At 33.8% G+C, this 144179-nt stretch overlaps 5 protein-coding genes and 1 long non-coding RNA gene across 15 annotated transcripts in view; 3 read left to right on the forward strand and 3 right to left on the reverse strand.

Annotated features, from left to right (window-relative positions):
• The first annotated feature begins 11842 nt into the window (after positions 1–11842).
• Positions 11843–36858, forward strand: LOC128188107 (GATOR complex protein WDR59-like). Of its 10 annotated transcripts, none has more exons than XM_052858942.1 (27): positions 11843–11959; positions 12567–12616; positions 12804–12939; positions 13344–13429; positions 13616–13696; positions 13920–13957; positions 14175–14263; positions 14388–14504; positions 15526–15603; positions 15869–16025; positions 16169–16248; positions 16385–16627; positions 22276–22437; positions 22657–22755; positions 23113–23296; positions 23577–23646; positions 23950–24106; positions 24392–24528; positions 24651–24732; positions 25418–25530; positions 25712–25865; positions 29468–29522; positions 33882–34007; positions 34523–34661; positions 35225–35367; positions 35686–35793; positions 36178–36858. In XM_052858942.1, exons 1-27 carry the CDS (start codon positions 11906–11908, stop codon positions 36312–36314), a joined length of 3075 nt encoding a protein of 1024 aa, XP_052714902.1. In that variant the 5' UTR covers positions 11843–11905; the 3' UTR covers positions 36315–36858. The 10 variants fall into 10 exon arrangements, with proteins under 10 accessions (XP_052714902.1, XP_052714904.1, XP_052714903.1 ...); XM_052858944.1 differs by lacking the exon at positions 29468–29522 and adding an exon at positions 27263–27308 and having other exon boundaries at positions 11849–11959; XM_052858943.1 differs by having other exon boundaries at positions 11849–11959; positions 34526–34661.
• Positions 36859–55378: 18520 nt separating this feature from the next.
• LOC128186727 (uncharacterized) lies at positions 55379–83269 on the forward strand. The gene is made up of 4 exons (XM_052856589.1): positions 55379–55691; positions 65635–65670; positions 82511–82650; positions 82996–83269. The coding sequence occupies exons 1-4, from the start codon at positions 55530–55532 to the stop codon at positions 83198–83200; spliced, it is 543 nt and encodes a 180-aa protein (XP_052712549.1). The 5' UTR covers positions 55379–55529; the 3' UTR covers positions 83201–83269.
• A 14574-nt stretch (positions 83270–97843) lies between these two features.
• Positions 97844–100077, forward strand: LOC128190238 (uncharacterized). The gene is made up of 5 exons (XR_008244339.1): positions 97844–97904; positions 98250–98327; positions 98493–98610; positions 99754–99807; positions 99999–100077. It is a non-coding gene; the product is annotated as an uncharacterized LOC128190238 (long non-coding RNA).
• A 3880-nt stretch (positions 100078–103957) lies between these two features.
• Positions 103958–111303, reverse strand: LOC128188430 (F-box only protein 31-like). Its single transcript, XM_052859478.1, has 9 exons — positions 109872–111303; positions 109590–109649; positions 109389–109465; positions 109034–109249; positions 107208–107264; positions 106109–106227; positions 105069–105231; positions 104497–104714; positions 103958–104173 (listed from the first exon to the last, which is right to left on the reverse strand). Exons 1-9 carry the CDS (start codon positions 110020–110022, stop codon positions 104011–104013), a joined length of 1224 nt encoding a protein of 407 aa, XP_052715438.1. The 5' UTR covers positions 110023–111303; the 3' UTR covers positions 103958–104010.
• An 89-nt stretch (positions 111304–111392) lies between these two features.
• LOC128188431 (F-box only protein 31-like) lies at positions 111393–126498 on the reverse strand. The gene is made up of 10 exons (XM_052859480.1): positions 126440–126498; positions 125823–126030; positions 125550–125609; positions 125369–125445; positions 120703–120915; positions 120350–120406; positions 119826–119905; positions 119478–119640; positions 111998–112221; positions 111393–111879 (listed from the first exon to the last, which is right to left on the reverse strand). The coding sequence occupies exons 2-10, from the start codon at positions 125971–125973 to the stop codon at positions 111705–111707; spliced, it is 1200 nt and encodes a 399-aa protein (XP_052715440.1). The 5' UTR covers positions 125974–126030; positions 126440–126498; the 3' UTR covers positions 111393–111704.
• Positions 126499–131177: 4679 nt separating this feature from the next.
• The window catches only part of LOC128188432 (F-box only protein 31-like), a 16825-nt gene continuing 3823 nt past the window's right edge, over positions 131178–144179 (reverse strand). The window contains exons 2-17 of the mRNA XM_052859481.1: positions 143866–143925; positions 143682–143758; positions 143172–143420; positions 142936–142992; positions 142380–142498; positions 142051–142213; positions 141396–141616; positions 140959–141080; positions 135390–135449; positions 135217–135293; positions 134402–134617; positions 134141–134197; positions 133620–133738; positions 133270–133432; positions 131751–131971; positions 131178–131638 (exon numbers count right to left, since the gene is read on the reverse strand). Coding sequence (XP_052715441.1) covers positions 131476–131638; positions 131751–131971; positions 133270–133432; positions 133620–133738; positions 134141–134197; positions 134402–134617; positions 135217–135293; positions 135390–135449; positions 140959–141080; positions 141396–141616; positions 142051–142213; positions 142380–142498; positions 142936–142992; positions 143172–143420; positions 143682–143758; positions 143866–143925 — 2144 coding nt within the window. The 3' untranslated portion in view covers positions 131178–131475. The remainder of the gene's footprint in view (positions 131639–131750; positions 131972–133269; positions 133433–133619; positions 133739–134140; positions 134198–134401; positions 134618–135216; positions 135294–135389; positions 135450–140958; positions 141081–141395; positions 141617–142050; positions 142214–142379; positions 142499–142935; positions 142993–143171; positions 143421–143681; positions 143759–143865; positions 143926–144179) is intronic.

Consider the following 144179-nt stretch of genomic DNA (forward strand, 5'->3'; position numbering starts at 1 on the left):
TGTATACACAAAATGGTGCACACAAAGTATACGCCCTGTACAGGCCGTTTGCACGACGTATACCCAATGTACAAAGCGTATAGACCGTTTACACTAAGTATACACAATGTATCATCGGTTATATATGGTCCAATGTATACACGAAATTATGCACACAAAGTATACGCCCTATACAATTTTGTACACGAAGTATATGACCTGTACAGTCTTACATCATGCAATACCAAATCATTTATAAAAATTATGGGATACGATACCTATCAGTTTGACGCACAGCTTCTCGTATTAGGTTTAGGTTGAAGAATAAAAGAAAATATTCCAACGGAGATGCATTTCTCGCCGGCATGTTCTTTGGCCCTGGGTTCCCAGTGAATGGCTTATTTTGCACCGGTTCAGGCGGCAATACACGGAACCACACTCCAGCCATCTTGTACGGCGCAAGGCAGAACGCACGTGTTATTATGACGTCATTTACGTAAAATGACGTTATAACAAAATACCGCGTTATGGAAGTCATTTATGTCATTCTTTTCAATGTTGATATTATTTTTAAGAATTATATGTTTCGAAAATAATATACATGCATGCATTGCGTAAACATTTTAAAAATAATTTAGGGCAATAATATTATCTGTTGCTTGAATTTTTGAAGTTATTGAGAAACAAACAATCGGAACAAAATTATGCAACAATATGTTAATTACGATGAATTAATAAAATTAATGCACGTGAACATATGCTGTTTTAGTGTAATGTTTAGCAATAAAAAAAAACACATTAACTTTTATTTCAACAATTGATATAATAATTATGCAAATTTTGATGGCAGATAAAAAGATCTTAGTTTGTGTAACTATGTATCAAGAAATCCGTTAATTCTAGCGCAATAAATCTCTTTTAAAAATCAAAATAATAAATTAATATGTCAATGAATTACAATTGGATACTTTATTGTTCATAATAACATACGATGCTTTTATATTTATTGACGTATATTTAATAAATCATATGGAAAAAGTGTAAAGTTAAAATCGGCCTAAAATCGGCCCCGTGGCACTCTGGACAACTGTGTGATCGGCCCAAAATCGGCCCTGTGGCACAGAAGTGGTTAAAGAGTGATTGAAAACGTGTTTTCATCGACTTTCATTTAAATTATATTTACCTATACCAAGGACTGCACATTTTGGATATATATATATGTATATGTAATGAAAGCGCTTACGTTTTATATATCGTGTTGTTAATTTCTTTTATTTTAACCACTTATGTGCCACAGGGCCTATTTGGGCCTATTTGAATATCTACGTTCAGTGCCACGGGGCCTATTTGGGCCTATTTGGAAAAGAAAAAAATATTTTTTTTAAAGATACAAATTAAGTGTTACAGGTTTTCCGTGTATTTCATAAGCTATAGTTCGTTAATATTTTTATCAAAAGGAAACAATATCGAAAATTTGCAACGTCAGTTATCTCTCTCAATGGCCGAGTGGGTCATGTTTTGACTTTTGAACAGACCGAGTGCATCCCTGGTTTGAATCCCGCTAAGTGCCATTGATGAGTTTTGCCTGCAGATTTATACTCGGATGTTATTGCCGGATTTACGTATAAACTTATGTACGTGCATACATGTTCTTTATATTTCCCATGAACTCTTTTTCACGTGTTTTTTATAAATGTATTTCATACGCAAATTATTTGGGGGAAAAAAAGGAACTTTTCCTAGGTGTATGGAGTTGCAACTGTATGTATAAACGAATGGATTCTGATTCAATCGTAATAATTTATATAAACTTTGAAAGGGATATTTCTATTTTAAGCAACTGATTGCCGTATGATTTAACTTGTTGAAAGCTTACATGTAGAAGAGCAATGCATTACAACAAGCCAATTTGTTTTCTTTTGTGAATTTGTAGCTCTTACAACAAGTTAAATATACCAGAAATTGATTAACATTTAACGTCTCTTTATTAGTAAAAAAAAAGGAAGCATTTTTAACACAGCTCCACAAAAAAGTTATGCAATTCAAAGATGTCTGTTTTGTGAGTATACTAATAACACCCCCCCCCCCCCCCCCTCAGTTCTACATGTTCTTTAATGTGTCTTCCTTTATTTTCTAATATACAACCTTACCTTAACCATTTATTTTTAATGCATGAGAGGGTGTACGTGTGCGTGTAAGTGAATGAGAGGAATGAGATGAGCAAAGGTCATCATGTTTATGCATTGACAAAATCTGTATGTCCTTTATTTTATTTGGACATATATATATATATATATATATATATATATATATATATATATATATATATATATATATATATATATATATATATATACATGTATTGCTCTGATAAGTTGTAATGCTTAAAGACATAAAGAATTGAATGGAATTGATCCTTCTGACTACTCGAATGACCCTACAACCAGTGTTTGATAACGAGCCATTTCACACCACACAAAAGGAAAATATATATGCGCTTACAATCTTTCCAAAAATAAAATGACCATCTAATTAACAAACGATTCTGTCATAAAGATGAAAAATAACTTAAGTTATGATCTCATATACAGACATCATAAGTGTTAAGGATAAAACAGTTTGATTGGAGGTAGCACTACAATATTAAATATTGTAGTGCATGAAATATAAAATTTTACCAAATATTTAAAACTTTATTTGCATGTAAAATCAAAACAAAGTTTTTGAAATATTCCCGTAAACAGTTTATCAAATAAAATTACATTGTATAAATAAAACATTGGTAGCAAGAAACACACACACCTTCAAATTTGAAATCAAGTCAGGGCCTTTTCACTACCACCCCCTCCCCCACACCGTCCTCTAGTGATCTTGATTTTTTTTTCTAAAAACTAAGAATGTATCAGACTCTCAGACTTCTAACGTGTTGAGTTTTATCTCATAAAAAATTCAGTCCCTGCCATCGGCAAATAACCCGATGTAAATGGAATAACTCTGGGATTATTTTTCGTCAGCCATGTTTTGACGTGAACCCTGGTATTTATAAATGATATAGTAATTATAACGATTATTCAGGGGGCCGTGGCGCCAAGAACGGCATAATTATTGAAGGTTCTGAGACCGGTCACCCCCGGGCAGGACCCCCACCCTCAGGAATCCGGGGTCACCTAATTGTCACAAGTCCTAGTTTAGGCGCCCTGCGCCTTGTTTATGTCCCTATATAATATGATAATATAGTAATTATAACGATTATTCAGGGGGCCGTGGCGCCAAGAACGGCATAATTATTGAAGGTTCTGAGACCGGTCACCCCCGGGCAGGACCCCCACCCTCAGGAATCCGGGGTCACCTAATTGTCACAAGTCCTAGTTTAGGCGCCCTGCGCCTTGTTTATGTCCCTATATAATATGATAATATAGTAATTATAACGATTATTCAGGGGGCCGTGGCGCCAAGAACGGCATAATTATTGAAGGTTCTGAGACCGGTCACCCCCGGGCAGGACCCCCACCCTCAGGAATCCGGGGTCACCTAATTGTCACAAGTCCTAGTTTAGGCGCCCTGCGCCTTGTTTATGTCCCTATATAATATGATAATATAGTAATTATAACGATTATTCAGGGGGCCGTGGCGCCAAGAACGGCATAATTATTGAAGGTTCTGAGACCGGTCACCCCCGGGCAGGATCCCCACCCTCAGGAATCCGGGGTCACCTAATTGTCACAAGTCCTAGTTTAGGCGCCCTGCGCCTTGTTTATGTCCCTATATAATATGATAATATAGTTATTATAACGATTATTCAGGGGGCCGTGGCGCCAAGAACGGCATAATTATTGAAGGTTCTGAGACCGGTCACCCCCGGGCAGGACCCCCACCCTCAGGAATCCGGGGTCACCTAATTGTCACAAGTCCTAGTTTAGGCGCCCTGCGCCTTGTTTATGTCCCTATATAATATGATAATATAGTTATTATAACGATTATTCAGGGGGCCGTGGCGCCAAGAACGGCATAATTATTGAAGGTTCTAAGACCGGTCACCCCCGGGCAGGACCCCCACCCTCAGGAATCCGGGGTCACCTAATTGTCACAAGTCCTAGTTTAGGCGCCCTGCGCCTTGTTTATGTCCCTATATAATATGATAATATAGTAATTATAACGATTATTCAGGGGGCCGTGGCGCCAAGAACGGCATAATTATTGAAGGTTCTGAGACCGGTCACCCCCGGGCAGGACCCCCACCCTCAGGAATCCGGGGTCACCTAATTGTCACAAGTCCTAGTTTAGGCGCCCTGCGCCTTGTTTATGTCCCTATATAATATGATAATATAGTAATTATAACGATTATTCAGGGGGCCGTGGCGCCAAGAACGGCATAATTATTGAAGGTTCTGAGACCGGTCACCCCCGGGCAGGACCCCCACCCTCAGGAATCCGGGGTCACCTAATTGTCACAAGTCCTAGTTTAGGCGCCCTGCGCCTTGTTTATGTCCCTATATAATATGATAATATAGTAATTATAACGATTATTCAGGGGGCCGTGGCGCCAAGAACGGCATAATTATTGAAGGTTCTGAGACCGGTCACCCCCGGGCAGGACCCCCACCCTCAGGAATCCGGGGTCACCTAATTGTCACAAGTCCTAGTTTAGGCGCCCTGCGCCTTGTTTATGTCCCTATATAATATGATAATATAGTAATTATAACGATTATTCAGGGGGCCGTGGCGCCAAGAACGGCATAATTATTGAAGGTTCTGAGACCGGTCACCCCCGGGCAGGACCCCCACCCTCAGGAATCCGGGGTCACCTAATTGTCACAAGTCCTAGTTTAGGCGCCATGCGCCTTGTTTATGTCCCTATATAATATGATAATATAGTAATTATAACGATTATTCAGGGGGCCGTGGCGCCAAGAACGGCATAATTATTGAAGGTTCTGAGACCGGTCACCCCCGGGCAGGACCCCCACCCTCAGGAATCCGGGGTCACCTAATTGTCACAAGTCCTAGTTTAGGCGCCCTGCGCCTTGTTTATGTCCCTATATAATATGATAATATAGTAATTATAACGATTATTCAGGGGGCCGTGGCGCCAAGAACGGCATAATTATTGAAGGTTCTGAGACCGGTCACCCCCGGGCAGGACCCCCACCCTCAGGAATCCGGGGTCACCTAATTGTCACAAGTCCTAGTTTAGGCGCCCTGCGCCTTGTTTATGTCCCTATATAATATGATAATATAGTAATTATAACGATTATTCAGGGGGCCGTGGCGCCAAGAACGGCATAATTATTGAAGGTTCTGAGACCGGTCACCCCCGGGCAGGATCCCCACCCTCAGGAATCCGGGGTCACCTAATTGTCACAAGTCCTAGTTTAGGCGCCCTGCGCCTTGTTTATGTCCCTATATAATATGATAATATAGTTATTATAACGATTATTCAGGGGGCCGTGGCGCCAAGAACGGCATAATTATTGAAGGTTCTGAGACCGGTCACCCCCGGGCAGGACCCCCACCCTCAGGAATCCGGGGTCACCTAATTGTCACAAGTCCTAGTTTAGGCGCCCTGCGCCTTGTTTATGTCCCTATATAATATGATAATATAGTTATTATAACGATTATTCAGGGGGCCGTGGCGCCAAGAACGGCATAATTATTGAAGGTTCTAAGACCGGTCACCCCCGGGCAGGACCCCCACCCTCAGGAATCCGGGGTCACCTAATTGTCACAAGTCCTAGTTTAGGCGCCCTGCGCCTTGTTTATGTCCCTATATAATATGATAATATAGTAATTATAACGATTATTCAGGGGGCCGTGGCGCCAAGAACGGCATAATTATTGAAGGTTCTGAGACCGGTCACCCCCGGGCAGGACCCCCACCCTCAGGAATCCGGGGTCACCTAATTGTCACAAGTCCTAGTTTAGGCGCCCTGCGCCTTGTTTATGTCCCTATATAATATGATAATATAGTAATTATAACGATTATTCAGGGGGCCGTGGCGCCAAGAACGGCATAATTATTGAAGGTTCTGAGACCGGTCACCCCCGGGCAGGACCCCCACCCTCAGGAATCCGGGGTCACCTAATTGTCACAAGTCCTAGTTTAGGCGCCCTGCGCCTTGTTTATGTCCCTATATAATATGATAATATAGTAATTATAACGATTATTCAGGGGGCCGTGGCGCCAAGAACGGCATAATTATTGAAGGTTCTGAGACCGGTCACCCCCGGGCAGGACCCCCACCCTCAGGAATCCGGGGTCACCTAATTGTCACAAGTCCTAGTTTAGGCGCCCTGCGCCTTGTTTATGTCCCTATATAATATGATAATATAGTAATTATAACGATTATTCAGGGGGCCGTGGCGCCAAGAACGGCATAATTATTGAAGGTTCTGAGACCGGTCACCCCCGGGCAGGACCCCCACCCTCAGGAATCCGGGGTCACCTAATTGTCACAAGTCCTAGTTTAGGCGCCCTGCGCCTTGTTTATGTCCCTATATAATATGATAATATAGTAATTATAACGATTATTCAGGGGGCCGTGGCGCCAAGAACGGCATAATTATTGAAGGTTCTGAGACCAGTCACCCCCGGGCAGGATCCCCACCCTCAGGAATCCGGGGTCACCTAATTGTCACAAGTCCTAGTTTAGGCGCCCTGCGCCTTGTTTATGTCCCTATATAATATGATAATATAGTTATTATAACGATTATTCAGGGGGCCGTGGCGCCAAGAACGGCATAATTATTGAAGGTTCTGAGACCGGTCACCCCCGGGCAGGACCCCCACCCTCAGGAATCCGGGGTCACCTAATTGTCACAAGTCCTAGTTTAGGCGCCCTGCGCCTTGTTTATGTCCCTATATAATATGATAATATAGTTATTATAACGATTATTCAGGGGGCCGTGGCGCCAAGAACGGCATAATTATTGAAGGTTCTAAGACCGGTCACCCCCGGGCAGGACCCCCACCCTCAGGAATCCGGGGTCACCTAATTGTCACAAGTCCTAGTTTAGGCGCCCTGCGCCTTGTTTATGTCCCTATATAATATGATAATATAGTAATTATAACGATTATTCAGGGGGCCGTGGCGCCAAGAACGGCATAATTATTGAAGGTTCTGAGACCGGTCACCCCCGGGCAGGACCCCCACCCTCAGGAATCCGGGGTCACCTAATTGTCACAAGTCCTAGTTTAGGCGCCCTGCGCCTTGTTTATGTCCCTATATAATATGATAATATAGTAATTATAACGATTATTCAGGGGGCCGTGGCGCCAAGAACGGCATAATTATTGAAGGTTCTGAGACCGGTCACCCCCGGGCAGGACCCCCACCCTCAGGAATCCGGGGTCACCTAATTGTCACAAGTCCTAGTTTAGGCGCCCTGCGCCTTGTTTATGTCCCTATATAATATGATAATATAGTAATTATAACGATTATTCAGGGGGCCGTGGCGCCAAGAACGGCATAATTATTGAAGGTTCTGAGACCGGTCACCCCCGGGCAGGACCCCCACCCTCAGGAATCCGGGGTCACCTAATTGTCACAAGTCCTAGTTTAGGCGCCCTGCGCCTTGTTTATGTCCCTATATAATATGATAATATAGTAATTATAACGATTATTCAGGGGGCCGTGGCGCCAAGAACGGCATAATTATTGAAGGTTCTGAGACCGGTCACCCCCGGGCAGGACCCCCACCCTCAGGAATCCGGGGTCACCTAATTGTCACAAGTCCTAGTTTAGGCGCCCTGCGCCTTGTTTATGTCCCTATATAATATGATAATATAGTAATTATAACGATTATTCAGGGGGCCGTGGCGCCAAGAACGGCATAATTATTGAAGGTTCTGAGACCAGTCACCCCCGGGCAGGATCCCCACCCTCAGGAATCCGGGGTCACCTAATTGTCACAAGTCCTAGTTTAGGCGCCCTGCGCCTTGTTTATGTCCCTATATAATATGATAATATAGTTATTATAACGATTATTCAGGGGGCCGTGGCGCCAAGAACGGCATAATTATTGAAGGTTCTGAGACCGGTCACCCCCGGGCAGGACCCCCACCCTCAGGAATCCGGGGTCACCTAATTGTCACAAGTCCTAGTTTAGGCGCCCTGCGCCTTGTTTATGTCCCTATATAATATGATAATATAGTTATTATAACGATTATTCAGGGGGCCGTGGCGCCAAGAACGGCATAATTATTGAAGGTTCTAAGACCGGTCACCCCCGGGCAGGACCCCCACCCTCAGGAATCCGGGGTCACCTAATTGTCACAAGTCCTAGTTTAGGCGCCCTGCGCCTTGTTTATGTCCCTATATAATATGATAATATAGTAATTATAACGATTATTCAGGGGGCCGTGGCGCCAAGAACGGCATAATTATTGAAGGTTCTGAGACCGGTCACCCCCGGGCAGGACCCCCACCCTCAGGAATCCGGGGTCACCTAATTGTCACAAGTCCTAGTTTAGGCGCCCTGCGCCTTGTTTATGTCCCTATATAATATGATAATATAGTAATTATAACGATTATTCAGGGGGCCGTGGCGCCAAGAACGGCATAATTATTGAAGGTTCTGAGACCGGTCACCCCCGGGCAGGACCCCCACCCTCAGGAATCCGGGGTCACCTAATTGTCACAAGTCCTAGTTTAGGCGCCCTGCGCCTTGTTTATGTCCCTATATAATATGATAATATAGTAATTATAACGATTATTCAGGGGGCCGTGGCGCCAAGAACGGCATAATTATTGAAGGTTCTGAGACCGGTCACCCCCGGGCAGGACCCCCACCCTCAGGAATCCGGGGTCACCTAATTGTCACAAGTCCTAGTTTAGGCGCCCTGCGCCTTGTTTATGTCCCTATATAATATGATAATATAGTAATTATAACGATTATTCAGGGGGCCGTGGCGCCAAGAACGGCATAATTATTGAAGGTTCTGAGACCGGTCACCCCCGGGCAGGACCCCCACCCTCAGGAATCCGGGGTCACCTAATTGTCACAAGTCCTAGTTTAGGCGCCCTGCGCCTTGTTTATGTCCCTATATAATATGATAATATAGTAATTATAACGATTATTCAGGGGGCCGTGGCGCCAAGAACGGCATAATTATTGAAGGTTCTGAGACCGGTCACCCCCGGGCAGGATCCCCACCCTCAGGAATCCGGGGTCACCTAATTGTCACAAGTCCTAGTTTAGGCGCCCTGCGCCTTGTTTATGTCCCTATATAATATGATAATATAGTTATTATAACGATTATTCAGGGGGCCGTGGCGCCAAGAACGGCATAATTATTGAAGGTTCTGAGACCGGTCACCCCCGGGCAGGACCCCCACCCTCAGGAATCCGGGGTCACCTAATTGTCACAAGTTCTAGTTTAGGCGCCCTGCGCCTTGTTTATGTCCCTATATAATATGATAATATAGTTATTATAACGATTATTCAGGGGGCCGTGGCGCCAAGAACGGCATAATTATTGAAGGTTCTAAGACCGGTCACCCCCGGGCAGGACCCCCACCCTCAGGAATCCGGGGTCACCTAATTGTCACAAGTCCTAGTTTAGGCGCCCTGCGCCTTGTTTATGTCCCTATATAATATGATAATATAGTAATTATAACGATTATTCAGGGGGCCGTGGCGCCAAGAACGGCATAATTATTGAAGGTTCTGAGACCGGTCACCCCCGGGCAGGACCCCCACCCTCAGGAATCCGGGGTCACCTAATTGTCACAAGTCCTAGTTTAGGCGCCCTGCGCCTTGTTTATGTCCCTATATAATATGATAATATAGTAATTATAACGATTATTCAGGGGGCCGTGGCGCCAAGAACGGCATAATTATTGAAGGTTCTGAGACCGGTCACCCCCGGGCAGGACCCCCACCCTCAGGAATCCGGGGTCACCTAATTGTCACAAGTCCTAGTTTAGGCGCCCTGCGCCTTGTTTATGTCCCTATATAATATGATAATATAGTAATTATAACGATTATTCAGGGGGCCGTGGCGCCAAGAACGGCATAATTATTGAAGGTTCTGAGACCGGTCACCCCCGGGCAGGATCCCCACCCTCAGGAATCCGGGGTCACCTAATTGTCACAAGTCCTAGTTTAGGCGCCCTGCGCCTTGTTTATGTCCCTATATAATATGATAATATAGTTATTATAACGATTATTCAGGGGGCCGTGGCGCCAAGAACGGCATAATTATTGAAGGTTCTGAGACCGGTCACCCCCGGGCAGGACCCCCACCCTCAGGAATCCGGGGTCACCTAATTGTCACAAGTCCTAGTTTAGGCGCCCTGCGCCTTGTTTATGTCCCTATATAATATGATAATATAGTTATTATAACGATTATTCAGGGGGCCGTGGCGCCAAGAACGGCATAATTATTGAAGGTTCTAAGACCGGTCACCCCCGGGCAGGACCCCCACCCTCAGGAATCCGGGGTCACCTAATTGTCACAAGTCCTAGTTTAGGCGCCCTGCGCCTTGTTTATGTCCCTATATAATATGATAATATAGTTATTATAACGATTATTCAGGGGGCCGTGGCGCCAAGAACGGCATAATTATTGAAGGTTCTGAGACCGGTCACCCCCGGGCAGGACCCCCACCCTCAGGAATCCGGGGTCACCTAATTGTCACAAGTCCTAGTTTAGGCGCCCTGCGCCTTGTTTATGTCCCTATATAATATGATAATATAGTTATTATAACGATTATTCAGGGGGCCGTGGCGCCAAGAACGGCATAATTATTGAAGGTTCTGAGACCGGTCACCCCCGGGCAGGACCCCCACCCTCAGGAATCCGGGGTCACCTAATTGTCACAAGTCCTAGTTTAGGCGCCCTGCGCCTTGTTTATGTCCCTATATAATATGATAATATAGTTATTATAACGATTATTCAGGGGGCCGTGGCGCCAAGAACGGCATAATTATTGAAGGTTCTGAGACCGGTCACCCCCGGGCAGGACCCCCACCCTCAGGAATCCGGGGTCACCTAATTGTCACAAGTCCTAGTTTAGGCGCCCTGCGCCTTGTTTATGTCCCTATATAATATGATAATATAGTAATTATAACGATTATTCAGGGGGCCGTGGCGCCAAGAACGGCATAATTATTGAAGGTTCTGAGACCGGTCACCCCCGGGCAGGACCCCCACCCTCAGGAATCCGGGGTCACCTAATTGTCACAAGTCCTAGTTTAGGCGCCCTGCGCCTTGTTTATGTCCCTATATAATATGATAATATAGTAATTATAACGATTATTCAGGGGGCCGTGGCGCCAAGAACGGCATAATTATTGAAGGTTCTGAGACCGGTCACCCCCGGGCAGGACCCCCACCCTCAGGAATCCGGGGTCACCTAATTGTCACAAGTCCTAGTTTAGGCGCCCTGCGCCTTGTTTATGTCCCTATATAATATGATAATATAGTAATTATAACGATTATTCAGGGGGCCGTGGCGCCAAGAACGGCATAATTATTGAAGGTTCTGAGACCGGTTACCCCCGGGCAGGATCCCCACCCTCAGGAATCCGGGGTCACCTAATTGTCACAAGTCCTAGTTTAGGCGCCCTGCGCCTTGTTTATGTCCCTATATAATATGATAATATAGTTATTATAACGATTATTCAGGGGGCCGTGGCGCCAAGAACGGCATAATTATTGAAGGTTCTGAGACCGGTCACCCCCGGGCAGGACCCCCACCCTCAGGAATCCGGGGTCACCTAATTGTCACAAGTCCTAGTTTAGGCGCCTTGCGCCTATTTACCGAGGGATATTTTCCCGTCGGGATCGAAAAACTAGTCGATAAGCATATTTAGAACGGAGTTAGTGCGTTGAAGTTAGTGCGTGCTAGCTTGACTTTGGTTTTATTACCAGATAGGAAAGACAGAAAGAGAATTTATGACTTATTGTTACAAGTCATAGAATATGAGCTTGCAATGGAGTGGGGAGCAAGTTGTTGCCAAATTCCCAGATGTACAGGTAAGAGCACTAGCAAGCACACTATTCAAGACGATCAAGCTGTTCTTGATACATGGCTGATAGAAAAAAAAATCTTGATGACAACAGAGAGTTACTTAAATAGAATTAAAAGAGGAATTATTAAATGTCCATTATAGCGTCATTTTAATAAAATCAATGTACCTAGTTAAAGTGAACGTGAACTGTCAGTCATATGTTTGTTTATTCACCATTCAACAGTTCAAGGGCCCTCAGGGGGCACATATTAAAAAAAAACTATGATATAATCCTGATTATAACAAATAGTGGTCGTAATATGTTGAAAGAATGTCCAGATCCACATCACAAGCTTATAGTCTGTTGCAAGTATATAAAATGATTTTAGATACAATGAAACATGTGTCACAATTAACAATGATTAAGAAACTACAGCTTTACAATAACAAGGATGTAACAAAGAGCAGCGTATATATAATACTGTACTGGTTAAAAAGCACAGTCAGTTTTATCTGATATAAATCAAACCATTATTTGCAGGAATGCATCCATGTATGACCAGTTAATATGAATAGAAATAAATAGAAAATATATTGTTTGGCTGCATGATCTTGTTTTCTTTTTTTTCCAGGCCAATACTATGGCTGTCGACTGCATGGGAGTTTGGGTAGCTTTAGCAGGGTATGCCTTTCCTCATTTATTGTGTCATTTTAGTATCATTAATGCTAGAATATGCCATTTATTTTCATAAACTTAATAATTATTTATTTCAAGGGATAAAAAGGCATGTGGGCCTTAATACTTATACATGCATGTATAAAGATTCTGTCATTCTTAAAGCAATAATTGATTTTAACTTTAATTGTAGGAGAAGGGCTATATCCATGGTGAATTTAAAGAAACCAAAGGAGAAGCCACTGAAAAGTGCAAGGCAGAGTAAATGGGATGTCAGCTGTGTGCAGTGGAATCAAGTCCCCTCTCATTTAAATCTCTTTGTTACAGCTGTAAGTTATTTAGTCAGCATTAAGAAAATTGTGTAATAGGCTTTCTCATAGAGATTTTTTGCATAGATAGACTCCGGACCTGTATTCAATTAACATGTGGTAGGGTAAATTGATTAATATATGCTGGTAATTGTTGAAATTTTCAGCAATCTTCTGTAAATTGCAGATATAGGAAATATTAATGGGTATAGGCACATTCATATTGGTAATATTTTAGCATCTAGAATCTAGATTCTGTATAATGATTTGCATATTTTACACAAGCTATGATGAACATAATAAATGTAGATGATTTTCTTTATCTGAAATAAATTATATACTGGGTTTTATTAAAATAATTCTGCATGAGCATATTTCTAATTGAAACCATTATTATGGTGTATCTTTTATGTTTTTATATGCAGTACAACCAAAAATTGGACTTACATTCTTGGAAAGATAATAATATTACTTCCCTTTGTTCCATGAAAGGACACTCTAGGACAGTCAGGTGTGTTTTAGCTGGGTTAATTACATCGGTCATATTAATGTATTGCATTTGTTCTAATCACACTTATTTTTATATCTGAACATCTTCTCACATTCAGACATTCACAGAACATTTAATATTGAATGGCATTTACAAGAATTTTGCATCATTTGTTAGTAACTTTAAAGTATTTCTTTTTTTTTTCAGTGATGTAAGCTGGTCTCCATCTGACCCAAATAAAATACTCTCCTGTTCCGTGGATACATTTATTAATCTCTGGGATGTAAAGTATGTAGCACTGTTCACCCTTTTCATTTGATCATTAAATGACTTTGGACTTGTTAAAACTTGTTAAAACAAATTATAATTTGAACATTTTGTTTTGTACATTGTATTTTCTGCCATGCAAAAGAATACAAGTTATAACAAACTTCCATGCCTAACTCCTTTACAGATGTTGGTAGGTGACTGTTTTATAATGATAAATTATTTATACTTTATACTCATACAGTGATCCGAGGAAGCCAGTCCGCTCTTTCCAGACAGTTTGTAAGTATACAATAATATACAATGTACCTGTCTCTAATAAATATGTTCATAAAACTGCATTTGACACCCCCCCCCCCAACACGTGCAAGCTTCTAGTGCTGACTCTAGAATGCTTGAATACTTTAAACTTCTAGTGCTGCAATATTGGTTATTTCAAAAATATTTCCAAATTGATATACCTTACTAAAACTATGCACTTGTATATGATATGTTTTAGCTGGGGCTTATCAAGTAAAATGGAACAGACTGTCAGAAAATATGTTTGCCACCACTCATGAAGGAGAGCTCAGGATTTGGGACATCAGGGTAAGTGTATGGCTACCGGTACATGCCTGTATAAAGTTCTGTAAATGAAATGCCTGTTTTAAAATGTCTGTTGAATCTATATGTACTGGTATTCAATGCTTTTTTTCTACATTTCTCTGGGCAGGAAGGAACATCGCCTGTACAGTATATTGCCGCCCACTTGTCTAAGATCCACGGATTGGACTGGAATCCAAACTCAAAGTCCGAGTTGGCAACGTGCAGTCAGGACTGTTCTGTAAAGGTGAATAAAACTTTTGCACCTGAAAATGTAGACTTGCACACTATGATACTTTCTGGTATATATATACAGGAAGGGACAAAGGTCATATGGATAATTTAAAGCTGCTTGGTCCGATTTCATATCAAATTTTATGCACGCTTTTAAACGATGGTTATGCTAAGTATATGTATAATAATAGATATTGCAGTAGTTTTCCCAGTCAATTAAGCCATATTTCAATGAAGGAAAGTACGTACAAAAGTTGCTAATAAAACAAACGACATAAAAGGGTACTGCGTTATTTCGCCTCATGTTAAATTTCACCCCTGACGAAGAGACGGGTATGGTTGTATTACGACTTTGACATCGCTTTAAATAAAGGTCGAAATGATCAGACAAATTACAAATAAACATTTGTACGTTTTGTTCGCTAATATTTCTGAAGTTTGTTTTCTTTACAATCGATGCAAAGCATGCGGGTTGAATAACCCCAAATCATTCAGGTGACGAAACCAAACGGTTTCTTTTTCTAAACATTCCCGTGATGCATTTTGATTTGTTTTTTCGTTTGCCCAAAGAGAAATTATTTTTATTTACTTTGAATATTTCTAACTTTGAAAGGAGACTGATTCTGTTGGTGTAAATAGGAGAAAGTCTATAACTTTCTAAGATAAATGATTTGTATGGGAAAAATTTTGTAACTGTAATTACAAAAAAATCGGACCAAGCAGCTTTAATAGGAATAGCAGTCAGTTATATTTTCTCCAATAGGTGTTTTTAATTTAAATAACGGTAGCTAGACTACTCAGTAAGAGACAATTTTCAATTTTTTATATTTTAAGAAAAGAATGCATCATGTGCAGAAGGGAAAAATCTGATATTTAGAAAATTTTAATTCTAGCGGCTTGTTGAGGTTCTAGAGTGTATGTATTATGATTTTAAAAAATTGTAGCAAGAAAAATTAAACCAAAATTACATTGTTTGCAAAGACAGAGAGAATGTTAGGACATATAGGTAAAAAGTTTTAAATTTTTTTTCTTAGTTTTGGGACATAAACAATCCGAGGCAGTGTAAAGGGTCATTAAACCCTGGATCCCCTGTGTGGCGAGCAAGATATACGGTAATTGACATTTTTGTTTTTTTTTATAATTTTAGTTGATTTCAGTGACATCGTTTCAATTCTGATTTTGTAATGTAATTACATTCAATCCTTGCTCATTGTATGTTATCAGATTATATGCAAAACTGATGTATAAATGGTAAAAGTTTATTTTCTGTTTCATTTAACAGCCCAATTGTACATGAATAGAATTGCTATGATGAGAAACTAACTTTAAAGCTTGCACGTAAAGATTTAAATATTTTCTGTTTCTTTTATTTTACAGCCATTTGGGCAGGGTATTGTGACAGTCGTAGTTCCACAGTTACGTAGGGGGGATAACTCTCTCCACCTGTGGAATACAGCCAGGAGCAATCCAGTCCACCAGTTTGTGGGGCATCAGGACGTCATTCTGGAGTTCCAGTGGAGGAAGCAGCCTGAGGGTAAGGAAGGGTAAAACAAGTTCAAAGTACCAAAGACAAGTACGTAAAGAATGCTAGACCCAGAGCAATTTTAAACAGTGTGCACAATCAAAACAAGGGCTTTAAAATGTTTTCATCATAAAATATGTATCTCAATTTTACAGGGTCTGTAGATCACCAGCTTATTACTTGGTCAAAAGATCAAAGTTTAAGAATTTGGAAAATTGATTCTCAACTCCAAAAAGTAGGTTATGTGCTTCCAGTATAAAGGAAGTCTCATTTTCCTTTTATAATTATTTCAAATTTACACTTGTTATTTATATTGATATTAATTAAGACTTTTAAAAAATATTTCAGCACAGTTTTCTTCTTGATTGCAGAGATGTGGCCATGATATGGGAGAAATGAATGACTCCTCAGAAAATGAGTCCAGTCAAGGAGGTAGGGAGAGTGTATCCCAGAATTCCATGCATGAGAATGACCCGGAGACGGACCATGGAAACAAAGACTTCCAGAGGCAGATGTCCATGAGTCCAGACAGTGTGGTGTTCCAACAGCCTCAGACCCTGGAACAGGAGTTTGAATTGATGAACACCAACATACCTCATATACAAGTTGAGGAGGTGAGTTACGAACACTGAGGTTAGAAGTTACATGGAAACATTAATGTACATGTACACGGCACGTCTTTTAACCCCAAGGAACCCCAAGGAACCCCAAGGAAACCCCAAGGAACCCCAAGGAAACCCCAAGGAACCCCAAGGATACCCCAATGACAGAAATGAATAACTATTGATACCCAAGGGGGTCTCATTAGAGTGCAAGAGTCACCCCTTACCCTTGGTACCCCAATTCTACCCCAAGGAACCCCAAAGATAACCTAATAATACAGATTTATAACTCCTGATACACCATAGAACCCCAAAGAATCAAGGATACCCTAATAATACAAATTTTAAACTCTTGGTACCCCTGGGGACTCACTGGTATTCCAGACACACCTCTAGGAATCCCAGGGAACCCCAGGGATATCCCAAGGAACTCCAAGAATACCCTAATAATACAGAATCATAACTCTTGATACTCCATAGAACCCCAAGGATACCCTAATAATACAAATTTAAAACTCTTGATAACCCTGGGGACTCATTGGTATTCCAGATACACCTCTAAGAATCCCAGGGAACCCCAGGGATATCCCAAGGAACTCCAAGAACACCCTAATAATACAGAATCATAACTCTTAATACTCCAAAGAACCCCAAGGACACCCTAATACATTGTAATACAAATGTAAAACTCTTGATAACCCTGGGGACTCATTGGTATTCCAGATACACCTCTAAGAATCCCAGGGAACCCCAGGGATATCCCAGGGAACTCCAAGAATACCCTAATAATACAGAATCATAAATCTTGAGACTCCATAAAACCCCAAGGATACTGTAATACGTTGTAATACAAATTTAAAACTCTTGATAACCCTGGGAACTCATTGGTATTCCAGATACACTTCTAAGAATCCCAGGGAACCCCAGGGATATCCCAAGGAACTCCAAGAATACCCTACAAATACAGATTCATAACTCTTGATACACCACAGAACCCCAAGAATACCTCAAGGAACTTAAAGGATAACATAATAATACAAATTTAAATTCTTGATACCCGTAGCGACTCACTGGTATCTCAGACAAAACCCACGGATACCCCAAGGAACTTTAGGGATACTCTTATTCATGTATTGGTTATATAAATTTTATAACTCTTGATATCCTATGGAACTCCAAGGATACACTATATCTCTTGATACTTTTTTGGTCTCTTTGATATCCTTGACAAATCACAAGGTATCCCAGGGAACCCCATGGGTACCCCAAGAAACCTAAAGGATACCCCAATAGTACTCTAATAGTAATAATACAGATACCCCATTGTTATCCCTGACACACCCTATGGATACCTCAAGGAACTCCAAGGATACCCAGTAATATAACTTTTGATACCCAAATGAACCCCAAGGATACCCTAATAACACAATTTTATATCTCTGGATACACCCTCGGGGCTTTTTGATATCCCAGACACCATTAGGTATCCCATGGAACCCCATGGATACCCCAAGGAACTTAAAGGATACCCTTATAATACAGATTCATAAAACTTGATACCCCATAGAACCCAATGGAACCCCAAGGATATAGCCTAATAATTCAAATTAAAAATTCTTGATACCACTGGGGACTCATTTGTATCCCAAACATGCCTCTAAAATCCTCTATAAACCCTAGGGAACCCCACAGAAATCCCAAGGAACTCCAAAAGATACCCTAATCATACAGATTTATAACTCTTGATACACCATACAACCCCAAGGATACCCTAATATGTAATACTTTAAAACACATTTGGTCTAGCCGAAAAAATTTTGTCTATAAATTTGTTTCGGACTTGATATTGCATCACATTCTAAAATATAATGAAATTCATCGGCTATACGTTTTTTTTAAAAACAGAGAGGACAAAATCTTTCATTTAATGGGATAATATGTTATGTTATATTTTAGAAGATTTGATGTAAAATTTATTTTTCACATATTTTTTTTGATTTTTTTGCACTCACTGGCAGAAAATGACGTCAGAAGTGACGCTATTTCTATATTTCAATCAAAATCAGTCAAAAATTTACATTTTTCTTATCTTTTTATGAATGGGAAATATAGAGGGCATGCTTGAACAGGGAAAATTTTTTTGTCACTTATTAGCCTTGGCTAGATACATCTCTGATTAAAATATTTTGTTTGTTCAAGCATGCTCTCTATTTTTTCTGAAAGAAAAACTGCTTGAAAACAAGCTGTTTTATGCTAAAAATGCAAAAGTGGCAGGAAAAGGTTGTCTTTACGATATGTCATATTTCTAAATTCTGGGCAGTTGAATCAAAATGAACATTATGTAAAAACATCACATATATATCTGTACAAAGAAAAATGATGATGTTCATTTTAGGGGGCCATTTTAGGCCCATATCATATATATCATATATATAGTCCTTTTACAAGAATTTTTCTGAATTTCAGGGGTAAAATATTGAATTAGTTCCATCAGTCTGAAAATGTAGTCCTAAATGTACATGCATGTTGTTGAGCATTTGATTCTATTATCTCATAACCACTATAGCCAAATTGTATGATGTACGTGATAATTCCTCTGCATTTCTTATAAAATTAACATTAATAGTTTTTTTCATTATTAAAATCAACAGCCCAAAACTTGAACCATATAATGTTTAATTTTTCAAGGTTCTTGATAAGGGACATAGAAGGGGTAGTAATGTCATAGTTTTCCTTCTCCTCAAAAGAATGAATATTGAGTAATTTTACATGAAATAAAAATTAGCTTGTACGATCAATCATGATAGAACAAACCCTTTTTAATTATCAAAATTTACTTCTATTACAAGTATCTAATTAATTTTTTTAACTTTATTTTAAACATAATCTCAAAAAACTGCCTGTTATTTTTTTTTTTATTAAAAATCTGCTTATTATAAGGTCAATAATTGAACAGACTATAATTTACCCTTACCTGAGCACCATTCCCCCTTAGCTAAAATCAGTCACCCATAAAAATTTCAGAATTATAGCAAAGTGGGAAGACACCCAAAATTCACAAGGGTTGTCTACCAATAAACAAGGAGATGTAGGTGTAGGTAAATATATTGCAACAGTGATGGTGAAGCCTTTGTGTATACATGTAAAGGGTTATGTTGGCCCTTTAATCCCTGTCCAAGAGCTACCACCAATATACAATGGGTGTCTACCTGCAATTAACAGGTATTTTGGTGCCTCTCAGATGAACATTCTGCATGCATAATGGGTCAATCCATTGTGTTGTACCCACGAAGGGGAGATAGCCCCACTCCACACTTCCATGATCACTTCTTGTCTTTTCTCAAAAGTACTCCAATAAGGGTAACACCCCCTATGTCAATAGTAAAACAAGTTTGGGTCTTTGTAACTGAACAATATCTTTCTCCACTTCATTTGAAAATTTCACTGAAGAAACATTGTCATATTAAGTGTTCATATGAATGGTTCACCGGAAGAATTGCAGACTTCCTTGTGGTGACATAAAATTTAGTGCCCTATTTTCATGAATTTGGTATAATTTGTTACTGATATCAATTTTTATAATTGGGGTATCCTTGGGGTATCAGGAATGACCCTTTGATTTTTAATGAGACCGGCCTTGGTCATCAAATTTACATTCCACCATTGAGGTCTCTATGGGGTTCTCAAGGGTATCCTTTGGGTTCTCATTGGTATACTTGAGATTCATTTGGGTTCTTTGGGGTACTTATCACTTTAAATACATATGTATAACAGTAATATATTTACAAATTAATGTATCTGATGATATTTTTTTTTATTTAATTGTTTTAATGAAAAACCAACAAAATGACAATAATCCCACCCTTTGCAGTAAATGGAAAACCGGAAGCCAAGCAATGCTCCTCTGTTGATAAAACTTTGAATATCTTTCTAATAAGAGTCTTAACAGATGCAGTTAGTTGTTTCAAATTTTCCTCACTTTCTGCTATGGTACAATGGAACTCCATATCAGAAAATTGATCCCATAGGACTTTATATATGATTTTCTTTGACAGGCTTGTTAAATTTAATAAACTCCCAAAACATTACCATAATTACCATACTATGTTAAAATATGTAAGAAAGAAAATTTAATATTACAAACAATTTTAAAATTGCGGAAACACTACAATCATATCAGTAATTTTAAATCTATAATTTAAATAAAATTCCCTATAGGGTCACTTCATCAATTTACTTGCATGACTAATAAATTTAAACAACTTCTAAAAATAGTTCACTTCTTTATTTTAATAATGTTATTATTTATTTCCTTTTAATTTAGCCCCAAAGCCACTGCCCATTTTACAGATTATCAATTTTCCATACACACATGCTCCATCTAAACCATGGCTCAGATAATGGCCCCCTTGGGACAAATGAATTCAGCCAGCTCCTAAGAATTTATTTAATAATTCTGCATTGTCAGTTGATAGAATACTTATAAAAGATAAATTTAGTTAACGCATAAAGACAAAAAAACCTCCATTTGAATGTATTTATATAAATATATTTTAGGGTATTTTAATGCTATAAATTAGTTAATAAAATCTGTAAGGATTACCTCCCTTACTTTTCAACATCAGTGAACAATATATAGAATGAGGAAAATGAAAACTGCCATAAAATCATAAATCTTGTCTGATCCTAAAAAAATTACAGGTGCACATCTTCAGATGGTGATCAACATATGTACAAATTTTCAGACTGTTCCATGCAGTAGTAAAAATTCTATAGGGGGGACAAAGTTGCATCTACAGAGAGACGGACAGATGGACGGACACCAAGTCGGACAGGGTGAAACCAATATACCCCCATAAACTTCATTTGTGGGGGTATAGGGGTATAATGAGACTCCTGGGGTATCACTAGTTACTGATTTCTATTATTGATGGTTACTTGGGGTTCTAATGAGTATACTTGGGGTTCCTTGGGGTATCCTTGGGGTACTACGAGGTGACCCTTGGATTCAAATGAGACCCATTGGGTATAAATAGTTATTAATTTCTATCACTGGAGTACCTTGGGGTGAGCCTTTGATTCGAATGAGACCCCTGGGGTATCACTGGTTAATAACTTTATCATTTGGGTTCCATGGGGTTCTTACAGGTTTCCTTGGGGTTCCTTGGGGTACCCTTGGGGTACTAAGAGGTGACCCTTAAAGTCCAATAAGACCCCTTGGGTATTAAAATTTATTAATTTTTGTCATTGGGGTTCCTTGGGGTATCCTTGAGGTTCCTTGGGGTTTCCTTGGGGTTCCTTGGGGTTTCCTTGGGGTTCCTTGGGGTTCCTTGGGGTTAAAAGACGCACCCACATGTACATATACAATTTGTGGAGGTGATTTATGAATATTGAAGTTAAAAGTTATTTGTATGCATAGATGTTCAGGTACCTAAAAAGTTCAAGTGGAAAAATAGTCATAAATACCTTTGAACAAGCAAGAATATGAGATATTATAACCAAGGTGTAGGTAAAGGGAGTAATAAAAACTTCAAAAAACCTCGTGTACTAGAGGTAAAAGTAAGTTTAATATGTTCACCAACCAACTAAATACATGTATGTACTAATAAAGTGAATTACATGTATATTTGATTGAGATTCTTACATTTGGATTTCAACAGTTGGATGCTGTCAAGAGAACCTGTTCTGTGTCAGCTGTCTCCAGGAACTTCAACATTGGCCTCAGGATGCAGTTTCCGGAGAATTACCCCTGTAGTGAGCCTCCAACTTTTGAGTTCCTGGAATCAAATTTGAACTACGATATCAAGCGCCAACTGCACAAGGTAATTGCTACCACTAATATCTCATCAACACTGATAGATGGAAAATATCAAATGAAGAAATTAAGCTATTGTCTTATGCTTAGTATGCACTCATGTACCTTCTTTAGTAAACTAAAGATTTTGAAAAAGTTTGACAATAAGTAGTTAAATTAGACATTGATTTCATATAGAATTTGTTGTCAGGATGTCATCATGTTATTTATTCTCTTAACATTATAGGTTATGCTGGACACGGCCTTGATGCATGCCAAGAGAAACACAAGTTGTCTGGAGCCCTGCCTGAGACAGTTGTCTCTTGCTCTGAATCAGCCTTATAACGTAAGTTATACATACACATGAACAGTAAAACAAGGCTAAAATGAAGCACCAGGGACAAGCAATTTTGATTTGCCTTAAATCTGATCCGTATATGATACAGTTATAAGATTAGGGAAATTAAATGCAGCAGACTTTGTTGTTAGCATAATTCATTATAAGAATGTTTGTATTCAATATTGGGTTTTACTGCACCAGTACCAGTAGGTAAAAAGAGAATTACTGGTAAATTTTAATACTTACACATTACAATCATCACTAAGTGACCAAAAGTATTGATTGAACTAAAAAAAAAAATTTGAAGAAAGACTTAATATACACACAGAGTAATTGATGTACATTATAGAATTTCCACTGTAGTTTCGGCCGGAGGAGAGAAAGACACCGGACCCAGAGCCGGCACGCCCCTTCAACCTGAGCTGGCACCCCACCAAGCCGCCCTATAACAGCAAGCCATCCTACATGGCCTGGCACAGCCCTTCAGGACTACAGGACATCAACATCCCATTCCCCCGGACCAGCGGGGCCAGATTCTCTGCAGCAGGTCTGTGTTTCTTCATTGTGTGTGATTTTGTAGAGAGGGAGTATGTCTTGTTAACTTGTTGTTTAACAGATGTGGAATATTGCATTTTACAAATTACTGTGACATATGTACACAGTAATTTTGTAACATGCAATATTACACAGCTGTTAAACAACAAGTTCTACAATAGTAGTATTGTTGAATTGAATTTATTTTTACTTCAAAGTATGCAACTTTGATTCGAGAAGATCTGTCAATTTATTGTTGTAAAGTTGTGGATTATTTATATTTTTTCATGTAGGATATTTAGTTGTGTTTGGTCGATCTCATGAAGCAAGGAAGGGCCCTTCAGGAACGGAAATTACACCCAAGTAAGGATATTGTAGCTTACAGACTATCTAAAAAAAATTCTTTGTACATACAACATATAAGTGTTTTGTACCTGTATCTTTTGACCACTGAAAACCAAAAATTATAAGGTGACTACTTTATTTCATGAATAAATAGATATTGCATGCCTTTGAGATTTCATGAAATTTATGTAAATGTAATTTGCATTCATTCTTGCATTTTACTCTTGCATTATAAATTCATTTCACCTTTCCCTTTCTAATTATTTCTTAAGCTTTGTTACAGGTTGATTTACTTATAGATTTATGTTTTGATATTTTCAGAGCATTGTATGACCTGACAGATTTTGCCTCAAAATCCAGAAATCGCTATCCTCCAAAACTATATTCAATTCCCTTCCATCAGAACTACTCTATCAGTCCTCCAACCCCAGTGGCAGAAAATGTGTCAATCTCAGAGTGGTACATGTATCGACCGAAAGTAAGTATTTTTTGGGGGAGGGACTTCAGGTAGAGCAATAGAATTATTCGTACATTTATTCTTGACAACTTTATTTCATGACTTTTCGGAGATAAACTGGTTTGTGGCAACTAAATTTTCGTATTCATGATGTAGGTTATCTTGAAAATGAAATACAAGATACATTTGAGGAACTGGTTCACAATGAGAAATATTTGCATCAACCAGGCTCTCATGAAACTCACATACAAAAATGTTGGTTTACAGATGTTATGTTATATGCTTGCTTGCATTTGCGTTTTGAAGGTGACAAATCAACCAAAGGGGAAGAGAAAGCATCGTCCAAAAGAATCCACCGAAGTCAAACCTGTGTTGGCTCCAGTCAAAATCTACGATAGTTCTTGTTTGCTGCCAATTCAAAAAGAATTGGGGAAAAATTACATGTGAGATATATTAAAGTGATGATGTGTTTTTTTTAGTGTTGAAATTCAATATTTCAGTACATTACAGTGTATGTTTCTGGCTCATTATTTGGCTCAATATTTTTTGTGTAATTAATTTTTAGAATTGATCGTTCAAACATTCCGGCAATGTGCAGTCATAATGCGAAAGCAGCCAGTGCAGTAGGGCGTAAAGATCTGGTCCAGGTCAGTTAACGGACCAACTTGGTATCAATTTTATTTCATTTACCTGTGTATAACAAACTAGTTTGATAAGTACTTTATGTTTGATAAGTACTTTAGCACTCCAATTTTTCTGTGTAGAGATACATGTATGTATTAGTATGCGTTCTTGTGGCTGGCAAATCCCTGTAAATAAATCATATGACTATGCATCTACGGTACAAAATAATCAGGGCTTTCAATTAAAAGCAACAGGAGGCCAATTATCTCTGTATCAGATTTCATAATTAGCTAAATAAGCTACATGTATTTGAAGTTATTCTGAAACAGCCTCTTCTAATGAAACAAATTTGAAAGTTGGACTAAATGTATAATGAATTTGCTCTAAATGAATGATTGATGTACTGTGGTTTCATCAATATTCGTTTAATACCAATTTTTTAGATTTTGTTATTAAGTTTATCCATGAAATTAAATGTTCAATGAAGTGCAATTTCTACTTATAATTTGTATAGATAGGGTCAATGGCCAAGAATTTACATATCCTTGAAACTGTGATTTTCACTTTATCCACGGAAATTGATACCCTTGAATATTTATAAAACCACAGTATTCCACGTTGCTTATTTGGAGATGATTTGTTAGATGGGAATCAGTACACACTGTAATCAGTATTCCATGTAATGATGATGCATGCATTTTATTTCAGCTGTGGTCATTGGTGGCCTTAACAGCGAGTGAGAAACTCAAGCCCCAGAACAACCCTGATGATGAGTTACCATGGGCACAGCATCCATTTGGAAAGGAGATGATCAAATACCTGTATGTCAATATAGCAAAGACAAAATGTTTGTTACCTTTGGAAAATTGCTTTCAACTGCCTTCTTTTTATCATATTCCATACACTTTTCCTTAGGTTATCTGTTTCCATTTATAACTCCATCCTACATGAATAATGTCATCATTATATCATACAATTGAAAATGCCCCAACTTTTTTCTAGGTTTGATTTCTACATGAAGATTCATGATGTGCAAACACTGGCCATGCTTGTGTGTGTTCTCTGGGACAGGGAGAATGCGATTGTCCCACCCCCAAAGAAAGAGAAGGCTTCCCTTCTTCCACAGTCCACATCAATGGAGTACGTCCCTCCAAATGTATGTTAGAGTCTTATTTGTTCTGCATTCAAGCAAAAAATCATTTATTGATAGCTAAATATTAACTGTTGATTTCATATTCCTAAAATTGTAAAGATAAAGAAAATTATTGTTTTACAATTAAATAAGGCTTTTATAGGTATGCTATCATATGTAATGGAATTTGCATGCATGTGCTTGAATCTTGCAAATTTGTGCATTTCTAATGCTATTGTTGAGAGTCTTGTTCAACTAATAATGACAATTGATTTACAGACAACACACTGTACTACAAAAATACCCATCCATTCCAGTATGTACATGTATGTGTTTAGTTTGTTGTACATGCTCTGTGTTGATCCAGTGGTTCTGAAGAGAGTGCTGTTATATATACGCACAGGTGTTAAGGAAGCATGATTAGCCTATCTATATGGAATCTAAGTTACATGTACCGGTAATTTTGCAAAACAACAAATCTTAGTTATTACATATATGTACATATTTAAATATCAAAACAAGAAAACGTAGACTAAAAACAAATAAAAATTATACCAGAGGGATTTTTTTTTCTCATAAATTAGATTGTATTATGGTACTTAAATTTACACATTGGTGAAGTCATGACTGAAAGTAAAATGTCATGTTAATTTGATTGAAATCATTGGAAACAGATTCAAAATACAAGAAATCGAGGAACTCTTATAAAATATTTTAGTGTGATTTGTTGAGAATTAAACAAGAGAATACTGGAACCAATGTTAATTTTATCAAATGTTTGCTAAAAGGTATATAATTATGGTCTTATTTCTCGCTGATCCTTCTTTATCGTTGTTTACAATATAAAAATCCAACTAGAACAACACTTCCCCGTTTATTTTAAACTTCACATTTAACATTTATGAATAGTTTGATCTATACTTAATTGGTAAAGTGCTGCTAGAATCCTATGTTATCTGTTGGTTTGATGCAACATACTGTTTTCTCTGCAAACTATAAAAGTTGAAAAGGTTTATTGAGGATCGAACAAATAGAAATTTTAATCAGAATAATATAGGATTCTAGCAGTAGTTTTTATCAAACTGAGATTGTTGCCTTTACTTGATATTTTTATTGGTTTGTTGAAATCTCAGGGGTTATATTGTTCTATCTCATTTTATTATAAGGAATATACGCAGGCTATTTATAGTTATCACTTGATAATGGTCCGAGGTGGTAGTGATATAATACCCAATTTTATTTCATTGACATCTACTGGGTATTTATATGGAAAATACTAAGTTTTTGATCCGATTGAAAACGGAACTTAAATCTTCAATGTTGCATGTTGCAGTCAAAATAAGATGCTTAATTGCCGGTATGCTTCCTTAACCTGCCCGAGTACAGGGGACATTCTTATGATGTTTTCTTTCTTGTATTAGATGGACAATCCCGATTTCTTAAGCAGCTCTACAGATAGTGGTTGGCGTAAGTTTCTATTTCACTATACATGTGTATACATGTACCTGTGTCAGGTGACATCTCTGTCTGAATGTCTGCTTACAAAAAGCCTTAAATAAGACTTTTATAGTAGGGAAGAAATTGGCTTGATTTGAAAAGAAAAGTTAAAGCAAGATACATGTAATATGTAACTGTAAAAAAAAAAACAAGTTTATTCAATTTTTTTAAAATATTTTGTCCAAAATTCAGGAAATGTGAAGGTATCACCAAAATACAAATTTCATCATTATTTTAGCATACCGGTATATAATTTGGAAACTGAAGTTTTTGTAAGGGAGACATTATTCATGGTGTACCTGACATTTTCCATTTCAGCCATTGATGATTTATTAATTAGTACTCATACCTGGTACATGAAATATTAAAAGGTGGTTTTGCATGCATTTACTGTATTCTTTACACATAAGTTTTAAAATGGATGAAAAACTTATGTACAATGTACATACCCGGTAAATGAAAGTGAAGGCTATATTGTATTTGTGTGTGTACAATGCACGTACATGTATGTACACGTGAGAATTAAATGATGTTTTGGGAATCTGTTTTAATATCTTGTCCTTAATACATGTATATGAAAAAACATGTTCAAAAATGTAGGTTTGGCACAATTGGGGCATGCTCATACTTACTTGGGAAAGGACAATTTTAACTAACTGTTATATGATTCATACTAATGATTGTTCATGTATAAAAAAAACCTAATACTGTGCTTTTGTATTCATGATATACCTAGAAGCAAGTCCATGCAAGTACAATTTTAAATTATAAATAGCTTTATTGTAGTTGAAACTGGGAGTAGAGTGGGAATATGTTATACCCATTTATACATACTTTTTTTATTTTCTTTATTTATAAAAGCTTATACATGCTGTAGAAACTAACTGATTCTGTAAATATGTGAATTAGTATATTTTTGGGGAGGTTACTTTCTGGACCAGTGTTTTATCACTTGGGATTACGATAATGGTGCATTCCATTGCTGCTAAAGCCTGTAAACGATAGACTCGTTATCTTTTACACTTCAGCATTAATCGAAAAAAATATTCAATATTTAAAAGAGAGCTTTTAAAAGACTTGTAAGGAGAAGGGCATTGTTTGGAAGGAAAGTAAACTTGAGAATATTTTTAAAAGTTTTCAACAAAAAAAAGCATTAAATGGTGTAAGATTTGATCTTCTTGTCAGAAGTGATTCCATCGAATACGGTAAACATTTTGAGGTTGTCTTTATGGAGATGAATGTAAATAACAAAATATGGAACAAACTAGGTGCTATTGAATTACCTTTGTGGCTACTGAAATACCTTATTGACTGCTGAATTACCATAGTGACTGGCTAAATGCAAAATGCTATTGCACATACTCCTCTGCTTTCTCTTTCCCCAATTTGTGTGTATACATTACAACTTTATAGACAGTGCCATTTTCGTAAGCTTGATTGGCCAAGTATATTCTTCTGTGATCCTAAGATTATTGATACTCACTGAAATGCAGCATGTGTTTAGACAGTTATATGAATTTGCATTTCCTATTCATACACAAATAACAAAACCGTTCATTTTTTTTGTGTCTATTCATTGCTGATAAACTTGCTCTGATGCAAATGCGAACCAGTAGTTTTTTTTTTCTTTCAGATTAGGACTAAAGTACCCTAGAACTGTAATGATTACATCATAATATGTGATTTTTTCAGGAATTGTTATAAATTAATTAATGATATTGAGTGCCTCAGTGGTTATGGGCAGAAACGGAAAGGTCGCTGGTTCAAATCTGAATGTGAGCACTTGATGCTGTATATAGTCTCAGTTGACCTAGCTTAAAATGGGTACCAGCTCTCGATCGCTGGAAGTTCACTTGTGATGAATTGGTGTCCTATCCAGGAGGAGTCAGTGATTGACTTCTGCTTAGCACATACCACAGAATCAAGGCATAAAAGCAGTGGCCCTTTGAGGTCCATATTGCTTAGAAATAATTTTTTCGATTTAACTAATATCTTTCGTTCATTGTAGCTATTGTTGAGTTTCTGACAAACGCAAAATGAACACGACAGGAAGAAGGAGGAAAAGTTTAGAATAGTGCTCGATCACGTTTACTTAAAATAGATATTTTTGATTTATTTTTTATCAACAGTATAGCCCTTATCATACAGTAACGGCGGGTTCTAATCTGTTGAAGAGCTTCAAGAGTAAGTCAGGAAACTTTGTTGTCAGACCTTGAAATGCATTTGACTCTCCTTGTAAATAAAACAACTAAATGAGCAATCAATAATGCTTTTATTATGCTAAATCTGCTTTTATTAAAAAAAAACCCTTAATTTTTACTAGGCTGAAAAAAATTGCAGTATTTGGAATTCTTGAAACATTTAATGAACCTCTTATAATTTCCTTGAAAAAAGAAGAGAGAGAAAGATAAATAGGGAATTTTTTTTCAATAAACATATTCTGTATTTCTTAGAATCTCCATATTAAAAAATAAAAATGTTGAAAGATGTGTAGAAAAAAAATATGAAGTTGAACGATCACTGAGAGTCATGTGCCACTTTCACCTGTATGCGGCCTCTAACAGAGCTATAATTAGTGATTAATATCCACCAATCATGCTCTGCTGCTTTTATTTTTTCTTTGGTTTCCATGGCAACAGTGGAGGAAGTTTTAACCTAATTTTTTCCCCACCTTTTGTAACTTTTCTGTTCTGATTCGTGATATAGCAACAATTTTTTTTTAAAGCAATGTATGCTGTGTGTTTCTAAAACTTGGATTTCTTGTGTGACTTGATTTAATTGGTTGGATCTATTAGTGTATTCAGTTCAGTTGCACCCTAACTGTAAGTTTTATCCATAATCAATTTCATAGCTTTGATTTGCATATTGTGTTGTGGATTATGCACCAAATAGGTGATTTATATATTCATATACTTTAAATTTATTTTTTGATTTTATTAAACAAATTGAAAATTTGTTGAAAACAATAAAAAATTTTAACTACTAGCTGGTCTAAAAAGAAAAAGAAAAATTGAAGAAGAAAAATATCTTAAACTTGAAGCTTAGATTTCAATGAATCTGTTTGATCTTCACATATGACCCATAGAGTTGCCTGTGATTGCTAACACATTCATTATACATTAATTAACCATTAGCAAAATATCTTATAATAAACTTTCTAGGATAACTATTTACTAAGTAGAATCAAACACAAACTTTGTTGACATGTACCCTGGTATTAAAACCGAAAATTACATGAAATATTGAAAATTTGTTAAAATTTTGTATGCTTACTGTTTTTCATACCCACAGTAGATTCTTTATTTTATGCAAATACTTATTTCAGTGATTCAATCGTTTTGCATCAAATTGCAAGAATATAAAACCGTAAATGCCCATTATTTTTTTTTTTATCAGAATTTCAATTAGTTAGCATTTAATTAGGAATGTAAAGTATGTGCAAAAAGCTTTTTCATCCATGTCCAACCTATTTTCTCAGAGACATTACTTTTTGTCATATTGTAATTTTATGTACATGGATTTACAATGACCAAGGAAATTTTAAGAATCGTTACAATATTACATTATCAAGAATTGAGTTCAACAATAGTGTCTGTCCTTCAAAAGTCTAGTTTTATATTCTCTGGTTTATAATTAAGTAGGCTTTATTCTTTTGAAGTGATAATTTATCATCATAGTCATGTTAATTGTTCTGAAGTGTCAATTTCACTCAACTATCAACAAGTGGCAATTAATGAATTGAGCTTGACATATATTTCAGATTATAGTTGTATGCAGCATGGCAGAGACAAAATTTTGTATATGTACCATTGCCCAAGTCGACATAAGGCAAATAAAATACTGTAAAAGTGGTTATTTACGTATGGGGGAAATTTACATGAGTTAAATGTGGTAAGCTTAAAAACTGCATATTTTAAGTATATGGTAAAAAAAATCAAAGCTTGATTAAGTAAAGTAAATCACACATCTAGATAATGAAAACAAATACAGTAAAACACGTTTATAACAAACACACTTATAATGAATTGACGCTTAAAGCGAAGTGATTTTCATTCCCAGTGACTTTGTTACATGTTGTAAACTTGACGGATATAACGAATTACGCATATAATGAAGTAAAATAGTACGTCCCTTGGACTTTGTTATAAGCGTCTTCAACCACAAGCCTGAATAACCACTTTTACAGAGCCTATTTTAATCATTTTGGTCAAGGTTGACCCTGTTACTCCAACAGTTTTCTGCTTTGCATGATGATGCAATGGATTTTTGTGTTTGATCAAAATGGATCAAATTAAGTAACTTATTTTCATCAAAGTTATGACCTCTTTGTAGCTTTGATAAATTGATAAGTTATTGACCAAGCTAGTCTATGTCATCTAAATCAACCTATTTTAATCAAAGTTTTGGCACTTGGAAATCGAAGATTTTCTATTTTTTTCTTTATTTTTTCTGGGTTAATTTCCTTAATTTCCAATTAAGGCTGAAAATGTGCAATGATCTTTTTTTTTTTTTTTTGAAGATCGAATTATTTTTATGACTTAAAACTGCCATTAAACATATATACTCTATATGCCTTTAACTGCCTGTGCTGGGGCATCTGCATCATCAAATGATTTATAATATGCTATTCAGCCTATTGTATATATTCAAATTATTGTACTCAAGAGTTTACTATGAAATGTATTTAAGCTATGCAACAATATATGATGTATGTTTCTATGTATTTGTATGGTATTTTGTGAATTTTGCTATTTCGTTTACTAGTATGTTATTCAGATTTCTTTCAAATACATTATTCAGATCACATTTCAAATTATTCGTAACTGATATAGAATATTCTCTCATTAAAATAATTGAACAGTTTAGTTCACTGTATAATCAAATTAACAGAATAATATTATATCAGTAACACAATTTTATGTTCATTTGTTGAAATTTTGTTATATGATCTATATTTTGATGGTGGAGAGAATTATTTTTTCTTTGTCAATCTACCCAAAATTTATTACTTCCCTTGCTGGAACTCTTTTCTGAAAAAGTACCGTAATTATTTTGAAATTGAAATGATTTTTCCACTTTGAGTTTCCCAAAAGGTGTACCAAACATTTATCGCACATCTTAAATGGGACTTAATAATGAGATTTTTAAAAGAGAAGTCTTACACACATTACACCTAGCTCCTAATCAGATTTCTCTCGTACCATATATCCAGTTTTTTGGTGGGTCACAAAATTTGCGAGAATAGGAAAAATGTGTAGCATTTTTAAGGGTGACGTTGTTTACTCAGGGTTTGAGTTCTCGAATTCGGATTGTTTTAAAGTTCAATGTCATGAGTAAAATTTGTTCTAAACACAAAAAGTATCTGTGAAATGAATTATTATTGACATAACATTTGATATTTCTACTATATTATGGAATTATGCCAAAACAGAAATAGGCTTTTAGCCAAACAGAGGAAACTCGGACTAAATTTTGCAGATTTTGTTTTCTACTAAAACATTTTTGGAAGTACTCTTATATTAAAAGTTAAGATTTTATATTTTAGTCTATATAATTTTGCATATTTTCTGGTAGTTTTACCTCATTTATTCATTATAATAACCGTATGGCATGAATTAAAAAAATATTGAAATATGCTTAAAAACGAGAAAAGACACCATATCTCAAAATTTTGATCATTGACCTCATATAAGTTATATGCCAACAGAATAAGATCAATATAAGTAGTTTAATACTATAAATGTTTTTGTATTATCATCATTCAATATTTTGTAAAATTGGATCAAAAATGGGTAGGAATTTGCAAAGTGATAGAGGAAATTCGGACTGGAATATTTATAAAAATTGTGAAGGAAAACTTAATGCTTTGTATGTATTTAGTGTCACTGCCATTCATAAATTGTATTTCATTTTCAAAAGTGTTGAGCAATTTGTATTATTTTCACAATTAAGAAAATCTCATTCATAGTGTAAAATTTTAAGTGATTTTCCTTTAATTTTCCAAAAATATACAATGGCCATTAACTTAAAAAGTAGGTCATTGACCTACTTTTTTGAAAATGAAAAATAACACTACAATAAAAGGTTTATAACACACAATAGTTGGTTTTTCATTATCATCAGTGGAATTTTTTTTCATTCTGAGTAAACGTCATCCTTAATTTGTGTCAGTCATTTTTTGGGATTAAAAAAGTCTTATGTAGAAAATAATACCGGATATAATTTCTGTGAATTCAAAAATGTGTAATGTAAAAGAGATTGCAGAAAAAGTGAAAATTAGATCATCGCCAAAATTACCTGATAAATGGTAAATGATATGACCTTTCATGATGACTTTAATTAGATCAGATTGACTAAATTTTAACATAGTTATGACCCATTGATGTAATATATTGATAATTAAAATCAAAGACCAAATTTATGATTTATAAAAGAGTTCCAGGAATGGGGGCATTAATGATCATTTTATGATTAAGTTTTTGGGTTGTGATCTGAAATGATGCTTTTATATCACCTGAATACTAATGCTGCTATAATTTCTAGCACTTACCAGTCACTTACAAGTTCATTCCACGCGACCCCCTCCCCACACAAGCGTTCAGTCGCGGTTAGCCTCCCAACATCACTTGTCTGAAGTGTCATCACACCCTGATTTAGCCAACATGACAGGTATTTCTACACTGCAAGGTCCAATTGGTGCTGTTAACATCAGAGAAAAATATTTACAAGAAAAAAGATATTTAATTCGAGATTCAAATACAATAGTATACGCTTCAAAGTGGTTGGATAGTAGTATATTCAATGTAAAAGCCAAAAGAGTTAAAATATGCATGCATGCTCTAATTGTTTCCGATGGTTGCAGGCTAGTAAAAATGTTCAGTGCACTTTTTCATGAAAATATCTATAGAAATTAAAGAATTTGCACATCTGTTGTTTCATCTGTTTGTGGTGTTTGTGGTTTTTCTTGACTAATTCATAATTCTCCAAAATTTAATTTTTTTTTTTAACCAATTGAAACTCTTCAAAACTGTTAGACTTTTTTGTGTGCGAGTGTATACAAATGTAGATACTAGTGTAGAATTTCAATCATCAAAGAAAAAAAACAAATATTAATAAGCAAAGCTTTTCAAAAAGATTTGAGTATAAATTCAATGGTTGAACAATGACATGAGGAGTGTTTGTAGTAGGTGTCCTCAAGATCCGACGCTCTAACAGTCTGTCCTGTCTGGAGGACTCGTTTGAGGACTACAGGATCGAGGACGAGGAAGGAATCAAGGAAAAGGAGTCGGAACGGCAGGCCAAAATTCATGAAAACAATTGCAGGTGGGTGAATTGTTGTGATTAATTTTCATCAGTATACAAAGAACCATTAATGCTAGTGCATGATGATGTGTGTTGGATGATGCTCACTGTATTGTCTCCATTCAGCTGAAAGTGACATTGGCTTTTCCAGGGTGGGGGTGGGGATGGAAGTGTTCTAAAGCCCTGTGATCCAGTTTCTACATGCTACCAGATGTATGTTAGTTTTCTCTTCAGAGAAGTTGAAACGGTTAGCCTTTATTCACATATAAAGGCGTTGCATTTCAGCTTCTCTTACAAGAATACCATTTGAACCAGTGAGACATGGACTCCCCCTGGAGGGAAAATTGTTGCGACGGTCCAAGCAAATTAAAGACATGTCTCGAAAAAAAGACTTTGGCAGTGTCTTGATTACCATACATATTTCTTGATTTTTTAATTGAAAAGGGTAGAATTTCCAAGATAGTATACTAGCTGGTATATTACAAGGTTCTTACCTCACCTCATCTCGCCTAACCTCTTCGTGCCCGCTGGCACATAAGGCCAGACAAGGTTCTTACCCTGTATTTTAATGTCATCTCTTTCAGGCTGCTGGATCCTAGTGCCCAGAATCAATACGATGTGTTCCTTATGTCCTATGCAGATATCTTGTTTCACTGGGGGTACACAAACAATTCCAAACTGGTGTTGAAATTCATGACTCATTTACCAGAACCTCATACTGGAATAGGTGTGTATATCAAACAGATGATACAATGTAATGGAAAAAATCAGTTATATGTCATATCTCTGATCAGAGGTAATGATGACTGTAATAGAGAAAAGATGTAGTACTATTCATTACTTTTGAACAGTGTTTTGTATCTTTGACTACAGTTGATGAACATTTCATGATAGTACCGGGTAATAAAAGAAAAATAGTCATCTTTTTATACATGCATATGCAGTGTTTTCTATCTCCGATTTGAGTTCATAAACTCTGCATGACTGTAATAATAAAGAAAAGAGTGTTATTGATATATATGTGGTGTTTCCTATCTTTGATCAGAGTTTGGCATCCAGTGTTTCCACTGTTCCCAGGACGGGAGGGGAGCTAAATGTGGCTCGTGTAAAAACCTGGCCTTCAACTGCTCCATCTGCCACATTGGTGTTAAAGGTACTGTTGATTACTGTGGAATCATAATTCTTTGTGGGGGACCAGTGTTAGTTGCTTTGGTGGTTAACCCTTACCCACAAATTTACATCCCCACGAATGTATATACAAGCATTTGTTTAATATTTATCAAAATTATCCCGAACATGCTACGAACGAAATTACGTCCCCACGAACTATGAAAAATTTGGCTACCCACAAACATTGACCCCCATGAATAAAAATGATTCCACAGTACTCCTTATTTACCAGTGAAATTGTGAATTTGAATCTCTTATATAAAGCCCTATAGGCAAGTGACAAATATATGATTTTAAAATACAGGTTACTGGGTCTACAGCTTTCTTTCCTTAATATAATCTGTAATGTCTAGTCCTGTTTTTGTAGGAAACTCAATGTTCTGCTTGAAATGTGGACATGGAGGTCACACGACTCATATCCTGGACTGGTTCAAAGAGAACTCCCAGTGTCCCACTGGATGTAGCTGTAGATGTGTGGAGGCCAAGTCGGAAATCACAATGTGATAAAAAAAACTCAATATTTGAAAAGGCAGAAATATCCATGTGTTAAAGGTCCTTGGTTATTGGGTCCGATATCAATTTGACTGGGTCAGATATCATTTTTATTCCATCAGATATCATTGTGATTGGAAAAAAATGATAGGAGATAGCATTGTGTGATTGGGCTAGATATCAGCCTGATTGGGTCAGATATCACTATTTGTTTGGTTCAGATATCATTGAGATTGGATCAGATGTCAAACTGATTGGGTCCAATATTGTGATTGGGTCAGGCATGATAGAAGAACTGCCTAAAGAAGGATCAGAGATAAGCCAGTTTTCTCCATTACGGAGAAAAAAGGATCATAAAAGAGTCTATCTGTACAGAACATACAGAGTGCAATATCAAAATCATACCGATTTTCTGAAGTATCTGGAAAAGAAAACCCCTTACTTTTATAGTGTATACTGAAAGTCAAAACATCAATAGTAGATTTTACTTCTTTTTTTTGATGTGCCAAATGTTGTTTTGTTGATATGAAAATATTAAAATTTGTTGTTTTTAATACCTATTTGTTAATTATTAGTTTTCTGAGAAATTGTATGTACATTACTATGTTGTGATTGGTTATATAGCTTCAGACATCTGTAACTTTTGGTTATGTATCCAACACCTGGCAGGTGCCAAAACAGGATGCCAAAACAATGTATTTGGGATTTTTGGAACATGCTATAAGAAAACAATTATTGAAACAGATAAAGTGGATAAAATTGTCTTGTCTCATTAACTCTTTTTCTTGATAAATTTTGGCTCAAACTCTGGTAACTTGTAACAGTAAAAATTTCGTTATCCCTGCACATTGCCAGTGGAAAGTGTTCAATTCCAGTCCGAAAATTCTTTAAAGTTACACCTGTATATGGTGCATTTTTAACCGGGTTTTCCAACGGAAAAATCCGGTTATTAAAATGGCGGGTGGGCGGGCGGGCGGCTGCCAAAAGGGTACCCTCATTGTACGGATAACTCCTCCTACAGTTGTCAAGATAAGAAATTGTTCTTTTGAAAATCAATTGTACATATATTAGTGGTGTGCATATTGCTTGGATTTTGATTTCCGATAATTTATGAAAAAAATACCAGTTTTTGAACTTTGTCATTTTTTGGCAAAATATTGCATATAGGATACCCTCATTGTACGGATAACTCCTCCTACAGTTCTCAAGATTGGAGGTTGTTCTTTTGCAGATCAATTGTACATATATCAGAAGTGTGCGTATTGCTAGGAGTTTGATTTCTGATAGTTTATGAAAAAAATACCAGCTTTTGAACTTAGTCAATTTTTGGCAAAATATGGCATATAGGGTACCCTCATTGTACGGATAACTCCTCCTACAGTTGTCAAGATAAGAAATTGTTCTTTTGAAAATCAATTGTACATATATCAGAAGTGTGCATATTGCAAGGATTATGTTTTCCGATAATTTATGAAAAAAATATCAGCTTTTGAACTTAGTCATTTTTTGGCAAAATATTGCATATAGGGTACCCTCATTGTACGAATAACTCCTCCTACAGTTCTCAAGATAGGAAATTGTTCTTTTGCAGAGGTAAACATATATAAATATAACGGTTATACAGAATGAATCTCATGGAGGACAAACTACCTTGTATATCTTTGTTACAAATTTACCCAGTTTTCTCAACAATTTCATGTTACATGTCGTCATAAGGTACGAAAATTTTAGCACATTTGGTCTAGCTGAAAATTTTTTGTCTATAAACTTTTTCCGGACTTGTGATATTTACGGAAGCTTATTGAGGCCTACGGAAGTTTATTGAGGCCAGCTTAGCAAAAAAAAAATATTTCTTTTGCGTTTAAACACAATAACTATTGCGTTTAATCGCAATCTTTTGCGTTTAAACGCAATAAGTTTTGCGTTGAAACGCAAAAGATTGCGATTACACGCAATAGCTATTGCGTTTAAACGCAAAGAACATTGCGTTTTAACGCAAAGGTTTGTGTTTAAACGCAAAGTTTTGCGTTTAAACGCAAAAGTATTGCGTTTAAATGCAAAAGTATTGCGTTTAAACGCAAACAATTATTGCATTTAAACGCAAATGTAATATTGCGTATAAACGCGATAATTTTTGCGAATAAACGCAAACGTTTTTGCGATTAAACGCAACAATTTTGCGATTAAACGCAATAATCGTTGCGTTTAATCGCAAAAGGTATTGGGTTTAAACTCAATAGTTATTGCGTTTTATTGCAAAACTATCAGACCAAGGAAGAGGTTTATGACATACTTATGTATAAGTAGGACATACTAATGTTATGCCACAACCATCCGTCAATCTGCCCATCAAACGTTATGTTAGACATTTCTCGCTTTTCTCGTCGTGCTCTCTCCTCTATTTCTAATGGTTTTTCATATTGTTTCTCATAAATCGAATCTTAATTATTCAATAAAATCAAATAGTCCGCTCATACACTATAACTGCCATCCATAATGCTTTATTATATCATTGTCAAATGAAAGTGCTACTGTTTATTCAATATGACGAACTGATTTGCATTTATTGTAATTTTTAAATCACTGAATTGAAGTAGTGATATTACCTTGAAAAAGTGTTAGCATTAATTAGAATTAGTATTATTACCTATCAATCACTTATATATCTTGTGATGTGAACAAGGGATATCAAATATTTGAAAAAAATGATACATGTATCACTCTTTGAGTGTGAATAGATGCAATCACCTATTCAAATAGATGGTTTTACTTTTTGAAAAGGTTATATAACCTATTCAATTTGGTAATATCTTGGAGACAATAATTTTTCGTAGTATAGCCATAAATGCAACTGTTTGTTCAAGTTCCATTTGTTTTAATTTGTCACACGAAACGACATGCCTGTATTTATAAGGCCACTTGGCATAATGCTCTTTGCGATGGAGTCTTTTCCTTTTTTTCAATCCAACTTTTTCTCACAGTCTAGATACAAAGTATCCGGCAAGCAAACATCACTGGTGCATCCATCAATAGCCATTTTGCATGTCATCTCTAAGGAAGAATTTGGAAACAAATATAAGCAAAGACTTTTCAGGATACGATTGCTTAGAAGTGACTGATGCTTTCAAGTTATGACAACTTACTATTTTATTATAAGTGAAAACCAGAAATTGAGTCTTTGTGATGTCTCAAGTGGTGTCATCAAATCACGGACTTGGTACATATACTAAGTGTATATATAAGCAAATGAATTAATTGCGATTTAACACAAAAATCATTGCGTTTAATCGCAAAATCATTGCATTTAATCGCAAAAATTATTGCATTTAATCGCAAAACGTTTGCGTTTATTTGCAAAATAAATTGCGTTTAAACGCAATAATAGCTTTGCGTTTAAATGCAATATTTGTTTTGCGTATAAACGCAATACTTTTGCGATTAAACGCAATACATTGCATTTAAACGCAATCCACTTTGCGTTTAATCGCACAACTTTTTGCGTTTTAATGCAATCTTTTGCGTTTAAATGCAAAATAAATTGCGAATAAACACAAAAGATTGCATTAAAACGCAATAACTATTGCGATTTAACGCTTAATATAAATTAATTTATTTACTGAACTGGCCCCAATAAGCTTCCGTAGAGGCCAGTTCATTAAATAAATTAATTGATATTGCGTTAAAACGCAATAGTTATTGCGTTTTAATGCAATCTTTTGCGTTTATTCGCAATGTATTTTGCGTTTAAACGCAAAAGATTGTGATAAAACGCTTAAAGTTATGCGATTAAACGCAAAGTAGATTGCGATTAAATGCAAAGTTCTGTGTTTAAACGCCATGTATTGCGTTTAATTGCAAAATCATTGCGTTTAAACACAAAACAAATATTGCGTTTAAACACAAAGCTATTATTGCGTTTAAACGCAATATATTTTCCGAATAAACGCAAACGTTTTTGCGATTAAACGCAATAATTTTTGCGATTAAACGCAAAAATCTTGCGATTAAATGCAATGAGTTTGCGATTAAACGCAATGATTTTTGCTTTAATCGCAATTTATTCATTTGCTTACATACACTTAGTATAAGTACCAAGTCCGTGATTTGATGACATCACAAAGACTCAATTTCTGGTTTTCACTTGGAATAACTTATAATGAAATAGTAAGTTGTCATAACTTGAAAGCACCAGGCACTTCTAAGCAAACGTATGCTGAAAAGAAGGATCGCGCTATAAATACAAGAGAGAGAATAAGTCTTTGCTTATATTTGTTTCCAAATTCTTCCCTAGAGATGACATGCAAAATGGCTATTGATGGATTCACCAGTGATGTTTGCTTGTCGGATACTTTGTATCTAGACTGTGAGAGATAGTTGGATTCAAAAAACGGAAAAGACTCCATCGCAAAGAGCATTATGCCAAGGGGCCTTACAAATAGAGGCATGTCGATTCGTGTGACAAATTGAAACAAATGGAACTTGCACAAACAGTTGCATTGACGGCTATACTATGAACATTTATTGTCTCAAAGATATTACCAAATTGAATAGGTTATATAACCTTTTCAAAATTTGAATAGGTAATTCCATCTATTCACACTCAAAGAGTGATACATGTATCATTTTTTTCAAATATGTGATATCCCTTGTTCACATCACAAGATAAATAAGTGATTGATAGGTAATAATACCAATTCTAATAAATGCTATCACTTTTTCAGTAGGTGATATCACTAATTCAAATCAGTGATATGACAATTACAATAAATGCCAAATCAGTTCGTCATATTGAATAAACAGTATCACTTTCATTTGACAATGATATAATAAAGCATTATGGATGGCAGTAATACAGTGTATGTGCGGACTATCTGATTTTATTTAATAATTAAGATTCGATTTATGAGAAACAATATGAAAAACAAATTAGAAAAACGTTTGCGTTTAAAAAATTATTGAGTTTCAATGCAATATTACCTTTGCGTTTAAACGCAATAATGTTTTGCGTTTAAACGCAAAACTTTGCGTTAAAACGCAATGTTCGTTGCGTTTAAACGCAATGACTATTGCGTTTAATCGCAATCTATTGCGTTTAAACACTAAACATATTGCAATTTAACGCAATAGATTGCGATTAATCGCAATAATCATTGCGTTTAAACACAAAAGAAATTATACTTTCTGCTAAGCTGGCCTCAATGAGCTTCCGTTGTTTTCACTTTCTACACAAAATAATTATAGGTATGATATTTCAAGACAAAATAAAGTGAAGAAATAAACGATAATACAGAAGCTTATTGAGGCAAGCTTAGCAGAAAAAATAATTTCTTTTGCGTTTAAACGCAATAACTATTGCAATTAATCGCATTCTTTTGCGTTTAATCGCAATAAGTTTTGCGTTTAAACGCAAAAGATTGCGATTAAACGCAATAGCTATTGCGTTTAAACGCAAAGTTTTGCGTTTAAACGCCAAAGTATTGCGTTTAAACGCAAAAAATTATCGCGTTTAAACGCAAATGTAATATTGCGTTTAAACGCAATAATTTTTGCGAATAAACGCAAGCGTTTTTGCGATTAAACGCAACAATTTTGCGATTAAACGCAATAATCGTTGCGTTTAATCGCAAAAGGTAATGGGTTTAAACGCAATAGTTATTGCGTTTTATTGCAACTTATGTTATGTATAAGTAGGACATACTAATGATATGCCACAACCATCCGTCAATCTGCCCATCAAACGTTATGTTAGACATTTCTCGCTTTTCTCGTCGTGCTCTCTCCTCTATTTTTAATGGTTTTTCATATTGTTGCTCATAAATCGAATCTTAATTATTCAATAAAATCAAATAGTCCGCACATACACTATAACTGCCATCCATAATGCTTTATTATATCATTGTCAAATGAAAGTGCTACTGTTTATTCAATGTGACGAACTGATTTGGCATTTATTGTTATTGTTATATCACTGATTTGAATAAGTGATATCTCCTATTGAAAAAAAGATAGCATTTATTGGTATTATTACCTATCAATCACTTATTTATCTTGTGACGTGAACAAGGGATAGTACATATTTGAAGAAAATGATACGTGTATCACTCTTTGAGTGTGAATAGATGGAATCACATATTCAAATAGATGGTTTTACTTTTTGAAAAGGTTATATAAGCTATTCAATTTGGTTATATCTTGGAAACAATAAATTTTCATAGTATAGCCATCAATGCAACTGTTTGTGCAAGTTCCATATGTTTTAATTTGTCACACGAATCGACATGCCTCTATTTATAAGGCCCCTTGGCATTATGCTCTTTCCGATGAAGTCTTTTCCGTTTTTTTCAATCCAACTGTTTCTCACAGTCTAGATACAAAGTATCCGGCAAGCAAACATCACTGGTGCATCCATCAATAGCCATTTTGCATGTCATCTCTAAGGAAGAATTTGGAAACAAATATAAGCAAAGACTTATTCTCTCTCTTGTATTTATTTATAGCGCAATCCTTCTTTTCAGGATACGTTTGCTTAGAAGTGCCTGATGCTTTCAAGTTATGACAACTTACTATTTCATTATAAGTTATTCCAAGTGAAAACCAGAAATTGAGTCTTTGTGATGTGTCAAGTGGTGTCATCAAATCACGGACTTGGTACATATACTAAGTGTATATATAAGCAAATTAATTAATTGCGATTTAACGCAAAAATCATTGCGTTTAATCGCAAAATCTTTGCATTTAATCGCAAAATTATTGCGTTTAATCGCAAAAAGTATTGCGTTTAATCGCAAAAACGTTTGCGTTTATTCGCAAAATATATTGCGCTTAAACGCAATAATAGCTTTGCGTTTAAACGCAATATTTGTTTTGCGTTTAAGGTAATGGTCCATACCCCACTAGATAAATAAATTAAAATGCGTACAGAATTTTTTCATATTTTTCAAACGTGTATCTGAGGATATGTTCTTATCAAATTTTACCCTGTTGGCTGGTCCATCGGTATTATAAAAGCTAGGGCCGTTGCTAAAAATAGAACCGATTGCGGAAATGGCGCTTTTCTCATACACAAAGAATATAAGCCTAAGCCTGAAATTTGACTTTTACAAATTCTTTTTTTGACTTATATCCTATGTAAAATAAAGGAATTATTATTTCAAAACAAAAATATTTATGTTACACTTGCTTATTTATCAAAAAATAGATAAATCTGCATACAAATTAGATAAAATGAATAAATTTTCAAAGAGAATATAAGCTCTTATGATTTTATTTGCGTACAGAATTCTCTAAAATTTTGATATTATTTACATCTTAACGCCATTAATCAATTGGAAATAAAATTACCCAAGGGACCGGCCTTTACAGGATCACATTGGCATATTTTTGGTAAAATCATCAAAATATATATTTTTAAAAAAGATCCGTAAAAATAAAACTGTGCATAGGTTAATTATTTCATAACTCTAAACAAATATGTTTTCATTGTTGTTAAATAGAAAATATGATTTAAACAAACTGTAGATTAATCTGTATCATTTAAATCGCAAAAGATGGTTTCTTTGGATATCGGTTAGTATTATGGATCGAGATCGGTATTCAGAAATTGCGGATACATGCGTGGATAATGCTAACTACCTGATATATGCCTTCAAGACAAAACCTCTGTTCAAACTTTTTTTTTACTGGTTTTAAAGACTGTTCTTAAAATGAAATAACTTCTCTTCAGCGCATGGTTTTTAATTCTAAAAACATTTTTTTTGTGGAAAACAAATCTATGCTCGTTGCTAAGCGAATAGGATAAAGATGATATAGGTCAAATTATCTCCCCTTGTGTTTTTATCTCCCTTATGCACTGAAATATAGATCTCGATCAGGATTTCATTTTGGATGTTTATGGACTTTCAGGGATTAATGTTAAAAGAATTTGATTAAATTCAACCTTATAATGGATTGATGTTTATGCAGCACAAAAGTAAGCGGTCTATATTTTCAAAACGAGTACGCAATCGACACAACCTAGTCATGTTATTTCGCTGATTAATACCCCGGTGGGCCTAATTGATTGCAGTTGCCAGGATTTTTGATATATTTGTTTTGAATCAATTTCTATGTCAGCTTGATTTCTTTGTTTTGAAATACGCCTTTTAACGTTAGGTCTCAATTAGATCGCGCACGGATAAGACGTAATAACGCGTGAATTACGTCAGACGTTGTTTTGTGACGTATGGATAATGACCTTAAACGGAAAAATTTTGCGATTAAACGCAATACATTGCGTTTAAACGCAAAGCTTTGCATTTTAACGCAATCAACTTTGTGTTTAATCGCATAACTTTTTGCGTTTTATCGCAATCTTTTGCATTTAAACGCAAAATACATTGCGAATAAACGCAAAAGATTGCATTTTAACGCAATAACTATTGCGATTTAACGCAAAATAATTAATTTATTTAAGAAATGAAGATAATAATTTTTCTATTGATCGACGTATCAAAGAAAAAATTGACCGGAAAACTTCATCAATGCGCTACGCGCATTGATGACAAAGTTTTCCGGTCAATTTCTTCTTTGATACGTCGATCAATAGAAAAATTATTCTCTTCATTTCTTATCATTTAATAAAACATTTCAAATAAAAAAATGTTAAGTGTCATTGATCAAAAATGTAAATAATGTAAATGAAGCGGCGCGTATGAATACAAAACAACAACAGCAACAATATTCAAAATGGATGCACCTTCAGCTGATGCAGAGCTACTTAGTTGAATTAATGGATTAAACTCAAATAGTGAGTTAAAATCTGAACCGGCTGAATTGAAAACAAAAGGAAAATACATGCATTAGCTTGTGATATTATTCACTGTGCTGAAAAATTCGTAATAAAACTAGTTAGCATGTGAGATCGCTGGAATATGCAACTGGACATAACCATCCAAGGAGAGGCGATCGTGGACGAAAATAGTTGATATGTCGACAAAGAATAGTATGTATAAGCGACTTTTGTAAACGTTGTGGTATATCTGCCGCTTGGAATGCGCCGAAGGAGTTGATGCATTACTCATAGCTTTTCTTTACGACGCTTATTCTGATGACCGATCATGTACATGTGTAAATTAAAAAAAATTATAGTTACCAAATTTGAACAGCAGTGTTACCGTGAAAGTTTATAGGCCTATATGTTCGTTATAATAATATTCCTGGAAAAGGAACAGCCAGCCTCGCTGTAAATGTTGATTGATCTCAAGCAGACGAAATCGTGAGAAGACGCTTAATTTTCTATTTCGTGAATCTTTTAAACGCAATAATTTTTGTGATGAAACACAATAATTTTGCTATTAAATGCAAAGATTTTGCAATTAAACGCAATGATTTTTGTGTTGAATCGCAATTAATTCATTTGCTTATTTATACACTAGTATATGTACGAAGTACGGAAGCTTATTGAGGCCAGCTTAGCAGAAACAATAATTTCTTTTGCGTTAAAACGCAATAACTATTGCGTTTAATTGCAATCTTTTGCGTTAAATTGCAATACGTTTTGTGTTTAAACGCAAAAGATTGCAATTAAACGCAATAGCTATTGCGTTTAAACGCAAAGAGCATTGCATTTTTACGCAAAGATTTGCGTTTAAACGCAAAGTTTTGCGTTTAAACGCAAAAGTATTGCGATAAAACGCAATAATCGTTACGTTTAATCGCAAAAGGTATTGGGTTTAAACGCAATAGTTATTGCGTTTTATTGCAAAACTTTTTTTTAAATGAACATGACTTTTTCAAGAAGAGGTTTATGACATACTTATGTTATGTATAAGTAGGACATGCTAATGTTATGCCACAATCATCCTTCAATCTGTTCATTAAACGTTATGTTAGACATTTCTCGCTTTTTTCGTCGTGCTCTCTCATCTATTTCTAATGGTTTTTTATATTGTTTTTCATCTTAATCTTAATTATTCAATAAAATCAAAAAGTCCGCACATACACTGTATAACTGCCATCCATAATGCTTTATTATATTATTGTCAAATGAAAGTGATTATGTTTATTCAGTATGATGGACTGATTTGGCATTTGTTGTAATTGTTACATCACTGATTTGAATTAGTGATATCACCTATTCAAAACGTGATAGCATTTATTAGAATAGGTATTATCACCCATCAATGACCTATTTATCTTGTGATTTGAACAAGGGATATCACATATTTGAAAACAAAGGTACATGTATCACTCTTTGAGCTTGAATAGATGGAATCACCTATTCAGATAGATGATTTTACTTTTTGAAAAGGTTTTATCACCTCTTCAATTCGGTAATATCTTTGAGACTATAAATTTTTATAGTATAGCTATCAATGTAACTGTTTGTGCAAGTTCCATTTGTTTTAATTTATCACACGAATCGACATGCTTCTATTAATAAGGCCCCTTGGCATAATACTTTTTGCGAAGGAGTCTTTTCCGGGTTTTTTTCAATTCAACTGTTTCTCACAGTCTAGATACCAAATATCCGACAAGCAAACATCACTGGTGCATCCATCAATAGCCATTTTGCATGTCATCTCTAAGGAAGAATTTGGAAACAAATATAAGCAAAGACTTATTCTCTCTCTTGTATTTATTTATAGCGCGATCCTTTTTTTTTTAGGATCCATTTGCTTAGAAGTGCCTGATGCTTTAACTTACTATTTCATTATAAGTTAATCCAAGTGAAAACCAGAAATTGAGTCTTTGTGATGTGTCAAGTGTTGTCATCAAATTACGCACTTGGTACACATTCTTAAGTGTATATGTAAGCAAATGAATACATTGCGATTTAACGCAAAAATCATTGTGTTTAATCGCAAAATCATTGCAGTTAATCGCAAAATTATTGCGTTTAATCGCAAAAATTATTGCGTAGCGTTTTGCGTTATTCGCAAAATATACTGCGTTTAAACGCAAAAATTTCTCGCTTTTCTCGTTGTGCTCTCTCCTCTATCTTTAATTTTTTTTTCATATTGTTTCTCATAAATCGAATCTTAATTATTCAATAAAATCAGATAGTCCACACATACACTGTATAACTGCCATCCATAATGCTTTATTATATCATTGTCAAAAGAAAGTGATACTGTTTATTCAATATGACGAACTGATTTGGCATTTATTGTAATTGTCATATCACTGATTTGAATAAGTGATATCACCTATTGAAAAAGTGATAGCATTTATTAGAATGTATTGCGTTTAATCGCAAAAGTATTGCATTTAAAAGCGAAACAAATATTGCGTTTAAACGCAAAGCTTTTATTGCGTTTAAATGCAATATATTTTGCGAATAAACGCAAACGTTTTTGCGATTAAACGCAATAATTTTTGCGATTAAACGCAATAATTTTGCGATTAATTGCAATGATTTTGCAATTAAACACAGTGATTTTTGCGTTAAATCGCAGTTTATTCATTTGCTTATATATACAATTCAGTATATGTACAAAGTGCGTAATTTGATGACAACACTTGACACATCACATAGACTCAGTTTCTGGTTTTCACTTGGAATAACTTATAATGAAATAGTAACTTAAAGCATCAGGCACTTCTAAGCAAAAAAAAAGGATCGCGCTAAAAATAAATACAAGAGAGAGAATAAGTCTTTGCTTATATTTGTTTCCAAATTCTTCCTTAGAGATGACATGCGAAATGGCAATTGATGGGTGCACCAGTGATGTTTGCTTGCCGGATACTTGGTATCTAGACAGTGAGAAACAGTTGAATTGAAAAAACGGAAAAGACTCCTTCGCAAAGAGCATTATTCCAAGGGGCCTTATTAATAGAGGCATGTCGATTCGTGTGACAAATTAAAACAATGGAACTTGCACAAACAGTTGCATTGATGGCTATACTATGAAAATTTATTGTCTCAAAGATATTACCGAATTGAATAGGTGATAAAACCTTTTCAAAAAGTAAAATCATCTATCTGAATAGGTGATTCCATCTTATCAAACTCAAGAGTGATACATGTACCTTTTTTCAAATATGTGATATCCCTTGTTCAAATCACAAGATAAATAGGTGATTGATGGGTGATAATACCTATTCTAATAAATGCTATCACTTTTTGAATATGTGATATCACTAACTCAAATCAGTGATATAACAATTACAATAAATGCCAAATCATTCCGTCATATTGAATAAACAATATCACTTTCATTTGACAATGATATAATAAAGCATTATGGATGGCAGTTATACAGTGTATGTGTGGACTATTTGATTTTATTGAATAATTAAGATTCGATTTATGAGAAACAATATGAAAAACAAATTAGAAATAGAGGAGAGAGCACGACGAGAAAAGCGAGAAATGTCTAACAATACGTTTAATAAACAGATTGACGGATGGTTATAGCATAACATAAGTATGTCATAAACCTCTTCGTTTGGTCTGAATAGATAAAGTCATGTTCAAATTAAAAAACAGTTTTGCAATAAAACGCAATAACTATTGCGTTTAAACCCAATACCTTTTTCGATTAAACGCAACGATCATTGCGTTTAATCGCAAAATCATTGCGTTTAATCGCAAAAACGTTTGCGTTTATTTGCAAAAAATTATTGCGTTTAAACGCAATATTACCTTTGCGTTTAAACGCAATAATATTTTGCGTTTTAACGCAATGCTTTTGCGTTTAAACGCAAAACTTTTCGTTTAAACGCAAATCTTTGCGTTAATTAAAACGCAATGTTCTTTGCGTTTATACGCAATAGCTATTGCGTTTTATTGCAATCTTTTGCGTTTAAACGCAAAACATATTGCGATTTAACGCAGAGGATTGCGATTAAACGCAATATTTATTGCGTTTAAACGCAGAAGAAATTATTCTTTGTGCTAAGCTGGCCTCAATGAGCTTCCGTACTCTTTGAGTGTGAATAGATGGAATTACCTATTCAAATTTTGAAAAGGTTATATAACATATTCAATTTGGTAATATCTTTGAGACAATAAATTTTCATAGTATAGCCGTCAATGCAACTGTTTGTGCAAGTTCCATTTGTTTTAATTTGTCACGCGAATCGACATGCTTCTATTTGTAAGGCCCCTTGGCATAATGCTCTTTGCGATGGAGTCTTTTCCGTTTTTTGAATCCAACTATCTCTCACAGTCTAGATACAAAGTATCCGACAAGCAAACATCACTGGTGAATCCATCAATAGCCATTTTGCATGTCATCTCTAGGGAAGAATTTGGAAACAAATATAAGAAAAGACTTATTCTCTCTCTTGTATTTATTTATAGCGCGATCCTTCTTTTCAGGATACGTTTGCTTAGAAGTGCCTGGTGCTTTCAAGTTATGACAACTTACTATTTCATTATAAGTTATTCCAACTGAAAACCAGAAATTGAGTCTTTGTGCTGTGTCAAGTGGTGTCATCAAAACACGGACTTGGTACTTATACTAAGTGTATATAAGCAAATGAATTAATTGCGATTTAACGCAAAAATCATTGCGTTTAATCGCAAAATCATTGCATTTATTGCAACATTTTTGCGTTTAATCGCAAAAATTATTGCGTTTAATCGCAAAAACGTTTGCGTTTATTCGGAAAATATATTGCGTTTAAACGCAATAATAGCTTTGGGTTTAAACGCAATATTTGTTTTGCAATGATTTTGCGATTAAACGCAATACATTGCGTTTAAACGCAGAACTTTGCGTTTAATCGCAATCCACTTTGCGTTTAATTGCATAACTTTAAGCGTTTTATCGCAATCTTTTGCGTTTAAACGCAAAAGATTGCATTAAAACGCAATAACTATTACGATTTAACGCAATATAAATTAATTTATTTACTGAACTGGCCTCAATAAGCTTCCGTAGTTCCCAATAAGCTTCCGTAAATTTCAACTCTTTACAATAACTTTCAAACTCATTCAGTGCTTTCTGTAAATCATCACCGGATTCTGCCAAGATGACATTGTCAGGCGTCCCTCAGTCTGTTCATCTGTACATAAACTTTCTTTCCACACCTTCTTTCAAAGAGTTGTGATGAAGAATTTATGAAAATTTTTGGTATTTTTCAAAAACTTCAGTAAGTGCAGATTCCGGTATGTTCAAAACATGATCCATAGGGGTAGGGTTGAGCAACACTTCTTCTCAAACCCATTTGACTAGAAAAGCTGTAATTTTGTGTGGATGCATCTTTCAGGTAGTGTAAATTCAAGGTTTTTTTTTAAAAGTAGTAAAAGCGACCGGCTGATTCTCCGAACGCCTACTGCCCAATTATTACTATTTAATTATACTGGGCAATTATGGGGCCTTCTAAACGGACACAGGTACACTTTACCGGTGTTTCCTTGAATGAAAAATAATATAACAGTTTGTCATTTTTGTTAAATTTTGAATGTCTTTATAATTAAAATTGTTGCATAAAAAATAAACAAAAATTATTAATAAAATTATTTTAAGATAATCAGAAAGGAAATGCTGGGTTGTGTCCCAGCCCGCAAATTGTTAAATTATTAAGTATTACCCTCGTAGCAAAACCGTATTTGGGTCAGACCCTTTATCACTGTACCAATCTTCTCGTGATGAATTGTCATTTAAAGTCACAGACCTGTTTTGAAAAAAAAACTGTGTTGAAATTTCGTCTTAAAATCTTATTGTCATTGTATTAAATAAATAGTTTTTTATAAGGTAATACCTCAACCTCAAACTATCTCATTATAGACCAATTATATAACCATTATAACCCCTCTTTGTGTCATTTTATACGGGATATCCCGTTATTCCTCCCTGTGTCATTTGAATAAGAGCATCCCTCTTATTCCCTCATTGATATCCCTTTACCTTTCCCATTGTTCTGAGAACAACAGCTCTATTGTGTAGTACCCCCTGTATGGTCGCTATTACTACTGTATATAATTGGTTCCCAGGAAGACGACATTGTCTTATTTTAATTAAAAACTAGACTTTGACCCGTGCACGCAGGGGTTGACATTGCATACGATATCCGGCAGTATATTGTTGACATTTGCATAACCAAACTTCAAGTCTACAATAATGGTATTAATTTCACTACACTCTGCTGAGTTGGAATAATCTAACTGTGTCTCGGGAAAGGCCTTAACCACAATTAAAATGCCTCCCATATACCCGTAATGTAACAGAAAATTGCAGAATCGCTCCAAAACGATGTTGGAGAAGACAGAGACATAGATAACATTTTGTTTATGTCTCAGGAGAAAGTTGCATTGAATATAACAGTCACAACAAACCATTTTGAAGCTGTAAATACCTTTCTTCAAAAAATTTAATTCTATAATTGCAGAATTCAACATATTTTAACAACGTTTTTTACACACCATGTTGACATTTGAAACTCTCGGGATTTTTTTTTTATAGTAAATGCACTGTGTTTTAGTTATCTCCCGTATTTTCTTTGATGAACAGAAAAAATTCCAATGAAAATCAAGACGCATTTGGTTTATCGTTTCCAAGTTTATCCATGCAAATGATATTGTGGAAACATAAAATAAAGAGCCTCCCGAGGTTTAGTGTGAATGTAATGCGCATGCGCAAGATTGTAAAATCCAAAGAATTCAGAGGATTTCCGGAATTTTTTGATGAATATTTGTTGATTAATAATTAACGAAGCTTGATTGAGAAAAAATAAAAACAAATTGGTAATCTTCAAGTACCAATGATGTTTAAAATATATAAAACAAAAGACAGTACTCTTCCGATTTATCGGTATTAAAGCTAAAAAATTCGAGTCTATTATTTTAATATAGTAGTATAGATAAATAAAAAGATGCAATGAATAGTGCTAATGGCTGCATGTACCTGACATTATATTAAAAAAAAAAAATTTTTTTTAATAACTTAAATGTTTCAGTGAAATAAAATAATCATTAAATATTTAAAAAATATAAATTAAATATCTTTCTTCATTTTTAAAATTACATTTTAACAAAATAAAATAAAACATTATAACTTATATATATATATATATATATATATATATATATATATATATATATATATATATATATATATATATATATATATATATATAACTTATATATATATAAGGTATATATTAAAATCAGAGATTTTAAATGATGATTATCTTAATTATGACTGAGATGAAATTATGATAAAAAATCACTTTCTTCAACAAATTTGTCCAAGCTGTGAAAAAATGAACGACATAAGCTTAAATATTTTTTAATTAAAAAGTCATAAAACCAAGTAATTGAACATCATTATGGTAAAAAAAATTTCACTTTTATATTTTTTAAATATTAGTTTATCCAAATTCGCATTACAGGCACTCGTCGTTTTGAGAAACCTCATTATCTGTCACATTCGGGGGGAAATGTCTCAAAGTCTGTAACACGCTAGTGTATTCAATGAAGCTAGATTCATTTCTGATCATACCCTTTATCACGTTCCAATCTTCTCGTTATGAATTGTTATTTATATTCACAGACCAGTTTGAAAAAAAAACTGTGTTGAAATTGCCTGAAAGTCTGTAATTATAACCTGCAAGTTTATTCAAAGAAGAAAAATACTGAAACAATGTAAAAAAAAAAATCATGAATGAAATTTGCAGTGCGTACATTGTCTATGTTGGCGTATCTGCTAACATCTTATAAATAAAATTTAAATGATCGAAATCTTTCCATTTCTTAAGAAATGTTCCATTTACTCAGTATGTTCCCTTAAAAATATCTAATTTTTTTTATATATAATTATACATGTAATATGTTTTGTCAATTATTGGTTTGGGAAAAAGACATATTAAAAATTAAGTTCTTCATATTTGAAGAAACTCTTGAGTGGGTAGAAACTAATGTAAGGCTATAGAGTAAGCCTTCAGACTTCATAGCATATTTGGTAAAATTATATAGTGAGTTGGACGGGTTTTACTATATAACTACATGTGTGTAGTGTGTTGTAGGGCACCGTATATACCACTTCTCAGTAAAGAAATTGACCCAACTGATTTTGATGTAAAAAGGTCAAAGATTAAGGTCAATTTCATAATATTATATCTACGAAAATGATTTTAAAATATGTTAAACTGTAGTGAACTGAGAAACCAAATGTAAATTCATTTGACATCTCATGTGCTAAATATTGTGAGCTTCTATTAATGTCTATCTGGATTGTCACTTTGTCAACATGTAGATTCATCATTATTCTTAAATTGATTTTGGAACTCAAATGAAGTCTCATTCAACTTAATAGAAACATTTAACCCACTAGCTGTGAACAGATACAAAAGCATTACCATATGAGGACAAATATTCAAATATTCACTTTCCATCAAAGAGGTTTTTTACCTGTTTGGCGCGGGGTTTTTTTATAGTCTCGTTGTGTTACAATATGAGAGTGAATGAATTCAACAGATGCGCCCCGCCCATTTATAAAATACAAACAATCCTTGATGAACCATGCGTGATCATTCACCAGTGGCGTAGCTAGACCAGAATCGAAGTGCATGCTTAAACTGCCAGTGGGTCCAGGACGAAGCCTGGTGGGGGCCCAGGGGGCGAAGGCCCCGGAAGCTCATGAATTCTGACGATTTTTAACACTAACAATCATCGCAGAAATTGAAAGGAATGCTCACTATTTAAGCATTTTTAGGCACTTAAAATTGTTTTTGTTATAGTTTAGGCATAAAATCACAAAACTTATTAAAAGCTTATTAAAAGAAGAAAAAACTTTTGACGCTTGTTTTTGACCCACTCTAAGCTTTTATTCTTAAGTTCATTGTCACCTAGTTTATGCTAATGAATATCTCAATAAAGCTGTGATATTCTATTTGGGGGGGGGGGGGGGGGTTAAAATGATGTGCTTATTAGGTACATGCATTGTGTACTGTTATTTAATAATTATGATACTGTAAGACCACATTGCGTGTCTATAAGTAAGTAAGTAAGTAAGTAAGTAAATAATTTATTATAGTGACACCCGGCCCATTGGGCCTATATGTCACTGCAAATACAATTATAACATAAATATACACATATTACGCATTGCGTTTTTTATACAATAATGATTGTCTGTAAAGGTAAGATTCAATTAAATATTTAGAGGTTTGTCTAGGAAAATTTGACAGTAGAAAAAAATACAGTCTAAATTTGACATTACCAGTGTTGGATTATATCCTATATTATTAAATAATTCCCTTCTAAAATCAGAATAGATTGTACAATTCAGCAGAAAATGACTCTCGTCTTCTATTTCATTTAATACACAAAAATTACATATTCTTTCATCGAGAGATTCCCCCTTATATCGCCCCGTTTCAATTCTAATTGGGAGTATCCCACATCTGAATTGTGCCAAAATAGATCTTTGAGATTTTGAGATGTTCATTTCAAGGTAATTTTCAGTTTTAAAATTTGTTTTAATGCTTTTATACAATCGCAATTTTGGTAGTTGATTTATCTTTCCTAACCATTCATTTTCATAAGTAAGAAACAGCTTGTTTTCAAATTCATTAACATCACAGATTGATAAATTATCGTAAATATATAACAGATTCATGGATTCAAATAGTGATTTAATACGTGATGTCCATCTAGATAAACCAGTTTGATTAAAGTCCCACAGGAAAACACGCTTTGTTAGCCGATCGTCCTCCATTGTCAGCAATCGATTCCATAATCGCACGGCGTTAATACAGTGTCTATGATAACAGAGTTTCCATCCAAATTCCCCGTGTAGCGCTGGTAAAGGTGTAAATCTGTGAACGCCTAAGTAAAAACGTAGGGCTCGATTCTGTACCATTTCAATAGAATGATAATTCTGGAGGCCCCACACTTCACTACAGTAATCCAAAACTGGTGCTACACAATTTAAAAACAATTTTTCAAAAGTTGAAATTCCTATTTCTTTATATGGACGAATTTTGGAAATCATGCCTCCGAGAGCGCGTCCACCAGCTTTTGATAAAGTATCGGCGTTGTTTTGGAAATTCATTTTTTCATGAAATATTACACTAAGGTATTTATAATCTGTATTATACTGGAGAATATTGCTGTTAATTTGGAACTGAAAATCTATATTTGGTACTTAAGACGTCTTTGTTTAGCATTGATTCCGGATAAAGTAGGACCGGGTGACGGAAACCGTTGAAGAGATAACTAAGTATGGACCTTAATACTTGAATTCTTTTTTTTTCTTTCTTTATTTTTTTTACTGAGTTTCTTCCTTTTCCCCCCAAATGATGTGCATGCTCAGGCATATAAGCATACATGGTAGCTTCGCCACTGTTCACCCAGGCAATCACGTGATACCGTTTGGATATTTAAACCGCTTCGTCAGAAGATTTCTTCCTTTCGGATTTAAAACGTCTTTAGGAAAAAAAATGGGGGACGAGCTAATGGTAAGTTTCGATAGCATTCTCTTTAACCGGGTTTTGCTAGTGCTTAGGGAAAAAAATGGAAGTGGTCAAATTGTAAAATGTTTGGTGCACATAATCAACAAATTGAGGTTTAAAACCATTTCATTTAGTTCGTGTTAGTAATCAATCTCGTCATAGTCTAGTACTAATTTCTAAAAAGAGGAGAGAGATAGAAATACCTTTTAACGGCAAATAATTATTATTTGGTCCAGTATGATCTTTTATCATAATTAAGGTATGCTGAGTCTGAAAAATATGCTGGCCTTCTTGAAAATGGCGTTTAGTAGGATAAAATGGCGGACAACCACATCCATTTTTTCTCTTAAAGTCTCTCTAATGGGAAAAAATAATGACAAACACTAAAGAATTGATCCAAAATAGTATTTCATCATATTCAATGTGTGCTGAGTCTTACAAATTATGCCGCCTTTCCATAAATGTGGTTAATTAAGTCAAAGTGGCGATTTAAAATGGCGGAAAACAAAATTGTGTTAATTCGTCTTATATTTCTGAAATGTACATAAAGCGTGAGACAATCAATGAATATTCAGTCTAGCTAAGTTTTTAATCATAACTTAGGTGTGGATAGTCAGGAATGATATGCCATTTTCAAAAAAATGTCGTAAATTATCTTTTAAAAAAAATGGCGATTCATAACGGTGGACATTCAGATTTTATATTTCCCCTTTGTTTCTTAAATGGTGAAAAAGCGAGAAACAACAATTATGATTTTTTAAATAAATGTTCAAATCATAAATAAGACGTGCTAAGTCTGAGGAATCATGCTAGTTTCCACTAGAGCGATGCTTTTTAGGTCACCTGAGTCACTCAGGTGACCTATTGCAATTGGTCTTCGTCCGTCGTCGTGCGTTGTGCGTCGTGCGTCGTGCGTCGTGCGTCGTGCGTTAACAATTTTACATTTTTAACTTCTTCTTGAAAACTACCAGGCCAATCGTTACCATTTTTGGTGTAAAGCATCTCTATGGTAAGAAGAATCTAAATTGTGAAATTTATGGCTCTACCACCCCTGGGGTGCCACGGGCGGGGCCAAATATGCAAAAAAAGCCAAATTTTCAAAAATCTTCTTCTCTACTTCCACACAAGTGAGGAAAAAACTGAATGCATGGTTATGATGTCCATGAGGCCCTCTACCAAAATTGTGAAATTTATGGCCCCTGGGTCTGGGGTTCTGGCTCTAGGGTGGGGCCAATATGGCCATATAGTAAAAATGTATTAAATCTTAGAAAATCTTCTTCTCTACTCCCATATATATTTGTTAAAAACTAAATGCATGGTTATGATGTCCATGAAGCCCTCTACCTTAATTGTGAAATTCATGACCCCTGGGTCAGGGGTTCAGGCTCTAGGGTGGGGCCAATATTGCCAAATAGTAAAAATGTATTAAATCTTAGAAAATCTTCTTCTCTACTATCATATATATTTGTTAAAAACTAAATGCATGATAATGATGTCCATGAAGCCTTCAACCTAAATTGTGAAATTCATGACCCCTCGGTCAGGGGTTCAGGCTTTAGGGTGGGGCCAATATGGCCATGTAGTAAAAATGTATTAAATCTAAGAAAATCTTCTTCTCTACTCTCATATATATTTGTTAAATACTAAATACATGATTATGATGTCCATGAAGCCCTCTACCTAAATTGTGAAATTCATGACCCCTGGGTCAGGGGTTCAGGCTCTAGGGTGGGGCCAATATGGCCAAATAGTAAAAATGTATTAAATCTTAGAAAATCTTCTTCTCTGCTCCCATATATATTTGTTAAAAACTAAATGCATGGTTATGATGTCCATGAAGCCCTCTACTTTAATTGTGAAATGCATGACCCCTCGGTCAGGGGTTCAGGCTCTAGGGTGGGACCGATATGGCTAAATAGTAAAAATGTATTAAATCTTAGAAAATCTTCTTCTCTACTCCCATATATATTTGTTAAAAACTAAATGCATGATTATGATGTCCATGAGGCTCTCTACTAAAATTGTGAAGTTCATGACCCCTTTGTTAGGTGTTCATGCTCTAGGGTGGGGCCAATATGGCCATATAGTAAAAATGATTTAAATCTTAGAAAATCTTCTTCTCTACTCCCACACATGTGGGCAAAAAACTGAATACATGGTTATGATATCCACAATCTCCTTTACCTAAATTGTGAAATTCATGGCCCCTGGGTCAGGGGTTCAGGACATGAGGGGGGGGGGCAATATGGCAATTAAGTGTTAATGCATATAATGTTTAAAAATCTTCTTCTCTATTCTCACACATCTGTATAAAAAAACCGACTAATAATTATGTTTACCAGGAAGTCCTCTACTGAAATTTTAATTTTCATGTCCCCTGGGGTATGGGTTTTGACTCTAGGGCAGGGCCAAAATGGATGTATAGATGCTAATGCATATAACGTTAAAAAATTATCTTCTTTACTCCCACACATCTGAAAGGAAAACTAAATTCATTATTTTGTAGACCAGATCTTTTAGTTTTTCACCAAAATTATAGGTTTCACAGTTCTTTTTGAATTAAATGTGGTTGTCATTACAAATTTATAATTTTTCTACTCCAGTATGAAACCTAATTAATTAGATGCATATATGAGACTCCATGACAAGTTTGTGTATTGGATATATGCTACTCAGGTGACCGTTAAGGCCAATTGGCCTCTTGTTTATGTCAAATTGAAGGACAGCCAGATTTCTCATTTTTTTCTATAACGTTTATAAAAACGGGAATAAGCATGAGACCAACAATTTCAATTTGGTCCGGCAAAGTTTATCAATATAACTAAGACAAGCTGAGTCTTAAGAAATATGCTAGCTATGACGGAAATTCCGTAAAATAGGTCAAAAAGGCGATTTAAAATGACCTACAGCCAGATTTCATCACTTTCTATTTAAGTTTTTTTTAACAAGAAACAAAGCATTAAAACATTTATAGACTGGTCCAACAAAAAGTTTTTATTCATAATTAGAGTATACTGAGTTTGAGGATATATGCTTACTTTTACAAAAATGGCGTTATTTGGGTCAAAATGGCGTTTCAAAATGGCCGACAGCCAGAATTTATAATTCTCTTTTAAAGCCGTCTACAGGTATGAAACGTGTAAGTATTACATTATACAAATGTGCACATGAAAAACTAGATTAGAATACTTTAACGAAGAAAAAGAACAGATCCATACTTTACTCAAAATTGTTAATTTTTTCCGTTTTGTATTATTAAGGCGCATACCGGTATCTTATTTAAACATTCTGTGTTCATGCTTTTCAATATCCGTCTTTTTTAATTCCTAAACCTTTCTGGGGTTTTTTAAAATTATACTTTATGTACCGATTTCTTCGACCTGCCAGTTCGAGTTTGAGAGAGGAGAAATATTTTTGTACTATAAACTGGTGTTTTTTGGCTTTAAAGACGTCGATGTCATAAGCTTATTACGGGCCGCCGGAAGGCGGTCCGTTATTTGATATACATTTATATAGTGTTACTGCGTTTCTGCGAGATAGTTCTTTTTAATAGAATTAATATTTTGCCTCTTTTTATGAATTGAAAGTAGATTTGCATGTCGAAATATTTTTTATGCCTTTTAAAATACATCACATATTTTTTGTTTTACTCGTAAATGAAAAATAGGTCATACTTAGTAGACTGTCGTGTTTGGCGCGTTTTTATCGAGGCTATAATCTGTTCGGAAAATTTCGGAGTTTTTCATTCTTTTGAAAACAATGCATCGGGATCGGTATGCGGGACATACTATAGACATTAAATACTAAAGACCTGAATGTCATTAAATTTCATATAAACGATATATTTGAATTTCTATATGCCGTGTTAAATTAAATGACTTTGTGTGTGTATTTATTATATTTCCATGTAAAATGTGGTAGAAATTATCATGAAATGACATCCATATCAATTATTTACGCAAAAATATGACAGAAATGAAAATTTAAATTGACTGGAAAATTTGAACTAATCCATTACTATTTTATCATGTGGTCCCTTAAAATTATATAAACTAATGCATTAAGTTTTCATTTAATACAATGCAACAAAAAAATGTTTGAAATACATAATCTCCAAGAGAAAAATGATGAGTTGAACTTTGTTTTAGAGTAATGTACAAATCAACGTGTTCTCCATTACTTCATACTATGGCAATGACCATACAATTACCGTTACGAATTCTTACAGTAATGAACTCGATTCTTTATGATGATAGTAAAATGTTAAACTTCAAAACAAGTTGCTGAAAGTATATTAGAATTTTCATAAAAATTAGTACAACCAACTATTCTTTTTTCTTTGTGGTGTGTTTTATGTAAACAACCAATGATTCATACAACAATTATATTTTTTGCGGCCCATTTGACGCTTGCGTCAATATAATTTCTTGTATGATAACAGATATACAACCAGGAACTTAGGAACAGTGTACGACATGAAGAACTATTCTAGTATATGTCTGTCTCTTCCTTTAATTCCTTTCCAGCAAATAAATCTAACTAATATATCATCATATACACTGGAAAAGCTCGTGAATCAAAATGAGCCGAGATCAACATATAGTCCAGCTTTATATATAGTAATAAGTATGCGCAATATGTTTTGGCAACCCAAAGAATTTTACTCTTTTTAACATTACTAAGGACAATTTATATATTTTATAAGAAACCAAGCTGTCTATGTCTTCGTTAAAGATAAAAAGAACCTCTTGCAAATTTGCCAACATGTGTTTTGCCAAATGTGCTGAGGAAAGTATAGCAATGCGTGTCCATATTCAGAGAAAAAATTGAGGCTTTTTTATGCTATTGCTTTTTTATGCCAGACCATGCCAGTGCTAATTTGCAACATATCCTCACAACTAAGTTTGCTGATGGATGTATGAACCTCTTTAAAGTCGATAAACATCTCTGTCATTGTTGTTGAAGAGAAAATGTTTCCCTTTTATAGAGTTTTGAATTAGCACTTGATTCATTCCATTCACTGAAATGGTGTGACACAACTTCTTATTTCTAAAGCATATCGAGAAAATTGACAAATATAAGTGCACAGAAACAAGTATGAAAAGATGAATTAACTGACCAGAAAATCAAAGAGTTCGAGAAGTTCTTTAGTTATATGGATAACCAAGACACATTGCCCACTGACACGGTTTAATTTGCTTTCTTCCTAAAAATCAAAGCCCGGGAATATGTCCCAAGGTAATGATAGGGAGACAGGCATATATAAACATGCCCATATTACCATGCCCAGCCGAGATGGGATAAAAAAATTAAGTGATGGTTGTTTGTTGCTAGAACTAATGACCTTAAGATCTTAAACCTAAATCTTCTCAGATTGTATAGCTTGCAACTGGCCCACAGGTTGCAGAACCTTTATCTGTGAATGTAAACGTGCTTACTTCCCGGGTAAAGACATTTGAAAATTTCAAATCACAATCTTATCATTAAAAAAAATTGTATAAATAACATAATTATATCTGTAGTTTAATAAGGGGAAAAAGAAAAAAATTCCAAATAAAAAGCTGGTGGAGTTTTTTCTATTAATACAAGTGAGTGTTTAAATTTGACTGTCAGTTACACCATTAGTATTGAAATTATGATATTCAAACATTTTCCCCATTTAAGAGGCCTTTAGTAGTCTATATAGAGATTAATGAAATTTGGCTACTAGTACACATCAATCTGAATTGCCATTTTGACAAAATTAACGTCATTTTCATGAAGACCAACACATTTCATCAAACATGGAACAACTTAACTATGATAAATATGTTTGCTTGACCAATTTGTGATTTTGTATTGTTTTTTTTTTCATTTAGAGACTGTGAAACGAAAAATTATGAAATCTGGCTGTCCACCATTTTTAATTATTTATCGCGATCAACATATTTTGTTGGACTCAGCACACCTTAGTTATGATAAAATGCTATGCTGAACCAATTTATAATCGTTTGTTACCTCAATTTTTAAGATTTGAGAGAATTATAGAATTTGGCTGTCGACCATTTTGACCGCTATTTTGACCTAATTAGCGCCATTTTTGTCATGATAGCAAGCATATTTTTCAGTCTAATCACGCCTTAATTAATATGCAAAAATAACGCTGCTGGACTGAATTATTATTGTTTTTATGCGTTTTCCCTAGTTTAAATTTTAAGGAAAATTTTTATAAAATCTGGGTATCTGACATTTTGAATCGCCACGTTGAACTAATTAATGCTTTTTGGGGAAGGCCAGCAGATTTTTTTCAAGTTTAGCACACTTTAGATATGATGAAATACTAAGCTGGATCACTTCATTATTGATTGTCAATAATGAAAAGACTGTAAGAAAAAAATATAAAATTTGGTTGTCCGCCATTTTGAATCGCCATTTTGAGCTACTTAACGTCATATTCATGAAGGCCAGCACACTTTAATTATGTTTAAAAACAATGCTGGACCAAATAATAATTATTTGCCATTAAAAATTGTTTTCTACTAAATCGGACTAGACTATCAATATAAACGAAAGCTTTAGAAGTTTTTTCTTACAAATTGTAAGACCATTTTAAAACACACCTAATTGTCAACATATTTTTTTGTTTTTAGCTCACCTGAGCTGGAAGCTCAAGTGAGCTTTTTTGATAACATTTTGTCCGTCTGTTCGTAAACTTTTCACATTTTCAACATCTTCTCAAGAACTACTAGACCAATTTCAGCCAAACTTAGCACAAATCATTCTTAGGCAAAGGGGATTAAAAATTGTGAATATTAAGGGCCACACCCTTTTTCAAGGGGAGATAATGAGAAATTAATGAAAAATTTTCAGAAATTTTCAGAAATCTTTTTCTCAAGAATCATTAAGACAGGAAAGCTGAAACTTGTATGAAAGCATCCTCAGGTAGTGTAGATTCAAAACTGTGAAAATCATGATCACCGGGGGTAGGGCGGAGCCATAATGGGGGGTCAAAGTTTTACATAGGAATATATAGAGTAAATCTTTAAAAATCTTCCTCCCAGAAACTAATCTGCCAGGAAAGCTGAAACTTGTGTGGAAGCATCTTCAGATAGTGTAGATTCAAATTTGTCAAAATCATGACCCCCGGAGGTAGGGTGGGGCACAATGGAGGGTCGAAGTTTTACATAGGAATATACATGTTGTATAGAGTATATCTTTAAAAATCTTTTTCTCAAAAACTAATCAGCCAGGAAAGCTGAAACTTGTGTGGAAGATCCTCAGGTAGTGTAGATTCCAAGTTGTGAAAATCATGATCCCTGGGGACAGGATGGGCCATAATGGGAGGGGGGTCGAAGTTTTACATAGGAATATATAGAGTAAATCTTTAAAAATCTTCTTTTCAGAAACTAATCAGCCAGATGATTCTTCATAATTGTTAAGACTTTCGTTCCAGGACAATTTTTCGGCCTTAAAGAAGGTTCAGAGTTTGATGTAGCTTTATATCCCATATATAAACAATTGTTAAGGATCATTTTGAGAACTGCAGTACTCAACTTGTGATATGACTATAAAATCATCCTGTTAGAAAAGGGTATAATGATTATAAACATAAGAATATCCAGGGGGAAGATGGATTTTATTTATACAGGATCTACATGTATTATTGTACATTGTCAAGATAGTTTGTATTATACATGTAACTCCATTAAGCTGATTTTATCATACCTATTGTTCCTCAGGTGAGCGATGTGGCCCATGGGCCTCTTGTTTATTTTTATGACCGATCTGCAGGAAATGCTTACTCATTCATGACACCTGATCCCACCTCTTATCGTTTGCTCTTTTCTGGATTTGAATTGATTGGTGTCTAAACTATTAGACTGTGTGTTATACATATTCTTTACAATTTCTTTACTTACTTACAAACGACATTATATTTGCTATATAATACTCACTAATTTCAATATAAAAAAAATAAAATAGAAACATGTAATAAAAATCTATGGAGTGTTTTAAAATAATTCAGAGTTTATAATTAGATCTGTATAGTTTTGTGAATTAAGGATTACGTTTACTCAGGGTTTGAGATTTCAAAAAATATATTTACAAAGTTCAATAGTTGAAGTCCAAAGTTGTATCAAAAAAACAAAATAACAACGTTATTAACAACTATCGATATTGATATCCATGATTTGTTTATTTGAGGAAAATATGCTCCGACAAAGGTAGATTAATATTAAAACAGAGGACATTCGGACTAATTTTTTCATTTTCTTTTTTTCTCTTAAAAACTTTCTGTTGCAATGTAATTGCAAAAGTTAAGTTTCTATATGTTTTTCCATATCATTTTCCATATTTTATGGTTGTATTTACTTGTCTATAGATTTATATCACTGGCTGGCGCGCGATTGGAAAAATCTTTAAAATTCATAAAATTTAAATGATCAAAATATGTGAATTCAAAATTACGCAACTATACGTAACCCAATCTAGTAAATCTAAAAATCCTTTACATTTTTCTCAAATAAATACTTTTAAGAAAGTAAAGGAATGAAAATTGATAATTTACGTAATTTACATGTAATTTGCTCCTTTAGGAAAAAGGAAGTTTGATTGTTCAACACTGCGACATTCGAACTAGTTGACATCTAATGGAATCTATCTCCATATGCTTTGTATCGATCTATTGAGATACATGCATTTTGAAAAATATGTTTTGTAGTGTAATCACGGATTAAAACAGAGAACTGTAAAATTAATGATATTCACACATTTATTATTATTGTTAAAATAGTTTTCAAGATATACAATGATGCAAACATGTTTCATGATAACTTCTTAATAACCTGATTTTTTTTTCACACAAATGTTTCTTAGTTTTCTTGGATGTTATAAGAAGTAAATATTCGAGGTTGTTTAAAAAAAATCATGTTCCAGAATAAAAGCTTTTTATCAAAATGTGATTATAATAATCAGAAATGCTTGACATTTAATGAAACAAATAATATTTGAAAGTGGCATCTGACAATCTAATCTTTGCACTAAGGCAATTTCAGGCTCGTTATCATTTATTTTTATGTAAAAGACTTAAAAAAGGATAATTATAGTGTAGTATTTTAATCAATTTCAGAAAATATTGTTCCCTTTTCACACAAAATTAAGAATTAGAAATATTTGACAAAAATTCTTTAGTGTTTGTGTTATTTTAAAACTCACAAGATGAAAATTTGCTATTCTGTCAACAGTGAATGAAAGGTTACTAAATGGAAAGAGCATCGTCCTTTGAAAAAATCTTTCAGCACATTACTGTTTGCGATTTCTACATGTGTAGATTTTTCAAAGATATAATATTCAAAGTCTTGGTTAATCAGCTTGCAAATGTGGAAAATGATATACACATAGTTAGATAAGTGATCTGTCTGATTTTAAATTGTAAGTAAGATAAGAATGAGATATAATGAGATAAATAATATAAAAAAAACAATTAAAAATTGATAAACACAGTTAGGTAAGTGATGTGTCTGTTTTAAATTGTAAGTAAGAAAAGAAACAGATACAATTAAATAAATGAACAAAGATAAAAAAATTGCTACAGTTCAAAACACACAAATTAAAAAATAACCAAATATTTACACAAAAGTATTAATGTAATTATATTTGATTCACAGAAATGTAAAAGTAAATTCTATAAAGAATATATCGTCATCTGTTGTAGTCTCTCCTATCAATCTATCTCTAAGCCTTTTCATTGTATGGTACGTAATCATAATAAAGAGGCTAATATAGCTTTAGTCTGAAGAAAAAATCTCTTTTTTCAATATATTTTGCGTCAGACCGAATAGAGCAAACTAACTGTATTGCAGTGAGCTTTATTATCATGTGTACATTTTTTAAGGAAAAGCGATAACGTTTGATTATGTTTTAAATCACAAGAAACAAACCAGCATTTAAATGATTTTTATCTTTTCAGGCTCGAAATATACAAGATGCAGAAAATCTAAAAACGGTAAGTTGCCAACATGAAAATGCTGCAATTTCTTTTTACATGTAATGAACAATTAATTGGTACATGTGTATATATAAATGGTATGTATATTGTGACGCCTTCTTATACCTATTGTGTAAAGATAAATTGATGTTTTTCTTGTGACTTTTAGTGAACGCAGATAAATAAGTTTCCGGGAGAAGGCCCCAGGGTTCTGTGTAATACAATGTAGAAAGAAACATATTTTTCTTAAACCTAGAAGACGCTTATCACCACACATGTGTAAAGTCCACCAATGCATTTGAATTTCATGAGAAAAACGACTTTAGCATAGTGAACAAAATGTTATGTAACTTTGGTACAACCTCTAAAAAATGCAATTCAAATGAATTTTGCCCGTCCCGTTTTATAACTACAAAAGGTCAAAGTTCATGATTTCCAATTTTCATTTTGATGAAATGTAAACAATTTCGTGAAAATTTGTACATTTTATATGTGACTATTATGGGGGTTATTTATGCTTAAAATGTTCGAAAATAATATCACTATTAATATCATGATTCACTTTTATTAATCTCTGATGAACTATCTAAAAATAGAATAAAATGCAACAAAAGTCTTAATTTTGGACCACTATTATGTAAACGAAAACATCTTATTTGAAACCTTTCCAAGTCCACCGATTTCAGGAAAAACGTATCTTAGAATATGTGTAATCTGATGTTTCTAAAACACTATTCAAAACCATATGATGCGGATTTCGTTTTCGTGGAAATTGATAAAATGCTTGTGTCCTCCTATTTTTTCATTGAAACTAAAAAAACCCGCGAAATAAAACAAGAGGCCCATGGGCCACATCGCTCATCTGAGGAACAATAGGTATGAATAAAATCAGCTCAATGGAGTCATAATACAAACTATCTGAACAATGTACAATAATTCATGTAAATCCTGTATAAATAGAATCCATTTTCCCCTGGATATTCTTATGTTTATAATCATTAGTCCCTTTTCTAACAGGATGATTTTATAGTCATATCATATGTTGAGTATTGCAGTTCTAAAAAAGATCCCTAACAATAGTTTATATATGGGATATAAACGTACATCAAACTCTGAACCTTCTCGTGAGGCCAAAGAATTGTCCTGGAGCGAAAGTCTTAACAATTATAAAGAATCATCTGGCTGATTAGTTTCTGAGAAGATTTTTATTTAAAGATTTACCCTATATATTCCTTTGTTTAACTTTGACCCCCTTCCCCCCCCCCCCATTGTGGCCCCACCCTACCCCTGGGGATCATTATTTTCACAACTTTGAATCTACACTACCTGAGGATGCTTTCACACAAGATTCAGCTTTCCTGGCTGATTAGTTTTCTGTGAAGAAGATTTTTAAAGAATAACTCTGTTTATTCCTATGTAAAACATCGACCTCCCATTGTGGCCCAAACCTACCCCCAGGGGTCATGATTTTCACAAATTTGAATCTACACTACCTGAGGATGCTTCCACACAAGTTTTAGCTTTCCTGGCTAATCAGTTTCTGAGGAGAAGATTTTTAAAGATTTACTGTATATAATCATATGTTAAACTTCGATCCTCCATTGTGGCCCCAACCTCCCCCAGGGGTCATGATTTTCACAACTTTGAATCTACACTACCTGAGGATGCTTCCACACAAGTTCCAGCTTTGCCGGCGAATTAGTTTCTGAGAAGAAGATTTTTAAAGATTTACTGTATATATTCCTATGTTAAACTTCGATCCCCCATTGTGGCCCCACCCTACCCCCGGGGGTCATGATTTTCAAAACTTTGAATTTACATTACCTGAGGATGCTTCCACACAAGTTCCAGCTTTGCCGGCGAATTAGTTTCTGAGAAGAATATTTTTAAAGATTTACTGTATATATTCCTATGTTAAACTTCGATCCCCCATTGTGGCCCCACCCTACCCCCGGGGGTCATGATTTTCAAAACTTTGAATTTACATTACCTGAGGATGCATCCACACAAGTGTCAGCTTTCCTGGTTGATTAGTTTCTGAGAAGAAGATTTTTAAAGATTTACTGTATATATTCCTATGTAAAATGTCGATCCCCAATTGTGGCCCCATCCTACCCCCGGGGGTCATGATTTTCACAAATTTGAATCTTCACTGCCTAAGGATGCATCCACACAAGTGTCAGCTTTCCTGGCCGATTAGTTTCTAAGAAGAAGATTTTTAAAGATTTACTTTTTATATTCATATGTTAAACTTCGACCCTACATTGTGGCCCCACCCTACCCAATGGGGTCATGATTTTCACATTTTTGAATCTACACTACCTGAGGATGCTTCCAAACAAGTTTCAGCTTTCCTGGCCGATTAGTTTCTGAGAAGAAGATTTCTAAAGATTTACTCTATATATTCATTTGTTAAACTTCGACCCCCATTGTGGCCCCATCCTCAGGTGAGCTAAAAAGGTTAAGTTTACAATTCAATAACTTGGTTTCTGGAAGAACAGATTTTGAAAATTTTCGTAATAAATATTGACAATTTTTTTACTTTTTTAATCTTTAGCTTTTAAGATCTGTGAACAAACATAGAATTGTGAGCAAATCTCTGTATCTTGCTTATAATTCGAAGCTTAACACTCAAATATGGTTAGTAAATAGAAATTGTAAACAAACACAAGAAACATGCACTACATGTATAACAAATAAAGAACACAATTTATTTTTTCGAAATGAATCATATATATACACATGTATATACCTACATATTTCCGTCAGCGATATCAAACTCTATTTAAACTGAATAAACTCGAGAAAATGCCGAGCATCTCAACAAAACCTATTGCATTAATCTACCATTGCGCAAAAGATAATGCCGAATTACCGATAGAATGAATTGTATTTCAGTACCCCTACATCAGATTTTGCTTAATTTGCGCAGGTAAACAGTTAACTGTTTGATTTACCGAAGTCTCTGTTTGATTTGATACGTAAAAATCACGAAATACAGACGATAGTTTCCAGGTTACAAAGCATAAATAATGAAAACGAAACGAAAATCATAACAAGCTTACACCAACGTCATGTGTGAAAACTGTCAACGCATTGAAATATTTAGCCTCAATTTACTTCACAAAATCGGCACCAATATATTTTTCATGTTTCAAAATTTCCCTTCATACGCGAACTGTTGCACAACAAGCAAATTCATCATAGTCAGATCGCCCCTTTTTCGTATAATGTCATTGCAGCTTTAAACAAAGAACCTCGTTTTAGAAGTATGGAATACAAGTCTTGATAAAATGGGTATGCAAACCCGTGCCGTGGCAAAATAAATGCCGGGGCAGATCGGCAATCGTCAATTCCAAATACGCATTATTTTGCAGCAATATCTACAGCGAATACAAATATACTAGTCCATCAAATATCCTGAAATTTTAATGAGATTGGCAGATTAATAACTGCCACTCTTTTGTTTTGCCCAGGCAAAGTCTTGCCTACCCATTTTACCGGATGCCGAGCCCGACGCTATTTAAAAACTGATTGAAACACGTCTTTCCTTTATTATTATTTTCGTAATAACTTAGATTTGAAACAAAATTACCCCTTAATTTTTGCAATTTATATTTTCCTTCCCATAAGGATAATTTATGCTAAACTACGTTGAATTTGCCTCGGTAGTTCTTGAGAAGAAGATTTTTAAAAATGCACCCCCCTTTTTCTACTGTTTCAAGGTTTTCTCCGCTTTGAATATAGATCGGACTTTTATTTTTGCAATTTATATTCGCCCTCCCATTAGGATGCTTTGTGCCAAATTTGGTTGAAATTGGATAAGCAGTTTTAGAGAAGAAGTTCAAAATGTAAAGTTTACAGACGGACAGACGGACGACGGACAAAATGTGATCAGAATAGCTCACTTGAGCTTTCAGCTCAGGTGAGCTAAAAAACTGAAATCAATTATGACGTCAAATATATTTTGACGTCATAACTGAAATAAAGGGTAGTTGGTGTTACGTCACAATGAAAATGTGTGAGTTATCTCCCTGTAACCGCAAACCTTACCTTGCGTAAATATTTCAACACACATTAATTATTAACAATATTTTAACCCTTTAATCATTTTATCAAAATATTCATCTCTTGGTTTTGCTATTTTACGGAAGCTCATTGAGGCCAGCTTAGCAGAAAGAATAATTTTCTTTTGCGTTTAAACGCAATGATTATTGCGTTTAATCGCAACCTTTTGCGTTTAAACGCAAAACATATTGCGATTTAACGCAAAAGATTGCGATAAAACGCAATAGCTTTTGCGTTTAAACGCAAAGAACATTTATATATATATATAACGCAATGATTTTGCGATTAAACGCAATAATCGTTGCGTTTAATCTCAAAAGGTATTGGGTTTAAACGCAATAGTTATTGCGTTTTATTGCAAAACTGTTTTTTAATTTGAACATGACTTTTTTTATTCAGACCAAAAGAAGAAGTCTATGACATACTTATGTTATGCAACAACCATCCGTCAATCTGTTTATTAAATGTAAAGTTAGACATTTCTCGCTTTTCTCGTCGTGCTCTCTCCTCTATTTCTTTCATATTGTTTCTCATAAATCGAATCTTAATTTTTCAATAAAATCAAATAGTCCGCACATACACTGTATAACTGCCATCCATAATGCTTCATTATATCATTGTCAAATGAAAGTGAAAATGTTTATTCAATATGACGGACTGATTTGACACTTATTGTAATTGTTATATCACTAATTTGAATTAGTGTTATCACCTATTCAAAAAGTGATATCATTTATTGGAATAGGTATTATCACTCATCAATCACCTATATATCTTGTGATTTGAACAAGGGATATCACATATTTGAAAAAAAGATACATGTATCACTCTTTCAGTTTGAATAGATGGAATCACCTATTCAGATAGACGATTTTACTTTTTGAAAAGATTTTATCACATATTCAATTCGGTAATAACTTTGAGACAATAAATTTTCATAGTATAGCCATCAATGTAACTGTTTGTGCAAGTTCCATTTGTTTTAATTTGTCACACGAATCGACATGCCTCTATTAATAAGGCCCCTTGGCATAATGCTCTTTGCGAAGGAGTCTTTTCCGTTTTTCAATTCAACTGTTTTTCACAGTGTAGAAACCAAGTATCCGGCAAGCAAACATCACTGGTGCATCCATCAATAGCCATTTTGCATGTCATCTCTAAGGAAGAATTTGAAAACAAATATAAGCAAAGACTTATTGTCTCTCTTGTATTTATTTATAGCACGATCCTTTTTTTGAGGATCCGTTTGCTTAGAAGTGCCTGATGCTTTGACTTACTATTTCATTATAAGTTATTCCAAGTGAAAACCAGAAATTGAGTCTTTGTGATGTGTCAAGTGTTGTCATCAAATTACGCACTTGGTACTTATACTTAAGTGTATATATAAGCAAATGAATAAATTGCGATTTAACGCAAAAATCATTGCGTTTAATCCAAAAATTATTGCATTTTATCGCAAAATTATTGCGTTTAATCGCAACAATTCTTGCGTTTAATCAAAAAAACTATTGCGTTTATTCGCAAAATATATTGCGTTTAAACGCAATATTTGTTTTGCGTTTAAATGCAATACTATTGCGATTAAACGCAATACATTGCGTTTAAACGCAAAACTTTGCGTTTAATCGCAATACTTTTTGCGTTTTATCGCAATCTTTTGCGTTTAAACACAAAATATTGCATTAAAACGCAATAACTATTGCGATTTAATGCAATATAAATTAATTTATTTACTGAACTGGCCTCAGTAAGCTTCTGTACTATTTAGTGTAACGAACTTATGTAATACGATTTCAAAATCAAACATACACAGAAATTTGTTGTGTTCTATTAAGTCCCATTATTTTACATATTCTTAGAAAACATGAACATACAGAAGCTTATTCAGGCCAGCTTAGGAGAAAAAATAATTTCTTTTGCGTTTAAACGCAATAACTATTGCGTTTAATCGCAATCTTTTGCGTTAAATCGCAATAAGTTTTGCGTTTAAACGCAAAAGATTGCGATTAAACGCAATAGCTATTGCGTTTAAACGCAAAGAACATTGCGTTTTAACGCAAAGGTTTGCATTTAAATGCAAAATTTTGCGTTTAAACGCAAAAGTATTGCGTTTAAACACAAAAAATTATTGCGTTTAAACGCAAATGTAATATTGCGTTTAAACACAATAATTTTTGCGAATAAACGCAAACGTATTTGCGATTAAACGCAATAATCGTTGCGTTTAATCGCAAAAGGTATTGGGTTTAAACGCAATAGTTATTGCGTTTTATTGCAAAACTGTCTGACTTTTTCTATTCAGACCAAGGAAGAGGTTTATGACATACTTATGTTTTGTATAAGTAGGACATACTAATGTTATGCCACAACCATCCGTCAATCTGCCCATCAAACGTTATGTTAGACATTTCTCGCTTTTCTCGTAGTGCTCTCTCCTCTATTTCTAATTGTTTTTCATATTGTTTCTCATAAATCGAATCTTAATTATTCAATAAAATCAAATAGTCCACACATACACTGTATAACTGCCATCCATAATGCTTTATTATATCATTGTCAAATGAAAGTGCTACTGTTTATTCAATATGACGAATTGATTTGGCATTTATTGTAATTGTTATATCACTGATTTGAATTAGTGATATCACCTATTCAAAAAGTGATAGCATTTATAAGAATTGGTTTTATTACCTATCAATCACTTATTTATCTTGTGATGTGAACAAGGGATATCACATATTTGAAAAAAAATGATACATGTATCCCTCTTTGAGTGTGAATAGATGCAATCACCTATTCAAATAGATGGTTTTATTTTTGAAAAGGTTATATAACCTATTCAATTTGGTTATATCTTTGAGACAATACATTTTCGTAGTAAAGCCATCAATGCAACTGTTTGTTCAAGTTCCATTTGTTATAATTTGTCACACGAATCGACATGCCTGTATTTATAAGGCCCCTTGGCAGCGCGATCCTTCTTTTCAGGATACGTTTGCTAAGAAGTGGCTGATGCTTTCAAGTTATGACAACTTACTATTTCATTATAAGTGAAAACCAGAAATTGAGTCTTTGTGATGTGTCAAGTAGTGTCATCAAATCACGGACTTGGTACATATACTAAGTGTATATATAAGCAAATGAATTAATTGCGATTAAACGCAAAAATCATTGCGTTTAATCGCAAAATCATTGCATTTAATGGCAAAATTATTGCGTTTAATCGCAAAAATTATTGCGTTTAATCGCAAAAACGTTTGCGTTTATTCGCAAAATAAATTGCGTTTAAACGCAATAGTAGCTTTGCGTTTAAACGCAATATTTGTTTTGCGTTTAAACGCAATACTTTTGCGATTAAACGCAATACATTGCGTTTAAACGCAAAACTTTGCGTTTAAACGCAATCCACTTTGCGTTTAATCGCATAACTTTTTGCGTTTTATCGCAATCTTTTGCGTTTAAACGCAAAATAAATTGCGAATAAACGCAAAAGATTGCATTAAAACGCAATAACTATTGCGATTTAACGCAATATAAATTAATTTATTTACTGAACTGGCCTCAATAAGCTTCCGTATGAACATGCCACTGGGAGAAGAGGTATATTTTCATGAAAGTGTTACATTAAAAGTTTAAAATTTTGTCAATTTAAACTTAGCTATAACAGTTTGTTATAGTTAATTTTAAATTGACAAATTTTAAACTTTTAATGTAACTTAAGGGTAAATACATTTATTTTGTTTGAGTCGAGCATTGTCTGATGTACAGTTTGCACCAAAAACATGGAGAAAGTGGAGAAAGCTTGGATAATTATTGGTCGAACTAGAGAAGTCTCGAAGGATTTAAAACCTATCTCTTATTCTGTTTTATGTATTTTTAAAAGTATTTTATAAGAATGATTTTTAAGAGTACAATGTAAAATGCTCGCCATGATAAATGTGCAAATAATTAAAATTATATTTTTGTCTATTTCACAGTTCATTACGACGTTAGTTTAAATAAACAAAATCAACAAGCATTAATTACAACCACATACTCACATTGATTCTATCCAGGATAAAATATTTCAATCTTAATTTAATTTTGGCTTCCTACGTATTTTGCATGCCAGTTGCAGATCGTTTAAACTCTTGTTTTTTGTTATGTTTTTTACAATGTCTTATTATTTTACGGAATCAATTATGAGTATGTATTTGGATTTGTGTGTGTGTGTGTGTGTGTGTGTGTGTGTGTGTGTGTGTGAGAGAGAGAGAGAGAGAGAGAGAGAGAGAGAGAGAGAGAGAGAGCTTTAATGACAATATCACGAATATTCATGTACTTTCTTACTAACATATAGGTTTTTTCTGCCCCCACCCATTTCCATTAACTTTTTTCAAATACCAATTCATAAGTTTTAATGGAAGGCGAATGAATAAAGCAAAACAATCCAGAAAAGTAAATTCATGAAAGGAAAAGTAAAGTTTTTAAAGAGGCCTATCCAAACGCGTAAGAATATTATACAGGGTAGATTTAATTGAGAGTACGTATCTCATTCCTCTGTCAATAGATTACGTAATATCATTCTATGAGTCTGTCAAATTTAATTAATTTGAGTCACTGAAATAATTTATATGATTTAAAAAAATGAATAGTGGGCAAAATAATTGGTGAATGCCATATAAATCGTTAGTCTGATATTTACATGCTTGTAGATGTAAAAGAGTATGTCCATATCGTTTAGAAAAAGAAATTTATCCGATCATTCTGATGGTTTGTTCCCGTTTTGCACACATTTGAAAATTAGGTATCGAAAAAAATGTGTGCGAAACGGGAATTTGACAAAGTGAGATATTTGCTTAATTGCTATAGTCTATATCACAGTTCCTGTAAGGGCAATTGATATTGAAATAAATAAAACATATCTACTCGCAATTGATATTTACATTTATTTTATGTTACAATATAACTTGCATAAAAACACATTTACATAATAATTGACATCCATGTTCTGGAATTTAATTTTAAACATCGATTTGGTCATGAACAATTTCATTAATTTCTTTAAACAAATCAGATTATTGCAAAAATGTTGTGTATTGAGTGCTTTTGTTTAACTTCCTGCCTTTAGGAAGTACATGTACACGCTACAAGTTTGAAGAGAAAATATCATATATTAATATTTATTTATTGCTTTTGCTTACATAAATGGAGAAAATGTGTCAAGTGAAAACACTCCTAATTTTTTTTTCATTTATGCTGTGGCTTGAATTATCCAAGAAAATACTATTAGACAAATTAATGTATGATGATATGATGATATGATGATAAATAGGCAATTCTATATGCTTCAAAAACTGAAAATATTTTTTTCACAAAACCTATCAAATGTAGACCTAATTCATACGTTTTCAACCTTCTTTAGTTTGAAATATATCGAATCAATATTTAAATTATTATTTTTGTCGGAATTTATTGAGCTGCCGATTTGAAAATCCAGAAAAGTGACCCGTAATATACTTAAGCGGTGATGTCGATCATAAAATCTACTGCTAAGGATGCTACTTCGAAGATTGAAATATTTTGTGATAAAGGTCTGTTTCTTTTCATAAAAATCTTTCTGTTGATACCAAACAATCAATTATAAACATGCGTTTTACATATTTTGCAGCTACAATGTAAGTTGTAAAACGAGACACGGAATACCCCATATGACTGTCCGTGAAGTTTTTTCCCTTTATCATATAATTATCCACTGAATCAGCTACCAATTGGCCCGGGACCAGCAATTTTTCCTCAATTCATCGAGTTTTATATTTAAAGCAAAAGGGCAAAAATGTAAAAGTCAATTCATCTAATCCTTATTTTTCTTATCAGTGAGCGGAAATTTCAGACTAAAAATATTAATATGATCTTTATTTTATCAAATGAAAAAAATGGTGATAGCTATTACATGTAGTTATTAGTCTAAAACACAACAAAATATCTTTATTCTTCGTGTTTCATGGCGCTAATGAATGAATGATAAAACACAAGTAAAATCCAGGTAAAATCTTTGACTGAAAGCAGAGTATAATTGCTATCACAACACAAATCACACACATTGTTCTATACCCAATTATCAAATGTGTGCAAAACGGGAACACACCATTCTGGGGTTTGGTGTATGGCGTTAAGCCAGGTAGTTTACTAGAGTCATTATACTTTCCTTCTGACTTCGTTCACCGACGATTTCCATCGACTCTTTCTGAAGCATACTCCAAATTGTACTCAGCGGAGAATGTACTCCATTTTTTTTATAACCTCGGGTTTCAGAGTAGTGTTTAGTGGAACTCATATACCCGGAGTACGGAGTATCAGTTGGAGTATGAGTATGAAAAAGTTTTATAACCTCGGGGCCTGGTTGTGTGAGGTTGATTCGTTTTCCCGTAAAAAGCGTCTGTTATAAAAAATCTTCATATGAAAGTAAAAGCATGGAAATTTCCAACTTTAGACAGAGTGTACATCAAACATCGTATCCTATTTCTGTAAATGATAATTTATATTTGACACCTGATTTTAAAAATTTAATTTCTCTTTTCTGACATATGTCAAACGTAATATGTTTTACGGTGCGACCGTTGGGGCGAGCGCAGCATGTGATCAAACAATGAATTATGATAATGAAAATAAAATTAACAACGTAAATAAATTTGATTGCAAAATAAAATAAAACATACCTATTTTTTCAGTAAATTTACATTATTCATAGTTTATAAGATTTGTTATTTATTTATTTATAAATAGAACAATAGTTCAATCTCAGATACAATGTTGTTGAATTTTAACAGGTCGAGACCACTATATTTTTTGACGTCAGCATAAATTTGCATGCTAAATTAGCCATCTATTTACTTTTATCGACAAACCAATCAGGTGAATGAGTTGCAAGGCATTGTGGGCTACTACAAGTTTCAGTGTATACAAAGCGTATTGAAAATATAAACCATTTTGAATTGTCCTTTGGAAACTCATTTTGAATGATTTTTCAGAATTTATCAAATTAATATGGACAGTTATGTCTGAACTTCAATTTCTATGCTCACATTTAAAAAATATTGCATATCAGGACTTATATCAACCTATTTAAATACCCCTTTGTCACTGTTCAAAAGAGAGGTACGTCCTATAGAATTAGAAGCAGCGAGTACCGTTTTTTCACGTGATATCCCATATTTAAGACAGCATTATTAGAATGCGCGTTGATATTTTCTTCAGGGACATTCATCAGAATGCTTAACGGACAAAATACTATATGCTGCACAGCTTGCGCTTCTGCGTTTGTATATTTGTGCATTTCTACTGCCGTGGCTATTCACGTATGTTAAAAATGTACAGTTACCTGTATTTATTTCTAGTGCGCAATGATAAAGTAACCAATACGCAACTGTGAAGTTTTTTCTTATCAAAACCTGTTTGTACTTGTATGCGTATGTTTGTCAGTCGTTTGATACTGATCATTTTTCACAACTGATCAACTCAAACAACCGTATTTTTCAATGTGAGCATGGAACAAAGTTAATGGTACGTAATCTTTCCTTTTTTACCTTCTAAAGTAAAAATCAAGATGTACAAACATTCCGGCAAGCAATAAAATATTGTGAATAAAACAGACAAAAACCACGTGCGTCTGTTGAATCGTAAACACGTTGTAGACCGTCATGCATTGCAACTCATTCACTGGATTGGAGAATCTGTTTGACGAAAATACTGTCACGTGTTAAATAATGCTATCCATATAAGGTAGTGTACCCGACCTGTTTAATATAAACGTTCATTGCACTCCATCTCCTCTTTTAAAGTGATTGTAACGTACATCAGTTCATCCCCTTTTTTGAACTAGACATTTTTTTCTTTAATTTACATTCAAAAATTGACTTATCATAACACCCCCCCCCCCCCCATGTTAAAAAATATTTTTTTTTTTCAATTTACACATAGAAAATCAACTTATCATGGAGTTGCCCCCTCCACTTATAAAAAAAATTAATGGCTATTTTTTTTTTAATTTACGCTTAAACATATTTCGTTATCATATTAAAAGAGCATGGTGCATCCCCCCCCCTCCCCGCATGTAATAAATGGAAGTAAAAATAAAGAAACCATTGAACTGCTAAAGAGCTGAAGGATTAGAATTTTCGTGTGTTTTTTTTCTTTTTGCTTGCAAAGATTTTTTGGATGAGGCTGCCATCTACCCATACACCCACCCACCCCCTTTTTAAAAAAGCGATGCTACTTGTACGTTCCAGGAATTTACCGTAATTTTAGTGAATAAAATAAATGTGAGCATTCATCCAAATGAGTGCAATTTACAACTGTTTCCTGTTTCTGATGAAATGTCCTTATTCTTCAGCTGTTCTTTAGCTTAGCCTTTGCAAGATTTTGAGAGGATTTTGGTCCTTTCAGCAGGTTTACAATAACTTCAATTGGAGTAATTTCCCCTTATCAGTGCTTATTGTGACGTCAAAGCTGACGTTGGTTAAGTGTCGCCTGACTCTTTAAAACTCCCCTGAGAAATAAAAGTACGCAAAGTATACTGTTTTATTTACTTAAAAAAGCATGATGTTCTTAAAATTACACATTACACACATGCTTCTCAAAAGTTGTACTTTGATTCTCGCGAGAACGTGAAGTTGGAAACCATTGGTACTATGAATTGTGGGTCAAAATTTACTGACGCCGAAAAAATCTATCGGATCAATATGTAAACCTTTGTGACGTCACTCGATTATTTTTGATTGAGAGTGTACTGACGTGAACTTTAGAGGTAGCATTGACTGTTTAAGAAATAAGGTATCATTTTTGGATGTCTATCGGGATATAGATACGGGTTGGTCACGTGATCAAATCCCATAAAGCCCGAAGGGCTTTATGGAAGATTTGATCATGTACCAACCCGTATCTATATCCCGATAGACATCCAAAAATGATATCTTATTTCTTATATTTACATTTGTTGCAAATTATGACAATAACAATGCTCCATACTTCCTCTTTTGTGATGACCTAGAAAGCCGCCTCGATTAAAATGACGTAACAAAAAATAGTCCAACAATGTTGCAAGCATTTGATTATTGTGATAAATGAATATGACACTACTTTTGAGGAGACACCACTTTTTTATCATTTAAAAGGGAAACAGAAAAGAAAATTCACTTGTACAATTGAAAAAACTGATTGAAGCTTGGCGGAATAGTACCACCTGTGTTGAAGTCGCAGAGCGGTTAGAAATTTAAAAACATTGGAAGTTGAGTTAGAGTTATACTTAGGCATTTTCAGGGGGAAATCTATCGCAGAATCAGTTTCGAGAGCATAATGATTTCCTCCGACATTATAGAGGAAAGCGATTTTAACTTCGATGTTCTTTTAACGGAACATATCGGACAGAAAACACAAGGAGTTAAATTTGACCGTGATCCGTGAATGTACTACACACGAAAGGTCTGTAATATTACATTTGCAATTTTGACCGAGGCTTGTAATAAAATCAGAAATAAATTTTAACTGAATTAACTTCTTTGACAAATTACGATTGTAATTTTCAAGAACGCCTCGTTACGATGTCGAACCATAAACTTTCTGTTTACATGCCTAACGTGTTATCTAACATGAATCATTTATCCCCGCAAATAATGATATATTTCTTATTAGAATGAATGAATAAAACTTCGTATAACAAAATACAAATACGTTTATTTTTTATGCCTAAATTACGTTAATTTCATTACGATATCTAATGGGTGTGTTTCAGCACAAGTCGATTAGTTTGTGTACATAGAAAAAGTAGTGACCTATATAATTCATGCGCTACTTTGACCTCTTGACCCATAATGATGTTATGCAGAAATAACGGCGGATTGCTCAAACAGTGTTATATAAGGGAAAACATTTGCAAGTGTAAATATATGTCGTATACATTAATTGTTTTTGTTTTTATATTGTCTTGCTGATTCTCGTGAGAGTGTGAAGTGATTAAAAATTGCCATGATTACAGGGAACTACTGGGACGATTAAAACAATGCATTACTGGTCCGATTTACTGACGCCAAAAAAATCCGTTGAATGAATGTGCAACTATACTCTGTCCTAAGATATTTTGGATTCACGTTTGGCTTAATTGTTTGATATTTATAAACACTTCAGGATTCAAACGATGTTCATTCAAAAGTATGAAAAATTTCCAAGATTTCTCAATCAAAACGCCCCTGTTAGCTTATCAGGTTTTAATACAATGCTAAAAAATGTGATGTCTACGGAGATTTTGCATTGCAGCAAGCCCGGATGATAACGTTGAACTATTGCGCGATGTATTCCGAGTGTATTCCGAATGGAGTAAAGATGTAAACATTCCCCATTATAAATCCCCGTAAGGAATCTGTTTTCGTTCCTGTGAATTTTTCCGAGTGAAAGATGATAATGTGTCAATGAAATTATCTTGGAAAATATCCCTTTCAAATATTTCAATTGCACTTCTTTCACAGGTAAGAGTATTTTTATTAAAAATCGTCCAAATGTGCAGCATAAATATCTTGGGACAGACTATAGTCCGAATTTTCTATTCACACATGCCTTGCCGGTAGAGCTCGCTTCGCTCCGGCGCTGCGCGCCGGCGAGCTGCGCTCGCTATTAATGCAATATGGCACAACAAATATATGAAATGTCTTGAATGTCCTTGTTAAGAACTATGATATTGCCTGTTTAATGATGGTGGATATAAAACTGTTCGTGACTTCAATGAAACCATTCAGGTAATACATCTAATACTTAAAGCGGGGGGGGGGGGGGGGGGGATGGGGGGGTTGAGCAATTTCATAATAAATTTTAGTCTTAATTAAATCACATCATGTAGTATTTCATACAATATTGTATTTCCGAAATCGTTGAAAGATAAATTTTTGATAGATATTTATAAATGATGGATTGGCTTACAAACTTCCTGTGACATGTTAGATACAGGTTCAAAATACGTTCTCATAATTCCATACACAGTTATCGTTCTTGAATCATTTTTTTAATTTATTTTACTGTTTGACACGCCCTCTCTGATGATTTCGTATTTACTGTTGAAAGATTAAACGTATAAATCATGCTAATTTAACAGTTGTTAAAGCAAACTTTTTCGTAAAAAAATATTGATTGTAATGGTAAAAAAAACGATAATTGCGTCTCATTGCTTCAAATTATCATACACATTATACAACATAAAGCATCAAATGTCCTTAAAATGTTTGTAAAATTTGTTTTAAATTGTATACTGAATCTCAACTCTTATTAGGTTGATCATTTATTGTTGGTTATTACCCACATTACTTTTAAAACAACAATTGACAACTGTTTTCTAGAAATTCCTTAACAGAGTGACTTTTGCAACTACACTGTTATAGTGCAAGTTTTATATTTAGGTCACCTGAGTAAACTCATGTGACCTATTGCTATCCGTTTTCGTCCGTCGTCGTGCGACGTGCGTTAACAATTGTACATTTTTAACTTCTTCTTAAAAACTACAAGGCTGATTGTTACCATTTTTGGTGTGAGGCATTTCTATGGCAAGAGGAATCTAAGTTGTGAAATTCATGGCTCTACCACCCCGGGGGCACCAAATGTGGGGCCAAATATGCAAAAAAGGCCAAATTTTCAAAAATCTTCTTCTCTACTCCCACACATGTGAGGAAAAAACTGGTTGCATTGTAATGATGTCCATGAAGCCCTCTACCAAAATTGTGAATTCATGGCCCCTGGGTCAGGGGTTCTGTCTCTAGGGTGGGGCCAAATGGCCATATAGTAAAAATGTATTAAATCTTAGAAAATCTTCTTCTCTACTCCCATATATATTTGTTAAAACTTAATGCATGATTTTGATGTCTATGAGGCCCTCTACACTAAAATTGTGAAATTTATGACCCCTTGGTCATGGGTTCAGGCTCTAGGATGGGGCCAATATGGTCATATAGTAAAAATGAATTAAATCTTAGAAAGTCTTCTTCTCTACTCCCATATACATTTGTTAAAAACTAAATGCCTAGTGATGATGTCCATGAAGCCCTCTACCAAAATTGGGAAATTCATGACCCCTGTGTCAGGGGTTCAGGTTCTAGGGTGGGGCCAATATGACCATATAGTAAAAATGAATTAAATCTTAGAAAATCTTCTTCTCTACTCCCACACATGTGGGCAAAAAAAAAATGAATACTTGGTTATGATGTCCACTAACTCCTCTACCTAAATTGTGAAAATCATCGCCCCTATGTCAGGGGTTCAGGACATGAAAGGGGGGGGGGGGCAATATAATGTTAAAAAAATTTCTTCTCTATTCTCACACATCTGTATAAAAAAAATAACTTATAATTATGTTTATAAGGAAATCCTCTACTAAAATTTTATTTTCATGTCCCCTGGAGTATGGGTTTTGACTCTAGGGCAGGGCCAAAATGGATGTTATAGGTGTTAATGCATATAATGTTAGAAAATTATCTTCTTTTTTCCCACACTTCTGAAAGGGAAAACGGAATTCATGATTTTGTAGACCAGATCTTTAAATTTTTCATCAAAATTATGGGTTTCACAGTTCTTTTTGAAAGATTTCAGGCATGGAGGTGGTCGTCATTACAAATTTATAATTTTTCGACTCCAGAATGAAACCTAATTCATTAAATACATATATGAGACTTCTCGACAAGTTTGTGTATTGGTTATACTCTACTCAGGTGACCGTTAAGGCCAATTGGCCGCTTGTTTGTTTTTAAGCTCAGTCTTAAGTTATTTTTGTACCCTTCAGATGTGGAAACGTGACTATGAGCTGAAGGCCAAGAAGGCGCTCGAGTTTATCAGCGAGACAATCGGCGCCAGAAGCTTGGACACATCGGGGGATCTGGATAACTTCCATAACCAGCTGAAAGATGGCGTCTGCCTTGGCAAGTAAGTATCTGCCAAATGAACAGGAATATGTTCGGCTTGATAAAGTTTTTTTCATTTTTATTTTTATTTTACGGATATAGTCGACAACTTTTTCAAAGAATCTTGCATAAAGTTGCAAAACGTGAAGGTTAAAAATCCATGTTTCAATAAATAAAGAGTGGCCAAAAATTCTTCTTTTACATAATCTAGAAGTTAAAGAGAAAATAGAGACCTTTTAAAACACATTTTTATTCTCCACCCTAAAATAAGGTCAATGCATGCTTGTAATACATCAATAAAGACACAAATTACTAAATTTATTAAATATACATATATGTAGTAACCATTACCATCATGTTGTTACAGACTAGTAAATGCCCTGAAACCAGATACCATTCCAGAGACCTACTTTGCGCCGACCCGAGAGAAGGAGCTGATTGAATTGGCTATCAATGGAATGAAGCAACTAGGCGTGACCGAGTCGTTTGAGATAGATGATTTGGTCGAAATGAAAAATCTCCCAAAATGTCTCAATGCAATCGGTGCCCTGCAGAAAAAACAAAAAAATTAAATTGTTGAAAATATTGTCTATTAATACAGTCATAGGGTTTTCTGTGTTAATAAAGTTATTTTGAACATATGTTTATGAGTTTGTTTCCTTGGTAACGACCTAAACATGATAAGCATGATAAATAGATATGAATAGGAATAGCAATTCGCTGTGCAAATCAAAAAGGTCATTAAAAACAAGTTTTCAACTATCAAGATAACATTTTCCTTGTAAATTATTAAAACAGTTTTTAATACATTTTATTTATTTGGATTTTCTCTTCATCATAACTTTTAATCATCCACTATATAAGTCTGAATTTCTTTTGGTCACGGAAACATTTACATTATTAGCATGGCATATAATAAAAAAAATCAAAAAATAAGATTATTTACAGTGTATAATTATACCAAATTTTTAGAACAATTATTCAAATATATGATACATAGCAATGGATAAATGTAGGAAAATGTTCGCGAATTAACAAACAGAATACTAGCGTCTGAGTTTCGCCTGATCTATTTTAAAATAGCTTTTCATAAACATATTCACATGAAATCTAGCTTGTTAAATTTTGTTGTGAATGGATATTTTTTTTTTTTACAAAAATGTACTATCCCTCGTATGTCAATCTTATAAAGAAAAAGAATCAGAACTTTGTTTCAAATACCAATTTGTAATTAATGTTGAAAGTCTAAAATTCCTCTGTCCTTACCTTAAGGATGGAGTCTTCTCATACTTCTTATATTTAGAAGTGCATCAATCTAAATATTCTACAGTGAAATGATAAGCACACACAATGTCTATCAGTGTATGCTTCTTAATTGAATAAAAAAATTGATATTGCCTAGCCTGCATTTTATCTAATTTTTTTTTAATTTTGAACATTTTTTGATTATTTTTTATGCTTCCAATATTAAAACATTTCTGATTTTTACATATTATGTGGACGTTATGTATAGTTATAATTTGACAGAAAACAAATTATTTGACCATTTAATAAGAGAGAAAATCACGGTTAAGTGAGTTTTTTTTATCCAAATCTTTTTATAGAATGAACAATTTAAATCTAATAAATCATAATTTGTTTAGAATAGATAATCATATTTTATAAACACTTTCTGAAACTTAAGTTCCTTATTATTAGTTCACATTAGTTGACAAATCTTGCACTATTGTTATTGTGTAAAAAATGCTAATTAAGTTTATAAATTACAGTAATTTTTGAATTACAAAAACATGCATTATTTTCTTATGCCAGTGTTACGCCAAAAATATAGTCCCTGTTAGATTCTTAACTTTTAATATTGTTTCTATGCCAAGTTGTACAAATATGAGAATGGAAAAATATGATCTTTTAACTTCCTCGGGTCTTGATTTAATAGACCTTTAGTCAAATAGGTTTTATGATCAAATAAAGCAAATTATGTTAAACCTTGATATGTTATTTAAATGAAATTTGAATTCCATCTCTCTTTAATTCACTCGCTTAGTCTTTACGATGAGTTATGTAACTAGATACGATCTCGTTACGAGTAACGAGTAGGTCTTCCGTTCAATTTTTAAACGATACGATTAAAAAATCAATGAATTTTCTGAATTCCTCTCAACAACTCCCCTTTCAGATAATGTATTCGATAGTCAAAATCCTTTAAAATGCTTAACAAAGTGTCTTGCTTCTTGATATACAGCACATTAAAGATTTAAGATTTTAGTCCCCTAAAATCCCTAATTACGTCATCAATGGATTTGGAAATGAGTTTTACAAACTGATATTGTTTCGATCAATAACTTTGTTTCTACAATGCATTACAAAATATGTATCGTTTTTAAGTTATCTGTAATAGACTTTACAAGAGTCTTGACCCCTTATAAAAGGGACCAGCCCCTTTTTCTCGAGTTCATTCGAAAGGTCTTATGAATAATAACATTTTTTGTTATTACACTTATCTAGCATTGTTGTTCATTTTTTAGATACAAATGATTGAATATTTTAGGGCCAGCCCTCCACATCCTTAATGGGGACAAACATTGGTGTTTTGATTAATGTAATCGATTAGAATCATCAATACAGATATTTTATCTTCTACAATGCTTCACAAATTATGTCTCCTTCTCTAGATATATTGCGTCAAAGTTTAAGTACTTTGGCCCTTAAAAATCCCTAATTACGTAATAAATGGGCGTGGCAAGGATTTTTTCTGATAGATATTGTAACGATCAATAACTTTGCTTCTATAATGTATTACAAAATCTGTATCATTTTTATGTTATCTGTAATAGAGTTTACGAGAGGCTTGGCCCCTAAATAACGGGGCAAGCCCCTTTTTCTTGCGTTTTTTCGAAAGGTCTTACGAATAATAACATTTTTTGTTCTTACACCTATCTAGAATTGTTGTTCATTTTTGAGATACAAATGATTGAATATTTTAGGGGCCAGCCCTCTAGATCCTTAATGGGGACAGAGATTAGTGTTTTGATTAATGGAATCGATTAGAATCATCAATACAGATATTTTCCCTTCTACATTGCTTAACAAAAAATGTCTCCTTCTCTAGATATATTGCGTCAAAGCTTAAGTATTTTGGCCCTTAAAAATCCCTAATTACGTAATAAATGGGCATGGCCATGATTTTTTCTAATAGATATTGTAACGATCAACAACTTTGCTTCAATAATGCATTACAAAATCTTTATCGTTTTTAAGTTATTCGTAATAGAGTTTACGAGTGTCTTGGCCCCTAAATAAAGGGCCAGCCCTTTTTTTCTTGATTTGGTAGAAAGAACTTTTGATTGTCTAATACTTTCGTTATATATGTCTTAACAAATAATCAACTGATAAAAAGATACAGATCAAAACGCCTTAAAAATTTGAATCAAAATTCGTACCAAATTTTGTGCCTAGGCGAGCTCAAAGAAATTGCGCCACTGGTGTAAAGCAACATAATGATGCATGACTTTAAACTATAGACTACGTATCCTGAAAGATTCATAGTCATTTTTCTGATAGTTTTTTAGATAAACTCTGAACAAAAAGGTCGTAAAAATGTACAAAATGGCCGATAAATCGGTACCGGAAGTGACGACAACAAAAATTTCAAAAACATTAAAATTCAGATTACATCTCATCACCTGTGAAGAAATGGTTGAAATCAGTTAAAAAGTTTTCGAGAAATCGCCTGCACAAAATTTGTGCAAAAGAAAACAATAAGAATTGGTACCCAATTTTCTGACGTAGGCTAGCTCCAAGAAATGGCACCACTGGTGTAAAACAAAAACAATAGGCACAACTTCAAACTGTAGCCTAGGTATCCTAAAATCTCTGATAGTCTCTGAGTTTAAGCGTGCACAAACTTTGTCGTAAAAAAATTACAAAATCGGCCGTAAATCCGGACCGGAAGTGACGACAACAAAAATTTCAAAAACATATAAAATTCAAACAATGTTCCATTATCTGTGAAAAAATGGTCGAAATCGGTCAAATAGTTTTCGAAAAATCGCGTGCACAAAATTTGGAGAAAAAAAAGAAAGAAAAATAAACAGTACGAAAACAATAAGGTCTTCCGTTGGAAACGGAAGACCTCAATTATGTCTTCTTCCGTGGTACATTAACGTTTTTATCCGGCTATTAAAATTTAATCTTATGCAAATTTCTTGAAGTATCAGCCAATCAGAGCGCCGCGCAGTTTCAGGCTATTTATATCGTTCTTTTGTTTATCGTAGGGGAAGCTGCACAGAAAACTTTGATCTATTAAGAAACCGCCAACCTCCCATTGCATCCACCACTTTAATTTTCTATCAGCAAAATCCAAATTTGTTTTTTATACACGCGTGCTTTCTATGCACCGCCTTTGTTTCCATTGTATTTTGTTTCTGTAGTTTTGTAGCATGTGTACTAGTTATAGCATTTTTAGACGGTGCTATAAATAGCCACGGTCTATTGCTACCTCCTGATCGGAAAAGGTAAGCGGTAGAGAGGATCCGCTAGACCGCCTTACGTCATTCTAATAAATATTCATGAACAATAAGTAACAACAACAACAAAAACCCACTGCAGACACGTATTTTCCGGAATATGAATGCATTCGTTTTCAGTCAATGAAAGACTTTGTTTTTATCAAAATACGACAAATATCCCCATCCCTACTCACACCTATTTGTTTAATTTTATATATTTTGGCTGAATTGGATCAATCGTGTTTCAAAGATATCAAATATCTAAAACAATATTTCAAAATATATATTTACCAACTCAACCAAAAAAGAGGGAGTAGATTAAAATCACTTTAACTACAGAAACGTGAGGGTATCTGAGTTTAAAATCCTTGGAATTTTAATTTGAGCGTACATCAGACATATACCATGTGTATTAATTCACACACAATATCGTATATAGTTTTTTCCAGTTCAGATACGCCAATTCATTAAGTTTAATGAATATTACGCTTCTTTTCAATGTAATGAATTACAATGACATTAAATAACGTGACCATGCATGTCATTAGAATGTTTATAACAATTATAAATCTAATTCATTTATATTAACTGGCAACATCACTAAACATTGGAAATGAACAATGTTCACAAATTGATAATGCATATACAATAAAGAAATGAAGTATAACAATAATCATACATCATATTAATAAATATATCAATAGCTGTAGTCATCTATGTGCAATATTCATTTTGAATATTTTCTGACAACATAGAACATAGTCTTTAAAAAACATTGTTGCAATTTTTACCATTTAGAGAAGGTTGATGATGAAAATAGTAGAGATCTCCTTCCTGTAAGAAAGTATTACATCAATAATAATGTTGTAATTTCCATTCATCCTATTAACAACAATGTGAATAAAGTACTTTCTTTGTAATAAATATTTTGCAAGATTGAAATACATATATATATATTTCAGGTGTCAATAAGTATTTCCATTATCAATTTGTTGATATAACTATTTTTAAAGAGATAATTTTTAATTTCTTTAATGGCAATGGTCCAGGAAGTGTAAGTTCCTTGTAAGTATTAGACAGGTCTAATTAGTGATTACAACAACTATACTCTATTTAGTCACCAATGGTAGAACGTACACTATTAAAAATGTTAGGTAAATAGATCCTATGTCCCTCCACTGGATCCTCCCACATAAGGAGTATTATTTCTTGGTTCCTGACTTGGTGTAAGTATAATACATAGTCTCCAATATAAGTACTAACACAGGGGCGGTCTACTGGATCCTAGGTCACTCCACTGGATCCTCCCACATAAGGACTACTACTCCTTGGTTCCTGACTTAGTGTAGGTATAAAACATAGTCTCCAATCTAAGAACTAACACAGGGGCGGTCTACTGGATCCTAGGTCACTCTACTGGATCCTCCCACATAAGGACTACTACTGCTTGGTTCCTAACCAGTGTAAGTATAAAACATAGTCTCCAATGTAAGTACATGTACTAACACAGGGGCGGTCTACTGGATCCTAGGTCACTCTACTGGATCCTCCCACATAAGGATTATTACTACTTGGTTCCTGACTTAGTGTTAGTATAAAACATAGTCTCCAATATAAGAAGAGTATTTTTCACGGGAACCCTAGCGGATAAGGAACGATAACTCTGTTAGGTATGCAGTGTTACATGTACATGTACAGTGTTACAATGTTTTATCTATGTGTCGCTTTCAGTATGAGAACTAATTTTAATCTTATCAGATATTCTAAGCATTATAGCTGCTAATTATTTTGTACATATATTTGAATAGTTAATGAAATTGTGTTTTATTTTAAATTTTAAACCCTGTCTGCTTACGCGGTATCGATAATTTATGCACCAACTGCCAGTTGTGACGTTAATCTCTGTATCAGGGCTGCATAAACTATATCACTGCGATAATTTGCAAAGAGATCTCACAATAATCGCTTCTTGTTTTTTTATGATGTAAACAATTGTCAGAAACACTATTTAAACAGGTTTGCCATTTTATATTTCAGCAATTTTTCAACGCATTAATTTTAGTTGAGGCAGAATATTTATTTTGTTGTAGCTTATTCCAAAGAATTCACAACAGATACTGACAATGAATATTACATACATGTAAATTACATTTCATTGAACTTCAACCGATCAATGGCACACTTTCTTCTACAAGTGTGCATGTGTTTTTAAACATACAAAATGTACCTTATTTTGTAACCCACTCAGTCTGTAGGAACATTAATTTTATTACAGGACCTCAATATTCATCAGACAATATTTACTACTGAATTTGACGCTTTATTTGCTGCTGACTTTCTCTCAAACACACTAATCGATCGACCTCGGATTGTAAAATTCACGTGCAAATCGAGTCGCCATTTTACAATTTTACACGTATAAACAAACCACATTTTACGACGTTTCAAAGATTTTCAATTCAAAATTTTTGGAAGCAAATAATGGATTAAAGACATATGCTGTAAAACGTCTTATGGATTTCACGGCGTCTCAGCTCGTGTATCTCTAAATAAATTTGCAGCAGACGCTAGCTTTTTTGGGAGAAAAAACATTTGGTTCAACTCATGCAATATTCCATATACATTTATGGTACATTGTGAACGGTAATGTAAAATATAATGATTTTGTTCACCAAACAGTTTCCGACGATTTTTTTCACAATAACCTGAATAACGCAATTTGAGCGAAGTACAATCTGTGACTTTAATCCATATGCGCCCGTCGACGTATCTGCTATCAGAGAACCTTTTCTTTGTTTTTGGGGGGATTTTTTCACTAACAGATAACAGTATCACACATGTACGTAAATATCGCCCCTTTTGTCCTCAAATAATTTTTATCTCGCGAGTATAACTCTATTATGAGCTTTCTTCGACATTTGTTTCCATAATAGGCAGGCCTAATATATAAATGCGCCAGTTTGTTGCGACTCGAAATCGAAATACAGTGTCATCACTCAATGAAATGCTACATCAGCCGTAGCGTATACATACATGCTATATTTGCGATAAATAATGAAACATGAAGGCAAAAAATGTGCTTTATAGATAACTGTAGTTTTCTGCTAAGCTACAGAACTATAGTTTTCCGGAAATATTGCTGGGATTTGCGAAACCTAGATATATTGTATATAGTACATGCAAAGAATAAAATAAAATTTGTTTACACAGCTGTACGGTCAGAAAAACATGCATTCAACTTGGATTTGTTTGTTTGGTGTTTTTGAAAACTAATTTTGAATAATTAATCAATATTTGTTGTAAGTTTACTAGAAGAGTTTAATGTAGCAAGTAAATTATGCGTGTTAAAGTGTACTGAGAAGCGATAAAATATACATGTGACTTTCCCAAATCCATTCAAATGATTTGAATAAATCTATAGCTTAATACAATAGGACAAATGTACTTTAAAACGTTGATTAATGAAACTGTCGCGACTGAATGTTGTATGATATTTTTTTCAAATTTTTATTCACTTTCGTTGTGAGCAAATGGAAATAATCCACTAAAGTCGAAGATAAAATATTGATTGACTCTTCTGTTTCATGACGACGTGCATTCCAAAAGCAATATCAGTTTTATCATACAGGTTCTTGTAAATCATAATGATTCCGTTTTATTAACACCTAAATGTATTAAATGACTATGAGGAAAAAAGCAAGTGTAATGGTCCATGGTTCTACAACTTTTTCCCCGTGAAGAAATTGAGGGAAAATGCTGTCGAGAGGGACAATAAACATACTACATGTATGCAAAAATAATTAGTAAAAACCTCATAAGTATTTTATCCATTTATTATATCCAATCCACACTTTTCAAAAGTTGTACCCCTATTCGAGGTCAACCCAAAGATCAAAAGGGAAAAAAACAAAAATTCCCCTTCTTTATACAATCAAATATTTGGGCGTACTGTGATGAAATCGCTTTGGATTTGAATTATTCATTCAATATGTGGTGGCAACCCACATATTTAATGAGTCATTCTGGGGCAATCAAAATACATACATGTAGTACATCTATTACCGAAAACGGAGTTTTAATGTCAACTGATATAGATACAAACATATAGATACAAACATATAGATACAAACTTCTATACTACAAAGGCTACTGTGATAAATCTATGGGTTTTCCCCAAAAGATGACGATAAAGAGACACAGCATTTGTAAAGTGTGGAATGTGATCACAACTACGATTTCCACAGAATTAGCCATGTAGGTAACTCATAACCATTTGTGCGAGTAAGCGTGAAGTATTAGTACATGTATGAGATACTGGCTTTGGATTTTCGACAACAATAATTATCTTACATGTAATATGCCACTTTCAAACGGCGCCACCGTCTAACAGTACTTTCAGTACTTTGATTTGTTGTTGGCAGACCCCTTTTGTTCTATACTTCTGTATTTTGTTTTTCCTAGGCAACTGTTTGTGGGTCTTCCAGCCACTTTTAGCTAATTCATTATGTTCTATATTTCTGCGTCATTTTTTAATAAAGAACATATATTTTCTCAGTTACGATGTGTTACTGTCTTCATTGCGTTAACAGAAAATCGGAAACAAACGAGCTTCAATGTTGCCTTGATGGATTAGGAAGGTTGTAACATAAAATATACTTTTGATATCTTGAAAAGTCGAAAACCAGACAAGACTCCTTCCTTAAAAATTAGACTTTGAACATTAGGAAAGTTTGCATAATTTTGTGTGTTTGTTTGTCTGGGGTTTTTTTTTTTGGGAGGGGGGGGGATTTTTACAACAATTCAGGTATGAATCAAAAAGTGTTTTTGGTTTAAATAATTGTACTTCAGATATACGTTGACAAATTCATTTAGGATGCGAACAATACATCAAAACATTTTGTTTTATAGATGCATGCGACCCGGCTTTCGCCGATCAATAAATACTGCAAAAAAATCCTGGCTTATATTATTATATTTTTCACCTAAAATTTATTTGAAATGTTAATGAACAATTATTTTTGAAATGCTCAAATATGTCATACCAAAAGGCATATGGAATAAATTACTCACCTATGCAAAATTTATAAAGAAAATGACCAGTTTTATTACATGATGCATGTCTTTATTGTGCAAAAGTGCAAATGAACAATATCAAAACAATCTTCCATCTGTCATCGCTCTAGATTGTTTTTCCGGTTGGAAATCATTATCTATATGGCCATATACACTGTATACACAATCATTTTAATTACTTAATATGTACAGTACACAAATTTTCATTGACCAATTTTAAAACAGTACTCAACCTGTCATCCACTTTTATAATCATGGTAACATAACTTCAGTTACAATAACTACACATGATATGAGAGTAATTGCTGCATCCAAAGTAATTATCATGCAGATGAAAAACGTCAATTTTGCAATATTCAAGAAATTACTTATGATATGTAATCCATTGCAACATCATCTCATTCAAGATCAGCAAATTCTACATCCAATTTATGCATATGCACATCATTTAACAATCTTTCATCTGTAAACCAATCTAAAATTGTAATAAAAGCACTTAAGTTACAGTATCTACACAATATATATTACCTACTTTACCTACTTTCTATATCCCCATTAAGATACAGATTAAAAATCAAAGCACTGAGAGTACTGAAAGACGGGGTCTTGTCTTGGATTTCCTCGAATATGCTTCCAAAATTTACAATCTATGTTAATTCGGCTTTTTTGCAATTGTCTGATACTTTATCTAAATTTTACTCTATCCCGGCCTTCATTATTGTAGAAAATTGACACAACGGTATATTATGTAAAATAAGACCCCAAGGAATTTTTTTAAAAATTACTACTAACCGGGAAAATCAAACAACTATATCAAAGTAGATAATTTTAATCATTAGATTTATTCAATTTTGTGATCCAAGGGAAAATCCACAAGTCGGACGGTATCTGTAATAAAAGTTTTATGAAAACCCCGAAAACTCTATAACTGCTGAGTTAACAAACAAAGTGAACATTTGTTTACCGATAACAAACACTGGCATGCACCTGACGTTAGAAATATTTTTTTTACAATATGATTCCAAGAACTTTGACAATAAAAAGATTTGTCACGGTCGCCATTTTGATTTTTAAGACCGACTTATCTGACACGATTTTCTTCATTTGCGATTCATGCAAAATTAATAGGTAAAAATAAATCCGTTCGCCACTTGCTACTTTTTTGTGTAAACTCGTACACCGCCTACACGAATTACGACACAACCGTTCCTTTCATTAACAATCATACTCCGAAAATCAGAGACATAAATAACAGAGATTTTCAACTCCGCCATTAGCGTGTAAATGTTACGGGACCAACCTTACTTTGAGAACGACAAGTGCAACAGCAATCTTGTATAAGTCATTAAATTTGAACCTGATAGTAAACATGAACATGAACCTGTTAATATTTTAAGCATGTTTTATTAATGAAATATTTACAAAAACTCTTTATTTAGTTTTTAAATTACTTTTTTAAAACTTATTGACTTTTCACAAAGTAAAGATAATGCATTACTTTACTCATGTAATGGTAATGTAATGCATTACTTCAAGAAAATTAAGTAATGGCTATGGTAATTTAATGCCCTAATTCATGAAGTAATGGTAATGTAATGCATTATTTCAAAATGTAATTCACCCCAAGCCTGATTCCAACTAAGCCGGAAAACATGAACATTATCATTTAACTTGGTTCTTCAATCGATAAGATTGTATATATTATATGATGTATAAGTCTTCCAAAATGTATAATCTATTATAGATTTTGCTTACAATGCATTTTTAAAAATTTAAATTCAGTTTAATCAACTAAAGAGCCAACGAACGAGAAGGCAAATTCAGACTTGTTTTTATTTTCTTTGTACAAAATTCCTTTAGAGACGAACAGCAGTCATACCGCAAGTAGACTGGAAGCCAATGAAACACCTATTTAATTTGTAAAACCGTCCCGATTTGAACTTCGGCTTGCGCATGAAGTTTGGTAGTATTAAGGTGAAAGATTGTCAAAATAAAATTCACAACTTTTCAAATATGGCACATTGCGTTTGGGAACTTTAATTTCGATTCTACCATCAACCTCTTCTATTGATTGATGAGCTCGTACACCAACTGAATCGTCAACGACGCTGTGCATTCAGTTACGTAACTCATCATTCCACATTTGAACCCGAGCAAGAATATTTTGATCAATAAAACTATTTGGTTTTTTTTTCTAAATAGAATTTTGTTTATACACAGAGGACTTAAAAAGATTTAATGCGTGTTTTTATAATACATATTTACTGAAATGCATGAAAACTTTCTGCACTTTTTTCTTACGCGTAGACTCAATTCATGTGTTCTACGCGTGCCTTCCGGTTTGAGACTTCGGCTGACAGTAAACCAATAGACGGGGTCACGTGACCCCGTCTAAAAAAGCATCAGCCATTAGAGAAGGTTCAGTTAAAGTATAACATATAAGAATGCAATCTTCCATTTAAAAAATAGACTGCGTCATTTCAATAAAATATCTGAACAATATATGGATTATACAACTTAAATTTTATGTTTATAATTATAATTAACATTAAACAACAATCTAGTGTGATGGTCATTGTAGTCTTATAAATGTGACCTTTTGACCCTTTAAAAAACTCACACGAAAATTAAAGTCTTTGCACTTCAGTAAATTCATATGAGGAAAATTATTTGCAAATTCTAACATACAAATTAATGTGTTTCATTGCCATTCAACCTAAACAAAAGCACACCAATACAATATATAAATTATATTTTTAATATGATTTTTTATAACATGTATGACCAACCATACTACTCTTCTAAAGAATACATGTGTTGAGATATGGATTCAATGTTTTGTTCACATCCCATATTTTAACTGCTATTTTCACCATTGTTATGGTCGATGTAATATTAGTTCTCAGTTCTTTTGGAGGATGCATTATTCTATACATGTACGTATATGTAATAATTCTAATATTTATTTTTTCTATTTAATTTTAAAAAAACCCATAAAATGGTTGTCTTTTTGAAAACATGTAGTAAAGTAACACATCCACGTAGATTTAGCATTTTATTTACAGAGTCAATGCCCATGTAATATGGTGGACCTTAATAATAAAAATTACTTGTATGACTATTGCGAATATTTCATTTTTAAATTAATTATTTTGTTCATTTTACCGATCTATCTTAATAGCTTTTAAGATTTTGAAAGGCGTTCAAATTTGAGTTCAGTCCGATTGATTTGAACTAAGACATTTTTCTTCCATATTATGTATTTAAATATTTTTTTCATTATCGCATTTCCCATAAAGACTTGCAATTATTTAAGTGCAGGCATGTCGTTGCAAACATGTTATTTCATTCGCGAGTTATCTCTCTTTGACTTTCACCTATTTTCTTTCTCTCGTTTTAATTAAAACATAGTGAAATATATTTCATACTTTCATGTTGAATACTGAAATCTGATTGGTTTAGACGCAGTTGGTAATCCGTTCTATTACCCTCAGTGTTAGCAACACACTTGGCAACGGGTAACACAACGAATTGTTACATGCGCGTAAATTATGCGCGTACGGTTCGCCGTAGAATTCACTTCATTTCTATATAAAAGCAGTAAAATTTTCTTTAAATATAAGAAATTCAGTATAATAAAATAAATAGTGCTTATTCTTAGAGCTTGCTTAAATGGAAATACTGATCAGAAGACTTGAATAATCAAATTTGTTGACATACACAAAGTTGAGAATGCTCGTTAGTTTGAATTGACTCGAACGAGGAACAGTTGTTGATATTTTATAACACAAATAACAGCTTAATGATTCGAGATTGAAAATAGTGAATAAGGATGCCTACTGGTGGTGGGATCAAAGTCTTATGAAACATTATTTCGGTAAGTTCTTGTATGTAAACACAAACAGAGCGCTCTGTTTTCATCGCGTCGTCGGGATGAACTTGGTCTTGAGGTTACGGTAAAGTTGGGGAGGGCCCCCCCCCCCCTCACAATAGCCCCCCCCCCCCCCCCGGTTCTGACGCCTATTCTACGCAGTTATGTGTTTTCCTTCATATTTGTAATTCAAATCTTTGACAAAATCCATTTTATATCGATTTTTGTAGGAGATATAGTTATGTTGAAAGTACTAACAAATCCTCAAAAATAGGTCACCGAGCGTTGAAGCGAGGGGCTGTGTCAAAAATGGTTCAGACCGTATGTATTTGATAAAGCATCACCCGTTTGATATAGCAAAGGTTTATCACACGGGTAATATACACCACACGTATGAGATAAAACACTGTAATGCACACAGGGTACTCAAAGGTTAAAATGACGAGTTTTACTGTGACGTCACAAACGTTGAACGCTTTTAACTGCAACATCACAAGCGAAAATCAAAGTTCACGCTTGCGGCTGTTACTGTGGCTCTTCCATTAATATGAACTTACCCTTAGGATAAGATAGGAATTTTAAGGTATAAATCACATTTTTAGACAAGGCATGAAGTTAAAATAATGTAAATATAAGCATTAAATCATGATTTTTTGAAGTATATAGTCTCATAACTGCAGCAATGCTTGCATACAAATTATCATAACGCGCTAACGCGCGTTACTCAATTTGTATGCACACACCGCTGCAATTATGAGACTGTATACTTAAAAAAAATCATGATTCAATGCTATAATAAATGCACAATTTGTAGTGTTTTGCTCTTTTAAAGCCGTGACATTGATGAGAATTTTTTAATTTTTAACATAGAATTACACGTTTTTCATAATTACTTTCATTAAACAACATAATATTATACCGAGCGCAGCGAGAGGGCGAAGCCCGCCTCGAGAAGCGAGGATTAATGGTAACACGTATATATAAGAAAATCAGTAAAAAATGAAAGTTGAATCAGAGGTACTAAGGCCAAAACAATTTCTTCCAGCCCTGGGCGCCGCCATATTGGCAGCCATTTTGTTTTCAAAAAGTTAGTTCGATCATTGATTGACTGGTACTTATCGATGTTTATTGCCCCTGAACTCGATTAAATAAGTTCTAGTGTTTCGATAGAAGGTAATTTGAATTAAAAGAAATTAAAAAGGAAACCAGATAAGTTTAGTAGTGCTTCAACCAAGAAACACGACTTGTTCTGTGAATGTCTTATCAAATTATCAGATGGAAAATAAAAACATTAACGTCAAGGAACTGATCTTTTAGATACTTAATAAAATATTTAATTTTATTACAGCGGCATTCATATGAATTTAATTGATGAACAATATGAAAGAAGAAATAAAAAAAAAGTTTGGAATCACGTTACTCTCTTCGGCTATTTCCGAAGACAAAACAAAACTTGAACGTTTTACGTCTGAAATATGACGTCACAATGTAGACTGACTAAAAACTTTTTTTTAAATATATTGTTGAGTGTGTTGTCAAATCTTGGAATTTAAGAGATTTTGTGAGTTTTACAATATGTTTAAAGGGTTTGATTTTAAACTTTTCGAAAGAGAATGCATGATACAAGAACTGTTTTTCAGGTGAGCCATGTGGCATAAGGGCCTCTTGTTTCAATTGACTTTATTTCTACGGAATTTAATTTCATAATTTGAATAAGTTGTTTGTATATATATGTAAAGTTTTATGAATTATCATTGTTTTCAGGATGACTGGTTCGAGGATGTGCTCGATGAGGCAGAGGAGGAAATTGAAATTGAAGCAATTGTAATACGATAATTATGTTTATTCTGTTTTAAATATGAGACGTAATTTCGCTGATTTAGAGCAAATATTCTGTATATATTCTGAATTACTTGTAAATGAATAACCGATAAACTACAGTTATCTATTTGAATCAATAATACGATTATACTCAACCCTTATTATATGCCTACTTTACCTTAAATAGTTTTAAACAAAGTTTTCAAACCATTTGCATTCTGCGACTTTGGTTTTAGTATTCTTTGACTTTGAATTTCGTACGTGCCTATTTTTCTACAAAACATAAGTTCAGAGGTTAGGAGTTGTACTAATCAAGAAAGCTGTCTTATTGTATTAACTTTTATTCAGGCTGACCCCATCGCTCATCGTGATATTATCACGGCTTTCTTCAATGCTACCAATATTGACTATCCTCAGAAGAAAAAGGTTGATATTTTTTTATTAGTATATTCTTTCGTTCGAATCAAAGTTTCTGATGCAAAATCTATTTATCTATCTGTCTCCGTCCGTCCGTCTATCTATCTATCTATCTACCATCTATCTATCAGATCTATCTATCTATCTATCTATCTGTACGGTTTTTTTTTTTAGACCTCATGGTTTAGAAGAGGCATGCGCTTCTTAAGGAGGACAACAGCCCCCTTAAGAAGGCGTTAAAGAAGAAAAAAATAAAGAGGCAGCAATCAAACACAAAATGAGGGCTCGAGACGTAAGTTATACTGTTCCATGTAACTGATAGGTCACACAGCACGCAGACAGTATTGTCGAAATACTAGTACTATTTTTGTAATGGAATAATATTCGTTTTGATATTTTTCTTCAAACTGCATTTTATTTAAGATTTAACATAATCAATGTATCTTAATATAATATGTATTATATTGAGCTGTTTTGGTAACCTTTTGAATTTTTGTTTTTGTAGGTATATTCAATGCTAGTATGTTTTTAGATATATTATATCAACTGGATAATTGTATAAACATGTAAGGGCGAATGTATATTCGTCACATGGATAAACTTGAATGAAGGCACGGTCTCACATCCATCCTATGAATTGGCCATATGTCTGACTAGCACTGAAGTCGCAAATAGTTTGGGTCTCATTGATGGAAGACCCACGTTGAATCTCTCTCTCTCTCTCTCTCTCTCTCTCTCTCTCTCTCTCTCTCTCATATGGCATAATACATACGGACACTTTATAATAAAGTAATGAATGGTGTATGTGTAAGGGAATTGTCTGGGCTGAAACTGTCAGTGAGATAGAAAGGAATAGATAAATAATTTTCTTAAAATGTAAAGCCCATTTATCCCTGATTAAATAAAATTTAAGAAAAATCAATGTCGAAAAGAAGAAGTAGTTTAGCTAGGTACATATGCACGTGTTTCTGTAATTAACATCCGGTGACAAAAGTTGTCTTCTGGGGATATTAGGGTAGGTCTGCTACCTCATGTAGGCCAACATGTTGTAGCCTACACCTGTATATGTTCTGTTGACAATAATATAACGGATAATTTTGGGAAATTTGAATATTAATAAAACAGTCCAATAGGGCATTAATCAATTTCATTTACAGGCTTCTCAAACAAGTAAGTTGATTCTTTTTTGCTTTAACAATGATATAACTTTATGCAGTCTGTATGTATTTGGGTTTTTTTAAATATGTTGAATGACACAAGAAATTTTTTATTTTTCACAAAAGGACTTTGTCTTTTTAACTTTAAAAAAGAGTTTTTAAAAAATATAATTGTCCATGACATCTGAGATGTAATAACAAAAAGAAAATGTATTTTCCCCTGTGCTTATCCTGCAAACTCTTTGTGTTGGTCACGTAATTATTTTTTATTTATAAAGGAAACGTGTCGCAAGTCCATCCAGTGTGCATTTAAGGATGCGAGTGGGAGTCAGGTACTTCAGAAAAAATGCTGTCTTTTGAATGTATACATGTCATATATATCTAAGGAAAAGTTCACTTATAATATCAGTGCGGACCTAGTGCAATATAATATGTTTTACGTTTGTAATTGGTTACCCAATATTAACACAATACACATGAGGTGTTGCTCAATTAATTAATATTCGAATGCTATGTTTGACAGAGGAAAGAAGCAGCTCACCAGGCTAAACATATGCCACAGTGGGTATAGGATGCAAGCATCATAGCCAACAAGAGCCGTGTCAGCGATTCAAGACTATAATGTACATCAACAGCGCAGTGCACCAGACTTGATCTGTCATCAATCGGAATGTTATTTTTAACCCAATATATGAAATGAACATCACCGAGAAACTGTTTTCTGTTGGTTAATTCGAGAAAATCAAAATGTATTTCCCTTTGCTGAAATTTACAGTCTTTATTAAATATTGTGAAAATTGTACCGTGCTGTTTATTATATTTATAGTTCACCTGAGCCGAGGGTTCAAGTGTCTATCGTCGTCGTTGTAATTAACATTTAACGTTTTCACCATCTTCTGCAGAACCACTGCGCCAATCTGAACCAAACTTGGCTGACAAAAAGCATGCAGCCTTTGGGAGATGCTTTCAAGTTTTGTTCAATGAAGAACCAGGCCCCCTTTTAATGGAAAGTGATTGGGATAAAGGCAAATAGGATGGGGAACTTTAAAAGTCTTCTTCTCAACTGCCAGATAGCCTGTAGTATCCAAACTTTATCATGAGTTTCCTGATGTATGGTATATATTATATATATATTAGTTTATTCAAATCATGACCTCAAGGAATCAAGAAGAGGCTTTAACCAGAGTTCAACGTTTATTATAGAAATACGTTTAAAACAACACTCAAGTAATTCTGAAGAAGAACTGAAAGACTATAATTTGTGGAAATATTGAGAAAAAAATCAGAGAACGATATTCTATTGGGGTTTTTTTTTTTAAGAAAAAAGTTAGCACTCCACGATCAATTCCAACGAGTTAAAAAATACTATTCAAAGTACACTGGTTATAAGTACAATTTAACAGTATGTTATTATAACTATGTTCATAATAATTATATTTGCATTTCCATTGTTCTTTCCCACTGTAAGCCCATACGGAGGAGCTGCAATTATTTCTCTATAATCGCAATTGCTCTGTCAGTATACTATGACGTCATAAAGGTGTAACGTTATATATACTTTTCCATGACGTTATAGATTTAAACCACTATACGATACATCATGTGTTTTTCTCCAACTCCATTAAAATTGACGTAATTACATGTAATATTAAAACATGTTTTTGATAACATTTTAAAGGAATTACTGTTATAACATATCATTGATTCTGTTAACAAATCTATGTGAATTAAAAAGATACATTACAGTCTGAATGTTTACTTTTGATGTAATAGCTAAATGTCAAGGTCTAGGCTAATACAGGGTATTTGCGAGTGGTAAAATGCAAATATAAGTAATAAACAACGATTATTTAGTGAACATGGCGTTATGAATAGCAACTGCTCTGCTGGCATATTTTCCATGATGCGCTAGCGCGCATCATGGAATATGCCAACAGAGCAATTGCTATTCATAACGCCATGTTCACTAAATAACGCTGTTTATTTCTTAAATATTTGAATATCCATTGTTCTTTCCCACTATAAGTCCATACGGAGGAACTGCACTTATTTTTCTATAATCGCAATTGCTCTGTCTGAATACTATGACGTCATAAAGGTATACGATACATCAAGTGTTTTTTCTCCAACTCCATAAAATTGATGTATTTAATCAAAACATGTCTTTAAGTTATAATAACATTTTAAAGGAATTGCCGTTATAACATATCATTCATTCTGTTAACAAATCTATGTGAATTAAAAAGATACAGTACAGTCTGAATGTTTATTTTTGATGCATATAGCTAAATGTCAAGGGCTAGGCTAATACAGGGTATTTGCGAGTGGTAAAATGCAAATATAAGTAATAAACAACGATTATTTAGTGAACATGGCGTTATATTTGCAGTTCCATTAATCTTTCCCACTGTAAGCCCATACGGAGGAGCTGCAATTATTTAAGGAATGAATTCAATATTTATTTGTTTTATACGATATAAAATGGTTTGGGGCAGTTTACGCTTTATAAACTGCGAAGCGGTTTATAAAAAAGCGTAAACTGTTTCAAACCATTTTATATCGTATAAAACTAATAAATATTGAATTCATTGCTTATAATTTAATTTTTTACTCTGCATTGTAGATGAAAACGGTCATTTGACCTTTAAAATGACGTAAAATTGTACAAAATTCAAACGTAACGTCAGGCGTATTGATACGTTTTTGACGTTATTCCTACTATGACGTAGGCAACATTCTTTATACGATATAAAATAATTTTTTAGCCAATCAGAAAGCGCGTTACAATCACAATTAAATTATTTCTCTATAATCGCAATTGCTCTCTCTGTATACAATGTACTATGACGTCATAAAGGTGTGACGTCATATGCTATACGAAAGCCTACATCATGTGTTTTTCTCCAACTCCATAAAATTGATGTATTCAAGTAATATTAAAACATCTCTTATAATAACATTTTAAAGGAATTACTGTTATAACATCATTGATTCTGTTAACAAATCTATGTGAATTAAAAAGATACATTACAGTCTGAATATTTATTTTTGATGCAATAACTTAATGTCAAAGTCTATAGTCCCAAGATATTTATGCAGCACATTTGGACGACTTTTAATAAAAATACACTTACCTGTGAAAGAAGTGCAATTGAAATAGTTGAAAGGGATATTTTCCAAGATAATTTCATTGACACATTATCAACTTTCACTCGGAAAAATTCACAGGAACGAAAACAGATTCCTTACGGAGATTTATAATGGGGAATGTTTACATCTTTTCTCCATTCGGAATACACTCGGAATACATCGCACAATATTTCAACGTTATCATCCGGGCTTGCTGCAATACAAAATCTCCGTAGACATCACATTTTTTAGCATAGTATTGAAACCTGATAAGCTAACAGGGGCGTTTTGACTGAGAAATCTTGGAAATTTTTCGTACTTTTGAATGAACATCGTTTGAATCCTGAGGTATTTATAAATATCAAGCAATTAAGCCAAATGTGAATTCAAAATATCTTGGGACAGAGTTTAGGTTAATACAGTGTATTTGCAAGTGGTAAAATGCAAATATAAGTAATAACGCGCATCATGGAATATGCCAACAGAGCAATTGCTATTCATAACGCCATGTTCACTAAATAACGTTGTTTATTTCTTAAATGAATAGCAACTGCTCTGCTGGCATATTTTAAAGTACAAAATGCAGAGAAGCACTTTGTTCTCTCAACGAATTTATTTGACAATTTGTTCCATTTGGTAAACTATCCACATTTTAAGCAATCTATCATACCACAATGTTGGGATAGAATAAGATCAAATCTGTTTAATCAAATCATTTATAATTAGTCTGTTGCTTATGGATACAGACAATAATGCTAGTTTTGCCCAACTGACCAAAATTTCGCTGATTTTGCCAATTCAAAAGCCACGTGCCTCTCTAGCAAGACAGAAAAACTACTGGCCTTAAAAGTATAGAAAAAAAGTATAATGATGTTTCTAATTAAATTTTATTCATTCATGACAATAATTGTATAAATTCATGCATACATATCTAAATAACTTTACAAAAATATTTCAATTCGAATTCTGTATTTTATGATATTGCACATATTTACTACATACTGTGGAAGCATTAAAATTCGTGGGGACTTTATAAACCTAATTTTTTAATTCGTGGAGGATGTTAATTCGTGGATGAGAGTTACCCACAAACACGAAAATTGACCACCACGAAATCTAATATGATTCCACAGTATCAGGTGAGTATAAAAGTAAATTTTGTGTTAACAACCATATTGAATTTATTTAAATCCAGTATCACATTTGTAAACATGCAGATCTATAAACAATGACGTCATTATGACGTCATTTGCATTGCACTTGAAAAAAAACCCGAATTGTAAAGTAACAAATTGTACAGTTAAAATTTGTAAAATCGATGTAAACATTTTATATACTTTAGATATAAAATAAATTAATATGCGTATCTTTCTAAATTGAAAATGGACTTTCATTAGAATTACAAATTAGTCGCTCAATTCTTTTTCGTCCACCCTGGCATAGATACTGAAAGACATAAGTTCCAACCATAACATTCCGAATTTCCTCTCATCAAATACAACAAAGTGGCCATCGCTGAAGGATGGATTTTGGAAGCTGTGCGCAGCGATTTGTCCATCGGCACGACATCTGTAATAAACACAGTCAAATTCGAACACGTACTCACGTGGTTCTCATTAAATTATATGGATGTTGCAAAAATGAAAGACAGCTGGAGGGGGTGAGGTGTCCGAGGGATGTTTTTTTTTTGTTATCCGTCCGCCCTCTAAATCCACGAATGGATAAATATAGAATATGGTTATCAAAAGGATTCATGCGCAAGCGGTTGAAACATCAGCAATTTGACATTTTTTTTTTAATCAGCACAAAAGAAAACTTTAGAAAAACTTAAAACGTATAAATTAATATTTTTCTCTTTTAAAGTCAAATACATGCATATGTATACCTCATACCTGAAAGTACAGAATTTCGGAATGTCCGGATTATCTCGCTCGAAGCGTGCCGGAACCCGAAAGGGTTGTCTAACCGGGAGTCCCGACTGTTCTGTCACGTGATGTTCCGGAACCGCCGCCAGGGTGTCCAGACTTTCCTGCTGCTCTAATGTCAACACCAGGGGAGAGGTCAGGATGCCGTATACGCTTACTTTTGTGGCCGGGACATTCGGATCACCCTTTCGTAATCATGAAATCATTGATAGTTAATTCATAAAAGTTTGATTTACCCCATACGAGGTAATTATGTTAATTATGCATACACAATAAAAAAACTATTTCTTTTGATCTCTTTCTTTGACCTTGAACCTTTACTGCATCGGCATTTGACCTTGACCGCTAGAAGCCAATTTTGTATGACCTAAGCATTCTCTCTCGGAGACGTAGAAAGACTCATTTTTTATTTGTTTAATCGTCTGTGCATGCATGAAGTGTTTGTACAAACAGAAATCTGTTTTTTGTTGGACTCTGAAGCAGAATTTACAGTAGCGTGACTTGAGAGGCATTTATTGATCAAGACGGCCATCTCTTACCGTAATCTTTGTGACCGTGATCTCTGTCAAGTCGTCGTTGTAGTCCAGACTCAGTATCTCGATACCGTGGGCACTGTATGTACCTTTGAACAGTCCGGGCTGGATAGGAACGTTAACTCTGTCTTTACTTGGGAGCTCCAAGGGAGACCACCGATATTCATGCCTGAAACATCAAGTTGGGGTGAATGTCACGATTAATTCATTTTTTCATTTTTTTTTTCAAATTTTGGTTTAACTTAGATTTTTAAAGCTTGAGTTTATATGTGTTTTATTTTGGATAATTCAAATTTTATAATTTCTAAAAGTAAAAAAAAAATTGGTGGAATAAGACGCATGATAAAATTCCTATATCAGGACGAAAGATACCGAAAATAAATATACATGTATCAACTAATACATGTATCAACTGATAACTCATAATAAACTGATTATTCTTTAATTCTTTAATTCATTGAAACAATGTATATTTAACATAACATCGAACTGCAACCCTTAGAATAAGTTTATTTAAACTATGCGAATCAACACCTCCGAATAGTGTCATTTTTTTTAACTCAATGTCTCTTATTTTGAGGAGTGGGTCTGTGCTCCGTATTTTTGTCATTCCAGGCATTGAACGTTTTTAAAAAATACATGTTATATATTGAAAGAGTAAAAAAATAAAAAAAATGATTCTGTTTTAAAAAATATTACAAGTCTGTAAATTCGTTGCCAAAGTCGCATTTACACGTAGCATATAATGTACTTTGGTGTGACTGAAATTGCTCACTTGTTAGAAAATCAGACTTTAGGTAATCTTATATAACTGAATTAGGCGTTTTAGGTAAAGGGTTCGATTCCACTAAAACTTCAGCCAATAACTATTTTGTTCTTCACGTTTGTTAAAATATTCAATCTGAATAAAGTTTATAAGTTGTACTTTTGCAAACTTGTATTATAAAAGTATCAAACAGACTTAAATTGAACAAATTAAACTAAACTAATTTGCAGTTGCACTATCTTATTCCTCCTCTCTTATTCCCCCTATCTTCTTTAGTCACCTTGACGACAGATAGTCCACGCCCCTCCTGCGATAACAAGGAAAATACATGTTGGCGTTTGGATCGTCTTCGAATTCATCAGAGATCCATCTCCTGAACACTGGGAGGTCGGTCAGATTCTGAAAAAGTAATCGTGCTTTACAAAACTGAAATCTAGAAGTTTCTTCAAGGGATTTGGTTCAGGAATTACTAATAGAACCATTTTAACAAGAGCTTGGACTTTGGGTAGTCGGTGTCAAACAGCAATGTGACGTAGGTTTGTCAATTTCATCGAAGGCAACTCAGCCATTGCTCTTTGAAATCAACATGATTTGTCTGGCTTTTGAGCAAAGACTAAGCAATCGGTGTATATTTCACTTGAAATCAGCGTCATTTTGCTTAAAAAATATTTTTGACGGAAATTTGTTTGAAAATTTAAGCTAAAAATAAAGTCATTTAACAGAAAGTTGATGTTCGATTGGTATTAAACTTGTTTTGACGCAACAAATAAATAGTTACGTCCTACTGAAAGTCCAAGGCCCTGTTAAAATTGTTCTAAGTTGGGAGATGAGCATTTTTTGAACGCGTAGGTTCTGTGATTAGGGGGGGGTGAATTGTAGATAGCCACATGGACATCAGCGAAAATTAAACCCCGCTAAATATCTACGACTTGTAGTTAACCTAGTAAATCAAAACACAGTAATGATACTTGGATACTCATCAGCGTTGATCTACCGGTATGTCTGTCTGACATACATTAACGTTTGTATAATACATGTATTGTGTGAAACGGGCAATATGATATTATTAGTTACGTGGTTTGTAGTTGACCTAATATGGTTTATACATGGTCAGTAAATTCCATATGGGGTGAGAGCGGAGCTCGAGCTCCCATATGGAATTTACTGCCCATGTATAAACCATATTAGGTCAACTATAAACTATGTAACGATTACATCTTACCCACTGTCTTTTTTAATGATAAAAAGTCAATAAAACAAAGGAAATCAAGCTTTTGTAATAATGTTTAAAGTTTCAATTTGAGTACGAAACCTGAAATATATTACAATAAATGAATATATACAATATGAATATTTTGGTAAAATTCATGTTTTCTTACCTCTTTTTGGAGGATATAATTCTTATCAGTTACTTTATATTCTAGAACTCTTCCTTTCTGCAAATCACAAAATTATTCACTGTAAATATACATAGTTACAAGACTGAGGATTAAATGTTCTGGATGCGACAATCATCAAAATACTGAATACGAGGTATGCTTTCTCAAATTACTAGCATCGCACATTACAATTTGATTTAAACGACAGTTTCCGTAGAAAAAAAACTAATTAAATACTGACATTGATGTACATTAGACTGCTGTTTACAATATCTGAAGTCCAAATTAAGTTGTTTTAAAAACACAAAATAACAGCGCTATTAACAAATATTGAAATTGATATTCATTATTTGTTTATCTGAGGAAGATATGTTCCGACAAAGGTAGATCAAAATTGAAACAGAGGAAATTCGGACTAATTTTTTTCATTTTCTTATTTTCTCTTATAAACTTTCTGTTGCATATAATTGCAAAAGTTAAGTTTCTTTGTGTTTTTTCATATCATTTTACATATTTTATGGTTGTATTTACTCGTCTATGAATTTATAACACTGACTAGCACGCGATTGGAAAAATCTTTAAAATACATAGAATCGATTCAAGATAAAATAACCCGAAATTTTGATCATTGACCATATATAATGTTAATGTCAACATAATGAAGACAATAAAAACAGTTTTAGGCAATCAATGGTTTGGAGCTGCTATTAGTCAGTTTTTGTAAAATTCGATCAAAAATGGGTACAATTTTGGAGACTGAGCCCCCGGTCTGAAAAAAATCGGATGGAGGACCTGGGAGCTACAGGGCCACCCATTGAAAAAATTGTATATTTATTGGGCAGAAAAACGTGCGCTAGTTTTGGACTGATTTACCTCATTTGTACGCAAATTCTGTGAAAACAATTAGTACCATTAAATTCTTCATGCAATTTACTACTGACATCGTCTCTTCACTTGCCTCAGACTTTCTCCGAAACACGCTACCGACCTCGGAAAATTAAGGTTGTTAAATTTACATCGAGATCGAGAGTCGCCATTTTTACATGTAAACAAAGTGCACCACATGAATTTACGGGACTGGTGATAGTGTTTAAAAGACTATCCGAGGCAAGTGAAGAGACGATGTCAGTAGTAAATTGCATGAAGAATTTAATGGTACTAATTGTTTTCACAGAATTTGAGAATAAATAAGGTAAATTAGTCGAAAACTAGCGCACGTTTTTCTGCGCAATAAATATACACTTTTTTCAATGGGTGGCCCTGTAGCTCCCATGTCCTCCATCCGAATTTTTTCAGACCGGGAACTACAGACCTGCAGCTACAAATGAGCTTAAAACGATTTATTCAAATAACAAATAAGTAAAGCTATTAAAATTTTATCATTTCCAAACCTACCAATTGTTTTATTATTTCTAATTACAAAATAAAGAAAACCTTGAAAATGGTGGACAATTTTTACCAATTTTGCCATTTAAAAAAAAGACATTCAGAGGTCACTAGCACAAAAAGTAGGTCATTGACCTAGTTATTTGAAAGTGAAAAACAGCACAACAAAAGTGGGGCTACAATGAACAATAAGTAGTTTTTCGTTCCTGTTAGTGGATTTTTTTTTCGCCCCTGAGTAAACGTAATCCTTATGAAGAAACGAGTTAAAATCCCTGGCCCCACCACCACCAAACTTTTCAAATCACTTAACTCAATACTCAACTCAAATCCTTAAAAGAAAAGTGCATAAACTTGAGGTAAAAACTCAGATTTATGGCTGAGTATTGTTATTTCTGGTTGATAAACTGGACATTTTGTTTTATTAACAATGGCGGAATTACCGTTTCGTCTTTCTCCACACGGAGTATGCATGGCCGCTGTTCTCCTTCTCCACCTCTCCCGTCCTCTTCCTCTGGAAATTTATGTACAGAAACAATCTGTACAGTTTCTGATGACGTCATTGATATTGTGAACAAGTCCTTCTTCCGTAGAGGTCTATCTACACATGAACTAGCTGGAGCCAGTACTTCCAGTCCTTTGATGCATCCTTTGTCATACTGTAATACAGGATCCGTAGGACTTCATCATAATTCTCTCTCTCTCTCTCTTTCTCTCTCTCTCTCTCTCTCTCTCAGTCCACCCCCTTAAAGAGATGATTTGATATTTTGTTAATGCAATGCTTAAAACATTAGATACCTTGATTTGCAGTAAACCTCCAAAATATTTGAAATCTCTTCTCCATAAGCCCACTAAATCGCCATATCGCCTTAAGACTGGATTTAAAAAGAAAAGAAGATTCTGACATAATTTTCTCTGTTTTATATCATTAGAGAATAAAAATCACCTCTTTTTAAAAAATGTTATGTATTAAAATAAATTCAGCAACTGTAAGAATACCTTTGCTATACAAAGTACGGTAATTCACATTCCAACCCACTGTGGATTTGAAGTTATACTCTGCAAAAGTCAGGGTATAAATTCATTATTGCCTCCAACGGCTGAAGAAATTAGAGTTGATTAGTCGTAAATGAACAGTTTTTTGTATTTTGAAAAACAAAATCCATTAAGATTGTTTGACCGATAAAAATCAATTAGACATATAAAATATCAATCTTGAATTTTGCGTCAATTATTGTCCGTTTTGTCCGCCATACATTTCAAGAAAGAAAAGAGACGTACCTTGTTTACATTTCCTCTGCCATACACTGTCAACATAAACCACGTCCCTGAGTGTCTTACAAGTTATACACACATTTGGTAAATCTCTACCAGGAACATAATCCAGAATCCGACTGAGAAGTTCTGGGGGCAATGACAGAATGTCTGACATATTGATCTTGTTTGGGGAACGAGAGACAACTCTAACATAGACATCGGAACTGGGGGGGCTGGAAAGCGAAAGCCCCCTCCCCTCTCTTTTTTGGAATAATTAAACATAGCCATAACATAGATAATTCTTAAATGAAAATTTTCTTAGATTACTGTAATGAAAATGAAAAATATTTTACTAGAATTGAAAGGTGTTGCATGAAATTTGATATTACACCTTCTGCCAGGGCCATAATCCAGAATCTGACTGAGACTGAGACTTGAAGTTCGGGGGCGATAACAGACGGTGATATTGACAAGTTCTACTTTTTGTTAGAAGAAAGAGAACCAACTTTTTTTTATTCCTGTTCTTTTAATTCCTCTTTGAAAATTAAAATGCTCTGGACACTCTCCTTATTTTTTTTTTTCTAACCAGTCCTATGATTGACATATCTCATGAAAGGTCTACCCCAGTCACTTTCGGCCTCCCTTTTTCTAGTTTTGTCGATTTGAGAAGCAGGGGACTGAATTCGGAGTATGATTTTTAATAAAAGTAACGGTTTATCGTTTTCAATTAGATCAAGTTATGCACGAGTTTACACAAAAGTAGTACGTAGCGAACGGATTTATTTTCACATACCAATTTTACATGAATCGCTGCCAAAAAAAAACGTGGCAGATGAGCCGGTCTACCGGTGTCTAAGTATATACAGTTGTTTTGATTTTCCCGCTAAATATATTCCTTTGGGGTCTTATTTTACATAAGAAACCGATGTGTCAGTTTTCTAGAGTTAATGTATAAAGGACTGTCCCGGCCGATATTCAGAAAAGATTTAAGACAAAGGCAATAGGCAAAAAGCCGAATTTTAACATATATTGAAACAACCAATTTAAACAGGACTTCAATGGGATAATTCAAACTTTTGCAAATGCATATGAACAAACAGTAAAATATTTAAGACAAGATTCAACTAAACTGGGTTATCTGGGTTATAATAAATACCAATGACTTTTTTAGGGGAATTCTATATTTTTAATTATCCCTTTAATTATTCGATGCCACATTTCTCGACATTACGACGATATTCAGCTGGTGTCCAATTTCATGCGTTAAAAAATATCCCAAGTACAATTACCGAGAGTATCATTCTAAGCAACTTTTAAATAACATTATTTAAAAATATAACAGAGAATAAATGTCTTTTTCTGTTTAACTTCTAACATTACTTAATTATAGCTACAAACTTCTGTCAAGAAACATCGACAGCGATTTCCACTTATGAATGTGTAAACTCTACTTAGCATATAGGTACCTTTTCAAGTCGAATAATGTATATTTGACTTTCAAAAAAATCGTAATGACTTTCAATTTGTATAATATGAGGGGTAAAAGATTTTTTATTTTTTATTTTACAGTACTTTTGTTTAAATTACATAAAAAAACTAATTTATCCAAATTACTACATATACATGTAAACTTTTTCGTATTTTTTTTCTATTCCGAATATGACATTCATTTTTTTTTTGCATCTGGTAGGTTAGTCGTGCCACATACAATAAATAAATCAGGTTACTCTGACCTCAATAAAGATGAAGTATGTAAAAATAATGCAGAGTTATAGTGAATACTCTATGGGTACTATTTGTAGATATCTCAAATGTATAAAGTTCTCAATTGAAAATTCACTTCAGTCAATCAAAAGGTTAGTCTTTCAATTCATTGTCGTCCACTCTGATGTAGAGAATGAACAACTCCGAGGATCTCAAACACAATCCGAATTTCCTCTCATCAAATACAACAAAATGGGCGACACATTCATGCGAGTCGAAAGTATTGGTAAACTTGTCAAAACTTGGAAAACATGCCACTGCGGTACATCTGTAATGCACACAAAATAAATTGAACATCACCTTGTTATGTTTTCATTGGCTCTTGGTAATATTAAATATTTTAACGTTATGATGTTTTCCCCTTTCGATTGATTGTATACATCTACCTGAAAGTACAGAATTTCGGAATGTCCGGAATGTCTTGGTGGAAGCAATCTTTCGGAATCCGAAAGGGTTGTTGGGCCGCGGGTCGATCCGGATGCTCGTTCTCGTTATGTCTATGGGCCGCCGACAGGATATCCTCACTTTCCTGCTGCTCAACTGTCAACACCCTTGGGCGGCCCAGAATACCGTGTATAATAAATTTCCTGGCAGGGGTATGTTGTACACCCTGTAGTAATCATGAAATGGACTCGTTTACATATTGATAGTAAATTCGATTTTAATTACCATATCCAATATAATACGATATAACGTTTTGCATAATTGAAAACCTCTTCTCCCCCCCAAAAACGAAAACATTTGACCCATATCAATGACCTTGAACCTTTGCTGAATCGACATCTGATTCATATCTTTCAGCTGACCAAATGTGGAGTCCCCATTTTATTTACATACTTAAGGTCAATACTGACTGACTAAAAACAATGTTTCCTTTTACGAGATGTAGAAAGATTGACTTTTTAATTTTATTTTATTTGTTTCGTACATGTGAATGCAAGGTCTTTCAAGGTATATACATGTATGCCGTTTTTACGGCATCTTTGAAATGTTGAAAACCAGACCCAAATTTTATCAGCATGACTAGGTATATGAAAAGAAATTTATTTAAAATTTCCCGACTTTTTTATTAGTATAAACGAAGTGAAAGCTATAATTTGTAAATGAAAAATATAGCATTGAATAATTTATTTTTGAAGTGGTCGTGTTAATAACTGCCGTCAGGTGAGCAGACAAAATGAATAACGCGCGTTAGCTTTGCGTTATCTGTGCAAATAATGTGCAGATACCTTGGATTTCTTTTTGAAGGTGGTTAAAGTTTTTGGAGCAGGTACTCTCTGATGGCCATATAACTAAGTTACTACTGGTCATTTCATCACCAAACCTGCATCGATATGCGTCTAATGATACTGACGCATTACACATACTTGGATGTTGAAGCTATGCCATAGGTTTCGGATGCTGGGGGATGTTAATGCAGGTTTGAATATTGGAGAAAATAATTGCAGCTTCTCCGTATGGGCTTACAGTGGGAAAGAACAATGGAAATGCAAATATACTAGTGTATTGTTTACCGATTACTCCAACTTCTCAATCTTTCAAGGTCAATTTAGGAACAATTACATTTCCTGCGAGAAAAAGTGGTAAACCCTCTATGATGCTATGTGCCTAATGGTTAGGTCTAACTTTGCAAAAAAAGTGTATAAGCCCCCCCCCCCCCCCCCCCTTCCAACGCCTATGCATGATACAATATCAAATTGTGTTTCATATGATACAACATTACAGTACAACACAGATATAGCGAACACGCCCATAGTGAAGTCATTTTCATTCTCTATGACTTTATTACATGTTGTAAATTTGACAGATGTAACGAAGTACGCTTATAACGAAGCAAAATCGTCCGCCCCTGGCACTTCGATATAAGCGTGTTTGACTGCATATTGAATCATATTATCTTACATCACATGACAAAATATCATATTGTTTTTTATTAGATGATACAATATTATATTATTTCAACAATAAAATTCATTCTTTGGTGATTCATAGCAACAAAAATAACGCGGGTTAAGTTATTTATTCTGCAATAATCACTATCTCCATAATCCGCATGATTCACCAAACAAATTATTGTTTATATTTACATCTTTCTTTAAGCAAATTAATTAAATGATCGTAAAAAGTATGAAAAATGAATTATATTATCTTTTATATACTTCAGTTCGTTGGGAAAAAGAACAGGCAAATTGTGTTCTATAAGATTTTAAATCTGGCATCAATATAATTATTTCGTGCAGTCCGTGATTTTTCTTAGGTTGCTGAAGGTTTTAACCAATCGATAAAAGGGGCGTGTATCTTTCAGTCAAGTTAGTTTCTACAGAATTATGAATGTCATTCACTTTTCGTAAGAAAGAGAGGGGAAACATACTTGATGGATTTAAATATAGAGTAGTGATATTGTAATAAACAATACACTAGTATATTTGCATTTCATTGTTCTTTCCCACTGTAAGCCCATACGGAGGAGCTGCAATTATTTCTCTATAATCGCAATTGCTCTGTCAGTATACTATGACGTCATAAAGGTGTAACGTTATATATACTTTTCCATGACGTTATAGATTTAAACCACTATACGATACATCATGTGTTTTTCTCCAACTCCATTAAAATTGACGTATTTACATGTAAGATTGAAACATGTTTTTGATAACATTTTAAAGGAATTACTTTTATAACATATCATTGATTCTGTTAACAAATCTATGTGAATTAAAAAGATACATTACAGTCTGAATGTTTACTTTTGATGTAATAGCTAAATGTCAAGGTCTAGGCTAATACATGGTATTTGCGAGTGGTAAAATGCAAATATAAGTAAATATTTGCATTTCCATTGTTCTTTCCCACTGTAAGCCCATACGGAGGAGCTGCAATTATTTCTCTATAATCGCAATTGCTCTCTCTGTATACTATGACGTCATAAAAGTTTAACGTTATAATACTTTTCCATGACGTTATAGAGTTAAACCACTATACGATACATCGTGTGTTTTTCTGCAACTCCATTGAAATTGACGTATTTAATATTAAAACATGTTTTTGATAACATTTTAAAGGAATTACTGTTGTAACATATCATTGATTCTGTTAACAAATCTATGTGAATTAAAAAGATACATTACATGCAGTCTGAATGTTTACGTTTAATGTAATAGCTAAATGTCAAGGTCTAGGCTAATACAGGGTATTTGCGAGTGGTAAAATGCAAATATAAGTAATAAACAACGATTATTTAGTGAACATGGCGTTATGAATAGCAACTGCTCTGCTGGCATATTTTCCATGATGCGCTAGCGCGCATCATGGAATATGCGAACAGAGCAATTGCTATTCATAACGCCATGTTCACTAAATAACGTTGTTTATTTCTTAATAAACAACGATTATTTAGTGAACATGGCGTTATGAATAGCAACTGCTCTGCTGGCATATTTTCCATGATGCGCTAGCGCGCATCATGGAATATGCCAACAGAGCAATTGCTATTCATAACGCCATGTTCACTAAATAACGTTGTTTATTTCTTCAATGAAATTTACACATAATATCATAGGATATTGTAACATATGATATTGTTATACTTTCATGTTAAATACTGAAATCTGATTCGTTAAGACGCAGTTCATTATCTTTTCTATTACCCTCAGCGTTAGAAACGCACTTAGCAACGTGTAACATTAAAAATTGTTACATGCGCTAAAATTATGCGCGTACGGTTCGCTGTAGAATTCACGTTATTCCTATATAAAAGCAGTAAAATTTTCTTGAAAATGAAGACATTCAGTATAAGAAAATAAATAGTGCCTGTTTGGGATGATAACAGTTGAAATTGACATCCCGAGAAAACCATTGTCAACCGACGCAAAGCGTCGGTTGACAATGGGGTGCAATTTCAACTGTTACCCTCCCAAACAGGCACTATTTATATATTGTATGGCATTGTGTCAAATGGTAAAATGCAAATATAAGTAATAAACAACGATTATTTAGTGAACATGGCGTTATGAATAGCAACTGCTCTGCTGGCATATTTTCCATGATGCGCTAGCGCGCATCATGGAATATGCCAACAGAGCAATTGCTATTCATAACGCCATGTTCACTAAATAACGTTGTTTATTTCTTAAATATATAACGTTACACCTTTATGACGTCATAGTATACTGACAGAGCAATTGCGATTATAGAGAAATAATTGCAGCTCCTCCGTATGGGCTTACAGTGGGAAAGAACAATGGAAATGTAAATATACATTAATATACCATCTGTTGATAAAGATCATCAACTATGATTTTATTTTTTATGATTTTATATTTTGATATGATAAAGGGGATTTCAAAAAGGTGATACCACATCTTGGTGGGCTCTGTAATCTTTGATTACCTATGTTTTATATTAATTATTGATTTTAGCTTTTTTTGACTTTCTTCAAACATATTACTTTATTGTGTAGTTTATGAATTCAGATGTCTGTGCAACATAATTGGAAAAATGTCTAATCTTGCTTATTTAAGTTGTTACTTTGTCTCAAAGTAAGGTACCCTATTCTTAAAATGGGCACCAAAAACCACAAGATATATTTGTCTGTGTCTATGGAGGTACATTGCAGATATATTTTCAATGAAATATGATGAATACTTTTTTAATTTAAGACAATCACTTTTTTGGACCACTATCCCACTTCTAAAAAGAATTTACTTCAATTTATACTTATAGAACTAAAATATCCCCATAAATTAAACATGGGACAGGTATAGAGATGTATATCAAATTCAAAACGGATTGTTATTTCTTTTCTATGAAAATGTTACGTCAATGTGTCTCCATAGACACAGGAGTTCTAATTATAGACTGGACTTTTCTTGTTCTAAAGATATATGCCGACTGATAAAAATAGGATACCCTATTTTGAGGCAAAGTTACAACTTAAATGAGCAAGCTTAGACACTGTTCTTAACAAATAGTTGTAGAGAGGACACCAATGAACCCCCTTCATATTTATTAAGGTCTTCCGTTTCCAACGGAAGACCTTATTGTTTTCGTACTGTTTCTTATTATTATTAAGGTCTTCCGTTTCCAACGGAAGACCTTATTGTTTTCGTACTGTTTCTTCTTATTATTTTTTTCCACAAATTTTGTGCACGCGATTTCTCAGAAACTATTCGGCCGATTTTGACCATTCTTTCACAGATGATTGCCAGAGGTCATAATTCTAGACGTTTTTTGAAATTTTGAAATCGTCACTTCCGGTACCGAGTTAAGGCGGATTTTCTATTTTTTTACGACCTATTTTGTGCAGAGCTGATCTCAGAAACTATTAGAGATATGAATACGAAATTTTCAGGATAGGTAGTCTATAGTTTGAAGTTGTGCACTATTGTATTGTTTTACGCCAGTGGCGCCATTTCTTTGAGCTCGCCTAGGCACGAAAATTGGGTACTAATTTTCATTCAAAATTTTCATACGTTTTGATCTGTATCTTTTTATCAGTTGATATTTTGTTAAATAATATATAACAAAAGTGGTAGAAAATAAAAAGTTCTTTCCAATAAAATCAAGAAAAAGGGCCTGGCCCCTTTTAATTAGGGACCAAAAGACTCGTAAAGTCTATTAATAATAACTTGAAAACGATAAATATTTTGTAATGCATTAAAGAATCAAAGTTGTTAAACGCTACATTATCGGTTTGAAAAGGTCATCGTCAGGCCCATGTTTGGCGTAATAAATTTGGGGGGGGGGTGTTAATTTTGAAATTGTATCGATATTTCGTGGTATCATTTAAAATAAAAAAAAAAAATCGGACGAAAGACCTACTCGTTACTCGTAACGAGGTCGTATCTAGTTATTATTATTTTTTTCCACAAATTTTGTGCACGCGATATCTCGAAAACTATTCGGCCGATTTCAACCATTTTTTCACAGATGATTGCCAGTGGTCATAATTCTAGAAGTTTTTTGAAATTTTGAAATCGTCACTTCCGGTTCCGATTTACGGCCGATTTTGTAAGTTTTTACGACCAACTTTGTGCAGACATAAACTCAGAGACTATCAGAGATATAAATATGAAATTTTCAGGATAGGTAGACCATAGTTTGAAGGTGTGCAGAATGTACTTTTTTGGCGCCAGTGGCGCCATTTCTTTGAGCTCGCCTAGGCTCGAAAATTGGGTATGAATTTCGAATCAAAATTTTCACACGTTTTGATCTGTATCTTTTTATGAGTTAATATTTTGTTAAAACATATATAACAAAATTGGTAGATAATCAAAAGTTCTTTCCAACAAAATCAAGAATTAGGGGCTGGCCCCTTTATTTAGGGGCCAAGACACTCGTAAACTATATTACAAATAACTTAAAAACGATAAAGATTTTGTAATGCATTATAGAAGCAAAGTTGTTGATCGTAACAATATCTATCAGGAAAAATCATTGCCACGCCCATTTGTTACGTAATTAGGGATTTTTAGGGGCCAAAGATCTAAAACTTCAACGCAATATATCTAAAGAAGGAAACATATTTTGTTAAGCATTGAAGAAGAGAAAATGCTTGCATTGATGATTCTAATTGATTCTATTAATCAAAACACAAATTTTTGTCCCCATTAAGGATCTAGAGGGCTGGCCCCTAAAATATTCAATCATTTGTATCTCAAAATTGATCAACAATTTTAAATAGGTGTAAGAACAAAAAATGTGAGTATTTGTGAGACCTTTTGATTGAATTCAAGAAAAAGGGGCTGGCCCCTTAAATAAGGGGCCAAGACACTCGTAAACTCTATTACAAATAACTTAAAAACGATAAAGATTTTGTAATGCATTATAGAAGCAAAGTTGTTGACCGTAACAATAACTTTCAGGAAAAAATCACTGCCACGCCCATTTATTACGTAATTAGGGATTTTAAGGGGCCAAAGTTCTAAAACTTTAACGCAATATATCTAAAGAAGGATACATATTTTGTGAAGCATTGTAGAAGAGAAAATGCTTGCATTGATGATTCTAATCAATTCCATCAATCAAAACACAAATTTCTGTCGCCATTAAGGAGCTAGAGGGCTGGCCCCTAAAATATTCAATCATTTTTATATCAAAAATAATAAACAATTTTAAATAGGTGTAAGAACAAAAAATGTTAGTATTTGTAAGGCCTTTCAAAAGAACTTAAGAAAAAGGGGCTGGCCCCTTACATTAGGGGCCAAGACACTCGTAAAGTCTTTTTCAGATACCTTAAAAACGATCAAGATTTTGTAATGCATTACAGAAACAAAGTTGTTGATGTTAACAATATAAGTTTCTAAAACTCATTTCCAAACCAATTGATGACATGATGAGGGACTTTAGGGGACTAAACTATTAAATCTTTAATATGCAATATTTGAAAATGCAAAACACTTTGTTAAGTATTTTAAAGGATATTGACAATCGTATACATTATCGGAATGGGAGTGTTTGAGGGAGAATTCTGAAATTTCATTGATATTTAAATCGTATCGTTTAAAAATTGAACGGAAGACCTACTCGTTACTCGTAACGAGATCGTATCTAGTTTAGATATTTAAATCTTCAAAATAAATCTGTAGCTGCGCAGGTGGACAGCTGTTATGAGTTATTAAAAAGGCATTTTCATGTTCTTGTATGCATACTTTTCAAACAAAATGACATATAGGACTTCATATTTATTGCTTTTATATCTGTTGGCAACATTTTTGGCCAGTTTCCGCCAGAAACAAGTTAGTTCAAGAAATGGTTACATTCTTATCCTCAGATGTACAAGATGGTCGCACATCCCCTTTTATATGGCGACCAAATACCTTTGTGAATTCATGTCAGCTTTAAGTGGGTAAAACTGTTATCCCTAACCGTGATATTTGTGACCATGAGCATCCTCAAATCCTCAGTGTAGTACAGACTCAGTATCTCGATACCCCTAAGACAGCATGCACCTTTGAACAGTCCTGGTTGGATAGGAACATTAGATACACTGTTACTTGATAGCTCCAGGGGAGACCACCGATATTCATGTCTGAAACATAAATGATGGAGGTGAAGGAAAGAGATCAATAGTGTACATTATTTTCTTTTACAAATCACATTAAAAACTTACCTCTTTAATAAATATTGATTTTATTGTGTTAAAATATGTATGTTTTGAATTATTCATCTAAATCTTATTAAACCTTTCAATTCTCTGAAGTGAAATTTAATCACCTTGAAGACAAATAGTCCACACCTCTCTCGAGAAAATCCTCGTCAAGCCATCTCTTTAACACTGGGTGGTTGTTCAGATCCTAAATAAATAATAATAATTAGGATGGCGTACATACAGTTGGATACATACAATATATATCATTGTAATTTTGTAGTAAACTAAAAGGAGATTTGGTTCATAATTTTTTTTTCTTCGTAGAAAAAAGTAAATGCAAACGCGTTGTTTCCAGTGTGATAAAATGATGATGGTTGGTGATGGGGATGAATTATTATGCCAGGTAAATTGACAGAAATTCAACCCAATAATATTTCATATCACTTGGTAAATCAAAAGTTATTGTTTTTGTTTTGTTTTGGGGTTTTTTTTTTGGGGGGGGGGGGGGGCTTACAAGTACTAGTATGTCTGTCTGACAAACATGTTTGTTAGCTGTGAAATATATGACAAAGAATGTATAAATATAAGAAATACATTTAGTATTATTGGTAAAAACAATATAAAACAATATCAAAATACGTTTTCTTACCTCTTTCTGAAGGATATATTTTTTGTCTGTAACTTTATATTCTAGAATTCTTTTATTCTGCAGATCATAAAAATAACGGCTTATAAATATATACAATATGATTTTATAACTAGTTTTAAAACTGTCACTCATCTAATATTTAATATAAAAAAAAACATTACAAACAGTTTCTGGTTAAGTTTATAAAAATGCATTTGTAAGTTTACATAATTCCTAGGTAACACAATATTTGTTGGTGATATAAAAGTTGATACAAACAAATGAAAAGTACATGTATGCTTATAAAATTCCGAGGTAAAATACTATTTCTCATTGATACAGTGAAAAACTCTGATAAATAATGGCGGATTTACCCTTTCGTTTTCCTCCACATGAAGTAAACATGGCCGTTGTACATCTTTTTCTTCCCCGTCCTCCTCCTTTGGAAAATTATGTACAGAAACAATCTGTACAGTTTCTGATGACGTCATTGAAATAGTAAAAATCTCCGTCATCCGTAGTGGTCTATCTACACTTGAACCAGCTGGAGGCAGTACTTCCAGTCCTTTGATGCATCCTTTGTCAAACTGTAATACAGGATCTTTAGGACTGCATTCATTTGAGATAGTAAGATTAATAGAATCTTGATCATTATTACGAGTGTGGGATAGTGAAATTCCACCGAGGGGACAAGATTCACGGTTTAGGACGAGGCTTTGCCGAGTCCTAATCCGTGAATCTTGGCCCAAAGGTGGAATTTCACTATCTCACACGGGTATATAATGAATGATTATATTTCTCGCATTATTTTACATTAAAAAACCATGTCTGACACGTTCAAAAGATCACTTTCGGTTTATCCTTCCGCGAGCTTCAAATAGTGCATGTCAAAATAAGAATACCCGACAGTTTTATTAATACCGAGCGCAGCGAGAGGCGGGCGAAGCCCGCCTCGCGAAGCGAGGAATAATGGTAACACGTATATATAAGAAAATCAGTGAAAAATGAAAGTTGAATCAGGGGTACTAAGGCCAAAAAAATTTTCTTCCAGCCCTGGGCGCCGCCATATTGGCAGCCATTTTGTTTTTTAAAAGTTAGTTCGATCATTGATTGACTGGTACTTATCGATGTTTATTGCCCCTAAACTCGATTAAATAAGTTCCAGTGTTTCAATAGAAGGTAATTTGAATTAAAAGAAATAAAAGAGGACACCAGATAAGCTTCAAAGGTGCTTCAATCAAGAAACACGACTAGTTCTATGTATATCTTATCAAATTATCAGATGGAAAATAAAAACATTACCATCAAGAACTGAACTTTTAGATACTGAATAAAGTATTCGATTTTATTACCGCGTTATTTATTTGAATTAAATTGATAAACAATGAAAGAAGAAATTTTAAAAAAGTTCGGAATAACGTTACTCTCTTCGGCTATTTCCGAAGACAAAACTTGAACGTTTTACGTCTGAAATATGACGTCATAATGTAGACTGAGCACGCGAAGTTTAGTTAAACTTTGGCTAATGATATGTGTAGGCAACCAGGCGCCTGAGGCGGATCCTACTGTGTGCGTTTCAAATAAATTTTGTTCTACAAAAATCAAACTGATTTGAACATATTTTCATTGTACAAAAATTACAACAGGGATTGGACACAAGTTCAAAAACTTAGATCGCCCTCTCCCAATACAAGTAATAATGTATACACAACATGTAAGGTCAACAGATCATCTGAATGTTAGATATAAATTTTCAATGGTGTACAAACATCAACTAAATCTTTTTGTACCTTTGATATAACGATAAACTAGAGAAAATATATGTTTGTTTTCGCTGACACTGATTGCGTTGTCGCCCCAAAGTAGGACATGAGTATTAAAAATATATTTAAATTTACAATATTGAAAATTTCATTAAGCATAACATTTCTGGCCTCTTTATATTTATTACAAGTGAAAAAATAATGATAAGTGTCTTCGAGCTTGCCACACGAACAGAGTGGACTATTAATAATATTACAACGAAAAAGATCACTATTTAGTACACAATTATGACGAAGTCTAGTATGAATAATATTAAAAAATCTGTCACCATAAGTAAAAAAATCAGGCTTTGTTCGACAGGTAATATCATTCTGATTTATGATAGAAACATGTATTTTTTCTTTGAAAAATGCAAATGGGGTCACTTTCACGGACATCCTTTGAAAGCGCATTCCATTCATTAACAACAGTGGGAACAAATGAAGATTTATACAATTGTAAGCGACATTTTGGTATACTATAATTTTGTGCATTTCTTGTAAAATAATTGGATGCATTAACACGTTTATTTGGGAAAATGTCCATTACATAATTGGGTAAAAGATTTCTATCAATATTATACATGGTTTTCAGCCTGGACATTTTCCTACTACTAAAAATCAAACTGCACTGTGTTAAATCTGCGCTCGGTCCAACGGTCACACCGTTTACATATTAAAAATATAATAAATTGTAATTAACTAAGCAAAACAATTTCTTAATGAATAATCTCAATCAATGATTTTGCATTTCCATACAGCAGAAAACGTTTGTTTACGTTTTAAAGCGGCGTAGTATTACACAGTGTAAGACAGAAAAATCTCACACTGCTGTCTCACACTGGACAAACCGATTTCACACCGGTGATAATGCGAGAAATGATTCTCTCTCTCCTTCTTTCTCACACACACACATATCTTACAGGGCTATGATCCGTACATTCCGAGATCGAATCTTCTGAAGCCTTTGTTGTTACTCACTGAATTTCATTTTAGACATTCATTTTTTGCACATTTTCGGTTATTTGACATATGTTGACACTTTATTTATCATTACATCTCTTATAATCAAATAATATACTGTTAATTTAAGTGACATTTTCTAGGTGTGTTATTCCACCTTATATCTTCGTAGGTCCCGAGTCTGAATACAGCAGATACTTTTGGACTTTTGTTTTTATGCCTAGCGATGAATTTTTGAATGATCATTTGTTTTATACCTAGCCATTAATTTTTGAATGATCATTTGTTTTATACCTTGCGATGAATTTTTGAATGATCATTTATTCTCCAAAATTGGCCCTTTATTCTGCCATTTACAAGTGGAACGCACCCTAGAATTCCACATCATTTAGGAATGAGTCTTTTCTGGTTTTCGACTTGTCCAACGTAAATTTGATTAATTGTTCATTAAATCAAGATAAATGAAAATTAAAATAGTATATTTTTCTTTCTTTTTTACTATCATACAACTTCGCATAGAAATAGAAATGAACGTTTAGAATCTAGCAAGGACTATAATTTTTCTAGGAAAATATCACATGTTTCGGAATTCAGAAATGCTGTAGATTAATGAGTCTGTTTTACCATTTTTCAAACAATAACATTAATGTTGGATTTTTTAACTAATGTGAACTAATGCTCTGATACTTGGGTTTCAGAATTTGATTTTAAAATAAGATCAAAATACATTTTTATAAACATTTTAAAACCCATTCTATATATTGATTTGTGTGGGGAAAAATCACTAAAATCAGTTTCTCTCTCTTATTAAATCGTCAATATATTAGCTTTTCTGTCAATTTATATCTTTATATAAAGTCTTCATGATACGTAATAATCAGAAATATATTAATATTGGGAGCATGAAAAATTATCAAAATATCTTCAAAATTTAAAAAACTAGAGGAAATGGGGGATAAGTCATATTAATTTTAGTTTTAATATTTATTCCAATTTAGCAGAATAAGCTGATAGACATTCTGATATTCTACGATTTCATTCAAGAATAGAAACTTCATATCTTAAACAGGTGCCTACATCACTGCAAAGAACTACATTTATGTTTATCATCCTTTGAGGAAAAAGGTAGTGGCCTTGACCTGACCTTTAAGCAAAAACACGGAGGTCAAACTTGATTAAACTGATAGAATCATTTGTTTATATGATCTGTTTTACTATGTCAAAATTTCATGAATTTCTTATTATAGGAAGTATGTTTGGTAACGAGACTCCTTCCTTAAGGAATATAGAAATAAGCTTGTTTGCGAAACTTATCCCTAGAGTGTGGAAGACCCTTTCATACTACATGTACTTTTTACTATCCACTATAAAGGCACACAGGATCCACTGGTTTCGGGCTGGGTCAGTGGATGAAGACTTGGGAATGCTTTGGGTCAAATTCTGCCTGTGTTTTTTCTCCATTTGCGTCTTTCTTTCTTTCTTTTTTTTTTTTTTTTTTTTTTTTGAAAAACATGTTTGCTTTTGCGTTTTGTAAGAGATGCGGTTACGCATAAATCCATGATTTACAATTCAATTTTTTTTTCGTCCAAGACCAGTTCACTGGTATATGAGGTTCAACATAAGTATATATATATATATATATATATATATATATATATATATATATATATATATATATATATATATATATATATATATATATATATATATATATATATATACACACAAATATTTACATTTTCAGTTCTTTGTCAGTGATAGCACTACGAATCGATTTTCTAATGTAGAGTCCAATAAATTCAAATGACGTATCATTGGGGCGCAAGCGGGGTTTGCATAATCAAAAGAAATAAAATTTTCACAAATATGTCAATATTCTCATACCGATATTTCAAATTCATAACTGCATTGAATTAGATACGCATTTGAAATGTACGTAACCATTTTTTGATTACCCATTTTAACTCTCAAGATAATGCCTTGTAAATTTTGAACCATTAATTTATGTTCGAGTCTGTAGCGCTTCGATGTTGTACACATTTTAACTCCAATTCATATCTGTCGATGATTCCTGCGTTCTCGTGCACTCACTTTATTTAAGAAGGCTTCAGAAACGAATAATCTACATAATACAATTCTATCAACATGACCATTTATCTGAAGATTATATTAATACTTCGAACTCTGTATGAAGATTAAGGAGAATTTTTCACTGCATGTAAAATCTGGATTTTTCTTTTATTACATTAATGACTAAAACATACAAATTTTTTACCTTGATTTGCAGTAAACCTCCATAATATTGGGAATCTCTCCTCCAGAAGCCCACTAATTCACCGTACCGCCGTAAAACTGGATTCAATAAAAAGAATAGAGTCTTCTATGATTTTTCTCTTTTAAAACATAAAAGAATTGAATCTAATATAAATAAATAAAGTTTGCTATTGTAGAAATACCTTTGTTATACAAAATACAGTAATTCACATTCCAACCCTCAATGGATTTGAAGTTATATTCTGCAAAAATCAAAATCAAATCATTCCTGATGAAAGCAAATCTGTGTATCTTAGTAATTGATAAAAAAAAAGATTATGTACTTTCATTGAAAAAACAATTCATTTAGAGTGTTTGACCGATAACAAGTAAATGTCATCACTCTTAAATTTGGCTTGAATTAGTCGCTGATTATTGTCCGCGGTTTTTTTTTTTCAAGAAAAAAGAAGATATACCTTGTTTACATTTCTTCTGCCATATACTGTGATTATAAACCACATCTCTCAGTGTTTTACACGATAAACAAACGCTTGGTAATTCGCTGTCATAGACATAGTCCAGAATCCGAGTGAGAAGTTCTGGAGGCAATGACAGAATGGTTGTCATTTTCGTCGGTAAGCCTTATTAGGAGACGATAGACACCTCTTGTTAATCCCTTTTTCCCTTTAATAATACGTGTGTTATTTAAAATTTGTATCACACCTTTATTATATATATATATATATATATATATATATATATATATATATATATATATATATATATATATATACACACACACAGCGTTTTCTTATAAATTTTTCATACTATTCATATATTGGTAGCTTTTATGATAATTTCCTCTTTGTAATAAACCCCAAATAAAGGTCAAATGCTTATCAAATCCAAAATGAAAGTGAATATAATTCAAACGATGAAAGTCACAAAAGTTTAAATCCAAAATAAAAATGAATGATTGGCTCTAAAGAAATAATTCCAATATCAAAAGTTAAATACAAGTTACTATGTTAAATTCCCAATTACAGCAAATTATAACTCTACTATGTCATAAAAAATTAGTCTGCTTCTATACCTTACAACTCCTCTTCCTCCTCTGAATGTTCCCCCTGAAGTAAGCTTAGTTCAAGCTATAAATCTAACCTTATAAATCACTTCTCACCACACTAACTATTCAAACAGTAAAATGCTTTCTTTCTGATTCATGTGTGATATAAATTAAAGGTAGCGACAATGAAAAAAAAATAGTGACATTACCTGAGTAAGCGCGTTACGTAATTTTTCCTGCAATGATTGCCACCGTCAAAGCTAGCATAAATCATCAATGAAATCATTTTATTATTTATATAAATTTTACACCTTTCTTTTATAAACAATTAAATAAGTTAACCGTTATAAGTAAGTAAATGCTACCAAATCATTGTTAACGTACATTAGTACGTTTGAAAAAAAAGCTAAATTGTCTTCCATGTGTTTTTGAGTCTGACACCATCACGATTATTTCGTGAGGTGAATGATTTTTTAAGATTGCTGAAAGTTTCGACCGATCAGTAAACTGGTTGGAGACGTTTCGTGTAGATTTTAGTCTAGTGAATTTCTTTAGAGCTGTGAATTGCTGTTGATTTCCGTAAGCGTGAAATAGAGGGAATCATACTTTGAGGGTGTAGATATTGATTTAAGCCCCTCCAAATCTTATTCGAAGTTTGGTTCAAGACAGTAATAAACATTATTATTCTTTCATGTTAGATACTGAAATCTGACTGGTTTAGATGCAGTTGATAATCCGTACTATTACCTCCAGCGTTAGCAACGCACTTAACAACGGGTAACACTATATAAATAGTGCCTGTTTGGGAGGGTAACAGTTGAAATGGACACCCCGGGGAAACCATTGTCAACTGACGCGAAGCGGAATGTCTTAATTTTAGAGAATATTTTACTACTTTTATATAGAAATAACATGAATTCTAAGGCGAACCGTACGCGCATGATTTCCGCGCATGTAACAATTCGTTGTGTTACCCGTTGCTAAGTGTGTTGCTAACGCTGAGGGTAATAGAACGGATTATCAACTGCGTCTAAACCAATCAAATTTCAGTATTTAACATGAAAGTATAATAAAAGGAATTGTAACATGCGCGTAAATAATCCGCGTACGGTTCGCCATAGAATTCACGTCATTCTTGTATAAAAGCAGTAAAGTTTCTTTAACTTGCATTATAAAATAAACAGGGCACTATTTATAGCGAGCGCAGCTCGCCGGCGCGCAGCGCCGGCTAGCGAAGCGAGCTCTAAGAACCAGTGTGCGCGGGAAAAAGAACGAGCTAAACCTACAGTTCATCAAACAAAATTTTTTGCCTACGTCCCATAATGCTCTCTAATGTTTTCACCCGTGGTGCTATGCCAAAAATGGCCGACTTTTAACTCGTAATTTACGGTGACTTAAAGTTTGAAGACACGTTTTGAGTACCGCATATGCTTTGGCGAGACTCAGAAGATTTGTTACATGCTTCCATACCTTCGAATTGAGTCGAGAAACGTAAACAAAGACGAACAAAGTCATGGATGACGTCACAGTGCACTCGCGCTATATTTCCCTCGATAGATTTAGAGGTGGATCAAACATCTTTAATGAGTGTACTTGCTATTTCAGTATAGTCTGCGATACTTGCCTCATTGACATATGATTTGTTTTTAATCTTTTTTTAATACCGAGCGCAGCAAGAGGCGGGCGAAGCCCGCCTCGCGAAGCGAGGATTAATGGTAACACGTATATATAAGAAAATCAGTAAAAAATGAAAGTTGAATCAGGGGTACTAAGGCCAAAAAAAATTTCTTCCAGCCCTGGGCGCCGCCATATTGGCAGCCATTTTGTTTTTAAAAAGTTAGTTCGATCATTGATTGACTGGTACTTATCGATGTTTATTGCCCCTAAACTCGATTAAATAAGTTCCAGTGTTTCAATAGAAGGTAATTTGAATTAAAAGAAATTAAAAAGGAAACCAGATAAGTTTCAATAGTGCTTCAATCAAGAAACACGACTTGTTCTATGTATGTCTTATCATTTATCAGATGGAAAATAAAAACATTAACGTCAAGGAACTGATCTTTTAGATTCTGAATAAAGTATTCAATTTTATTACAATGACATTCATATGAATTAAATTGATAAACAATGAAAGAATAAAAAAAAAATTCGGAATCACGTAACTCTCTTCGGCTATTTCCGAAGACAAAACGAACGTTTTACGTCTGAAATATGACGTCATAATGTAGACTGAGCACGCGACGTTTAGTCTAACTTTGACGAATGATTTGAGTATGCAACCATACTGGCGGATCCTACTTTGTGCGTTTTAAATAGATTTTATTATACAAAAATCAAACTGCACTGTGTTAAATCTGCGCTCGGTCCAACGGTCACACCGTTTACATATTATAGAGATTTTTATATATATACTAGCAAGAGCCATACTTTACTGCCATATTGATCCATTTTTAAACTAATTGTGCATGCATGTACAGTAGGCAGGTATTTAAGTATATGAGTAGGGAGGAAATAAACAATAGTCCATTTTGAACTAAATAAAAAGGAATAAAATGAAAAAATAAACAGGTAAAAAAATTATGTAGATATTGCATATAGTCAGACCATTAAATTTAAAAGTGGGAAATTACACTTACAAACAGGTACCGGGCTCTCTCTCTCTCTCTCTCTCTCTCTCTCTCTCTCTCTCTCTCTCTCTCTCTCTCTCTCTCTCTCTCTGGGTAGGGGGTTGCGCTGTATGTATCATAACATTAAAATTAGTACCTTTGGAATACTTATTGTAGAGCAATACTCTCTCAAAAATTCGTTGACGTTCGTTGATACCTAAATAAAACTATAAGTTGACAATGATGCAGGGTACAGTATGTGTAATTCTTGCTGCGCTCACCAGAACGGTAGAACCGTAAAACATATTATAATCTAATCTAAGGAATAGAAGTTAAACATAAAAACATACTAATCTCGTATTGTGTAGGGATAAAATCAATTTTATGTTACATCCACTTATATGAAATTCAACAATACCAATAAAATGTCACAGGGTGAATCATTCATATAATATTAATAGCCATATATTTACATTTAGCGATTATGATTCCCTTTTTTCTTACAAAACCTACAGCGACTGAAATTGCCAGGACTGAAATCTACACGCCCCGTTTATCGCTTGGTCGAAGCCTACAGCGACCTAAGAAAAATCACGGACTGCATGAAATAATCATGATGATGTCAGACTCAAATTTCCATAGGAGACGATTCGGTTGTTTCTTTTATTTAACGTACTGATGTACATTAACAGTGAATTTAACTACATATCTACAATCAATTTATTAATTTCTTAAAAGAAAGATGTAAATATAATGAAAAAAAAACCCATTTTCTTTGATGAATAATGCAGGTTATGAAGGTAGCCATCAAAAAATATAAAAAAAAAAATAACCCGCTGCTTAAAGTACGGTTTAAAGTACGGTTTAAATTCCTAACTTTTAACGATTTGAAGTTATATTCTACAAAATATTATTTATTCGATTTAATTTTATCTTTTAAAATCATGATAAAAATCATTCTTGCTTCCAACGGCTGAAGAGCTTTAAATAAAATCAATGATTTAATATGTATTTTGATTTGAAATACGGTTATTTGGCCAGTAAAAATCAACAAGATGGAAATTATCACCCTTTAATTTGACTTGAATTATATGATGATTAAATTTTAATCCGTTTAGTCGGCCATATATTTTAAGAAGAAAAAAAAGTACCTTGTTTACATTTCCTATGCCATACACTGTCAACGTAAACCAAATCTCTCAGTGTTTTACACGATAAACAAACGCTTGGTCAATCGCTGTCCTAGACATAATCCAGAATCCGACTGAGAAGTTCTGGAGGCAATGACAGAATGTCTGACATATTGACAAGTTTTACTCCTATTTCATAATTATTGTTAAGAGAAAGCGAACCAACTCCTTTTTAATTCTGTTCTTTTAATTTCTCCATGAAAATTGAAAATGTTCTAAACCAAGCTCGTTGAATGAGATTGTGTAAGACTGGTAAGTTTACTATGTAGATACACTCAAAGTAAATTGTTTATACAGAATGAGAATTTTAGGGGTTTTTTTTTGCATTTATCTTTTTTTTCACTTGCTTTGTCAACAAGATTTTTTTAGTTAAAAATAATGAATCAAATTTACATTTCATATTTAAGTTATTTATTAAAAATGTCATTAAGAGTAATTTTGAAGTTGGAGTGTTCGATTTGCCATTTTGCTGTTCCCGTATTTGTTTGAATGACAAATCAAAATAGGTCGCGGATACAGATACTTTTTTCTTTATTAGTTTGCCTAACCATGATGGACTTTGATGTCATAGATCAAACTATTACAAACGAATAGAAATAAACAGTAGAATATTATAAGAGATTCGGCTCGATTGGGTTATTTGGTTGGCCTCTTAACCTTTTTTGAACAAGTACCCATGATTTTATTCTGGCAATTCTTTTAAGAACATGTAAGGGTGAGAATCCGGTTTCCATGTGTCTTGGACGCTTTTACAGCTTATTCGTCTGTTTAATCATTCGTTTCTACAGTTTTTCGTCATTACGATATTCAGCTGGTTCCAAATTTAAAGCTTTAAAAATTATGAGAAGTACAATTACCGACATTATCCCTTTACAGCAAGTTTAAAATAGCATTATTTAGAAAATATAACAGAGAATGTCAGATTAATTTTATTGTACGGTATGTTTATTAAAATAACAATAAAATAAATAAATTAATCCAAATTTTGATAAATATATAAATATTATTCTGCATTTTATCTCAACACAATATGACATTCATAATCATTCATTTTAAATCTGTAATCAATGCCGTATACTTATAAATAAATTAGGTTTCTCTGACGTTAACAATTCAATATTAATAAATTAATATTGAAAAGTAGTACATAGTTAAAAATAATTTTAAAAAAGCAATGCTATAGCACATATACAGTATGGTTACAGTTGGTAAATTTCTCTGGTGTGTAAAGCTCGGAATTATAAACTCATTTTATTGAAACACAGATTTAATCTTTCAAGTCTGCTTCATCCACTCTGATGTACATACTAAACGCCATCAGGTCCAGCCAAACCATTCCGAATTTCCTCTCATCAAATACAACGAAGTGAGCGTCACTGAAGGATGGGTTCTTAAACCCATGTCCGGCGATTTGTCCTTTGGCACGACATCTGTAATGTACAAAAAATAAATTGAACGAAATGTTCGTATTAGCTATTGGTTAAATAAGGTATTTTTAAATATATGATTTATTTTTCTCTCCGATTGGTCATAAATACCTACCTGAAAATACAGAATTTCGGAATGTCCGAAATATCGCGGTCGGAGAAGTGTTCCGGAATTCGAAAGGGCTGCCTGACCGCGGGCCCCGACTGCTCAGTCACATGATGTTCCGGGACAGCCCCCAGAGTGCCCAGACTTTCTTGCTGCTCGATTGTCAACACAAGCGGGGAGGTCAGGTTAGCGTAAACGCTCACTTTTGTTGCTGGGACATTTGGATCACCCTGTAGTAATCATGAAATTGGTTTCTTAATATACTGATAATAAATCCGAAATGGTTAAACTTTTTGTTTGACTTAACGATATCCAAAACGTATCGTTTATAAATGTAAAATGACGTCACAATGTACTGGCAAGAAATGGTACTCGACGAAAACTGGTCGCACGCCAGTATAATTTTCAAACATACTCGATAACGTTTTATTCAAAACAATATTCACGTAAAGTACCCTTATTTCGCAAAATTTTACTTTTGACCCTTGTCGATGACCTTGAACATTCGCAAACACGCTTACTCGTGAACCACAGTAGACCGAGGGTGCATGGACTTCAGAAAACGGATGTAGAAACTGATAACAAGAAATATGCTGCCAATGTGAAAGCAAACCGGGTTTTCTTTTGAGTAAACAGTATTTGTCAACCCTGAATTGATAAATATGACAAAAAATGACTAAGTTGAACAGCTGGTATTTTTCGCAAAAATTATCAAAAATCAAAACCCAATTAATATGCACATCTCTGATATATGTACAGTTGCTCTGCAAAACTTAAAAACTGTAGAAGAAGTAGTCCGTACAATGGTGGTACCCTACATGCAATATTATGCCAAAAAATGACTAAGTTCATCACCTAGTTTTTTTTTTTAAATTATCAAAAATCAAATCCAAGTAATATGCACATCGCTGATAAATGTAAAATTTGAAAACAAAAAACTTCTTATCTTGTAAAATGTAGGAAAAGTGATCCGTACAGTGGTACCCTTTTGGCAGCCGCCCGCCAAACCGTCCGTCCGCCATTTTCACCATTTCAATAAATGGATTTTTCCACTGGAAAATCCGGTTAAAAACGACAATAACTTGTTACTTTTTTGGATTTATTATCGCTTATTTGATATGTTGAACGAAGTGCAGCCGGGGTCTACAAAATGATGCTGACGTTATATACTCTGTATTAACGATACGCGTGTTCGATGTGCTCGCGAAGTAATTAAGGAAGTGCTATTTGTGCAATATAATACAAACCCCTGGATATTCATTCAAAGAATAAAATCTAACGGTATTTCATTTTTATTTTTTTGTAAGTTATTTTAGATCCTTTTAAAACATATCACTACGAAGTATAGTTCTTGCATTTAGAAGTCCGTGCAACCTGAATGTCTCGATCGAAAAGCAATCAACCATAACTTTCTCGACATGCAGCATATATACCCCAGTAGCAGTTGAAAAGCCATCAACCTAATATGGCGACCAAAGATTTTTATGAATCATGTCAGCTTTAATTGATCAAGACGGGCATCTCTTACCGTAATCTTTATGACCGTGACCTCTGTCATGTCGTCGTTGTAGTCCAGACTCAGTATCTCGATACCGTGGGCACTGTATGTACCTTTGAACAGTCCGGGCTGGATAGGAACGTTAACTCTGTCTTTACTTGGGAGCTCCAAGGGAGACCACCGATATTCATGCCTGGAATACATGTATAAAAGATGGAGGGGTACTGCTGTGGAGAGTGTAAATTGTTATGTTTTTTAAAAAATCTTTTTAAAAAAACCTTTATGTCAAAATTGATTTTTATTTTTTTTGTATTTAAGTATGTATGTTTTGAATAATTCATTTAAATCTTTTAATTGATTAAAGTGAAATTTAAAATCACCTTGAGGTCATATAGGCAACACATCTCCTGAGAAAACAATTTAAATATAAGGCGGCGTTTTGGTCGGATTCCAATTCCTCATAAAGCCATCTCCTTAATACTGATTGGTTGTTCAGATCCTAAATAAGTTAACATTAATAAGGATGGCGTAATGAATACATATAATTTATATCGTTTTATTTTTATTGTTTACTAAATAGAAATATTGGTTCATAGAAATTTTTTGGAGGGGGGGGGGTCGGAAAAAAGATGTTGCTCACAGTGTGATAAAATTATGCTGGTTCATGGTGGGAACGAATTACTATGCTATGAAAATCGACAACAATTAAACCCAATCAATATTCATATTACCTCGTAAACCAAAATTTATCATTGACAATACTAGGTAATTTTTGCTTACAAGTTTGACTGTTTGTTAGATATGAAATATATGACTATGAATGAATAAATATAATGTATGCTTTTAGTTTTATTAGTAAAAACAGACTAGTGTAAAACAATATCAAAATACGTTTTCTTACCTCTACGTGAAGGATATAATTTTTGTCTGTAACTTTATATTCTAAAACTCTTCCTTTCTGTAAATCATAAAAAGACTTTTATAAACACAAACATGCTTTGTGTCATATTTTTAAAAGCGTCACTCATCTAATGTTTAATATAATAAAAATAATGTTACAAACAATTTCCTGTTTATACATGAATTTATATACAAGTTTCACCGGTAACACGTTATTTCTAGTTAAATATTGAGAAACTTTGATAAGTAATGGTGAATTTACCGTTTCGTCTTGCTCCACATGAAGTAAACATGGCCGTTGTACATCTTTTCCTTCTTCGCTATCATCTTCTTCTGGAAAATTGTGTACAGAAACAATCTGTACAGTTTCTGATGACGTCATTGATATGGTAAACATGTCCTTCTTCCGTAAGGGTCTATCTACACGTGAACTAGCTGGAGCCAGTACTTCCAGTCCTTTGATGCATCCTTTATCATACTGTAATACAGGATCTTAAGGACTACATTTATTGGCTCTCTCTCTCTCTCTCTCTCTCTCTCTCTCTCTCTCTCTCTCTCTCTCTCTCTCTCTCTCTCTCTCTGAGGTGGTCGAATTTGGTATCTCTCGCAGAAAACCCAAACGCAGTGAAATACGAGTTTTCATGAATGTTGCTCTGGGTCTCGAAATGGTTTTTTTATGTATCATAATTAATATGATATATATAATATATAATTCAGCTACATAAATAAAATACTGTATACAGGGAAATATTAGCCCCGTTTTATTTTCGCTCATTTTGTCCTCGTTGTCAGAGGGCGAATTTAAGACTGGGCGAATTCTATGTTGCAAATAATATCTCTGTTAACACAACTGCATCTGGGCGAATTCAAGACGGGGCGAAACCGTTTGCAAGTGCAGAAGGGTGAAAATTACACAGGGCAAAAATGACGAAAACCAATAACATTTTCCCCAACAAACATTAATTAATGATTCCACAGAAACAGCTTACACACGGACCTATTAATCGATCAAGCATCCATCCCCCTTAAAGAGATGATTTGATATTTTGTTAATGGAATGCTTAAAACACTAGATACCTTGATTTGCAGTAAGCCTCCATAATATTGGAAATCTCTCCTCCAGAAGCCCACTAAATCGCCGTACCGTCGTAAAACTGGATTCAATAAAAAGAAAAGAGTCTGACATGATTTTCTCTGTTTTAAATCATTAAAGAAGAATGTCTAGTGTGGTTTTATTACTGTAGGAATACCTTTGCTGTACAAGATGCGGTAATTCACATTCCAACCCTCGATGGATTTGAAGTTATATTCTGAAAAAGTGAAGGAAAAAAATCACTCTTGCCTCCAATACATGTATGCACATTTTAGTCATAAACAAATAATATATTTACGTATTTTCGTTTGAAAAAACAAAACAAAATTAATGAAGATTATTTGACCGATGAGGGGCTGACAAAAAATCCTATTGCCCGACCCCTGGGGCTATTGATTTTTTCGATCGGGCAAAAAAAAAATCGGATGGACTTGCCCGTGGGCAGGTGACTTTTTAAGCTTCCGCATATGTACTGAAAATGAAAGTACCGTTTTTTGCATATATATCATATATATAGTACGCGCTTTTTTCTAGAATATTTTTTACGATCTAAGAGTGCTTAAATTATACACCTGGAAAGGATTTTGACATGTTACCTTTTCCAGGTGCAGCACGGGCTATCATCATAATGAAATAAATTCTCACTACTGTTCTTGTGTATGTTTATCGTAAATGTTTAAAACTAATTTAATCTTTGTTAGAGCATTTAATTGCAAAAACTGTTTTTGATTATAATCTGTAAATGACAATGACAATGAACTTTATTCTCATAACTGAATTTACAGTGTAGAGAAAATACTTATTTACAGTATGTACAAACTACAATATGTGTAATAGATGAAAATCAATTGTAATTAGATAATGTGTTTAGTTATTAACAATTTGCTTAAATTAAACAACTCACTCGTTTCACCTTTATTTTTTGACACCTTTGCGGCCTTATTGAAACCATGGTTTCGTACACGTGTGTGCTTGTCACCTGTTCACCTAATGTGTAAGAAATTATCGAAACACACAAAACTGTTAATAAGATGTATGTGGGTTTTTTAACCTTTACAACAAATCCAACTAAATATAAATGTGTAAAGAATGGATTTTTTCAAACACATTCTCGAGAAAGCCAAGAGAAACTGATGTTAAATCTATATTATATAGACTTTATGAAGAGAACTCAAAGGTGAAAAAAAAACACTGTACGGTTTGTGTATTGTTTATTTTATAATCACAATAAAGAATTTGGTAGGGCTAGTAGATATTGAGGTAGGGCAAGTAAATTTTGTCTAGCCACTTGTCCGAAGGCTTAAAAATGTATTTGTCAGCCCCTGGAGTGCCCGATAAAAAATCAATTCGATGTAAATTTCTCCTTTAAATTTGTATTAATTATTGTCCGTTTTGTCCGCCATACATACACAAGAAAGAAAATAGACGTACCTTGTTTACATTTCCTTTGCCATATACTGTCAACATAAACCACCTCCCTAAGTGTCTTACAAGATATACACACATTTGGTAAATCTCTGCCAGGAACATAATCCAGAATCCGACTGAGAAGTTCTGGGGGCAATGACAGAATGTCTGTCATACTGCCGGTTTCATAATAGTCTTGTTTGAGGAAAGAGAGACAACTCTTATAAATCCCGTCCGTGTTTTGCCACGAAAGAATCAAAGTATCGAAAAGACTCAAAGCCGAGCTCCTATGTACACAAACGAGAGAGATTGTTAGCGTATGGTTGATCGTATTTCTTGTCCAGTCAAGAAATGATAAGTCCGATTTGGTGTTGAACAATAACTTATCAGAAAATGATAAGTCCGGTTTGGTGTTGAACAATAATTTATCAAAGCGTGATCGTATAGATTAATTTTTCAAAGCAAATTCTAGACTATAACTACAAATTCAAATCTCAACTTCCCTGACTGCACGTTCTATACATCTGACTACCTGGCCGTTTTCAGTTTCTACCCAGCATCTAATCACATTGGCTTATAAATGTTCATGTACAAAAAGAGAAAAATAATTCAGATATTAAGTTCTGTCCAGCTGGTTATATAATCACAACTAATAACATTATCATTATAAGCACTCAACACTTCACACTGAGCATGATTTCTATATTATTTAAACTATAGTGACATTATAGCTCTGTGGCTATTATCGTTTGAGTTACATGTATAGCCAACGTTCTGTTTGACCAAAACAAATGAAATACTCATCACAACTCAATGTTAGTTACTGTGGAATCATTAAAATTCGTGGGGGCAAATTTTCATGGATTGCTTAAAATTTACTGGTCTGTGGGGACGTAGTTATCTTAAACTGACAAGAGGAGAGAGAATTTATAAACCTCATTTATTAATTCGTGGAGGATGTTAATTCGTGGATGAGAGGTACCCACAAATTACACAAAAATTGAGCCATCACGAATCTAATGATTCCACAGTATATGGTTGCCGAGGCGCTAAACACAATAACTTCATTTAATTTCAGTATCCCAATCCTAAATTCCAAACTGGTGTTAATTTCAGCAAATAATATATGATTAGATTTCGTACAGCAAATTATTGTTCGTCATCTTTTTATAATACATTGATTTATCTACACGTGGTTAAAAATACGGCCAAGCCAGCTATCTGGTTACAAAAGTTAGTTTTGTTTTATTAAATTAAACTACATGTAACTTCAGAAACCAGCAAAATAGGCCAACTTCATTTCCCCAATATGCTATCAAATGGTACATATGTATACATAAATGTAAATTTGATTTATAAAATAATTATTGTTTTTTAAATAATCAAATTTGCATTTATGTATACATATGTACCCTTTGTTATGGCATTTTGGGGGATATACATGTAAGTTGGTCTATTTTGCCGATTTCTGAAGATTCTCCAAAATTAATAGTCGGAAACCCACGGCCGGTCTCGGTTCTCTTACCCCTATGAAACGTTAAGAAATGAAATGGTATTTTTAAGGTATACTTTTTTTCAAGCACACGTCTGGTACTATTTATAAAATTGAAGTATGTGAAGTCGGGACCGCACGTCAATTTTTTTTACCTCCTCGTAATAACGACATGGGATTTTTGTTCAATTGCTTCTCGTACTTTTCAGCTGTTAAAAATAAACCGACTGTTGATTTTAAGTTAAGAGAAAAGCATTCACCAAAATTGAATCCGCCAAACTCAGTGGCATACCTCTTAGGCCCAAGTCCGCCAAAGTTTTTTACCCGCTAAAAACACGACGCGAATACAAATACGTGTAGTTTTTTCTTTGTTTTCCTAACCAAAATGGTAAACATAAAATTAAGATGTGAATCCTTTTTAGGGGTGATAAACACCCTCTAACGCTTGTTCTGAATAGCTCGGAATGTCCTCTTCTTAACCCCAGTGTTACAATGGTTTTCGAGGGGTGTCAATTTCAACTGTTATCCTCCCAAACAGGCACTATTTATTTTATTATACTGAATGTCTTAATTTTAGAGAATATTTTTACTGCTTTTATATAGAAATGACGTGAATTCTACGGCGAACAGTACGCGCATAATTTACGCGCATGTAACAATTCGTTGTGTTACCCGTTGCTAAGTGTGTTGCTAACGCTGAGGGTAATGGAACGGATTATCAACTGCGTCTAAGCCAATCAGATTTCAGTATTTAACATGAAAGTATAATAAAAATATTTACGATGCTTGTGGTTTTCAAATATTTGGTCTGAACAGAATGTAGTAAATGTAATATTGATTTCTGCAATTGTAAAACAAAGGTTACAAGACCATTATATCCAAAAAAGGTCTAGTGAAATTAATGACTCATCAAAAGGGCAAATTTACAAGATTTTTAAGAAAAATTTTAGTTGGGAAAATTACATTAAAATCTTGCCACATAAGCTCAGAAAGATTTTTATGAAATTTAGAACCTCAAAACACCATCTCCCAGTTGAGACAGAGAGATGGTACAATATTCCTTTAAACCAAAGAGTATGTAAACTCTGTAATTCAGGTCAAATTGCTGACGAATTCCATTATATTCTTGAATGTAAAGAGCTATTGACATTAAGACATAAATATCTTGATGATAAATACTGTTCAGCGGCAAATACTATTAAGTTCTGTGAAATTATGTCTGTTACAAATGTTACAAATCTGAAAAAATTATGTTATTTTATTATCAAAATATACAGTCTGATGTAATAGTATGTCCTCAATTACTAAACTTTTCCTTACTTTCATTGTATATACGGTATTTTCATGCTCATTTATTATTATTTATTATTTATATACTACTTATCTATTCATTTATAAAATGCACCTCTGACTTTTGAACTATATATAATGGTTGACCTCATGTACCATTTCATGGTTTGAGCGAATAAACTGAATTGAATTGACATGTAACATAGTTCAGGTTAAGTCGAAGTCATATGCCTGTGTGGAAGGTAGAGATTGGATTGTGGTTGAATTATAGAATTCATGAAGTATAAAGTACTACGTGGATGTAGTGGTTATATTGTATTGCGAGCAGCATAACTACGTACATTTGTCTTTGCCTTAAAATGTGTGGTTTTTTTTTTAGCTCGGGCGAACGCAGTACGGGGGGAAAATGGAATAGCTGAGTAATCGATCTAATTGAAGGGAATTGACTCAAGTCCTTGCATGTTGGGGGGAAGGGGGTATGGAACATCTTTGCACAGAATTTTTTTATGGATTAAAGGATAGAAATCTTTATGGAAAAATATAAATTCTGAGGAAGTAAACTTCATATGTAGTGTTTGGAATCTTTCACACTAAAATGCATTGAGAAAGGTTATTTTGAAGCCAATAAGCAAACATGGTTGTTGATATTTCTTATTTATTCATATAAGAAAATGAATTCATGCAAACGTTTTAAAGCTGCTTGGTCCAATTTTATATCAAATTTTGAGTACGCTTTTAAACGATGGTTATGCTAACAATGTGTATAAAATTAGACATAGCAGTAGTTTTCCCAATCAATTAACAAATCAAACTTGACATAAATAGGCATCTCCTTACTTCGCCTTATATGAAAATTTTCTCCCGACGTCGAGGCGGGTATGACTGTATTACGGCTTTGATAGTCGCTATAAATAAAGTCATAATTGTTTATGCAAACTTTAAAAATAATCTGTGTACATTTTGTCCACCAATATTTCTGAAGTTTGTTTTGTTTACAATCGATGCATAGTATGCGGGTTGAATAAATCTTATCATTTGAGGGACGACCCTTTTCTGAACATAACCGCGATGCCTCTGCAGGTTTGAGGTTTTTTTTGTGTTCACAAAAACAAATTATTTTTATTACCTTTGAATATTTCAAACATTGAAAGAAGATCTAGACCGACTCTGCAGGTGTAAACAAGGGAAATAACTTACTAAGATAACTGGTTTGTATAGAAAATTATTTGATACTGTAATAGCGAAAATATTGGACAATGCAGCTTTAAAAAATCTCTTAAAATAGTACATACAGTAAATTGTTACATTTTATGAATAAAATGCCTCGTACCCGTTATAAAAAGCAATATATTATAATTTTTAAAAATGGCCTTTTATGACGTCTTTGCATTACATAAAAGCATGTATAGAGTATTGTTACAGTTTGTTTGTAATATATCTCAATGTAGACAGTTTCACTTTATATATAACATATATATTTCATTTGAATCACAAAATTAGTCTTTCAACTCGTTTTCGTCCACTCGGAAATAGATGCTGAATGCCGTCAGTTCCAACCAAACCATTCCGAATTTACTCTCATCAAAAACGATAAAGTGACCTTTGCTGAAGCACGGAGTCATAAAGCTATGTCCGGCGATTCGTCCTTTGGCACGACATCTGTAATATACATAAACAAATCGAACACATCCTCATTCCGTTCTTTATGATTGTGAAAACTTGTTCGTTTTCAGAATTATAAAAATCTGATACAATGGTTTTCATTATTTGCAATTTGCAAAAGCATTCAATGATGAAAGGCATCGAATATTTGAAGATTATTATCTGGATTCAATGCGGAAATGATCGAAAGTCAAACGACATTAATTCGATAAAATGATATTTAAAATACATACAAAAGAGACCCGCTCAAAAACATACGGTTTTATTCTCTTCAAATACATGTAGTCATATACATGTACATGTAAATCATACCTGAAAGTACAGAATTCCGGAATGTACCGATTATCTCGGTCGGAGAAGTGTTCCGGAATCCGAAAGGGCTGTCTGACCGTAGATCCCGACTGCTCCATCGCGTGATGTTCCGGGACCGCCGTCAGAGAGTCCAGACTTTCCTGCTGCTCCGCTGTTAACACTAAGGGAGATGTGAGGTCACCGAAAAGACTTATTTCCGAGGCCGGAACATTCGGATCACCCTGTAGTAATCATAACATGCATATGATTTCCTGTATATATTGATAATGCAGTCATAAAATCTCAAACAGCCCGTAGAGATTTTTGAAAATTTGATTTGGTTTACCTTAATACGATATATTTTATATATGCATACGCGAGTTTTTCCGTATAGGAATTCGAAAACTTTTCATAAAAATTAGAATTACTATTATTTAGATAATGGTCAAAACAATCAAAAGTTTCTAGCCATAGCATTCATTTAAATAGCATAGGAATTGTAATGAACATGATAATGTCAAATGGCAATAAAGAAGGTGTTGCAGAAAATCGAGATTAATTCCCTAACGTAAAAGGACCTTTCAATACCGTAACGTAACCGACTCTATATTGTGTTCCGTATGTAAGCAAATTACAGTTGATTAATTACGAGTACCATAAGACGGCCATCTCTTACCGTGATCTTTGTGACCGTGACTTCTGTCAAGTCGTCGTTGTAGTCCAGACTTAGTATCTCGATACCGTGGGCACTGTATGTACCTTTGAACAGTCCGGGTTGGATAGGAACGTTAACTCTGTATTTACTTGGAAGCTCCAAGGGAAACCATCGATATTCTTGCCTGAAATAAGGGGAATTTTTGAAAAATCCATTTTCAAAAAATATATCGTTTTGAATTTTTTTTTTTTTTTTTTTTTTTTACAAAAATTGCGTTTATTTTCAGTATATACGAGTGCTTTTTTTTTAAATTCAATTTTTAAAGTGCAATTCATCCGAATTTTAGTCACCTTGACAACAAATACGTCACGCCCTTCCTAAGTACACAATTTAAATACATTTCGGCGTATGGATCGTCTTCTAATTCCTCAGAAATCCATCTCCTGAACACTGGGTGGTTGATCAGACCCTGAATTATCATACATGTATGTGTTGTATACAATAGGATGCCACTGTGCATATATAAAATTATGAAATATACTTCAGTACGTGTACAATGTATCTTTAATTTTTACAAATTATGAAATAAATATATAAAAACCAAATACATACTTTTGAATGTGTTGTGACCAGTGTGGTTATCAATAAGTTATTTATTTACAATACATGTATTGGTCCGACATGAAAATCAACGAAAATAAAAACAAACCGAACACATATAATGGATATCACATTCAATTTCACCCGATTAATATAAAAAAACCAACAAATAATGATACTGGATATTCTAGTCTGCCTGGCATGCATGTACCGTGGTATGAAATATATTACTATGAGGTAGTAATAAATTGATATTAAATATATATTTTTCTTTTTTAAAAAATGTATTGACATACGTTGCCTTACCTCTTTTTGAAGGATAAAATTTGCATCTGTAACTTTATATTCTAGAACTCTTCCTTCCTGCAAATCACAAAATACATACAAGGTTACAAGAATAATGTTTCAAAGTTTAGGGAGGTTGGATCCTGTTATCAAAAGACTAACGCGGGTTATATATTTTTTCGGTAATGTCGCCACCTTCATATGCCGAATGAATCACCAAAGAAAGCATTTTATTGTTTAAATAATGGCGGCATTACTATTTCGTCTTGCTCCACACGAAGTAAGCACGGCCGCTCTTCTTCTTTCCCTTCTTCTTCTAATTCTTCTTCCTCATCCCTCTCTTCTCCTTCTTCCTTTTTTTCTGGAAAACTATGTACAGAAACAACCTGCACAGTTTCTGATGACGTGATTGATATGATAAACATGTCCTTCTTCCGTAGTGGTCTATCTACACGTGAACTAGCTGGAGCCAGTACTTCCAGTCCTTTGATGCATCCTTTGTCATACTGTAATACAGGATCCGTAGGACTTCATCATATTTCTAATTAATTCTCTCTCTCTCTCTCTCTCTCTCTCTCTCTCTCTCTCTCTCTCTCTCTCTCTCTCTCTCTCAATACAATAGAGTGAGAGAGAGGGAAGAGGTTTCAGAGGTTTCTAAACCCGATTCACAACATATGAAACAATTATATTCATTTGCAAATAACAGAGATTAAATAGCTTCAAACCTGCAGATGAGTAAGCACAGATAGAATTTTAAAAATAAACACCTTGACTTGCAGTAAACCTCCATAACACCGGAAATCTCTCCTCCAAAAGCCTACTAAATCGCCGTATGGACGTAAAACTGAATTCAAAAAGAAAAAATGAAACCTGAAATAGTTTTCTGTTTAAATAAAAAACATAATGAAGAAAATCTCTTAAATGTTTGAAAACTTTACTGTAAAATAATACCTTTGCTGTATAAAGTACGGTAATTCACATTCCAGCCCTCTATGGATTTGAAGTTATACTCTGTAATTATAAAAAAAAATCATCACTAATTTATGCATTTTCATTGGTGTAACCGTGTAAATCATCGAAAGACCGCTAGGTATTACTATCGGGCATACATATATCTACATGTAAAATCATCAAGGTCTGGAATAGCTATTTAATGGCAAACTATGGTCCCAAAACACATGCACTAAGCTCAATCGTCGACAATGAAATTCGATCGAGGTTGTTTCCAGTATAAGAAGGTATTCAACAAGGCAGCGTACCAACTT

This window comes from Crassostrea angulata, chromosome 6, assembly GCF_025612915.1.
Source record: "Crassostrea angulata isolate pt1a10 chromosome 6, ASM2561291v2, whole genome shotgun sequence".
In the NCBI taxonomy this organism is placed as follows: Eukaryota; Metazoa; Mollusca; class Bivalvia; order Ostreida; family Ostreidae; genus Magallana; species Magallana angulata.

Excerpts from the sequence above, each read along its gene's own strand:
- LOC128188431 (XM_052859480.1), bottom strand. The coding sequence starts at position 125,973 with ATGACAACCATTCTGTCATTGCCTCCAGAACTTCTCACTCGGATTCTG. Across the intron at positions 125,610-125,822 it reads GCAGAAGAAATGTAAACAAG|AATATAACTTCAAATCCATT; the intron begins GTATATCTTCTT and ends TGATTTTTGCAG. Across the intron at positions 111,880-111,997 it reads CCGAAATTCTGTACTTTCAG|ATGTACCGCAGTGGCATGTT; the intron begins GTAGATGTATAC and ends TGTGCATTACAG.
- LOC128188430 (XM_052859478.1), bottom strand. The coding sequence starts at position 110,022 with ATGTCAGACATTCTGTCATTGCCCCCAGAACTTCTCAGTCGGATTCTG. Across the intron at positions 107,265-109,033 it reads GTGTGGAGAAAGACGAAACG|AAAGGAAGAGTTCTAGAATA; the intron begins GTAATTCCGCCA and ends TGTGATTTGCAG. Across the intron at positions 106,228-107,207 it reads ATTATATCCTCCAAAAAGAG|AATCTGACCGACCTCCCAGT; the intron begins GTAAGAAAACAT and ends TTACTTTTTCAG.
- LOC128186727 (XM_052856589.1), top strand. The coding sequence starts at position 55,530 with ATGATGTGCATGCTCAGGCATATAAGCATACATGGTAGCTTCGCCACT. Across the intron at positions 55,692-65,634 it reads AAATGGGGGACGAGCTAATG|GCTCGAAATATACAAGATGC; the intron begins GTAAGTTTCGAT and ends TTATCTTTTCAG. Across the intron at positions 82,651-82,995 it reads GATGGCGTCTGCCTTGGCAA|ACTAGTAAATGCCCTGAAAC; the intron begins GTAAGTATCTGC and ends ATGTTGTTACAG.
- LOC128188107 (XM_052858942.1), top strand. The coding sequence starts at position 11,906 with ATGAGCTTGCAATGGAGTGGGGAGCAAGTTGTTGCCAAATTCCCAGAT. Across the intron at positions 12,940-13,343 it reads TAAATCTCTTTGTTACAGCT|TACAACCAAAAATTGGACTT; the intron begins GTAAGTTATTTA and ends TTTTATATGCAG. Across the intron at positions 24,107-24,391 it reads GGTACATGTATCGACCGAAA|GTGACAAATCAACCAAAGGG; the intron begins GTAAGTATTTTT and ends TGCGTTTTGAAG.